The sequence below is a fragment of the Chenopodium album genome, chromosome 3, assembly GCF_948465745.1.
Source record: "Chenopodium album chromosome 3, dcCheAlbu1.1, whole genome shotgun sequence".
Taxonomy (NCBI): Eukaryota; Viridiplantae; Streptophyta; class Magnoliopsida; order Caryophyllales; family Amaranthaceae; genus Chenopodium; species Chenopodium album.
The window spans coordinates 79188418-79332596 of NC_137836.1; the positions used below are offsets into that span (position 1 = coordinate 79188418).

General features: G+C 32.4%; 12 protein-coding genes and 5 pseudogenes across 14 annotated transcripts; 8 read left to right on the top strand and 9 right to left on the bottom strand.

Moving 5' to 3' along the window:
- Positions 1-10429: 10429 nt before the first annotated feature.
- LOC145625461 (E3 ubiquitin-protein ligase RSL1-like) lies at positions 10430-12705 on the bottom strand. The gene is made up of 2 exons (XM_081678498.1): positions 11840-12705; positions 10430-10493 (listed from the first exon to the last, which is right to left on the bottom strand). The coding sequence occupies exons 1-2, from the start codon at positions 12703-12705 to the stop codon at positions 10430-10432; spliced, it is 930 nt and encodes a 309-aa protein (XP_081534624.1).
- An 8309-nt stretch (positions 12706-21014) lies between these two features.
- LOC145618371 (subtilisin-like protease SBT1.5) lies at positions 21015-23753 on the top strand. Its single transcript, XM_081673144.1, has one exon. It carries the CDS (start codon positions 21198-21200, stop codon positions 23547-23549), a length of 2352 nt encoding a protein of 783 aa, XP_081529270.1. The 5' UTR covers positions 21015-21197; the 3' UTR covers positions 23550-23753.
- Positions 23754-39328: 15575 nt separating this feature from the next.
- Positions 39329-42362, top strand: LOC145624373 (ethylene-responsive transcription factor RAP2-12-like). Of its 2 annotated transcripts, XM_081677394.1 has the most exons (3): positions 39329-39731; positions 41092-42006; positions 42132-42362. In XM_081677394.1, exons 1-2 carry the CDS (start codon positions 39449-39451, stop codon positions 41964-41966), a joined length of 1158 nt encoding a protein of 385 aa, XP_081533520.1. In that variant the 5' UTR covers positions 39329-39448; the 3' UTR covers positions 41967-42006; positions 42132-42362. The 2 variants fall into 2 exon arrangements, with proteins under 2 accessions (XP_081533520.1, XP_081533519.1); XM_081677393.1 differs by having other exon boundaries at positions 39330-39731; positions 41092-42362.
- A 7271-nt stretch (positions 42363-49633) lies between these two features.
- Positions 49634-53795, top strand: LOC145618379 (GDSL esterase/lipase 5-like). Its single transcript, XM_081673156.1, has 5 exons — positions 49634-49987; positions 50212-50333; positions 50534-50764; positions 52716-52971; positions 53432-53795. Exons 1-5 carry the CDS (start codon positions 49711-49713, stop codon positions 53683-53685), a joined length of 1140 nt encoding a protein of 379 aa, XP_081529282.1. The 5' UTR covers positions 49634-49710; the 3' UTR covers positions 53686-53795.
- An 871-nt stretch (positions 53796-54666) lies between these two features.
- Positions 54667-56189, top strand: LOC145625462 (GDSL esterase/lipase 5-like). The gene is made up of 5 exons (XM_081678499.1): positions 54667-54907; positions 55051-55172; positions 55248-55478; positions 55574-55823; positions 55957-56189. The coding sequence occupies exons 1-5, from the start codon at positions 54667-54669 to the stop codon at positions 56187-56189; spliced, it is 1077 nt and encodes a 358-aa protein (XP_081534625.1).
- A 684-nt stretch (positions 56190-56873) lies between these two features.
- Positions 56874-60983, bottom strand: LOC145624374 (ABSCISIC ACID-INSENSITIVE 5-like protein 5). 2 transcript variants are annotated; one of them, XM_081677395.1, is made up of 5 exons: positions 60872-60983; positions 59027-60527; positions 57584-57655; positions 57466-57495; positions 56874-57320 (listed from the first exon to the last, which is right to left on the bottom strand). In XM_081677395.1, exons 2-5 carry the CDS (start codon positions 60329-60331, stop codon positions 57246-57248), a joined length of 1482 nt encoding a protein of 493 aa, XP_081533521.1. In that variant the 5' UTR covers positions 60332-60527; positions 60872-60983; the 3' UTR covers positions 56874-57245. The 2 variants fall into 2 exon arrangements, with proteins under 2 accessions (XP_081533521.1, XP_081533522.1); XM_081677396.1 differs by lacking the exon at positions 60872-60983 and having other exon boundaries at positions 59027-60808.
- Positions 60984-65924: 4941 nt separating this feature from the next.
- On the bottom strand, positions 65925-66813 carry LOC145624375 (uncharacterized). Its single transcript, XM_081677398.1, has one exon. It carries the CDS (start codon positions 66639-66641, stop codon positions 66204-66206), a length of 438 nt encoding a protein of 145 aa, XP_081533524.1. The 5' UTR covers positions 66642-66813; the 3' UTR covers positions 65925-66203.
- A 1646-nt stretch (positions 66814-68459) lies between these two features.
- LOC145625463 (GDSL lipase-like) lies at positions 68460-70387 on the top strand. Its single transcript, XM_081678500.1, has 5 exons — positions 68460-68759; positions 68894-69018; positions 69144-69377; positions 69636-69888; positions 70155-70387. The coding sequence occupies exons 1-5, from the start codon at positions 68492-68494 to the stop codon at positions 70385-70387; spliced, it is 1113 nt and encodes a 370-aa protein (XP_081534626.1). The 5' UTR covers positions 68460-68491.
- Positions 70388-75029: 4642 nt separating this feature from the next.
- Positions 75030-76037, bottom strand: LOC145625464 (uncharacterized). Its single transcript, XM_081678501.1, has one exon. The coding sequence runs from the start codon at positions 76035-76037 to the stop codon at positions 75030-75032; it is 1008 nt and encodes a 335-aa protein (XP_081534627.1).
- A 2273-nt stretch (positions 76038-78310) lies between these two features.
- On the top strand, positions 78311-81684 carry LOC145618390 (GDSL lipase-like). Its single transcript, XM_081673166.1, has 5 exons — positions 78311-78684; positions 78788-78909; positions 80409-80651; positions 80777-81035; positions 81139-81684. The coding sequence occupies exons 1-5, from the start codon at positions 78411-78413 to the stop codon at positions 81369-81371; spliced, it is 1131 nt and encodes a 376-aa protein (XP_081529292.1). The 5' UTR covers positions 78311-78410; the 3' UTR covers positions 81372-81684.
- Positions 81685-83305: 1621 nt separating this feature from the next.
- On the top strand, positions 83306-85878 carry LOC145618400 (GDSL esterase/lipase 4-like). The gene is made up of 5 exons (XM_081673175.1): positions 83306-83656; positions 83815-83936; positions 84431-84664; positions 84887-85139; positions 85275-85878. Exons 1-5 carry the CDS (start codon positions 83413-83415, stop codon positions 85505-85507), a joined length of 1086 nt encoding a protein of 361 aa, XP_081529301.1. The 5' UTR covers positions 83306-83412; the 3' UTR covers positions 85508-85878.
- A 9911-nt stretch (positions 85879-95789) lies between these two features.
- Positions 95790-100077, top strand: LOC145624376 (GDSL lipase-like). The gene is made up of 5 exons (XM_081677399.1): positions 95790-96190; positions 96279-96400; positions 97185-97418; positions 98226-98478; positions 99496-100077. The coding sequence occupies exons 1-5, from the start codon at positions 95962-95964 to the stop codon at positions 99726-99728; spliced, it is 1071 nt and encodes a 356-aa protein (XP_081533525.1). The 5' UTR covers positions 95790-95961; the 3' UTR covers positions 99729-100077.
- A 15950-nt stretch (positions 100078-116027) lies between these two features.
- LOC145625466 (berberine bridge enzyme-like 3 pseudogene) lies at positions 116028-117593 on the bottom strand (annotated as a pseudogene).
- A 640-nt stretch (positions 117594-118233) lies between these two features.
- Positions 118234-119808, bottom strand: LOC145625467 (berberine bridge enzyme-like 3 pseudogene; annotated as a pseudogene).
- A 2297-nt stretch (positions 119809-122105) lies between these two features.
- On the bottom strand, positions 122106-123695 carry LOC145625468 (berberine bridge enzyme-like 3 pseudogene; annotated as a pseudogene).
- Positions 123696-124813: 1118 nt separating this feature from the next.
- LOC145625469 (berberine bridge enzyme-like 4 pseudogene) lies at positions 124814-126548 on the bottom strand (annotated as a pseudogene).
- A 3924-nt stretch (positions 126549-130472) lies between these two features.
- On the bottom strand, positions 130473-132229 carry LOC145618411 (berberine bridge enzyme-like 3 pseudogene; annotated as a pseudogene).
- Positions 132230-144179: the final 11950 nt, after the last annotated feature.

Sequence of the window (144179 nt, forward strand, 5' to 3'; positions counted from 1 at the left end):
ACTAAATAAGAGCAACTCCAATGGTAAGCTAATTGTGAAATTAGCTTGCCATGCCACCTAGGATTGCAAAGCTAATCTACCTTGTAGCTAATTAATCCCACAATGGTTAAGCTAATTTTCAATAATTTTTTTTATTAATTTAATTTTTTTTAATTCCCACAATTTGCTAAGCTAATTAGCTTAGCTAAGCAAATAGCTTTGCCCAGCTAATTTGGTAATGCAATTCCAATGGTTAAGCTAATTATTTATTAGTTTCATAAATTGCAAGCTAGTTCTAATTTTACACTGTTGGAGTTGCTCTAATGCGATAATATTATTAAATTGTGTTTTCTTGATTTAAAAAAAATCTAAATTTTAGTTCAAAACAGATGTACTCCGTAGTAGAGCTGTCAATTCGGGTTTGGGTCGGGTAAGAGTGGGTCGAATCAACTCGGGTCGGATCAATTCGGATTAATTCCATAACCTATGCGGGTCGGGTTTGGGTTCGATCATGCTTGAGTCGGGTCATACTTCTTATCAGGTTTGGGTCGGGTTAATAACAGGTCGGGTTACATTCGGGTCGGGTGAACAATAGGTCGGGTCTAATTCGGGTTGAAACGGGTTAGGGTAATTCTCGGGTTCAAGTCGGGTTTGATTCAAGTCAATAATTTGCGGATTATAATCAGGTCGGGTCATTCTCGGGTTCAAGTCGGGTTTGATTCAAGTCAATAATTTGTGGGTTATAATCAGGTTGGATCATTTCCAAGTCGGGTCATTCTCGGATTCAAGTCGGGTTATGTTCAAGTCAATAATTTGCAAGTTACAATCAGGTCGGGTCATTTTCAAGTCAGGTCATATTCGGGTTCAACTAACTATAAATAGATAATTATCATTTTATATCAAGCTAATTATTTCCTATGACTATAATATATATGGCAATATACTAGGGAACTATAGTCTATAATTTAGGAAGATAATTATCTCATTTGACCATACAACAAATATATATTATATTTAACTCTTAAATTTGAGGATGATGCTCTTTTCTTTTGCGGGCCTAGACCGACTTGGTCTCCCAAGAAAAAATGTTTTGATCAACTATAACAAGGTGGTCTAAATTGCATTTAAGGTGATTTGAAATCGGGTCAGGAATAATTTGGGTTGAATTTAGGTCGGGTCAATAACAAGTCGTGTTAATTTCGAGTCGGGTTAGTAACAGATCGGGTTGATTTTTTGGGTTGGGTAAGTAATAGGTATGGTAAAATTCGGGTCGGGTCAATAACAAGTCGGGTTGAATTTAGGTCAGGTCAATAACTAGTCAGGTTAATTTCGGGTCGGGTTTGTAACAGATTGGGTTAAATTCAAGTCGGGTTAGGAACGGATCGGGTTGAATTTAGGTCAGGTTCGTAACAAGTCGGATTAAATTCGGGTTTTGACGGGTTAAAACGGTTTTGGATCAATTTCGGTTCAAGTCGGGTTTGGTGCAAGTTAATTAAATTGGCCGTTGTAAACCGGTAAATCGGTACAAGTTGTAAACCGATAAACTGGTCGTTTAAAAGCAAATTAAATGGTTCCACACACCCAATTGAACTCCCGGAGGGTATTAAGGACCATGGTAATCATTTTGACAATTATTATTTTCGGGCGAAAAAACTCAAAAAATTCCAAAATTGAAGGCTAATATCCACGCTTTTTGATAAATATTGGAGGTTTCGGGGCCCGGTGTCGAAAAGTCTTGAAATTCTATGGGATACATCTCGTGATCATATAATGCCGTTTGGAACCATATATGATCATTATTTGTTGTCATAAATGTTCGTGGTAGGCTTGAATTAATGAAATCGATGCAAGTTGTAAACCGGTAATTTGGTCGTTTAAAGACAAATTGGATGGTTCCACCCACCCAATTGAACCCCCGTAAGGTATTAGGGACCATGATAAACATTTCGCCAATTTTTATTTCCGGGCGAAAAAAAATAAAAAAAATTCAAAATTGAAGGCTAATATTCACGCTTTTTGAGAAATTTTGGAGGTTGTAGGACCCAGTGTAGAAAAGTATTAATATTTAAGGGGATACAACTCGGGGTCATACAATGCCGTTTGGAACCATATATGATCATTATATTTTGTCATAAGTGTTCGTAGTAGGCTTGAGTTAATGAAATCCTGGCAAGTTGTAAACCGGTAATTAAATTGGCCGTTTAAAGGAAAATTGGATGGTTCCACCAACCCAATTGGACTTCCGAAGGGTATTAGTGACCATGAAAAAAATTTCGGCAATTATTATTTTCGAGCGAAAAAAATAGTCAAAAAAATTCTAAAATTGAAGACTAATATCTATCCACAGTTTTTGAGAAATTTTGGAGGTTTCGGGGGCCGGTATTGAAAAATCTTGAAATTTTAGGGGATACATATCGGGACATATAAATGTTGTTTGGAACCATATATGATCATTATTTGTTGTCATAAATGTTCATGGTTGGCTTGAGTTAATATAATCGGTGCAAGTTGTAAACCGGTAAATTGGTCGTTTAAAGGTAAATTGGATGGTTTCACCCAACCAATGGGACTCCCGGACGGTATTAGGGACCATAGTAAACATTTCGGATATTTTTATTTTAGGGAGAAAAAAAAGTCAAAATTTTCAAAATTGAAGGCTAGTATCCACGCTTTTTGAAAAATTTTGAAGGATTCGGGGCCCATGTCGAAAAGTCTTGAAATTCTTGGGGATACATCTCGGGGTCATTTAATTCCAATTTGGAACCATATATCATCATTATTTGTTCTCATAAATGTTTGTGGTAGGATTGATTTAATGAAATCGGTGCAAGTTATAAACCGGTAAATAGCTAGGCCGTTTAAAGGCAAATTGGATGGTTCCGCCCAGTAGGGGTGTTCAAAAATATCCGGTCCAAAATATCCGATCCGAAAATCTGATTCGAAATTTCGGATATCCGATCCGGATTTTCAGGTTTCGGGTATTTCGAATCGGATATCCGAAAAAAATTTCGGATTTTCGGATCAGATACGGATCGGATTTTGTCCGAAAATTTTAACTACCCGATCTGAAAACCCGACTATCCGATCCGAATATCCGACTATTCGATCCGAAAATTTTGGATCGCAATTTCTCCGATCCCCGAATTTTCAGATCGGATCGAATCGAATATCTGAAATTGAACAGCCCTGCCACCCACCCAATTGGACTCCCGAAAGGTATTAGGGACCATGGTAAACATTTCGACAATTATTATTTCCGAGCGAAAAAAATTCTAAAAACTCCAATATTAAAGGCTTAATATCCACGCTTTTTGAGAAATTTTGTAGGTTTCGGGGCCCGGTACCGAAAAGCCTTGAGATTCTAGAGAATACATCTCGGGTCATATAATGTCGTTTGGAACCATATATGATCACTATTTGTTTTCATAAATGTTCGTGGTATCTTAGGCTTGAGTTAATGAAATCGGTGCAAGTTGTAAACCGGTAAATTGACCGTTTAAAGTTAAATTGGATGGTTCCACCCACCCAATTGGACTACCGGAGGGTATTAGGGAACATGGTAAACATTTCGACAATTTTTATTTTTTGGCGAAAAAAGTCAAAATTTTCCAAAATTGAAAGCTAATGTCCACGCTTTTGAGAAATTTTGGAGGTTTCAGGGCCCGATGTCTCAAAGTCTTAAGAATTTAGTGAGTACATATAGGGGTCATATAATGTCGTTTGGAACCATATATGATCATTATATGTTGTCATAGATGTTAGTTGTAGGATTGAGTTAATGAAATCGGTGCAAGTTGTAAACCGGTAAATTGGTCGTTTAAAGGAAAATTAGATGGTTTCATCCACCGAATTGGACTTTTGGAGGGTATTAGGGACCATGTTAAACATTTCGGAAATTTTTTTTCACAGGCGAAAAAAAGTAAAAAAAAATCCAAAATTAAAGGCTAATATCCGCGTTTTTTGAGAAATTTTGAAGGTTTTGGGACCCGGTGTCGAAAAGACTTGAGATTTCAGGAATATATCTCGGGGTCATATTATGTCGTTTGTAACCATTTATGATCATTATTTGTTGTCATAAATGTTCGTGGTATGCTTGAGTTATTAAAATCGATGCAAGTTGTACATTGGTAAATTGGTCGTTTAGAGGCAAATTGGTGGTTCCACCCACCCAATTGGACTACCGGGGGGTATTAGGGACCATGGTAAACATTTCGTAAATTTTTATTTTCGGCCGAAAAAAAAGTTAAAAAATTCCAAAATTGAAGGCTAATATCCATGTTTTTTGAGAAATTTCGAAGGTTTCGGGGCCGGGTGTCTAAAAGAAATTGAGATTTTATTAGATACATCTTGGGGTCATATAATGAGGTTTGAAACCATAAATGACCATTATATATATTGTCATAAATGTTCGTAATAATAGGCTTGAGTTAATGAAATAAGTGCAAGTTGTAAGCCCCTAAATTGGCCGTTTAAATTCAAATCGGATGGTTCCACCCACCTAATTGGACTACTGGAGGGTATTAGGAACCATGATAAACATTTCAGCAATTTTTATTTTCGGGCGAAAAAAAGTCAAAAAAAAAATTCCAAAATTGAAGGCTAATATCCATGCTTTTTGAGAAATTTTTATGATTTCGGGGCCCGGTGTCGAAAAGCTTTAAGATTTTAGGGATACATCTCGGGGTCATATAATACTGTTTTAAACCATAAATGATCATTATATGTTGTCATAAATGTTCATGGTAGACTTGATTTAATGAAATCGGTGCAAATTGTAAACCGATAAATTCACCATTTAAAAGCAAATTGGATGGTTCCACCCACCTAATTGGAATCCCGGAGGGTATTAGGGATCATGGTAAAAATTTCGGCAAGTTTTATTTACAGGTGAAAAAAAAGTAAAAAATTCCAAAATTTAAGGCTAATATTCACGTTTTTTGATAAATTTTGGAGGTTTCGAGGCCCGGTGTCGAAAATCCTTGAGATTTTAGGTGACACATCTCGGGGTCATATAATGCCGTTTGGAACCATATATGATCATTATATGTTGTCATAAATGTTCGTAGTAGGCTTGAGTTAATGAAATCGATGTAAGTTTTAAACCGTTAAAATGGCCGTTTAAAGTCAAATTGGATGGTTCTACCCTCCCAATTGGACTCCCAGAGGGTATTAGGGATCATGGTAAACATTTCGACAATTTTTATTTACGGGCGAAAATAAGTAAAAAAGTTCCAAAATTAAAGGCTAATATCCACATTTTTTGAGAAATTTTGATGGTTTCGGGACCTGGTGTTGAAAAGACTTGAGATTTCAGGGAATATATTTCGGGGTCATATTATGTCGTTTGTAACCGTTTATGATCATTATTTGTTGTCATAAATGTTCGTGGAAAGCTTGATTTAATGAAATTGGTGCAAGTTGTAATCTAGTAAATTAGCCGTTTAGAGGCAAATTGGTGGTTCCACCCACACAATTGGACTACCGGGCCGAGAAGTATTAGGGACCATTGTAAAAATGTCGTCATTTTTTATTTTTGGGCGAAAAAAGTAAAAAAATTCCAAAATTTAAGGCTAATATTCACACGTTTTGAGAAATTTTTTATGTTTCGGGGCCCGGTTCGAAAAGCTTTGAGATTTTAGGGGATACATCTCGGGGTCATATAATACTGTTTTAAACCATAAATGATCATTATATGTTGTCATAAATGTTCATGGTAGGCTTGAGTTAATGATATCGGTGCAAATTGTAAAACGGTAAAATGGCCGGTTAAAGGCAAATTGGTTGGTTCCACCCACCCAATTGGACTCCTGGAGCTAGAGTATTAGGGACCATGGTAAACATTTTGGCAATTTTTATTTTCGGACGAAAAAAAATCCAAAATTGAAAACCACGCTTCTTAATTTGAGAAATTTGGGATGTTTCGAGGCCGATGTTGAAAAGTTTTGATATTTAAGGGGATACGTCTCGGGATAATATAATGTCGTTTGGAACCATATATGATCATTATATGTTGTCATAAATGTTCGTAATAGGCTTGAGATTTATTTAATTGGTGCAAGGTGTAAACCGGTTAATTGGCCGTTTAAAGGTAAATAGGATGGTTTCCACCCACCCAATTGGACTCCCGGAGGGTATTAGGTACCACGGTAAACATTTCGGCAATTTTTATTTCCGAGCGAAAAAAAAGTATAAAAAATTCCAAAATTAAAGGCTAATATCCACGTTTTTTTGAGAAATTTTGGAGGTTTAAGGGTCTGGTGTCGAAAAGCCTTTAGAATTTAGGAGATACATCTCGGGGTCATATAATTCCGTTTGGAACCATATATGATCATTATTTGTTGTCATAAATATTTCGTGGTAGGCTAGAAATTAATGAAATCGGTGTAAGTTGTAAACTGGTAAATTGGTCGTTTAAAGGCAAATTGGATAGTTCCACCAACCCAATTGGACTCCCGGAGAGTATTTGGGACCACAGTAAACATATCGGCAATTTTTATATCCGGGCGAAAAAAAGTTAAAAAATTCCAAAATTGAAGGCTAATTAATATTCACAATTTTTGAGAAATTTCGAATGTTGCGGGGCCCGGTGTCGAAAAACATTGAGATTTTAGGGGATACATAACAGGGTCATATAATGTCGTTTTGATCCATATATCATCATTATATGATGTCATAAATGTTCGTGGTAAGCTTGATTTAATGAAATCGGTGCAAGTTGTAAACCGGTAAATTGGTCGTTTAAAGGCAAATTGAATGGCTCTACCCAGCCAATTGGACTCACGGAGGGTATTAGGGACCATGGTAAACATTTCAGCAATTTTTATTTCTTGGTGAAAAAAGTCAAATAATTCTAAAATTGAAGGTTAATATCCACGTTTTTTGAGAAATTTTGGAGGTTTCGCCGTTTCGGGTAGAGTTGTCAATTCGGGTAAACGAGTCGGGTTTGGGTCGGTAACAGTGGGTCGGGTCAATAATTTGCGGGTTGGAATCAGGTCGAGTCATTCTCAGGTTTGAGTCGGGTTCGGTTTAAGTCAATAATTTTCGGGTTATAATCTAGTCGGGTCATTTTCAAGTCTTGTCATTCTCGGGTTCAAGTCGGGTTCGGTTCAAGTCAACAATTTGCGGGTTATAATCAGGTTGGGTCATTTCCAAGTCAGGTCATTCTCGGATTCCAGTCGGGTTATGTTCAAGTCAATAATTTGCAGCTTACAATCTGGTCGGGTCATTTCCGAGTCAGGTCATTTCCGAGTTCAACTAAATGACTAATTATAAAATAGATAATTATCATTTTATATCAAGCTAATTATTTCCTTTGACTATAATATATATGGCAATATAATAGGGAACTATAGTTTATAATTTAGGAAGATAATTATCTCCTTTGACCATATAACAAAAATATACTATATTTAACTCTTAAATTTGAGGATGATGCTCCTTTCTTTTGCTGGCCCGGACCGACTTGGCCTCCCTAGACAAAATGCTTTGATCAACAATAATAAGGTGGTCTAAATTGCATTTAAGGTGATTTGAAATCAGGTCGGGAACAATTTGGGTTGAATTTAGGTCGGGTCAATAACAAGTCGTGTTGATTTCGAGTCGAGTTAGTAACAGATAAGGTTGAATTTTTGGGTCGGGTTAGTAATAGGTCTTGTAAAATTCGGGTCGGGTCAATAACAAGTCGGGTTAAATTTTGGTCAGGTTAATAACTAGTCGGTTTGATTTCGGGTCGGGTTTGTAATAGGTTGAGTTAAATTCGAGCCGGGTTAGGAACGGGTCGGGTTTAATTCAGGTCAGGTTAGTAACATGCAAGTTGGGTTAAATTCGGGTTTTGACGGGTTAAAATGGGTTTGGGTCAATTTCGGTTCAAGTCGGGTTCGGTTCAGGTCAATAATTTACGGGTGACATTCGGGTCGGGTCATCTCCAAGTCAGTTCATGATCGGGTTCGAGTCTCACATACTCGTGTCAACTCGGGTCTAGGGTTGGTTTCAGGTCGGGTTTGGGTCACCATTTTTTCGGGTTCATATTGGTCGGTAAAAAATCGAATTTGAGTCGATATTTCTAGTCGGATCAACTTTTGACAGCTCTACTCCGTAGTATTTATTGTCCACTAAAAAAAAGAATTATTACTCCGTACTACATAGTCACTCTCTACATTTCTTTCTTTTTTTAGAATTTGACTTTTATGGTCAACTTTGTAATTTTTAATTAACAATAAAAATTCACTATAATAAACCTCAAAATTATATCTTGTATGATCATATTAAATTAAGATTAAAATGCTTTTGGAAAAATTGCTAAAAATAATACAACCTTTGGCCCATTCTTTTTTAATAATACAACCTTTGGATTATTTTGTAATAATACAACTTTTAGGGGGTGTTCATTTTAAACAAGATAAAATCAAATTTTCAGTGGACTTTGAGGTTAAGAAAGGGGATGGATGAGTTTTTGGTGGTGGGGATGAGGAAGAATGGAATATCCCCTCCCCTTCTCCCACCTCAAAACTCACCGAAAATTCGATTTTATCTTGTTTAAAATGAACACCCCCTTAAGGTTGTATTATTACAAAATAATCAAAAGGTTGTATTATTAAAAAAGAATGGGACAAAGGTTGTATTATTTTTAGCAATTTTTCCTATGCTTTTCTAAATACCAATTTTATAGAATTTATACTCATACTACATTTAATATATACGTGTGTGCAAAATAAAAATTTTAAGCTACAGGTGGTGGTACCATGCTTGGTACATACAAAAAACGCGAAAAGAACATGTAGCTAATTTGTAAAAAACGTACAACTATTTTGTAAAAAACATATATCTGTTTTGTAAAGAACAACTAAGTGTTATTACTTTTTATTTATTTAAAGAACATATGTAATATTAATAAAGAACATCTTGTCAAAAAAAAATATTAATAAAGAACATGATAATATTATATAATAAACATTATTTATATATACCCACCATAATTAAAAGACGAAATTCAAAGCCTAAGCCCGTGCGAATTAATTCCACTTTGAAGGAGGGGCGGATGAGATTCGAACCCGTGACCTTTGTGTCACGCTGGCTCCGATACCATGTTAACGGACCATCTCAACCAAAAACTTAAGCTGATGATTGAGGCCCGGAAATATGTTTTATACTCTATCACCTACTAATAAGTTTGCTATCTAATATAAATCTCGTCCCTTGCACTATCTTGGAATAATACCAAAGGCTAGCTAGGGGCTGAGTTTTCAATATGTATGTACCATGAGAAATCAAAGCTCGATCAAATTGTAAATTATGGAATAATGCGACTGTTCTTGCTAAATGCTAATATAATTGTTATACAATTAAATGAATTATTGTTTATTGTAAAATGGTCATATATTCAAGGAAAATGTTGTAATTTATATTCAAAAAATGATTTATTATTATTATTATTATTATTATTATTATTATTATTAGACAAAAGTTAACGAAAAAGTAGCTAAAAGCAAAAAGATTAAATTTAAATGAAAATTAATTACACCGATCGACACGTGATTTTGTCATGCTTTTCCAAATTAATACTATTTTAGGCAATATTTTAAATGTTTATCCAATACCACGGGGGCGTTCGTTAGCAAGATCCTTACTATTATTATTATAATAAGATATGCTTATAAACAACAATGGCTATAACTTTTACTTTTTTTTTTTTTTTTTTTTTTTGGGAAGGTTATAACTTTTACCTAATAACCTTTTTTTTACACCAACCTGATAACCTAAAATATATATTTTTAAAATACTAATTAATAAAAAAGAAATTACAATCTATGTACCTATAATAAAGTGGAGTATTTTTTTCCCTTTTAAAAAATTATCTTCAAACTTCACTACGTCTTTATGGTTGACTACTAGAAAAATTACAACCTAATAACTCAATCTCTCTTTTTTAACAATATCATTAATTTATCTTCAAACTTCACTACTTATTTATGGTTGACTATTGATTTATATTTATATATAGACTTCTATGTTTCCATCACTGTTTATTAATTTTAAATTGAGCATGGCTCGAGCATTATCTAGTTGTAAACCAAAAATGAAAAGAGGCATTTTGACATAGTGTCAATGCCTATCCATTGGATAATTCACACCATATCAACTAAAAAAAGACCAAGTAGGTAAAGCCATACAAGCTCTAGAAATTTTGGGCAATAGAATTTAAAATCATTAAGAGTAGATCGAATATCAAATGTTAACCAAGTCTGATCTAGAATTCTCAAACGTGGATCAAACAAATAAACTACAACATTTGCATACTACATAAAGTCGCATAGAAAAGTAATTTTCAAGACTAAATGAGTATATCAAATGTTAAACAACTCTAGAAAATTTGGAAATAGAACTTAGATTCTCCAATCAAACTGTGTCTGTAGTAGAAATTAGAGTTCACAGATAGTCTTATTCCTCCTCATTAAGCATGAACATGGGTACTACTCCACTTATCTCCACATTGATAGCAAAATTCATAGTGACACCTGGATTAAAAAAAACAAAAAAAAATAATAATAATAAAATAGTTAAATTAATACTTCTTATATTAGGCCTACGTATTAATGAATTTATATTTCTCCGCTCACAATTCTTATGATATTAGTACTCCCCCCGCTAGAAATATAAATGTAATTTAGAGATAGAGGGAATTGTATAAAAATAACGATATTCATCTCCTTTTATTGCCTTTTACACAGGGCCGTTTCTGACTTTTGTGAGGCCTATGGGCAAACTACCAATTAGGGGCCCTATAAATTTAATCATACATGCGATATACACTAAACATTTATTGAAAGTGAAAGTACTTTTTATGAGGCTATTTATCTTATATTTCCTTCGTTCTTTATTTTAATTCTAACGTTTCGATTTACATGTTGGAAAAATCCCTTATATATACACTCCTTTGATCATTTCTTGTGATTTATATGTTGGAAAAAATATATAACATCTTGTTAGATTTTCCTTGAAATATACTTTTATTAAGTATATACGATGTACAACTTAAGATGTTTAAGTTATAAAATGTGCATTAGCATTAGCAAATGTGAAACCTCCAATGTTGCATGTGTGATTAAAAAAGAACAAAGTATAAATCATAACTTTATTACAAAAATAAAGTCATATGAAATTACAAAAGTATCTCTTATAAATGCTCAAAAAAAAAAAATTAGTGTAAGAAATTTTGTATAAGAATAATCACATGTTATCATATTGAATAATAAGAAAATTAGATGCAATATAAAAAATTATGAATTAGGAAAGAAAAAAAGAGTAAGAGAAAAATATAGTACTTAAAAAACGGGTAAAATAAGTGTAACAGATTGTTCTTTGGAGTAGTAACTAAGGAGAAAAAAATGAAAGAAAATTAATAGCTAATGGGTTTCGAACCTGAGACAATGTGAGGAAGTACAAAACAAATCTTAACAATGAGCCACTTTGTCCTTTTGATCATCACATGTTGGAATTAATTTTTATACCTAGGCTTTTAACAGATTAACGGAAAAATGGGCTTCTGATTTGGGGCCCTGGGCGACCGCCCCGGTTGCCCTGCCCAGATACGGCCGTGCCTTTTAGATAGATCTTCGGTGAAATGAATCTCCAATAATGCAATATTATAATCAAAATAAAAAGTTGAAGCGCATAAATGACTACGGGGTGAGTAATTTTATATGAATAATTAAGTACCAAAGTAAGTAAGTAACAAGTAGGTTTTACCTAAATTATTAATTTGTCGTAGATTACATTTGAATAATTTATTCCTATTTATTATTTATAAATTATAAGGAATGAAATTAGAAATTTTATTAGTATTTAAAATTAGAAAACTAACCTGCAAGTCATATGAACACAACCATCACTCTTCTCAACAAAAATCTTACAATTAGGGCATCTCCTCCATGACTTATCCTTAGCAAGCTTCATCACCATTATATCCTCTCTCTCCCTCTCATCTTTCCCCAGCTCAAGAAACTCTTCGCAGCTTACGCCGTCGTGCCACGGCACTTGACACTGTGCACAAAACAATCTCCGGCAACTGGGACACTCCGATTCCCTCACCTCCACCCCACCATCATCCACCATTAAAACAGAGCAATTTTTATATGGACAGTAAAATTTCTGCCCCCCAGGAATCATTGCTTCAAATAAGACATTTTCCCACCTTACAAACACTTCTTTAGGTAAAATTTCACTGCAATTTTCTGGTTCTATTGCTTGATTACATTTAGGATCAGGACAATTCACCATTTCATGATTTTCCCTAATCTTCGACGCCACGTATTTGATTATACAATCAGTGCAAAATTTATGATTGCAAATGTTTAAACCATTGAAAATTTCTGTTTTTGGTTTGTAATCCATACAAATTCCACAGAAAATGAGCTTAGTTTCAGATGATTCACCTCTTTCTCTGTTTTCTAAAATGCTCTGTTCTTCATCCTCTGTTTTTGGGGTTATAAACAGGAAATTTTCATGAATTGAAGGAAGTGATGAAAATGAGTAAAGACCATCCTCTGTTTTTGGGATTTTAAACAGGGGATTTTCATGAATTGAAGGATTTGATGAAGATGAGTAAAGAGCTTCTTGAAGGTGTAATTCTTCTGCATATTTCTCATCCGATATTGGAATCGGTTCTTCATTGATCAAAGCTAAAAGATAAGCTTCATCAACATAAAGATCAAGATTTGTAGAAGTCATTGAGAAACTTTACAATTTTTAAGGGAAGAAGAAAATAATTTGTTTGAATATTAATACTAGCTAGTATTAACATGTATTGATAGTAATTAAATTTGAATTGACTGATATCTTGGAAATGGTTAGTTAAGTTTAATTAAAAAGGAAATTTAAACGTTTTTTTAGGCTTTCCAAATTTCAGCTTTTAATATTTTTGGTTTTTTAATTTGTTTCCCCAAGATTTTTGGAGAATGAAAATTGTGGTAAATAAGATGTACAGTCTTCAACCTACAACGTTATTCAATATTAGATTCCCATTGTATTTGGCCGCTATTATGAGTTAATTCGTGGAAATCTTAGTTCTTTTTAATTATCTTTGATAGAATACGTTGGATTTGATCAAGAGATAATGCTTTAAACAGATTTTTATACGTTGGATTTGATCAAGAGATAATGCTTTTTAATATGGTATATGTCAAATTATCAATGATACGAGTATTTATTTAAACAGTTAGTTACAATCTAAAAAGATAGATTTGGGAAAATATTGAGATCAATACATGAGAGGATGAACCAATGACAGTATTAGTTGGTTAAATAGAATCAAAAGGTACTTAAACGGTTGAAGGGATTTCCAAATTTTAATTTTTCCAGGAGGAATGTACTACTCTCCGTTTTTAAATACTAAAATATAGAGGTAGAGGGGTAAGTGGAAGAATAAAAAATTATAAAAAGCAAAAGTAATAGAGAGAATTGAAGGAGAGAGAATAGGAAATTAATTAAATATGATTTAGGTTTGATCCACTAGGTGAGAGAAATGAATTAAATGTTGTAAAATCATTTCAAATAAGGAAATGGAGCAAGTATTTAAAAACGGCTGAAAAAGAAAAGTGGAGCAAGTATTTAAAAACGAAAGGAGTAATATATATGACTCTTTTATATTGTACACTCTTCATTTTTTTTATAAGCTACAGTTGAGATTTTCCACTATATATATCTTATCATTGATTTGATTTTTTTTTTTCAACTAATATATACTTCGTAATATATAAATATAATCATATAATATATTGTTGAATTTGTTATAATGCCTACTTTTATAATTAACTAGATGTAAGCCCGTGCGATGCACGGTTCTAGTAATTATTTTATTTAATTTAAATTTGTGTATATTTATGAAGATCATTCATTAGTTATATGGATAAAATTCCTAATATCATAAGATACTTTTTTAATTTTAACACTAAAGTTATCTTTTGTTGTTTTATTTATTTTATGTGACGCACTGACGCTTGAATTTAAAATCCCAAACCTTATTCACTAATTTTGCGTATGTGACAATTTAAATTTTTAATTCAAAAAAGAAATGACAAATCTCGTTTTTTAATTGATCAAAATAAGTCTTTTGCCTATGCATTTATTTAATATACTCGTTCTGTTTAAAATGTTAGTCTCATTTATAATCGTTTAACTATAAAATATTATGGGAAATTAGTCATATGAGATTTAGTTTTATTCTTCTCGATGAGTACATTATTAAAATCAGACTTTTACAACATTTTCGAGGGAGAGATTAAAGATGTTTGAGATTAAAATTTTGCATCCATATATGTAAAAAAGATAATTATTACTTAATTTTTTTTATTGTTTTTTTTAGAGAAGATAACTATTGGTTTTTAAAAGTAATTTAAATTTTAATTATTCACTATTTTGTCAAAATTCTTAAATCTTATTCGTCACTAGCTTTTGCTTAGGTGGCGAGTAAATTTTTTAATTCTAAAATAAATTATTAATCTAATTTTTCATTGAACAAAATAATACATTTTCTTATGTGGCGCGTCAAATGCTCCCGAAAAATGCCTACTTTATTTATATATATTAAATTTTTTCATAATTTTTATTAATCTCTGATTAAAAATATTTATGGTCAAAGTTGTATCTCGACAAATGTGCAAATTTGACCGGTTGCTTATAAAAAAGAGGAAGTACTCCATATCTTTAATTTTTCCATTAAACAACAAATCTATCGACATGCAGTATTCATAAGTAAATAACTTTAGTAACATAAATTCGAATTATTTTCATTTCCTAATTTAAAGAAAATGATCAAGAACAAAAATAATTAAACGGGGCATATGAATAATGTATGATTTTCACTACTATAAAAATTACACGGTAGGGTGTGTTCTATTCACCTGATTTTTATTTATCTGAACTTATTTTATCTTATCTGAACGTATCTTAACTAAACTGAACTTATCTTATCTTATCTTATCTAAAATTATCTGAACTTATTAACCCTTATTAGAACTTATTTTAGTTATAAATTAAATTTGGTAGTCCTGATTAAAGGTGTTTTCTATTCACCTGATTTTTACTTATCTGATCTTATCTTAACTAATCTGAACTTATTAGCCCTTATTAAACTTATTTTTAGTTATAAATTAAATTTGGGTACCCTGATTAACCCTTATCACAACTTTTTTGAACTTATTTTTCCCGAACTTATCTTATCTGAACTTATTAACCCTTATCTGAAGGAAATAAAGTGAACATAACCTGCCTAACCCTTATCACAACTTATTTTTCCTGAATTTATATTATCTAAACTTAACCTTATCTGAACTTATTAACCCTTAATAAGTGAAAATAAGGTGAACAAAACGGGACCTAATAGCATAGTATAGTGTGCCCTCTTTTAAAATAATTAAGGATCATAAAGTAGGAAGTGTATAATTGTTTGAGAAGTAAAATGTTTATTAGAGCTTTGGTTTGTTTTTGTCTATTATTTCTCGACATGTAAGAAGATAGTTTTATAGGGCCAAAAATTTGCTCAGGTTAATCTGATTGTAATTAACCATTTAGACCCCAAAATGCGAGGGGAAGGGTACGCTTAAAGAGCCCGTAGAAGCGTAGTGATTTGATATCCTTGCTTTTGCTTGGTTCTCAGCTTTGGTAATTTGGTTAGGTCATGAAGGTTAATGTATCGGAAAGATTGTCAAAAATAATACAAACTTTGAGCAATCCGCCAAAAACAAGTCAAATTTTTAATTATTTTTGAATAATACAAAATTTGAGGGTTATCCACTTTAAACAAGTTAAAACCGATTAGTTACCTCATGAATAAATTATATGGAACACGTGACATTGTATTATTTTTTTAAAACTATTAAACAACTTTATAAGATAAATAAAAAAATTAAAAGTTTGACTTGTTTTTAGCGGATATCTCTCAAAGTTTGACTTGTTTAAAGCGGATATCTCTCAAAGTTTGTATTATTTAGAAATAATTAAAAGTTTGACTTGTTTTTAGCGGATCGCTCAAAGTTTGTATTAATTTTGACAATTTTTTCCTAATGTAATTTTGGATATTTGTATTTTGTGGAGTCTCAAAAAGTAGCAACTTTTGTGGGCTTTAGTTTGTGGGTTTAACTTTTTTGAATTTGGGCCGGGATAATAGCTTCCAAAATTCAGCCATTTCCTAACTATCATGGAGTATTTAAGTACTCCCACTATTTTTAAATACTTGCTTTATTTTTTCATAAAAAATGGAGGTAGTGGGATTGATGGAAGAATAAAGAATATGATTCAAGAGAAAATGTAGAATATGATTTAAGAATAAGAGGAAATGGAGGAGAAAATGTAAAAAACAAAGGTGGTTAAGAGAATTGGAGGAGAGCGAATATAAAATTAATAAAATATGATTTAAGTTGAATCCATAAGGTAAGAGAAATAAATTAATTATTGTAAAAGCTTTTCAAATAAGGAAATGGATCAAGTGTTTAAAAATGGCCGAAAATATAAAGTGGAACAAATATTCAAAAACGGATGGAGTATTATATTATTGTTCAATTTTAAAACTAGAAGTTTAAAGGACACTTGTTTTTTTTTTTTTTTTTTTTTCTGATTTTCTTTTTTTTTTTTAAAAAAAATTGTTTCAACCTATAGTGTAAAATAATAATAATAATAGTAATAATAATAGTAATAATAGTAATAGTAATCTGTTCTCTATCCCAAATGTTCCCGATCACTTCAAAAATACAATGCTCAATTTTCATTTATGTCTCTTGGTTCCTCTAAATTTCATTATACATCATATCATTTTTCAATTATATAAAAAATTAATAGTTTATCTTCCCTTTTGTCAACTTTTTATTCTTTCTCAATCTTCCCTCTCTATACTATTCCTCTCTTTCACCCTTGTATTGAATTTCTTATTTTAAGGGAGCAATCAAATGTAAATTTTCTCAACTTTATTTACGGAGTACATTTTTTTCTTTCCAAATTTCTTTCTGAAATTCTTTTTTGACTCTTTTTTTTTTTTAAAAAAAAAAAAAATGTATTTCATTACATTTACATAGTATTTTATTTTACTAATAAAATGTACTTCATATTTAACATGTTTTGATTTTTTTTTTACAAATCCAAGAACAATCTAAATGCAATAGTACAGTACAATTATTCTTTAATTAAAAAATTTACATTAGTAAAAAATTAACCCGTACATCGCACGAGCTGAATACTAGTTATTATTCGAAAGTGTCACCTTCCTTGGCTAAGCTGTAAATAGCCCTATTATATTAAACCTCTTAACACTTTCCATTACGAAAATGTTCATGATTAAATAAGTGTTTATATAAATATTCCTCTTCTCTCTATAGCATCCATAAAACCTATACGTAGTATATGCTTTTATAAAATCAATATGGAAATTTTGTTAAAAAGGACCTTTTAAGTGTATTTCTTTGTTAAAAATGACCTTTTAAAGCTAAAGTTGTCTAGAGGGTACAAATTTTGGAAAAAATTTGTGACTTGGGACCACTTGCCGGAAGCCAAAGTTGACTGCACAACTCCGGCATTAACCAGCACTTGCGGCCACCATTTTCCTCCACCCCATCGCCTCCTTCTTCCCCCTCCCCATTCACGACAAGTCGACAGCCCCAGCCACCCCCTTTTATCCTCCGTTGCCGACACTAATCCCGAAACCCCAGTCCCATCCCTTTCACGGCCACAACCCACTTCTCCCCTTCCCCCTTCCCCCACCTCCACTCCCTTTCCTCCATTGTGATTACTATAAATATGTTCAAGCGATTTCCTCCACCCAAACCTTGTAATTTAGGGATGAGAGAATGGAGCAAAGAGAGAAGATGAAATCAAATTTCTGAGTGATCGAGTTTAATGAAATTAGGGTATGAAATTGGATTAATTTGTGACGAATTTGGGGAAAGTTGAGATCTTTGAGATTAAGATCGAACCCTTACCGGAGATTAAGTTGAAAACGGAGGGGGTGGGTAATCAGGCGAGAAAAATGATCGGGGTTGAGGAAAGGGAGGCGGCTTGGGTGTCGCTTAGACAGTGGAGGGGGAGAGAGGGGGCTAATGGGGGTGGTCTGCCATGAAAGGGGAAGGGGGAGGGGTTGGGCTAGGGTGGTTAATGCCATACTTGGTGGGTCAAATTCGACTTTCCGGTGAGTGGTCCCAAGTCACAAATTTTTTCCAAAATTTGTACCCTCTAGACAACTTTAGCTTTAAAAGATCCTTTTTAACAAAGAAATGCACTTAAAAGGTCCTTTTTAACAAATTTTCCAATCAATATATATGGCCATATATAAATTAGTAGAATCACATTAACTTGAAAGTGTTTATTGTATCCACTTAATAGGAAACTAAGTGCTTTAATTTGAATGTTACCTCTTATATTGAAGGTTGAGGGAAATAAAGAATAGGAATGATGAAATAGACAATAAGGCGTGATGTGAAACTGAGTTGGAAGGGTAAAGAAAGATGCATGCAAATATGGGATAGCCAATTAGCCATGATGATGAGTGGAATATTATGATTGCATTATGGGGTCTTTATGTATCCCATACCATATTACATGTCCTACCACCAAAGTTGTAATTAAGTTTTCCTTCAACTTTTAACATCATTACTTAATGTTTGCCCTACAATTAATATTATATCATGTGAAAGTATGGTCAATAGTCAACACTCAAGGGTTGTCGATCTCAAACAAGGCTATGGAAATGCAAAAAAGTCGACAAAAAATATTGAGATATTTTAACATTCACAAGAATTATCATAATGTAATTATTTACACCATTACTACATAACGTTTTTGTTTTTTGATTTATTGGTGCAAGAGGTAGGATTCTGATCTCGAATTTTAAAAATATCTTCAAAAACTTAATCAACTACAGAGTACTCGACTACTAATAGCTAGCTAGCTAGGTTACACATACAATTGCGAGAATTATTAAGGCATAGTCTTACATATATATAAACTAGAAAGAGGAATAATGGTACTTGTATAATAGTATTACTGCATTACTAATAGTATTAGGAGAAGTGACAAAAATGTATGATCCCAAAATAACTGGTTTATACTGTATAGTCTGTATGTATTACGAGTATCATTGAAAATTGGCACAACACAAGTGAACAACATACAATTAGTTACTGAATTTTGTTTGTATAAGTCCACTTGCTAGCAGTGTAGCAGTAACCACAGTCACTGAGATCACTCCATTATGCACGTGAGCTGTCGTCTCATCTGTTGTTGTTGGCGCAATTTTTGTGCTTAAGCCAACCTCTATTTTCAATGGACTACGTAGTAAATGTAAATCACTCCATAAAAGTTTTTTTACTTTTTTTCTTTTCTTATGTGGAAACCACTAATTTAAAGTAGGTTATTTTAATTTCAATATTTATCGATTTTCACAACCCTAAACTCCAATTCTATCACGTCGTGATTTTATTTGGAAGATAATTCACTTATAAATTGAGACTGTCGTAGAGGAAAAAAAAATAATTGACTAAGGACATGTTCTCTTCAGCTTAATTTCTGCTCACCTCATTTCAGCTCTTAATTTCCTTCTCTCATAAACAGTTCAGTTCAGCTTAGTAAACGAGAACAGACCCTAACATATAAAATTAGTGGCCTAAGTGCGTAGATTTAGAGATGACCTATGATATTATATTGAGTTTATCTTAACCAATTGTATTGTGTAGGGTAGAAAGAAGTAATGAATAATCATTGATTTTCTTTTCCCCTTTTCCATTTTTGGAGGGGTTATGGTATCTAATATTGTAAATTGGTTTTATATGTGTTCACATGTTAGACATACACTAGTAACACTACACATCTATATCTGACTGGATGAAAACAAATATAATAATTGTAGGTAGATAATTGCACCCGTGTTATTTCACAAGAATATTCTCACAGAAAGTTAGCCAAATTTTTCCAGGATTCAATCAAGATCAAATAATAAGAGGACTAAAGAAAATCCTCTTCCATGATTTCATACTGCCTGTATCAAACAATTCATAAATACTGCTAGAAGATGAATATTCTCTGAAAATATTATGCATTCCTAATGAGAACTTGTGAATTTGTAAGAGTAATCTAGTACAAATTACTCCCACAACTACATGTTAATGTAAGAAGTACAGAGCGAGTATTATCACTCCCACGAATACGTGTAATGTAAGGCCCTGTTTGATTTACCTTAATTTTGCTGAGCTGAAATTATTTTTACTGAACTGAACTTATTTTTACTGAACTGAACTTAATTTTACTGAACTGAAATTATTTTTACTGAACTTAAATTATTTTTACTGAACTGAAATTATTTTTACTGATTTTCTATTATAATTTTTCTTTAAGAAAACTGAATTTTACTGAACTGAACTTATTTTTACTGAACTGAAATTATTTTTACTGAACTGAAATTAATTTTACTGAACTGAATTTATTTTTACTGAACTGAAATTATTTTTACTTAATATTATTTTTTTAAGGTGAAGAGAACAGGGCCTAAGAAGTACATAGTATTATCGTTCAAAGTAGTCCTAATTTGTATATTTTCGTAGTAAGAAGTACAGAGTATTATCGTTCAAAGTAGTCCTAATCTGTATATTTTCGTAGTAATTAATAATTAACAATATCACTAACACACACTACACACCAGCAGTGGCGCAGTGCTCAACAAGATTAGATGCATGAGTTAATTAATTTAGATAAGCATATACAATTTGTCAATTTCAGAATCATAGTAACTACTTTCTATTGAAAACATTCTTGAAACGTCAGGACAAACGGACCGAGCCAATTGTCCACATTCAATTACAAGTGAGAAAAGCACAAAATTAAAATACAGCACATTGCTACTCTGCATTATATACTATAGTTATCTTTAGTCAAATTATTACCTTACTAATTCAGATTATACTATTAACTTAACAATTAATTTCAAACACACCACAACACGACCTGTTGAAATACTCGACCCAAAAAGGCACAAAAGAATTATTTGAAAGTGAAAAATGTTAAACCCAAAGTAAGATTAAAAACAACTAAAAAGGAAACACAAGATCCCACCAACAATTAACAATCACACTATACTCAACCCCACTTCACAGTCCACCACACTACTCCTAATTTCTTTCACCCTCATCATATAAACCCAAAATTATTCATGCACCCTCATTTCTTCTTTATACCAACCAAAAAAAATGCAAATCTCTCTGCTTTTTTTCCTCTCTATCATTTTCTCTCTCCTCTTTTCCCTCCCAATACATTCATTTCCAACCTCTTCAAAACTTGAACAAAGAACCTTCATTATTAGTGTTAATCACCATGTTAAACCCTCCATTTTTCCTACTCACTTTCACTGGTATCAAGCTTCCTTAGACTCATTATCCTCCCATCCTCCTAAACAAGTTCTTCATACATACGACACCGTTTTCCATGGCTTCTCCGCTCAGCTTACTAACGCTGATGCTGATATCCTCTCCAAACAATTCCACATTCTTTCGCTTATACCCGAACAAGTCCGGTCCCTTCACACCACTCGATCGCCTCTCTTCCTCGGCCTCGAACCCTCCTCGACTAACACCTCGTCGTTACTCGAGGAGTCCGACTTTGGGTCGGACCTTGTTATTGGTGTCATTGACACCGGTATATGGCCCGAACACCCGAGCTTTAACGACCGTGGCCTAAATGCTATTCCTCCAAAATGGCGTGGGTTTTGTCCTAGTGATTTTCCTTGTAATAAAAAAATTATTGGGGCAAAGTTTTTCTTTGAAGGGTACGAGGCTACTAATGGTAAGATGAATGGCTCGACAGAGTTTTACTCTGCAAGGGATTCCGACGGGCATGGTACACACACTGCATCTATCGCTGCAGGGAGGTATGTCTTCCCTGCGGACACCCTAGGCTACGCTAAAGGGGTTGCCGCGGGGATGGCTCCCAAGGCGAGATTGGCAGTGTACAAAGTGTGTTGGACATCAGGGTGTTACGACTCGGATATTCTCAAGGCTTTTGATGAAGCTGTTAAAGATGGTGTTGATGTTATATCATTGTCAGTTGGTGGTGTAGTAGTTCCATACTATCTTGATTCTATTGCAATTGCTGCTTTTAGGGCTGTTCAAAGCGGTGTTTTCGTATCGGCCTCGGCCGGTAATGGCGGGCCCGGGGGCTCGTCGGTGACGAATGTAGCCCCTTGGGTGACTACTGTGGGTGCAGGGTCAATTGATAGGGATTTTCCTGCGGATGTAGTGTTAGGAAATGGGAGGAGGGTTTCTGGGGTGAGTGTTTATAGAGGGCCCGACGGGCTTGAGCCCGGTAAGTTGTACCCGCTTGTGTATGCGGGTAGTAGGGAGGGTGGTGGTGGAGGTGGTCAAGGGTATTCGGCTTCGTTGTGTTTGGAAGGTTCGTTGGATCCGAATATGGTTAGAGGTAAGATTGTGTTGTGTGATAGAGGGATTAATTCTAGAGTGGCTAAAGGAGAGGTGGTGAAAGAAGCGGGAGGAGTTGGTATGATTTTAGCTAATGCTGTGTTTGATGGGGAAGGGTTGGTGGCTGATTGCCACGTGGTGCCCGCCACCTCTGTCGGGGCCGCTAACGGGGATGTTATCCGTAGGTACATTGCCGATAATTTGAAGCGGTCGGCTATGCCGGTGGCGACGATTGTGTTCCGGGGGACCCGGGTTGGGGTCCGGCCCGCTCCGGTGGTGGCCGCATTCTCGGCCCGTGGGCCGAACCCGGAAACGCCGGAGATACTCAAACCGGACTTGATTGCACCCGGGTTGAATATATTGGCATCGTGGACCAAGCGGGTTGGCCCATCGGGCTTGGTAACGGACCGGCGAAGGGCGGAGTTTAATATATTGTCGGGGACGTCGATGGCATGCCCACACGTGTCGGGCCTTGCGGCCTTGCTAAAGGCGGCCCACCCTGATTGGAGCCCGGCCGCCATCCGGTCCGCCTTGATGACTACGGCGTACACCCTTGACAACCAAGGTGGCACCATGAGGGACGAGTCAACCGGAAACGAGTCCACGGTGATGGATTTCGGGGCAGGTCATGTGCACCCTCAAAAGGCCATGGACCCAGGTTTGGTCTATGACCTTACAACTTATGATTACATAGACTTCCTTTGCAACTCTAATTATACAACTAGCAACATTGAGCTCATAGCCCCAAAAAAGGCCAATTGCCAAGGTGCAAAACGGGCAGGTCATGTGGGTAACTTAAATTATCCCTCAATCTCATACGTATTTGTACAATATGGACAACATAAGATGTCTAGCCATTCAATCCGAATCGCCACCAATGTAGGGGATCCAAACTCAGTTTATCGGGTTAAAATCATCCCACCCACGGGCACAAATGTGACCGTGGAACCCGAGCAGCTCAGTTTTCGACGTGTTGGTCAGAAACTAAACTTCTTGGTTCGGGTTCAAGTCGAGGCCATACCACTATCAGCAGGGTCATCCAACACAAGAAGTGGTGCAATAATATGGTCTGATGGAAAGCATACTGTCACAAGTCCTTTAGTTGTAACAATGCAACAACCACTATAGGTCTATAGGTATTTGTAGCAGTTCTTGTTAAATGTAACATTTTTAAGTAATATTTTTGGCTCAGAATCATAGAAGTTTTGATGTATAAAAAAAATGGGAGTGTGAGTTTGAGTGAGTACAATTATGAGAATCTCAGCAGGGTGTTTTCCACTTCAGAAAACAAGTGAATGAAGAGGACCGAGTATCTTGAATGTTGTAACAGAATCTATAATATTATTAGTATATGAATTTTGTACAATTATAATTATTAAGCTTTTTTTTTTTTTTTTAAGTGTATAAAATTGATTAGAAGAGACAGCAAAAAAAAAACATAGGAAAAAACAAAATACTGTGGGTTTCATGTGTTAGTATTGAATTTAATGGAGCTTTGTTTTTTGTGCATATAAATCTGTTGATGGTTATGTAGCAGTGGTAAGTTTGGTGGAGTGGAGTATTGGCTGGCTTCTTCTGCTGGAACAAAACTACATTATTTGGCTTAGCATTGCATGTGAATAAACTAGTACTAGCATTAATAACAAATATCATAGGTTGAGGTACAAAACTTAACACCACTACTAACTTATATGCATAAAGTCTCCTTGTATACAGTAACAACTACGCAAATAATAAGGGACGAAATGTTTACAGTTTTACTCTTATAGTGAGTAAAACTGTATTCTAAATGGTAGAGAAATGCTCGAGCCAATGTTCGAGTACTAGGCACTACGGTGCTGAAGTGTTCAGTAGTAATCAGTACAAAGGCCAAAGAACAAACTATATATGAAATCCTTTATCAGAGTTTTGGGTTTTCAACTTTTCATTGATTAGAAGACAGGAGGAGGTCCACTGAACCAAGACAATGGAAACTAGAAGAAAACATGGACAATAGAAGTTTGAATATTCAAAATTCCAACTTTTTTGAAGTGTCAAAGTAATTAGTAGTAAGCATATCTTAAAGCTGTTATTATATTAAAGTGGTAATAGTTATCCATTAATTAACAGGTTTAACAGTATGATTGGTATGAAGTTTTATGATATTGTTGTTTCTGGCATCTTTATTCCTGATAAACTGGTAAAAGGGGGCCTAGTCTCTAAATCTAAACTTTCATGCAACTATTTTCAGTAAAACAAAGGACCAATAATTGCTGTCACCTGTCACTTTGGTAAAGGGGGGCTAGATTCACATTTAAGAAGTAGACCTTACATGTCTCACCCTTGTTTTTTTTTTTTTTTAATTGTATCTTCATTTTGGAAAGACTAAGTTTTAAAAAAAAAATTAAAAAAATAAAAAACTACCGAGTACAACACAAATACACTATACAGTAGCAAGTTTATTTCTCTCTACTTTTACTTATTACATTGATTAAGTTAACCTTCTTTCTCATCTAATGAGCATATTGTGCAAAAGAGGCATAAAATACAAATTACATTTATAGGTTGAATTTTAACTATTTATTTAGCGTTCTAACCCATTAGACTGAGTTGTATATCTTCCAAATATTTCTCAAACATCAAGTTTTATAGAAGACAGTAATAGATACATTTAGGCAATGTAGCTAATGTTTTCCTTTTCTTACCTTAATTTTATTTATTTATTTATTTATTTATTTATTTTTGAAAACATATAATTATACTATGTAGCTAGTAAAGGGCTGGGCCAAAACCAGGATCAAGAGGCCCATAGTGAACAATTTTTCTAACACTTACAAGTACTATATTTTTTTTTAAAAAAAAAAATGTTACATGCCACATAATATGTAGCACTAAAAATCTAAAATAGTGATAAGAAGCGATAACAATCGAATCATTCAAGTTGGATCATTTTGATTCTATTCCAATAAGTAATTTTAATAAATTGATCATTAAAAAAAAAAAATTACACTCACTTATTACTGAGTCGGGTCGGGAATGGGTATAGATTATGGAGAGAACTGATTTTGGGTAGAGTTCGAGGTATATCGGATATGGGTCAGTTTGCCAAATCCAGTCATGGCTTATTAAAAAATATAAATAATAAAAAATACTAAAATGAAATGGCCCATCAAGTAATCAGCATCATACATACATATGTACCGTAGAATATGGGCCTAATTTAAGGCTGCAATGGATGGAAAGCCATGTGGTCAGATAAGCTTGTTAGGGAGCTTTGTGATCGGACCATTGTGGCCTTTTAACTCTTTTAGTAGGATCCAATGAAGCTTGGGCTTATTTATTTTTATTTTTTTTTAAAAAGAAGCCTGGGCTTATTAATATGCTCCCAATTTTTTCTTTTACTAGTAATAAAATTTTATCTCTCCTCTTGCATTCAATGCAAATTTTAAAGTTTTAAGAGACAAATTATGAGAGGTTTTTTTTTTTTTTTTAACTGGAGACAAAATCACTGTTTTTGGTCTTTAATTGTAAGTATTGATATTTTAGATATTGAGGCTAATCTAGCATGATATTTCTTTTATAAATATAGTAGTAAAATATTTTACAAAAGTTGTAATCAACTCGAATGGTTGTAGTTAGAGAAATAGTCTATAGCTATTAGCTTGACCATTGGAGTTAAAAAATACAATTAGCTTTGCCAAGCTAATTTGCTTGAGAAAAAGTTCCTAAAAAATTTTAGAGATTAATATACTATTATAATTAAACTTGTAAAGATAATTGAGAAAGTTAAGCTCAATCAAATAGCAAGCCATTAACTAACCATTGAGGCATAAAATAGCTACACAAAAAAAAAAGTTTATAATTCTATGTGGCATGTCAAGCTTATTTGTAAATTAGCTTACCTTTAGAGATGTTAATGCATACAACTTTGAAATATAGATTTTTGCACTAGCATAATGCCACATCATCATTCAATATGTCATATGTATGTCTTACAATTTTTTTTTTCATGTCATGGTTAACCAAAAATGCATACAGTGAGGTTTGAACACAAGAGCTCATTGAATGAAGACCAACTTAGTACCATCTAATATAGAAACTAATCATGCTCTATCTATGCATATAAATATATATTAAAAACAAAAGCAAAATTATTCAAACCTATTTATTATTGTCATTGTATTATTATAATTTACTGATAATAATAAAAAATAAAAAATTATTTCAAGCTCAAAAAAAAAAAAAAACCTCAAAGTAACACTCGGGACAATGCCTGGGCCGAGCACTAATTATAGATAATAAAGTGTGGTAAAATAAAAAGTATTCTTAATTATTTTCCTAAAAGTATCTTCTATTGCATACCTTGTATTGTCAAACGAACATTAATTCTTAATTGTGTACTCAGTTTGTCACATTCTTGTTTCGGCCAAACCGGAAACATTTGATTCGTGTGCAATATTAGTTTTCGAAAGTACCTTTTTGATATATGTTTTATATGGTAGAGTGATTTGTCAACTGAATTGTATGGAGTACATAAGCACATTCAAATGTAAACTAGAAGATATATAGTTCTAAATTCCAAATCCATTTTGCCCGTTAAAAAAAAAAAAAAAAAAAAATAAATCCAAATCCATTTAATACATTTATGTCAGAATGAGATATCTGAAGTTTGTCAAATTCAAACATGCATAACATATGATTTTTCATAATTATCATTATCTAGATTGATTAATTTAGAAACCTATATGTGCAAGAACCAAGAAACACATTTTAAAATCCAAAAAAATAATAAAAAATAAAATAATTCTTGTAAAATTTTTTAAAATAATACAAATGGATTCCTTGGTCAGTGACTTTTAGTTGGCAAATTGGCATAGACAAATGGATATAACCAAAGTTGAAGGGCGTGTGAGTGTGTCATTTCCTAAAACGTGCGAGTTTGGCTTTTTCTAGGATTTCCGTACGTTTTTTTTGGCTAAAACGAAGCCGTTGCTTTCGTGTAAGTGAGTTAGTGACTAATACTCGTATGTTTTTTCTCTAAAATTGACTAATTGACCGATACGGTGAATCTGATTATCCATGTCAACCTCATATATTAGCTGTTAAATCTATCTTTGCATGATCTATCTAGGCTCTATGAGAAGATATTATTGAACGGTTTCCCTTAATATTGTTGAAATTGAAATAATTTCTCATTATGCTTCGTTTTAAAAACAAATTCCCAAAGTAGTGTCCACGTAGGGTTGGTTTTCGGTTCAACTTAAAATCACTAACAGTATTAGCGGTTTTGCAATTTTTTTTAAAAAAAATAAAGTCAAAGAGGCCTGTTTTTATTGAAAGGCGGTCTCTTTGAACTTATCAGTGTAATTGTCAGCACTCTCTTTTCTTGTTGTAGGCTAAGAATTAACAAAGACGCAAAAAGACCTGTCTTATTGAAAGACGATCTCTTTGAAATTATCTTCCTGCAGACTAAGCTTTGTGAATTAACCTAGGACGTAAAGAGACATGTTATTGTTAGAGGTTGTCTCTTTTAAAAAACCGCTAATGATAATAGCGGCTTTTAAACTACAACCGCTATTACTATTAGCGGTTTTAAGTTGAACCAATAGCAAAAAAGATCTTATGTGGACACTATGTACGGAATTTATTTTTGAATCAATATTATGGGATTTTTTGTTTTTTAATTTTATGTAGAATATACATAAATGAAAAAAAAATTGAAGAAAACCAAAGCAAAAATATGTTTTTCTTTTATTAGTTCCTTCAACTTAAATTCCTTGTTTTTTAATCCTTTTATTTACAATTTATATAGTCAAACTTTTAAAATCATTATCCATTGTGATAATTAAAGAAGCCGATGAGAAAGAACATATATGTGGGATCTTGTTCTATAAATGTTTCAATTTATAAACCAAAAACTAAATAGTTAAATGTCCAATGTCGACATTGGATAAACTCAAATAATTCTATAGGTTTATATATATATATATATTCTATCAACTTAATGAACCAGGCCACGTACAGACTATATCAAGTTGCCCACTTGTACTCATGGACCTTGGACCCATACACGCATCTTAATAGAACTATATGATGGATCCCATGATTAATTACACTGTATAGTAATTGTTTATGAATTTTTTCCTAGAAGTATGATTGAAGTTAGATAGTTGCACATATTATATACATTTTTGGGTAATAATCTATCTTTTTTTTCATGAAAGTAATAGCGTTACAACGCCAATCTCATCTAACCAATTACTATTAAACCAAAAAAACGAATAAATAAACAGAAAAGAAGAATATGTCTTAGGAAAATTAAAGATAAGAATTGAAAATTAAAAGATGATGTATGCATAGGTTCAAGTGTTCAACTTGCAGTAGCTAGCAATACTTATTGATAATCATTGACTTAGGACATGTAAATGTATGTGCTTCAATTTTCTATTATAAGAGAGTGAGGGATAGCTCAAGTGGTTAGAGTTTCTCTTCCGGTTTTAGGGGATCTTGGGATCGATTCTCACCCCGCCCTTGTGGCTCTCTAAACACCCAAAAAAAAAAAAAAAAAATAAATTCATCATATCTATCCATTTAGTTGACTTTAAAATACAAATTAAACAAAAAAAAAAAAAAAACTTTTTAAATACCAGGAAATTTGGTCGAAGGATGAAATTTCTAATTTATCTTACTTAATGTTTCCAATTTTTTTCATCTTTAATGTCAATTGATTGGTTTCTTGAAAATTTGAGACAAATTTCGCAAGATTAAAACTAATTACAATAGCTATAATTTTATTGTAGCCATTGAATAGTCTTCCTAAGAACAAAGGGATTGTATGACATAATCTAAGATATTCGTCGACCCATAACAAGGAAGAAAGTATAAGATTAAAGGTTTGATCGAAGAGTATATAATCATTTTGAATGTGTGGAATAAATTCTTAAGGCAATATATATAGGAAAGTGAGATTTCAGATTTCTACATGAAATAAAAGTTACATACGTTGTGCAAGATACCTAGCTACCTTTCTTCAAAAAAAAAAAAAAAATACCTAGCTACCTAAAGATATGCATGAATTAGCATGAAATAAAATGATACTTGTAGTATATTGGGATAATGAATAATCTTTTACACACATTAGCTATATATATACAAAATATTATCTCTATTGCTCATCCTATACTTTAAAATAAATTTATATATATATATATATATCATATCATATCATATAACTAATATATAAAGCTAAACTTTTAGCCAGGCGACGAGATATCGACACTTGGCGTTCCAACTTTTCGCCAAGTGTCGCGCCACATAGGATAGAGTTATATAGAATTCAATTTGTAGGATAAAAAAAGTTAATTTAGAATTCTATTTTCAATCAAATTTGGATAGAATTTTAGGATAAAATTGTTAATTTAGAGTTTTATTTTCGATAAAGTACTAATATTTCGTATGTATAAATTAAATTATAATTTTATTAAAAAAAATTATGACACTCATAAATTATCATATAAATTTATTTTTTTTATCATAGTATTTTTTTTGGAGCTAAGGAATTAGCTCAAAATGCACCACATCCATTATTTATAATATATTCTAATCAATTAAAACAATATACTTTACAATCTAATATAATTTTATTACTGTGTGTAGACCTGTCAATCGGGTCGGGTCACGAGTCATTTCGAACAGGGTCATTATTTCAGGTTACGAGTCAAGAAATGTTTTTCACCAATGTTATTATTATTAGTCATTACATGCCTACTATATAGTTTAAATCATCACAAAAACTCATCAATTCCTAACTAATTTTGTATAAATGATATGTTTTAAAATTTGACATATAGATTAAAAATTTATCTTAAAATTAATAAACAACCCGGGCATCGCACGGGCACAAAACTATATATATATATATATATATATATATATATATATATATATATATATATATAAAGCTAAACTTTTAGTTAGGCCATGAGACAGCGACACTTGGCATTCCAACTTTTCGCCAAGTATCGCGCCACCTTGGATATACTTAGATAGACTTCATATGATAAAAAACCATCAAGTGTCGCATCACCTTGGATAGATTTCATAAAATAAAAAAAATTAGATAAAAATCCTATTTTCAATCAAATTAGGATAGAATTTTAGAATAAGATTATTAGTTTAGAGTTATTTCTTCGATAAAATACCAAATAATAAATTTATAATTAGGCCACAAGACAACATCATTTAGCGTTTTAATTTTTCGCCAAGCATCGTACCACGTTGGATAAATATAAATTGACTTTATAGAAAAAAAAAATTAATTTATAATTCTATTTTCAATCAAATTGAATTATAATAGTATAATTTTATACTTAAAAAAGTCCATAACTATCCGGACATCGCCGGGCACAAAACTAATCCCCCTTTTTATTTCTCGGTAACACGTTCAGTCCGGTTTATATATATATATATATATATAACTCAATTAGAGTTAATTCTATTGATCAATATTCAATATTTCAGGTACTATTGTGTACTTTTAACAGATGACTTAAGAGAAAATAAGGATCATAAATAAATAATGATTGTTTTATTATCTATTCTCTATTTTGTTTCATTTCCTTGGTCCACAGTCCCCTCCTCCCTACACTTCATCTAACTGTACTTTTTTTTCCCGGTCCCCCCTTATCCCCTCCCCTCTTTCCTCGATCTTATTGTACATTTATGTATACTAACACTAATTTGTTATAAAGAGTACATTTTTTTTGTTGTTGCATCATGCATGTAAAGCCTTTAGAAGAGTTATCCCCTCCATCTAGCTAGATTCGGAGATCAATACTTATTACTACTTTGAACACTTTAAAGTTCACTATCAACATAAATATTAATCCTGGACAATGAGAGTATTACATACGAGCATAAACTTGAGCCAAAGTTTATATATATATATAGTCAATTCACCATAAATAAACTAAAATAACGAAATATATAACATTAGGCTATAGCCAATAAGTTAGTTACAGACCATAATCGATTTCCTTCTACAGAGGATCGGAAAATAAGCATAATGTTTTGGAGGTCCTGTGGACCAAAAATAGCAACCCTAACAAAAAATATACCTATCAGTATTGAGGGGTCGGTAACCAGTAAGTGCAATGCACTACTAAACACTTAGCAAGGACAAAAAAGACAATCCTGAACAAATCTAGCTGACGGTGCTAAATTTGACAATTAGGTTGCCATGGGAGTTGCTCTAAGCTAAGCTTGTTACAAAGCCCAGCTTAATAGCCTTAATTATAGGAATCGAATGTACATCTCCAAATAGGTTACTATCAGCCATAAATTTTCTGTATTAACAAAATTCAGTGCTTGTTTAGTTGTGAATTAGTAATAATAGAAAATATTTGTCCCAGCCCTTATAATATGGATAGTTTAATAATTTAGGGATTTTCTATTGTTATTTGTTAAAGTTTTACTTTGCAAGGAGGTTATAAATAAATATAAACTTAAGATGTAGGGTATATTTTTGTCCTAATTTAGGCCTTGTTTAGTTCACCTTATTTTTACTTATTTTTAAAAAAATAAGTTCAGATCAGATCAGATCATATAAGTTCGGATCATATTATCGTTTTATGTGCAGTTTTTTATCGCACAATATCTTTAATTTCATAATGAAAAAATTATGAAAATCACATGTTAACAAAATACACATTAATACGAATCTAACAAGACCTTACTTGATATACTTTTTCCGTATAGATTATCGTATATTTAAGGTCAAAGTTTGGTTAAATCTGACTTTCATATCAGATAAGCAAAAATAAGGTGAACCAAACAAGCCCTTATTCGACCTTTTCTATGGTACGTTCTTATGACTCAATATCAAAGAGACGATGATATTTTTTGTTCAGACTATTATTTTTTTTTTTTTTGACGGTTTGTTCAGCCTATCTATATAGGAAATTATGCTTAAACTCTCGATTTATTTCATTTTTATCCCAACATAATTTTATTTTTAATTATTAATCCCTAAGATTAAAAGTCTTCTCCAATATGTAGTTAAATACAATTATTATTTAATCCTGTATATCATATCGTAGTAAGTCTCATAGCTTATTTTATTTACCACTTTACCTTATAAGTACTCGCATGCATCCATCATAAGTACTACAAATTTTCATACTCCGTACCAAATAACAGTACATACTACACACAATTAAATAGTCTCAATGAATATTGATCAATAAAATGACCTACATTTGTCGTCCAATCCACAAAGTCGCCACGTATACTACATGTAGAATAGGTGCTTCAAATCCAAATGCATAAGCAGTTGCAAGCAGATGAACACAAGCAATTGGGGGTTGCTTAGCAAATGCATACGAATAAAATACTCCGTAGAAAGAAGCTTTAGCAAATAGCAAATAGCAAATAGCAAATAGCAATCTCGTTCAACCTTTCCCTTAATTAACTGGGTTGTGTGGTCTATTTTCTATTTTTCTGCGTTACTATTATGACCATATATTATACGAGTATGGACCTTATATTATAAGACGAGTAGGAGTAAATAATGTGATGATGGCCTAAATAGTTGACCAAGGTGGGCCCATAAAATTCTTTCTTGTTAGCTTTTGTTGTCGTCTTTACCTTTCTCTGTCTTCTTTTCCCAACTAACAGCAGATTTTGGTGCATGCATCTTCCTACCTTTTCAATTTCAATTCTACCACCTCACTTTTCAGTTTTTACTTTTTTTTTTTTTTTTGGGTAATTTTTTACTTTCTCTTACCCGGTAAAATAAAGGAATACTCTACGAATTAATACGGTGAAAATAGTACAAACTCAAATTATTACTACTATTATTAACGTCAAAATTCTATTTAAAGAGTTGGAATTAATTTGATTTAAGAAAAAACATTGTAGTACTTTTAATTTGTGAATTATTCATGCATTACGAAAGCATGATATATAATTGTTTTTTTTTTTTTTTTTTTGGTGAATATAATTGATTAATGTTTTTTTTTTTAGCCTATAGAGGACAAAATTGCAGATTCAAGAGGGATGATTATTCAATCTATCAATCTCTTTAAATAATCTTGAAGGAAATATCACCTTGATTATTTTAAAAAGTAAACAAAAATTATCTTTAATTTCTTCCATTTTTATTTAGGCTTTGTGGTTTGATGTAAAATGTTTTCATGAAAAATGTTTTTTTCCTTTTTTTTTGTTTATCATTTTTCTTTATAAAACAAGAAAAGCCACATTTTCCATCCTTCCTTAGTCCCTCCTTCCTTTTTTGCTTTCCTCTTCCCCTTTCTCGCATTCCTACCCCTATTTCTCTATAACTTTTTTTAATGGAACTGAACAAAAGAAAATTAATGTGCAATTGTGGTTTTTCTCTTCTTTTTCTTAATGTGGTTACTTACATGTGTTATTTGAAAAGATTATACTTTCCCTCACATGCAAAGTCCCATGTTCAATATGGGTTTTGGCTGCATCTGTAACCGAGAAAGAGAGTCCACTTCACAAGACAAAAGAAAATTTCATCCCAAAACCATATGACAATAAAAAGAGTATGTAGTCTCTTAGTCTTATAAAGTGTTTAACTCTTTCTTCTTTTCTCGATGTGGGACATTTATATATGTTGTTTGGGAAGTTTATACTTCAACAAATGATGAGAAAGAAATTATATATGAGAAGTGTTAGATTTAAAATCAAGCTAGCAAAACATTACATGATAATTCACTACAAGAAATAAGCGATTTTGCGACAGCCAAAATCTGTCGCAAAAATAACAAAAACCGTCGCTAAAATTAGTTACGACAGCCAACTGTCGTAATGGGCTTGTCGTAATCAGCATTGTCGCAAATTTTCATTTTTACGACAGTTTGACTGTCGTAAAAATTTATTACGACGGTTTTATTAATTTCAACGACAGTGTTGTATTTTGTCGCTACAATAACTTTACGACAGTTTAAAACCGTCGTAAAATTACGACAGAAAATAAAATTGTCGTAAATCACGGATTTACCGACGGCTGGCCGTCGCAAAAAATTTAAAAAAGAAAATCAACGCTTTCCCCATTACGGCATTACCCCTGCCCACTTTACTCAGGCCTCCCTGCCCCCATTCATTCCCACCCACCCCAACTCGCCCTTCCCACCACCACAGACAACCCTCACAGTCTCACACATTGCACCAAAAATTACAAAAGTACAAGTTTTAGATATAACAATCAAACACATAAATTAAACGAAAAAACCAAAAGTACACAATAAATAAAGAAAAATGTAAATATAAAACAAAAAAAATATAAATAACAAAACATGAAATACAAATATACATCAACTAATAATAAAAACCACAATAAAATCGAACAAAAAATTAATTAAAAACCAGAAATTTCTTGAAAAAAAGTACTATGCAAATTCATACAAAAAAGCAACAACATGTAAAAAAAAAAAAAAAACACAAAATATCCATCAAATAAATCGAACAAAAGTAAATAAAAGTTAACATATAAAAAATGATAACACAAATAACTAAGTTACACGAAAATAAACAAAAAATAACAAAATAAACCGGTAATTGAATAGAAAATTATGAATTTAAACCAAAAATTAAACATAAGCCACAAAAATAATACAAAAAAAATATATAAAAAAAATTAACATACCTTCGAAAATTTTTTGTTCTTTGGGTTTTTATGGTCAAATTCGACCATAAAAACACCAGATCTGGAATTTTTATGGTCGAATGTGACCAAGTAAACTCCAACATCACGAAATCAGACCTCCAAACATGATGTTTCGTGCTCCACGACCGCAACCACGAAAGAATTAGCCCAAAGAAGTTCGACCATGATTTTTTTTTCGCATGAGAAAGAAATAGAACAGAGTTGTGCAGATGATGAATTTGTGACTAAGGAAATTGAGATGAGGAGAAAGGAGGAGGATAGATGAACTAAGAGAGAGAGAGGAGAGAGAAAACTAAGAGAGGAGGTGAAACGGCGGATGAAAACAAGAATAGGGTTTGGTGTGGGCTTGCTGGGTTTTTAAATACCCATAATCAAAATAATAAAATTTAATTCTACGACAGCCATTATCTGTCGCAATTTACGACAGTTTTTAAAAACGTCGTAATTTGCGACAGTTTATAGTTGTCGCAAAAATTTTAAAAAATTATAATTATTTTTAATGTCTATTACGACAGTTTAATTGCATAAAAATTGTCGTAAATCAACGACAGATTCAAAAACCGTCGTAAAATTAAAAAATTGCGACAGTTTTGCTAGTTGTCGTAGAAAATTTGTCGCTATTTGCCCGGATTCTAGTAGTGATTTTCCCTACAAATAATAATAATAATAATAATAATAATAATAATAATAATAATAATAATAATAATAATAATAAACTTAGCTTGCATGATTATGATTCTCTTTTAAAATACACTAACAAATATTACATCGTTAAGAGTATGAACAATATATACTAGAAGAATTGGCAATTATGCATAATTGCATATATTGAGCCCTTGCAATATTGCGTCTAGAAACTATTCGTACGGTTTAGTGAAGGTGTTTAAAAGTCCGACCACATTCTTTTACCACGACGGAGGCAATAACAAGAAATTCAGACAGTCAAATGCATATAATCCTACGTAAGAATTTGATAAGAATTTGGTAAGCATATGTAATGTATGTTAATCACTCGTTTCATCTGCACAACAACTACACTTCAAAACTTCATAACTCCTACTCATATTGTGGAATCAAAGCCTATTCTGATTTACTGAACTGATTGGAGCTGAACTGAATTGAACTAAATAGAGCTGAAATGAATATTTTACGAGAGAAGGAAACTAGGAACTGAAGTGATCTGAACTGAAATTAAGCTGAAAAAAACAGGCCCTGATTGTCACTTTTTTAAAAAAAAAAAAAAAATCAAAAAAACAAAAAATCAAAAAAAAAAAAAAAAAATCAAAACCCCTTATCCCTCTATTTTAAAATATTTGTACCATTTGGAATCTTAAGAAATTCCATGAAAAATGAAATCGGATATTTTCGATGTTATCTTTTATACTTCAAAACATAATCATAAGGTAAAGGTCATGTTTGGAAAATGATTTTTGACTAGTTTTTAAATTGACTTTTAGCTTTATATTTTGGTCAAACAGTCAAAAAAAGGTATTTGGTAAGTGGCTTTTTAATTAGTTGAAAAGTCGCCTTTTCGCCAAAAAGAAAAAACTAGTCTTACTAGCTATTTGATTTTGGCTTCCATTAATATAATTACATTTTGATCCTTAATTAGTAACAATAATGAGTAATTTATAATTTATAATTTGTGATTTGTGATTGTTCACTTCAACTTAATTTCACTTCAGTTCAACTCCAATCAGTTCAATTCATTTTAGCTCATAATTTCCTTCTCTCAAAAGTTTAGTTCAGTTTAGCTCCAATTAGTTCAGTTCAGTTCAATAGATATGAACAGGCTCTAACTAGTATAGAAACATATATGTACTTAGTATTTAAAAACTCAAACCGAAAAAGACATATGTCCTATCCTATTATATTTTCCAACCAAGCCCAATATACCACTGCACATGTCTTCTTACATTTTTAATTTTATTATTACACTATCTTTCTTAGCTCTTTCATTAAACATTTCATCTTCCTCTTCCCTCTTCAATTCAACCTTTTTCTTAAATTTCTTTAATACTTTCTCTGCTTTTTTTTAGTTGCAACACTTTTATTTTCACGTCTTCTATGTAAAATTTAATGAGGAGAGTGATAGAGAGAAAAATAAGAGGGGTCCATGTGGATAAGATAGAGATTGAGAGAAAAAAATGTCAAAAATAATAAGTGTTGCAAGTAATTAACAATTTTCAAAAGAAGAAGGGGTTGCAACTAAAAAGAAACGGAGAAAGTATTAGTCCCACCGTCTTCTTTTTTCCAAACCTCATTTTGAATTAAAATCCCAAAAAATTAATTCCTTTTAATCAAGGTGTTTTTATTTATTTATTTATTATTTATTTATTTATTATATACATATTACACCCATAATGATTTTTTGGTATCTCCGCACTCATTTCACAATGCAATTTTCTATGACAATCGGCCAGAAGGCTAGTTAATAACTAAATAATATTTATAATAGATGAATATGAATTAAGACACATAATAATGTCCGTAAAGGTTGTTTTGCATAGTTACAGCTAACAATTAATTCTACTAAACATATTTAAATACTACCTCCGTTAATTTTTATGTGCAACTTTGGAATATTTTATATCTCGCAAATAATACCCCAAAGTTGCACATAAAAATTAACAGAGGTAATACAACAAATGAAACCTAGTCAAACAAAACTAGTACAAATAGTCAATGCTAAAAGCTAGTCAAACTAACTAAGTTAAACAACCGACAACCAATAAGCAATTGCCAAACAAGGTAACCCGCGTAAACTAGCCAACATAAACCAGCCACCTAAAATCTTGTTTGACAATTGCTTGTTGGATGCTGACTGTTTAACAACGCGATTTATTTTTGTATGAAAATCATTCACATAAAATACGGATTTAAAAAAAAAAAAAAAAAACATTCATTATATAAAGTTACAATTGTTCGTGTGCAATTAAAAATCTGACAATTGGTTAAATATGTGCATCGAAAAACAACTTAAAATATAAGTGAATAGAACAAACATAAATAAAAATAGTGGAGGACATGTTTTTTAAATTCACGCTATGATCATGGTAATAAGCTACATTATTGATAAACTTAGGGCATGTTCTCATTGACCGAACTGAACTGAAATGAATATTTTATAAGAAAGGGAAATTAGGAGCTGAACTGAACTGAAATGAATATTTTATTAGAGAAGGAAATTAGGAGCTGAACTGAATTGAACTAAACTAAACTGAACTAAGCTGAACTGAACTGCATTTCAACGTATGAGAACAGGCCCTTAATACTGCTAATACTTATGACATATTCAAAATATTCTTACTCGCCCGTTGTTTAAGTTGAAAACAAGATTGCGTTAATCTTAATAGTGAATAAATACAATTGTATGATCCTGATTGATTCTGTTTTAATTATGTACATACCTGCTTATTTCGTATAACTCCTCTGTGATGTTGCACACAAAGGATAGTGATGTAGATGAGACTTGATTACAGGTCTTAGATACCACCCTTGTAATAACGTACATTATTGAAAAACATAATACTGCTAATACAAACTTATGACAGTATTCTAAATAATACTTAGGCGCCCGTTGTTTAAGTTGAAAACAGGATTGAATTAATCTTATTAGGAAATAAATATGATTGTATGATCCTAATTGATTCTGTTTTAATTGTGTACATACCTGCTATTATTTCATACAATCTTGTGTGATTTTGCACACAAATTAAAGGATAGTGATGTAGACAAGATTTAATTACAGGTTTTGGACACCACCCCTAAAACTTAAGCCAACTAAACTAATTAACATCAACTACTAGCTAATCAAAATAATTTTCTATTAGGTCATCAACTACTCTGTATTCTACACATAGAGTAGTTTTTATTAATATATAATTATTTATATTTAGGCCTCGTTTATTTTACCTTATTTTTGCTAAACTGAAATTATTTTACAGATTTTCAATTATATTTTTTCTTTCAATTTACTCATTTAAATGAACTGAAATCAATTTTACTGAATTAAAATTATTTGATCAAACTAGTGCATTAAATTTAAATGTATTAATTATTACGAAACAGAGGAAATAAAAGTTTTGATGAAAAATAAAAAAGTGGGACACAAGGTGGCCACACAACTTACCATACCACAAGGCACAAGCCATCTCAATTCTCAATCCATTGTCCTATAATCACAACTGACATCACACCTGACCTTCCCTATAAATAACCCCACCCCAAACTTCACTTCATTTCTAAACCCATTTTTATTTTATTAATTTCGCAAAAACCAATTTCATCCAAAAATTAAAAAAAAAAACCTTCTAATAATATTTTCAAGCTTTATTAATTAGAGAAACAATCAATCATGTGTGGAGGTGCTGTAATCTCCGACTTCATTCCGGCAGGCAGATCTCATCGTCTGAATTCCGATTATTTATGGCCTGAATTGAAAAAGGGTGTTAGTGGATACTCTAAGCCTTTGAGATCTGAAACTGTTAATGTTGTTGATGAAGATGATGATGCTGTTGCTGATCAAGCTTTTGAGGCTGATTTTCTTGAGTTTAAAGATGAATCTGATGATGATATTTCTATCATTCCTCACTTTAAACCCTTTTCTTTTGGCCTTTTTAAGCCCAAATCTTCTAATGGTATGCTCCTTTTTACCCATTTCTTTATTTTATTTATTATTTGAGTGTTTTTTTTTTTTTTTTTAGAGTTTTATGTTTATGTTCTGGTTAGAAATTTATCTGGGTTGCTGATTTTTTGTGGGAAATGCTGATGATTATTTGATTAATTAAAAAGATAAAATTTTTTGGGTTCTTGAAATTTTAATTTCAGTTTAATTCATGGTAGGTGAGGTGGGTAGTTTTTTTTTTTTTGTTTTTTTTTTGGGTTTCATATGATTTACAGATATGTAATTTGCTTTATTGTTTGCTTGAAATTTGTGGTTTTTTTTTGGGTGGGTTGGTGGGTTTAGTTTACAATTTGTATTTTTGCTTAATTGGTTGCTTGAAATTGGGTTGAATAATAATTTTGATTGATTATTTAGGAATCTTATAATAATTATTTAGGACATTTGTTCATGATTATTTTTAATTCTGATAATTTACAACATTAAAAAAACTTGATTGTTTGCTTGAAATTTGTGGGTTTTTTAGTTGGGTTGGTAGGTTTAGTTCTATTTGTATTTGCTTAATTGGATGCTTAAAATTTGGTTGTTTAACATTTGATTATGCTTTACCAATTTCTTTGATCATAATACTAATAATTACTAATAAATTGGAAATCACTATAATTTATATCATTTTCATGATACATAGATTATAATTTTTTGCTTTAAAAAGGAGTAATCTTTGTTGAAATTGGTTCCATTTGATTGATGAATTGTTTTTTTGGTTGATATGAATTTATGGATTGGTTGATTTTTTTGGCCTCTTTGTAGAGGAATTTTTGCAGAAAGATTTTTTTTTTTTTTTCCATTTTGTTGTGTATCAAATTTGGGAAGATGAACTAATTTAACGAGATTAAAAATTATATGGTGAAAAAGATTTTGCAAGAGCATAGATAGCATTAGATGATTAGATAGAATTCATAGAATTGTTGATAAAAAAAAAAAAAAAAAAAGTATTTTTGAGGAATTCTCTCTCTCGATAAATTCTTGGTTCATGTAGTCGATCCCATCCTTTCGGAAATTCGGGATTAATGCTTTGTTATTTTTGTTGCTGTTGTCAAATTTCTACACGGCTCTTATTGACTCGATTTGGTAGAATTGATGAATTTGAAATGATCAGCTGTTAATAAAATTTCATACTTTGCTGTCAAATTTCAACAGGACTTATTTTACCATGTGACTGATTAATGTCATCTCGCTGAACTTTCTAGGAAATTTTGGTCTGACTAATATGTCTTTAGATTTACTGTTTCTTCTAGTTTGATTTAATCTTGGTTTACCCCGAAAATAGCTGGCTTGTGTGTTTACTTATTATGTCATTCCTCTGATGTTTGCAGGACTGAAGCCTGTAGAGTTCAATAGCCAGGCTGAGAAAACCGCTAAAAGAAAGAGGAAGAACCAGTATCGTGGTATTCGACAACGCCCATGGGGCAAATGGGCTGCTGAGATCCGTGACCCTAGGAAGGGTGTTCGTGTTTGGCTCGGAACATTCAACACTGCTGAAGAAGCTGCTAGAGCATATGATGCTGAGGCACGCAGGATCCGTGGTGAGAAAGCCAAGGTGAATTTCCCTGAGGAAACCCCCGTATCAGCTGCTGCTCCTAGGCGCACTGTTAAAGCTCGTGCCCAGAAACCAGCTGCCAAGACAGCCTCTCCTGCTCCAATGCAGAACATGAACCAGAGCTTTAATATCATGAACAATGCTCAGAATGAGTATTACAATAATTTTGCTCTTGTGGAGGAGAAGCCACAAGTCAATCAGTTTGAGTACTCAAACCCAATGCCTGCTCTGGGAGAGTTAGCAGTGAACCCCTTTAACTCCCTCTCTGGGGGTACTGATCTGTTTTTCAATTCAGATGAAGGTAGCAACTCTTTTGATTGTTCTGACTTTAATTGGGGAGAGAACGGCCCGAAAACCCCAGAGATATCCTCATTCTTCTCAGCTGCTCTTGAAAGTGATGACAGCGGAAATGCAACAAAGAAGTTGAAATCGACATCAGGAGATGCTGTACCTTTTGAGGAGAATAGCGGCAAGAGCCTGTCTGAAGAGCTTTCTGATGCTGATCTTGAATCCCAGTTGAATTTCTTGGAGACGCCATACCTTGATGAGAACTGGGCTATTGATGCTTTTCTTGGAGGTGATGCATCTAATGGAGGTGCTAATCCAATGGAGCTGTGGAGCTTTGATGACTTCCCCGGAGGAGTCTTCTAAGCTAAGGGTGCGCTTTGCAGACCTTATGTAAATAAAACATGTTAGTTACCACCTCTGGTCAGTTAGTCTTTGTATCGCCAAATCATTTAGAAACAAACTTTGGATTTCGAGTTTAATTTTTACCCTAGAGGTGGTGATTAGAATCTGTTTTTGTCCAATTTTCAGGAGTGTCTGTTCGCGAGGTGACTTTTAAATATGAGATTGCGTAGTGGTCTTATTGGGCAGTTGCAGTTATATGGGAGTACATAGGTGAATTTAGGTTCGTTCTTGCATTTGAGACTCTTTTAAGTTTCAGAATATGTACTTGCTATGTTTATCCCGACTTCATGAAAGCTGAACCTGTGCTTTCAGTCTGTTATTGCACCTCTAATTATGGTTTGTTGCTTTATTTTTTAATGCGGCTGCCATTAGGATAAAGCTTCAATGAATGTTAATGTATTTTGGTTGGCTAAGCCGACAGTTCGAGTCCTTCGGAAATGGCTCAAAGGGTAGGATTTTGAGTTAATGACTTTAGCCCGATTTTCCCTTGCATTGGATACTTGCATAAAATGGCAAGCTATCTTCCTAGTGCCTTGGGCATAGATTGCTTACTAGTTTGGTTGTGAGAATTTAGGTGGTAAGTAGTTGGACAAACGCAACATTGTCTATTTGATCAGGGCATCCTATCTTTTGCCATATTTGAATGTCTATTAGGGTTTTTATTTTTTTAATTTACAAATTTTTTGTTTTTAATTTTTATTTAGATAGAGCCTTAAGTGTATTGATAGGTTTAGGCATTTAGCACCCCCTAAAGTGGGAAGCTATTTTTGACACAATCGGTAGGTTAAGTCCCTTGAAAAGGAATGCTTAAAATCCATTTTACGGATGCTATTACTTATTCCATACCTTATAATGTTTTAAAATCTCTAGTGTTTTCAATCAAAGCTTGTATTTACGGAGTACTAGGGAGTAGCAAAAATCCGGAGATACCAAAAATGTAATTGGGTCCTTTAATCTTCTCGTTTAAAGATGTATATTATCATCCTTCCGTTAAGGCAAGACAAAGATTAATCGATGTAAGATTTTCCTAAAGTCGTGTTAGCAAATACTCAGTACCACATTGCTGTATAGTTGTCAAGACGTAGAAATAATGAAATGATTATTTGAAGCGTTACTAATTCAAGGAACACGTTAGTTCCTGGAAAATTGTTGGGGTAAACTAGCACAACTCTCTCAAACTTTGAGCTTGCAAGTTGCAAGTTGCTACTAAAATGTTCTAGTACTATTTAGTACTATTATAAAACGTAACGCTTAAATAATTTAGCAAGTTGTAATATTTTCAATTGTCACGTCTTTGATATAAATAGAATATGTTGGGGCCCTCCATTTTTGTCTCCATTTTGCTAGTGGACGTATGTTATCACCCCCATTTTGAAGGGTGTTGTTTTAGCTTTACTTGGTTTGGCTACATTTGTATTATGCTATAGTCCGGAGAATTCACCTCTTTAGGGTATGGGTTATGGCCAATATACACGCCATTCTTCACGTGTAAGGCCATGGTTGCGACGTCGGTGCCGCCAACCGACTTGTTGCTGCGGCGTTGCGCAGGCGTTCTACGTTGGAACTTCCAAGTTCTTTGTGTTTCTAGAGGATGATGTGTGTGAATTTTATTTTTAGTGTTACATTTGGTCATTTATGTAGATGGTTCAATGTTGTTTATAGATAGCCAGATAGGGGTGATGGATTGATACATAATAAAATTTAGATTTTAGTGATGTGTATACATTTTAGAGCTGCTTTGATGACTTAATGCGTCACTCATAATTTAGAGGTTGAGAATTCGTCTCTTAATTGTTTAATTTTTTATGTATACTATTTATTGATATTTTTTTATATTAATATTGTTACATAATGAGTGACGTAGATACTTATTTTAAAACAATTTACCTATTAAAGGCTAGTCTCGTGGCGTATTATAAAAGTACACACCTAGTTGAGTCAATTGAAAAAGGTTTACCTCTTTGTCTGTATTTATTACACCATTTTGTTTAAAATTATAAAATGTAACTCTTACAAAGAGGCAACTAAAACACACCCTCCTGTAATAGTATAAAAAAAAGCTTTACAACAATTAAGCTCATTAGCAAATAAAACAAATGACTACATACAGAGTACATGTAAGGTTGTAAAGTATTTAAAAACAACGATTTTACGGTTTCTATTAGTAGAATGTAGTTGTGATCAAACCAAAATCTTGCCCTAAAGGTTAAAACCTCATCGCTAAATACATGGGGATTTTGCTTCTTTTTTTTTTCCAAAGTATTTCCATTATTATTGAATCATAGAAGTTGATAAGATAAGAGTACATTACTAATATATATATAGTACATATGTGATACGTGATAGTTCAACTATATATTGAAATAAATAATGTGATTATTTTATTTTATTTTATTTTTCTAGATCAAGAGAGTACTTAATGATTGATGCCCATTTAGGGTTTTGTGTAGTTGTTGAAATAGTAATATCATAATAATCATCGATCTAAAATAAGTAAGTTGCTTATGATGAAAGTAACATTTCAATATTGATTTGAGAGGACCTCATTGATATGTGTACACACATCCAAGTGTGCGTGACTACCTTATTTTAGGTACTTTGTTTAGGTATACTTAGAAACGCTATCATTTGATCGATGTGATTAAGAAATGAAACTATCAAATTATTTGAAACGATTTGACATAAAATGTGAGTAGAAAATGTCAAATCGTTGTAAATTATTTAAAACGAAGGTAGTATATAAGTTCTAGAGTCTTGCTAAATATGAAATATCTAATCCCAATTGAAAATATGCACAATAATATTTTGATGTCATTTCAATTATAGCCATGTAAAAGATGGTTGTGATTAAGATGTGCAAAACTCGAAGTTTTCGGAATTGATTCATAAAATTCCCCACTAAATCAATATCATTGTAGATTCGTGGTCATTGTATATTTGTACAATCATCTTATGTGTCAATTACTACTTTAGTTATATCTTTGACTTGAGGAGATTAGTGGAGCCTGTTGTCATAATTTTAATTAAGAATAAAACCTACCATTTAAAGTGTCAATTTTTCTCGATACTTCACCTTAAAATAAATGTATAAATTATTAAATTGCTCTATCCCACAAGGGAGATAAGGCCATAACAATTGAGCCAAGACATCTGGCTATTTGGGATAAGGGCACTCTTCTTTTGTCATTTCACCATAGATTATAAAGCTTTAATAATAAATTAATAATGGCAGTGCTTTACTAATTACCCTCTTAATTAAATAGTAACTTAAATATAATTATGAAGTAAAGTAAAATGTTAGCTCCAATTGTACTACTATGTTCTTTCAACATTGAAAGATGAAGGACATGTTCACATTTACTAAAATGAGCTAAACTGAACTGAACTGATTGGAGCTGAACTGAGATTAAATGAATATTTTATGAGAGAAGGAAATTAGGAGCTGAACTGAATTGATTGGAGCTGAAATGAATTGAACTGAACTGAATTGATTGGAGCTAAATTGAACTGAATTTAAATTAAGCTGAAGTGAACAGGCCCGAAGTTAAGATCTTCCAAATTATAGCCCAAGTGGATTACTTCTAAAGAATTGATTTTAACATGGACCTGGCTTCGACTATAAACATCAAAACATGAGGGTTTGTTTAATGACCGAGTATTTATTAGGGTAAAGACAAGGGAGTTCATATTTGTATTAGTGGTTTAGCCCCACGCACCCAAGCATTTTCCGAATCCCAACCTATAGAATTTGAGGTAAAACTTTATCAAGTGAATTTGAAATACTATTTGATCTATGAAATGTACAAGTATATATTTCATATTAATTTTCGAATATAATTTACTCGTAGTGGAATTAATAGCTTTATTATTGACAAATACCACGCGTTAAATTCAATACTATAATCTTAAGAATAATTTTAAATTGTTATTTCAGATATTACGTATGTAGATTAATAACTATTTTTCTCTTGACTTTTACTTGACTAAATGAAGTTTTATTAGGAAAAAAAAAAACATGATCCGATTAATAAGTTAAAATTAACACGAAATAGTGCATTTGTCAATAATCCGACAAAAATGAAATATAACAAGCAAAGATATGGTTAGCTTTAAGCCTTAACCTTAAACAGCTGGCTCAATATATATCGTAGCTGTATTACAAATTCATATTCTTGAAGTCCAATTAAGCATCTCTCATTTTGAAATAAAGAGTTGTGTTATAATGACTTTATCATAAATTCAGGTGTGTTATACACATCAGTAGAGTTTTGTTGATGTTAAACCTTAATTTTCTTTTAATCTAATTCCTAGTTCCCTTTTTTTTTTTTAAAAAAAAAAAAACATATGACTTTATCAGTTTGTTGTCCATAAGTGAAATGGGCTTAATTCTTTCAGAAAGGTGGGCTTGAAATGGGCACAAAATAAGATAATAGCCCAATTCTATGAAATCAACAGTGAGACTCAGCCTATGGTTATATGTCAATATGTGCAACCCTACATTATCTTTTCTATTTTTTATTTTTTATTTTTGTTTGAGGAACTACATATCTACATTATCTCATCTAGTATCACCCTAAAAACTTTACTAAGAATTATGAGAATTGTTGCATAAAAAGTAGGTAAATGTGAGCAGAAATTTACTAAGAATTATCTAAGAATGAACTACTTGTATATCTTTAATGATGAGTTTGATGTAAATGGCCTAATGTTGCAACATAATTTGCTGTGTGGTTAGCTTCTCTGTAGATATATATGACGAGAAAAAAAATCTTGGTGAATTGACTCGACAATTTTTTGACATCGTACATGAGGAGTTGATTTTTCCCAATAGATGAAAATTTTCTAATAATGAATGGTAATGAAATCATATGTACACAATATAACTCAAAATATGAGAGATAATAAAGACCAGCGGCATGTATAGCTAGAGAATGATTATATACCTCAATTAGCTTTAGTTTGGACTTTGAAATTTACTTTGTCTCAACTTTTTGCGCAAATCAAACTTCTACTTAAAGTACTGTAATTTAAGTTAGTTATTAATATATTATGGAATATACTAGCATAGTTTAGGTAGTGAATGAGCATCACCTGTCACAATTTGTAGGAAGTGAGCAAAACTATTTGGTTGAAGGTGCATTATCACCAATTAAAATTTCTAGGATTTAAAGTTAGTAATAATTATCCGCGTTGAATATGAAGATGAAATTTGCATACAAAAAATTTATTTGTTTAGAGAATTAGATAAACAAATTTTCTAATCATATCGTGGGAAGTAAATGAAATCAACCAAACAAATTCCCGGTCTTTTAATTTCTAGAAAACCAAGAAGATTAGTTATGCATCCCGAGTATTTGGATGTTAATAAGAAAACAACCATTAGCCCACTAGGTTTCAATTATGATTTCAAGTGATTCAATCAATGCAAATCGAATAACCAATCATACGCTTCTTGCTTAACTTATTGAGTCAAATTAAAGTTACGAGCTTTTGAATTAATCTCACGATTGTACAAGAAGTATAGAATTGAGAATTTGTGACAGGTGATGTTGCACATCTAATAGTATAGGGAGGATGAAACCCTCTTTAAAATATCTGGGTTAAGTTGCATGCTTCTAAAGCAGCTTTATTGACAAATTTGCAATTCATTCTAGTAGTTGCCACTTTGTTCTTCATTTCACTTCCTTTTGATGTGTATGTGAGTGGGTTTTTGCCTTTGTTCTCCTCTGTCATTTCATGTACCAATTTTTTGAGGATAATGACCAAATATTTTGGGAGATGGGACTCTACAATGTGGCCACAACCACCACCTCAACTCCTATATTCCTTTCAACTTTTTTTTTTCGACTTTTGGTTAAATTATGTACGGAGTATAAAATTAAAAAAAAATTTAAAAACCTTTGATTTTACGATTTATTGTAAAATTTCACTTTAGTGACATGTGGTTCAAATGTTCTCTTTTATCAATTTGACATTAGAATATTGTTCAATTGGCGATCGATCAACTGAGTGAAATTTAATTTTTAGTGACCCGACCACATATGTTGTTTAAATATTATTTGTAACCAATTTTTGAATTACTCAGTTAATGTTTGATATATATATGTATGTATGTTAATTTTTCGTATTATATTGGGAGAATTTTAAATGGAGAATCAAGAATGCATAATGAAAGATGATCTTTATTCTTGGGGAAAGAGTGGAAAAAGAAATATTCCCACATTGGTCTAATATGAATAAATGAAAACAATATGATAAAGCAAAGTTTTTCTTTTTTTTTGATTTTTTTCTAGTTGACTACAATTTTTTAACATTAAGCATGCGGTGCTAATATACAATAAGGATTACACTTTCGCTGATTTATCACTAATTGGGGGTTAAGCCTATTAAACGGGTCAACCAGGAGTTTGACCCATCAATCAATCTTTTTAGTTGGGCAATCAATCTCATGTCCTATGAAATGAAGCCATTATTTGGAGTAAGTTCCTTCTAAAAGTGCCGAAAGTAGCCAATTGATGCATGCCAATATGCCACTTGTTGTCTTACAATTGAACAAATCAAAAGTTTAAGCATCATTTTAAATATTCTCATTCCATTTGTGGAAATTTAAGTTATTGGATTGCAACTTAGCTTAATGTTATTTATGAGCTATATTAAATATAAATGTAAGTGATGCATGCTTTATATTTAAAAACATACCTAGTATATAATAACTCATACTTCATCTTATATTAGTATTAAAAGTATTTAAAAGTCAAAATGTTTTATGTATTATAGGTGGGCATCAAACATATTAAAAATTTGGCTTATACTCGTATAATAGGAATGTGCGTGTACAATTATTTAAAATGCCCAATCACCACTACATTTAACTAGTGACACTCACATCAAAGATAGAAGTACAACAGATTATATATATATATAAAGATAACCAGGCTAAGGATGATTGCAGAATATATAAGCAATAAATAAATGTCGTTTTGAATAATCTCACCTCTTATGATTGAGTAATTAAGATGCCCCTCTTACTTCAATCCCATCATTTGACGAGCTATATATGTATGTTTCCTATTACATTTGTAATCTGAACTTACCGCCAAGTCATCATACAATATTATATTATACTTTATACTTGCACAAAATAAATAAATCCTTTAACACCGTATTTTCTCTATAATCAAGTAATCAATATTTTAACACACAATTACTTAGCATAAACTAAAGCAAATTGTCACTTATTCTCCATTTCATTCTTTGTATACTATATTAATTTTACCATCTAATCCTTTATTTATAAGATCACGTTCATATATGTATTCATATCACATTCATACCCATGTTTGTTTCTATTTCATTGCAAGCAACTTCCTAATCATCAAACCTTTTAGTACGTGGTCAACTATTATAAGAAATAATCTACTTTTATGGTTGGTTTTTGGTAAATACATGCTCTTTCTATTCATAGCTAGAGCTCTCCCTTTCCCTTCTTTTTGACCATGAAAGTGCCTTTATTATATACAAACTTGATTTCACATGACACATGACCTACTAGTCGAACTCATGGTACCATATATTATAAGACCAAAAATCATCAACCTTAGATTTGAAAATATATACATGTGAATAAGTGGGGCATTACAACTTCCACACATAAACAACTTAACCAATTCCAAACAAACTAGAGGACCAAAAATCATCCCAAGCCATGTTATTGGAAAGCCTAATAATCTCTCTTCTTTATGTCTTCCTAATTTCCTTTCCCTCCAATATCAGTTGCCTCATCTTATCCCATCATCATCATCATAAACACCACCCACTAAATTCTTTGTTCATCTTTGGGGACTCTATTTTAGATGTTGGCAACAACAATTATATCAATACCACTACTCTTGACCAAGCTAATTTTTGGCCTTATGGAGTCAATTTCTTCCACTACCCCACGGGGCGTTTCTCTGATGGTCGTGTCATTTCCGACTTTATAGGTAATATTATTTTTCTAATGTTTTTGTAAAATTCATGCATGTCAGCTAGTTTAGTTGAAATAGTATTCGAATAGTTAATTATAATGTACCTATTAAACGCATGTTCAAAAAGTCGTCAATATAAAACTATAATCCATTGTTTAGTTTTTACATTTTTGCATGTATTAATCCAACAATAAAAATTGTACGGTCCTTGACTTACCAGCACCTTCGATGTTCCTCAGCGGAGCGTGCTAATCTTCCATTGATTCAACCGTACCTTCAACCGGGCAAACGACGATTTTACTATGGAGTTAACTTTGCATCTGCTGGAGGTGGTGCTCTTGTTGAAACTTTCAAAGGCTCGGTATGTATCGTAGGGTGCAAGGCTTTCTTAATCATCTTCAACTTTTTTCTTTATTATTATTAATGATAAAATGTAATCTTTACATAATTAAGTATTGTAAGCATATCTTCCGCACATTTGACTTACAAATATTTTATGATACAAGTATTAATTATATATTGTTTCTACTAATATTTGTTTAATGTGAATTATTTTGGCAGGTTATTGACCTTCATATGCAGTTAAAAAACTACAAGAAAGTGGAAAGATGGTTTAAAAACAAATTAGGAGATAAAAAAGCAAAGAGGAGGTTAAAAAAGGCTGTGTATTTTTTTGGTATTGGTACAAATGATTACATAAGCCTTTTCTTGACAAACTCATCAACTCGATTTACTTACACCAAATCTCAATATGTTAGTATGGTCATCAGCAACATAACTTCCGTGGTCAATGTAAGTTTTCTTTGTTTTTTTTAGATATATACGAGTATTATTTTGTTAATCATTCATGAATTTTCCTATAAAAAACACAAAATTATTATACATATACCAATGATGCACTTGTTTTATATTTATACTTACGTAACTTATTTTGAATCTCACCTAATCTATTGGAATATTCTTTTTAAGTCATATGATTTGACATAGACCAATAACATGTTTAAGGTGGCTGATTTGAGATTCAATCATTAAATAAACATAAAATCTCGAGCTTTACCATTAGGCCAAGACCTTCAAACTGATACATAATGGAAAAATCTTTCGTATTACCCTATACTCCGTATATGAGTAATGTTAAACTGTATGCCTAGGCGGGGGGTTAGTTTGACTTTATCGAAGGTTTAAATAATGCAGAATTGATCGAGTACAAATTAAGATGAAGTTTTAAAAATTGAAAGTAGTGGTGCCCATGCATGTAAAAAAGATCTCCAAGAGCTGGGACTAGCTAAAATACATACAAAGATATGATATAGCAGCGAGCAAATATAATATGGACCATTCCAAAAGTCTGAATGAGAGGCATTCAAGGCTGCTACTTTGCGGCCCATCTATTAATGGCTATGACAATGAGAGATGCACTAAAGTTTTACCTCATTTTTGGACCACCTTTTTTATTTTTAACTTTGACATTAATTACTTCTTATCAAGGTAATAGTATTATATATGCAAAGGCCCCTACCTTTGTTTACTACGGAGTACTTGCTAATAGTCTTATACACTGTTATTGTACCATCACACGTGATTTCTACCTAAATCATTTGGCAATTTCATCGAGTGTAAAATATCGACCAAATTATCAATTAATAGCTTATTAGGAAACTATAAAAACATGTATTGATTTTGTATTACTACTACCTCCGTTTTTTTTTATTTGCAACTTTAGGGTATTATTTGAGAGATATAAAATATTCCAAAGTTGCGACTGAAAAAAAAAATCAAAGGTACTCCCTCCGTCCCAAATTACTCGCAACGGTTTGACTTTTTGCACTATTCATACATCTCCCTTTGACCATCTTTTTTAACTAGTATATGAAAGTCAATGTAATCATGTAAGATGTTGTTGGGTCTATTTTAATGTATAATTTCTTAATATAAACTTTTTATAACTTATATAAATATATAATAAAAGATATCAACGGTCAAACATGTGCATCGATAAGCGTGTCCAGTCAAAATGTTGTAAGTAAACTGGGACAGAGGGAGTAGTATTTATTACTTTGTACGTTAGTACATAGCAACTCTTAGGTTAATAGCTTTGTCGATAGATATAGGAGTGATAGATAGATCGTTTAATAAGATATAGGAGTGATAGATAGGTCGTTTAAAATGAAATTGATTGGAGTCATATACTAAGCATATCATTTATGTGATAGCATATGGAAGATATGGTCGAATAACCAGGGAATACACTAGAGCTAATAATATTTAGACTTTCTTTCATTTGATATAAATGAAGTGAAAAAGCTACAAACCTTTTCAATTCAAATGAAAAATGTGACACTTTATTATCATAATACGCTAAATGTTAGAAGTCAAGGCCAGACTTCATTAGTACGACTACATATGCAAATAAGAATAACGATATCATGCTTTGAAAATACTAGTAAAAACTTAGTTATCACGTATGTAACTATGGCTATAATTTAATATTGTTTCAAAGACGGTATCAATCCCAACACTATTTCTATTATATGAATCTTTATTGTTTTTAGGGCCTGTTCTCATTGACTGAACTGAACTGAACTGAATTGAGCTGAACTGAACTGAACTGAAATGAATATTTTATAAGAGAAGGAAATTAGGAGATGAGCTGAACTGAACTGGACTGAACTGAGCTGAACTGAACTGAACTGGATTTCAACGTAAGAGAACAGACCCTAATTTAGAAGTGTTGATTATGCAGGATGTATACAAGATAGGTGGGAGAAAGTTTGGGTTTTTAAACTTGCCACCAGCGGGTTGTATACCAGCCCTTAGAATCTTGAATTCAGAAGGAGATAGCGGCTGTCACAAAGAAGTTACAAGTTACATAAGGCTACATAACAAAGCTATTTTACAAGGCTTAAAAGAGCTAGAAAAGCAGTTACCAGGGTTCAAATATGCTCTTTTTGATTATTACACTAGTACATTGCAAAGAGTCAACCACCCTTCCAAATATGGTATCTCTCTGATCTCTTCCTTGCCTTTTTTTAATATGCAACTACAAAATTTGAAATAAATATTGTGAGGGGCTCAAATTTTTAAAATGCGAAATTGGCTTCAATATCATAAACTATAGCCTTGGTGCAGTGAACACCACCACCTATGAGTAGTAGCTAAAATAACGCTAACTTTTGCAATAGATGCAAAATTGGTAGCCTTTATGGATAAGCATACTTGGTTTTTTTCTAACAGGTAGAAATAAATATTTATGACACTGCATCCATTGCAAAAGTTGGTGTTGTTCTAGTTACTACTCATAGGTGGTGTTACTTACCACACGCATCCAACTATCCAAGAAATATTTGGTGTTGTTAAGGCCAATTTTCGCCAATTTAAAATAAATCACCTAGCTTGGTTTTTCGTACTTTATTAATTTCTTGTTATTTTATATTGACGGAGTAAATGGTTGTTAAATAGGGTACAAGGAGGGGAAGACAGCATGTTGTGGGACGGGCAAATTCCGAGGAGTACTCAGCTGTGGAGGAAAAAGACCAGTAAAAGAGTACGAGTTGTGCAATAATGTGGATGACCATATATTTTGGGATTCTTTGCATTACACGGAGAAGGCTAATAAACAAATTGTAGATGAGATGTGGAGCAACATCAATTATGTTCTTGATGATTTTCATCGTTCTTCATATACCATCAATAATCTCTTCCATTTACCATAATTCAAAATATTATTTATACATTATGATCAATTATTATTCAATTCACTTTTATAAAACAAAACTATGACAGTTATACTAACATCAATCAATATGCTTAAATTATTAGATCATATTCTTTGATGTGTTCATTTCTGATTAAAACTACATACAACTTGGAATCACTTACGTCAATAACTTATTGAAGCAAATTCTCATCATGAATTATATACATAGTATCTAACTACGAGTGTTGTAGTTATTTTGGATACAATCTAAATTTGCAAGTAACCAATCTACGCGTTACAACTTAGTTAATATTATAATCTTGTCTACAACCTATTATCATGTTTCCTTGATAAGAATTAACCCACCTCAAACTATATTAATTAAAATAAAGTCATTTTGTCTAGAATTTTCCCATTCAAAGTACAAACTCGATGTACAAGCATAATAATAATCGTACTTTGTTTAATTAATTGAGTTTGACTTAGATCTTCCATGCTAATACGTTACTACACAATTAGTTGTCATTGACGGAATTATATTATATATAATTATGTGATAAACTCCTTGTCAAGAAGACAGATTAAGCAAGGGGTTAGATAAGCTCAAAACGAGAATTTTTAACCTTTTTTAATGTTCAATTAACATTGACTGATACACTCCATTACATTAATCAGCTTATATTATAAATCCATTTATTGCTTTACTAATTAAAGAAGCAATTGAGCATAGACTTAAGCATTTTAAGTACCAATAGACCAGTATATTATATCCTTTAAATCAAACTATAAATACAACATTTTGTATTAATTATATACTTAATTAGGACAAATATTGTAATCTAATCCGTTCATTAATTAATTTTTGTTCTTCCGACTTTAATTTTTTTATCCTAGGTCACCAAGAACGAACTTTGATCATTAACATATTAATCTATAAATTGATCGATACCACGTAACAAATTAAACATACCAGGAAGACGTACAATTTGATCAAAAAATGGAAAAGAAAATAAATTTGCAACTTCTCTCAATATTCATCCTAGCTTCTTTGCTAATTGTCCCAACATTAGCAAAAAACCCTTTATTCATTTTTGGGGACTCCATATTAGATGCCGGAAACAACAATTATATTAACACTTCAACCTTGGTTCAAGCCAATATATGGCCTTATGGCATTACTTTCTTCCATTTTCCAACGGGACGTTTCTCTGATGGTCGTATTATTAGTGATTTTATAGGTATGCGTATTTCAAATCTTATAATTATATGATCATATCATAATATGTGTTGCGTTTATTTTAAACTTAAGTTTATGCGTTCTTTATCGACTTATTGTACTTTTATTTTAAATTAGTTATGTTACTTGTATAATCATGAACAGCGGAACATGCTAATCTTCCATTCATACCACCATTTCTCCAACCGGGCAAGCATCATTTTTACAACGGAGTCAATTTTGCATCAGCTGCAGCTGGTGCACTCGCGGAAACTAACCAAGGCCTAGTATGTCTCTTACAGAGCTAGTACAACCTATTCAATTTGATTCGAGTAATAATGGGATTCGATATAAATTTGCAGGTTATTGATTTCCATATGCAGCTGCAAAATTACAAGAAAGTCGAGAAGTTGTTTAGGCACAAATTTGGTGAAGTTGAAGCTAAAAAGAGGTTAACAAGTGCAGTCTACTTGTTTAGCATTGGAGCAAATGACTACCTTTCCTTATTCTTAACCAATTCCTCAATCTTGACTACTTACACCAAATCCGAATATGTTGACTTGGTCATTGGTAACATTACTTCTGTTATCACTGTAAGTCCTTTCTCTTTAGATTTTTTCCTATGTACTCATTGCTAACAGATCGATTTGTTCGTTATCATTGCTAAAGATTTCTGTTGATTTGGCAGGAACTCTACAATACAGGAGGCAGAAAATTTGCATTCCTCAATGTGCCAAAGATTGGTTGTGTTCCTGTGTCTAGAATTTCAAACGCAGATGGCGAATGCAACACAGAGCCTTCAGAATACGTCATGCTACATAACAAAGCTCTTTTCCATGTTCTCGAAGAGTTAAAGATGAAGTTACCAGGGTTCAAATATTCATTGTATGACTTCTATACTTATGCACAACAAAGAATCGACTACCCTTCAAAATACGGTATGTTCATCCATATGATACATTACAAACCCGAAACAAAAGCTTTTCTTTCGATTTTAATGAGCTGATTTCGGAATGTAAAATGTGAAAATACAGCTTTGCGAATTCACTGGTGTTTTATTATGATGAGCAGGGTTCAAGGAGGGGAAGACGGCGTGTTGTGGAACAGGCAAGTTCAGAGGGATATGGAGCTGTGGTGGAACAAGGCTAGTTAAAGAGTTTGAATTGTGCGAAAATGTAAATGATTATGTTTTCTGGGATTCAACCCATTTTACTGAAAAAGTTTATGAGCAATTAGCTGATGAGATGTGGAATCTACATTCATATGGATCACACAGCATCAAGGAACTCTTCTACTTGTCCTAAAATCAGGCAGAATGAAAGAAAGCAGTATGTGAACGATCAAGATTGTAAAGTACATGTATGTTTAGCTCAGTGTGAAGTTTGTAACGAACGCTTGTTGTTTTTATTTAGCATAATTGATGTTGTACAACAAAGATATTGTATATAATCGCATCATACAAAGATCGGAACTGTTAAGATTAGATTACAAATGTTGAAATGTACACCCAGGTGTACCGTACATTATTTGGTTATTTGTTGATTAAATGAGCAAATGACCCCGGGTGTACGGTATGCCCGGATGTACATAATAGGATCTTGGATATAGAATTTGATATGATTATATGTTTTTGATTGCCAGCCTAATGATTACTACATGAAGATTGTTTGGAAATCAAACAGTCATGCAGAAGTCATTAATAAATAATAAGTGCAAAACTCAAAATATTGCAAATCTTGCAATTTTTTTTAAAAAATAAAATAAAACTTGTTAATTACCACCATGGCACCATATATTCTCAATCGGCACAAAATGGATTTGAAATGACACTTAAAAAACAATAATTTCTAATATTATATCAAGCAATAAGCTTGTATCCTTAATTAAGTAGTACTTTGTAGGTCATAAAAGTATAAAACAGTAGTTTCATAGTAAGAAGTATTAGATTCTCATAAAAGAACGACTAATAAATGGAAGTCTGATTGATGTTGATGAAAAATGCCCATCAGAGATGCAATTTACAATAACTTTTGCTTTGATTTCGCGAAACTACATGCCAACAGCATAATTCTAAGCTATGAAAATCAGATTGAACAAAGTAAAGAAAATCTAAGAGCATAAAAAAAAAAGATGTTGAGAATTGGACATGCCCTAAAACTACATATCCCAACAGGTTTATATGGATCACATGTCACACTTCCTCTTTCCTACAAATACTGATGTTTAGAGGTAAGGAAACTATAAATTTGGAAGCTTTTTACCTAAAATACAATCCTCAGCTATCCAATAACAGAAAAGCATCCACTCCCTCGAAAATATTTACAAAAGAAAAAACCTACTGTAAGTATTGCACCAGTTTCTCACCACGGCCCTGTTTGCGTTCTCCTGAGCTTTTTCCGAGAACCAGTTTGTGCATTGTTCATCATCTCCATCACCTGTTCGCAACAATTATATCTTAATCAACTTACTGCATCTTATTAACGACTCAACACTACTCAAATGCATACCCTAAAACTCAAGATATAGAACACTAAGACTCATGGGAACCTAATAACAAGTAGATAAACAAACATGGTGTACCTGATTTTTCTGCTGTTCCATAATTTCCGCCTGCAGTCAGAAGAACAATTAAGTAAGCCGCATAGATCATGATTCTAAGCAAGAATTAAGTTTCAGCCAAAAGTATTATTAAACGTACCTGTTTCTTCCGTAACTCTAGATTCTCCTCTTTTAATTTCTCAACTTCCTGCTCCAGTTCCATTGTATAGGCCTAAAGAAGAAATCAGACAGCAGTGTAAGACTGTAAGTGAGACATGCACAGAAAAAGGCAAAGACATGAAACAATCATAAACTACAAGTAGATTTTTAGTCTTCAGTGTCTATGTCATCTCATAATTGAATTACTGAAGAACAAAACATGATTAGCTGTCGAGAAATGAGGGGAAAAGTGCATGCCAGATATCACAACAGCGACAACAATTTGTTATTACATTTCAATTGTGCTTCTTTAAAAAAACAAAAACCATTTCAAGTATGTTTAGTCGTAAGGAAGAGTATCATTAAAGCAAAATAGGCTAACAACTGTATATTACAACAGCACCAGCAATTAATCATTGCATTTTAAGTATGTTTAAGGTTTCAAATGGACCACAACAAAATGTCCCCCTCTCCCCTTTTCATCAGTGGAAACAAAAATAAAAATTAGGACATGCTGTTCTGTCTATATCAGAGGACGCTTTACTCATAAGGTCTCAAATATTTTACACAAGATAGAAACTACACATGAAATACCTTACTTTTAAGTCCCAATATACTTTCAACTAATAAAAACTTGATATAGGGAAAGCGATACTAACTGATCTCTGAAATCAACAAAGTTGCTACATTAAAACATAGTTTACAGGACCATGCATAACATCTGTTACAGCATCAAGCTAGCATTCATGTCCCATGTCATTCAGAACTAATTTACTGGCATATCAACGTAACATTGCTTTCCCCTGTTTACTCTAACCTCTATCTGATCTATCATTCTCTATATTTTCTGTTACTTTATTTTCACAACTTTATCATATTTCCATTTCCCTCCAGGCTCTATTCTCCTTCGTCAGAAAGAAGCTTTACAATGTCTTAGGTAAGAAACACAAATCTTGTGATTATAAAGTGGTTCACCAATATGAACTAACATTCAGCACTTATGTTTTGATTCAGCAAAGCATTCATCACACTTTGTCAGGCGCCAAGACTGCTAACGCTGACCATATTTGAAGTTATTAGAGATACTTTCATGACAGAGCGGTAAAACATATTTGTACCACGGTCCTATATCATGTGTTTCAACCAAAACAGCCAATTATAATCTATGAACAGCTCAATTCATACACCATTTATCATCAACAATCTGAGAGAAGTCTACAACTTTAGACTATGTGATAAATGCAACATGCTAGCAAAATACAACGTTACAACCAATTAGCCATATTATGCATGTCCTGCAATGATAAAATACAAGATACACCACAAAAAACAAAATGATAAACAACCAGGCAAAAAAAAAAAAACAGATAGTCAACTCTGCACCCACGAAATAGAACCATAAAATTGACAATAGAACCAAGAAGAATAGGAATATATGCAAAACCTGTTTCCGTGCTCGGGACCTTGCAGCAGATTCTCTATTTTTTATCATTCGCCTCTGCCTCCTTTCAACGACTTTATCAACTGCGTGGATTCCTTTTCTCCCCCTAAGACCACCACCATTAAACATGTACGGAACCGGTGAAACAGAAGATGAATCTCCATTGCTCCTCCCAAGCCCATCAGATGACAAAGCTGCGGGAGATCCAGCAGGAACACCTATTGCTCCACCTCCTCCCAACCCAACCATACTCATCCCTGCACCACCCTGTTGAGCTGTACCAGTAACCAAGTTGTTGTTCATCCCTGGATCAGCTAATCCTACAATACCACCCCTCAGTCCTGTATTACCTAGCTGAGCATTACTGGGTAGAGTCATCGCAGATGCATATGAAACAGCAGGCTGTTTTGGAAATAGTGGCTGTTGCTGCTGCAGGTGCTGCTGCTGTTGTTGCTGCTGTGACTGCTGAGACATCTGCACTGGTGTTGGTTGTTGTTGTGATGTTCGTACTCCATTAACATTCAACGGCAAGTTAGCTGATTGCAAGGACATCTGATGATTATTCTCCGCTAAACGATTACCCATCAGTTCAACACCTCGACCAGGTTGTTGAAAATTAATTCCAAAACCAGTATTAGTATTATTATTACTATTGTTATTATTAGCCCTTGAGAAATCCGCAAACATTCCAGCAGCAGCAACAGCAGCAGCGTTAGCATTATTAGGTTTCGCAAGCACTTCTGTATCTTCCCTTACAACCCCAGCTCTCACCAAGAACTCCTCCAAAGTGATCTCCCCTAGAGTCTGCTGTCTCTGATTCTGTGGTACATTAGATCCACCTCCCCCATCCTTAGTTCCATTAAACTCTTTCGCTATATCCTTCCAAACCTCATCAACCGTCTTCTGACTAAGCGTCCTAGGTAGTGTCAATGACCCTTGCCTCTGCAAATACCCACCTGAATTCCCCCCATCCTGACCACTACTCCCTACAGCAGCAGCAGCAGCTGCAGCTGCAGCAGCCGCGGCTGCTGCCCCTGCTCCTGTTGTCATACATTGTGTTTCCTCAGCACTCCAAATGTTCTTTAACAATTCATCCATATTCATAGACCCAAAATCCTTCCCCATCCCTCCTAATGTGTTCTGAAATTCGTCGAATGTCAACGAATAAATCGAAAGCTGCCTTGCTAACCCGAAATTCCCTGACCCTAACCCAGACCCTGGTGGTCTACCACTTCCACCAGCACTCCCATCACCTGCTGCTTCATTCCCAAAACTCTTACCAAAGTTCATATTACTATTACTCCCCATTTTTCACCTATTTTCAATATTCCAACTATCAAACTAAAACACCCTAATCAAATTCCACTATTTTCCCACAAATCTAACCAACTTTAAACACCAAAATTACCACTATAAAATACCAATAACAACAATAAAAATTGCACAAAATCAAATCCTTACTAGTAAAACCCGCTTGAATTCCAACAATCCTTTCAACCACAACCTGCAAAATCACAACCAATAATCAATGACATTACCAAAAAAAGAAAACACTAAAAATCACACAAAAAAAAACCCAAAAAAATCAGGGTTTTTCAACAAAGATCTCATCTTATTCATCACATCATTTCTATCCATCCATCACTCATCAACTCAAATCACTAAACACCCACCAAAACACACACTGATCAAAACCCAAACAACAAAATAAAAACCCAAAATTCCAAAATAGCAAATCAATTATCCAAAAATAAAAAAGGGTTGAATAATTAGATGACTAAACTTCCAAAAACAACTAAAACAACAAAAACAAAAAATTAAACAAAAAAAAAAAGAATTTTTATTTACCAGTGGGAAAGTTTTTAATTAAGGACAAGTGTCGGCTGTCTAGCAATTCGCTCAAAATTTAAGAGCAACGAAAAAAAAAAAATTCTCTCTCTAATTTGGTTTCTTTCTCTCTCTACTCTTTAATAAGGGGAAGAGTCTTTGGTCCATTTTTATCCCTTAATTTTTTAATAAAGTGGGCCCCATTTTGAGGGGGGTACGTGGACCAATAATAGTGTAGTAGGAGAGAATGATGCGACTCTGAAGAGAGTGGAAACCGTTGATTTCATTCTAACCAATCATATTCTGCGACATGGACTTCATCTTGACCGTCCACGTTGCACTACCTAAAGTCGATGGATCAGGCCTGGCCATTGTCTCACGCTTTCTTTTTTTTTTAAAAAATTATTTTTTTTTTGGAATTATTTTTTTTTGGATTTATTTTTTAATTAAGAAAATAATTTTATGGGTAGTTAGTTGGTGGGGTTATGTGAGCTAAGATGCGCCGAGGGGGAACAGTTAGAGTAGCACCAGTCCAGCACTACTATTTTGCTTTGATCATTTTATTGTTTGTTTGTTTGTTTTATTCATACTTTTTCTTCCACTTTCCTCATCGGGTGTGTTTATCAGATCTATTCTACACGGCCGTTTTTAGTTTTTTTATATTATATATGTTTCCGTCATCATGATTACTTCTTTTAATCGGTCTTGTAACTATGTTAATGTTCATTTCTGCATGTAGTGTGACAAATAAGTTCGGACTATATTAATGTAAGGGTAAGTGAAAAGGATAAGAGAAATGACTTGTTCGTTTTGAGGGATAGAGATAGGGCTAAGATTGAAATGAATCTTATCCTACCAAAGATATTGTATTGGAGACTATACTAAGGGAAGATACAAAAGGCTAAGAACAATCTTAAGTTTCCATGCATAAAGATCAATAATTATAGATTGTTGAGGTAAGGGAAGATACACAAGGCTAAGAACAATTTTAAGTTTCCATACATAGAGATCAATTATTATATTATCATTAATTTCATCATTATTTCTTTATCCTGGTTCTATCTAATCCTGGCCTTTATCTGTATCGTATATCCTATATCCTTATCCCATACATAACGTCCAAGTTTAAACTTTTGGAGTTTTGACTCATTTTTATCTATGAGGAACATATAGAGCTTTGTTCAAATTCATTTTAAACAAAAATGAATAAATAATATATTCAATGTTCATACTTAGGTCGTCTTAAAGTTAATGTTTACATACACTATTCAATTCGTTTTATTTTACTTGTCTTAGCTTAGTCTACGATATTTTGTTTTTACTGACTTCCTAAAGTTAAGGTTGAAGAGATTTGGGGAAGTGAAAACCCGATTAAATAGAGTTAAGAATGACTAAATACTTAAAAAGGAAGGTCAACAACAAATTTTGTGGATGAAAAACGTAGAAGAAGAAAATTATTGTTCATTGTATTATTATTATATTGAATAAGAAAGGCATTACATAATTAATATTTCCATGATCGAAAGGGTGTGACTTATTTGCATAGGGAATGGAGGAGGGAGTGGAACGAAGAGTATGGGTTGTACTAATAATACTATTTTAATTACATTTTCTATTTTTAGTATTGTACTATTATTGTTGTTATTATATTTCGTGTGTGGCCTGGCATTGAAGGGCGCAAGTTATTTGACCTAAAGTCCAAACTAAACAAACCTAATTAGTTCAAATTTTGTTTGGATTAGTTTGGACTTAATATATATTGAGAGATTTCAACCCAAAGAGGTAATGTACAAGTAGGGTTCATTATTGAGAGATTGATATAAAGGGAAAGGAAATCATTTTGAGATGGGGTTATAGTTTAATATAGGCAATATATCATTATATTGAATTACTTTAGTTGTATGGTATTTTAAAATAACTTTAGTTGTCTAAAATCAGAGTTTTTTCTTTGATGGTTGGGGACTTATTAAAGTTTCTTATTAGGATATATTCTCTTCCCTTTACTTGAATATATGAGAAACATTTGATTATTGTCAAAAATTTGAAATTATATTAATAAAAAAAATATGAAAAAAATTGGTAGGTTGAAAAAAAAAACTCATTAAGACGGATCTAATTAATAAGGCACCACCGAATAATTTTTTTTCATGTCTATTACTGTACAACTTACAATATAGTCCAAGTTCAATCATTATTGAACATAGGATCAACCTAGCTAAAATAAATATTAATTTCAAATTATCTAGCGTATTTCAATGCAAGCAAAATGAACGTAAGCTATAACTTGCCCGATTGTCGCAATTTTCTAGCTTCGTCAGATTTTTGTAAAACAACCATAACTTTCTCATTTCTTATTCGAATTGGGTATATAACCTATTGTTGGAAAGTTCTAGAATCAAGCTATCACCTCAAACTTGAATCACCTCAGATCACTTATAGTTTGAAACAAATCTGCATTTAAAGTCGGTCCTATTAGATTTCGAGCCACAAATAACAAAACACAATAATAATTACTACCTCCGTTACATATTATTTGCAATGATTAGACATTTTCCTCTATACTTTATGTCAAATCGTTGCAAATAATATGTAACGGGGGTAGTATAATAATAACAAATTATAATTTTAGGAATTGAACTTATTTTTTATACACTAGTCAGGTTAGCAATCCATTAGAAACGCTCAGCCAAAAAAACAAGATACCGAGTAAGAGTAATGTTTAACACAAGTTTACAAAGGCTTAGATTATCCGTCTAAAAACAAAAGGCTTAGATTAGTACCTTATGAATTTATGATAGTCAACTCGAAGGTCCTCTTTATTAGCTAGATAGTGTAGCTACTACAACTAGCCTACTGCTACGAATTGAACTTCGTATATAAAAGGCCAAGCAACATTAATACAAATCAGCCCAAAATATTAGATACGACTGTTCAGCGGTCCATAATAGGACCAAATCCGGCCTAATTAAATTTGAAAAGTTCATCACCTGGATTTTTGATTGGTTATGCTTAGACGTGATTAATAAATAGGGTTGAAATGCTGACGGATTATAAAATTTGTTTTGTTCCCTCCATGAATAATTACCAATAGGGGCAGAAACATAAAAGCAGCGGGCGAGCGCGCTAGCGCAAAAGCCGTTGTGCCTTCTATCGCCGGAAGGTGCAGCCGTTTTCTTGCTGGATGACGCGAAAGCCTATAGCATTAGCTCAGCCGTTGCTTGTTACAGTTCTGATATTCTTTAAACAAGGGGTTTGCAAATATAGTCAGATATAGCAGAAACCCGCCGAGCTAATACCAATCAAGTCAAACTACATCTCAATTCCTTCTATCAACATTGTTTTAGCACAAATCATAAGATTAGAATCAACCCAACTCTCCTATACTGCAAAACCTTGTGTTTTTGCTTGTTTCACTAATGTTCTCATTTTTTTTTTCTAGAGAATTATATCCATATTATATATAAAATCTATGTAAATTAAAACGAAAAAGAGGTTTTAGGCGTGTTCGGCGCTAGCTTTTGAGTAGCTTTTAGTGGTTTGACTTGGTCAAATCACTACTTAACAAAAAATGTGAGTGTTTGGCAAAATAGTGGTTATGGTAGCTTTTAGTGGTAGAGGTTAGGGGTGAGCAAACCGGGTACCCGGTCAAAATTTTAGGACCCGGACTTGGAATTGGTTGGAACCGGGTCCTAAAATTCGGAACCGGAATTGGAATTGGAACCACCGGATACCGGTTCCGGTTCCGGGTACCCACTTGTGTATGTAATTTTTAAAATATAATACAAATTATAATTTTATTTTAGTTAGGTTCATTTTTAGCATTTAACACTTATATTTATATGTGCATTAAGCTATTTGTAATTATGTTAGGTATTAATAATACTTTTTTATTTTATAGATTAGATACATTCAATGTATTTTTATTATTTAAATTTAATTTAGTTTAGCATATATTGGGTAACCGGGTACCCAACCGGTTCCGGGTCCAAAAAGTTGAGAATTGGAATTGGAATTGGAATTGGTTATAACCGGGTCCTTAATTTATTACCCAGAATTGGAACCACCAGGTCCAATTCCGGTTCCGGACCCGCTAGTTCCTAACCGATTCCAATTCCGGGTACCCGGAATTTTTGCTCACCCCTAGTAGAGGTAGCTTTTATGAAAAGTTAGAAAGATTAACTTTTGAAATTAGAGGCAGCTTTTAAGGTAGTTGTTGAAAATTTAATCTATAGTTTTAAAAATAAAAGATTGATTTTTATATATAACAGCTAGTCAACCACTACTTTACCAAACACTCATATTTAAATTATTTATCTTTAAAGCTAACAGCTTGTTGACAGCTAACAACTACCTACACAGCTAATATCTACCTCCACAGCTACAGCTACCTTAACAGTTATATTTTGCCGAACACGCCATTTGCTTTTCAAATATACAACAAAACCATTAACGAACTACCGAGTAGTTGTTTTACCAATTTTACACACGGTATCTTATAAAAAATTTCTTTCTCATTTCTTTGGTTACACATCTTTTTTATATTATGATCCCTCTTCGGCTCTTCTTCTCTCAATGTCCCTTATTCCATGGATCACCCTACCCTTTCTTTGTATTGCCAAAAGCCTACAAATAAACCCTCAATTCCTCTTTTTGGTCGCTCCCCTTGTTATCAAAACTACCATGTACCATCTTAGCTTAAAAGAGTGTTGACATAAACTACTATCTTAACTTTAAAGAGCATTGACATATTTTTCTATTTATTACTTTCTTTTACTTAAAATACCTATTTTTTTCCACCGATTTTTATATCCCAAAGGATCTCATTTTTTTCTAGAAAATGGAGCAATTCTTATAACGCATTATTTAGGTGAATTAGGCATGATGTTACACATCCTAACTTGTTATGAAATCGTACTTCAACACATGTCCATAGTATAGTGTGATAGTGCTTAGGTTCTTAGCATTATAGACCATGAGAGTATTTAAATCGATACAAGCTGTATCCATTTCTAATAGACTAATAGTATATTCTATGTCAATTAAACTAGATATGCAAACATACACTAAAAACTGATTGGAAAAAAAGATTAAACTTCTCTAATCTTAGTACAACTTTATTAGAGGCACTTATTATGTAGCCAAATAAGTACATAACACAAAACATACACACTTGACAAACATCTCATTTGCACAGATTAACACAAAAACATTAAACAAAACACAAGAAACGAATTTACCCAGAAAAAGTAAAATCTAAACAACAATATGTACTCATTCAGGCATTAACACAAACACCTAGCGTGCAACCCCTCAAAACACCATTCCCATCACATAACTCCCAAAACCCAGAAAACTAAGCCGATTTACCAGCTTCCTTCATCTTAGTAGCCTCAAGATCAGCAGCTTTCTGCAACAAATTCTCACTCCCACCTTCAAGAGCCATTTGAATAGGCGATTCACCCAAACCATCAGCAATAGCAAGCATAATCTTCTTCATTTCAGATCGAAATTCCTCGAGATCAACAGTCCCACTGTGATCGATATCAAACTTTTCGAAAATGGAGTCGTAAAGGGTAGTCAATTGCGCCGGAGTTGGGCCGCCGGAGTCGACGCCGAAGTGGGTTTCGATGAGCCGCATCGATTCGAACGCTTTTCGGAGTTCGGAGCGGGAGAGGGTGCCGTCGCCATTGAGGTCGAAGGTTGCGAAAGTTTTGTCGACGCTTTTGTTGAATTGGGGTTCGTCTTGTACGAAAGATCTGACTGTTGTTCCGTCGATGATTACCACTCCCATTTTTGCTGCTCTCTTTGATCTTTCTCTCTCTTAGATGAATGAGTTGCTCTGGTTTTTCAAGGCAACACTGATTTTTTTGCTCTGGGTTTTGTGGTCTAGCCGTTCGGTTACGATTGGGATTTTTTCCTTTTAGCGGAGGATTATTTGTAGAATTTTTATGTCATGACTCATTATTCGTCGTTAAACAATACACTGGGAGCTTGTTTTGTTCAGCTTATTAAACTTACTCAGTTCAATTCTTATTTTTTTCTCTCATAAAAAATTGACAATTCTATTCAGTTCAGTTCAGTTCAGTTTTTAATTTTCTTCTCTTACGAATATAAAATATTCATTCAAGTCCAATTAGTTCAGTTCAGTAAATTAAAACATACCCTACATTTGTATTTATAAAACAATGCCTTAGTATGTATGATAGGTAAAGTCGATGTAATCATTGGCATGCAAAATGAGTCATTTTTAGTACTACCTCTATTTCATTTTTTTTTTTGAAACAAATCAATTCATTAATCAAAAGCCATACATCATCTACAAATGAAATTTAAATCAACAAATACATAAAATTGAATCAAATAAGGGTTTCCATCATCAAAGCTACGATTGTTGAATAGGTCTTGCACTGTGCTACATTTCCCGCACACATCGTTGAATTATACAGCCTTTTCGGAGAGTCCGGTTTAACAATTTGTTGTACCCGTAAGGATGATTTTCATATGATTCACTTGAACGCCTTTGAAGATTCGATAATCGTTGCGATCCCGAACAACTCTTCACCAATTACCTTTTGATAAACCTTAACACAAAAAAAAAAAAATCCAAAACAAAAACAAATAACAAAACTAACCTACAAAAACTACGGACTCCACCATAGGGAGACGGATGAATATCTACACTATTCGTGTAGATTTATTGAAAACTAAATTGCAAAACAAAAGAAATTAACTGAAAAGGGTCAGAAATTAGACTATTTTCAGCCTAAACGGCCAAGAATTTGAAGAAACCTTGAAAGAGGAAAGGAGATGAGAGAAGAGGCTAGATAATTTAATTTAAACATATTGTTTCATATTATTTGCAATGATTTGACATATTTTATTCACAACATATACTTCAAATCGTTGCAAATAATTTAAAACGAAGACAGTAATATTTTTATTTCCAAATTTGACCTCAAATCCAATTCAAAGGACTAAAATGACTCCTAAATCGAGCAAGTTTTAAAAAATTAGTCAAACTTATCAAAATCATGAAAATATTGAAAACAAACAATTGAAAAGTAAAAACACCTTTTTCTTATTTCTAGTTTTTAATATATATTTTTTTATTTTTATTATTTTTTTTTAATGAAAAAAAAAATGCCAAACAAGTCCTAAGATTTATAAAGTGAAAAATTAAAGGGTGGTACTTTAAAATATTGATAAATGGGGTAGTTACTACGGAGTACTAAATAAGGTATTTTGAGTGGTGATTATTTACCAAATATCACGAATATGATCTTCAATTACCAATTTAAAAGATAATGCTACCATTTTTGCAAGATCCTTTAATAAATTTTAGCATTCTTAGCATCAAGAGTAATAATTTTTTCTCTCATAAAATTATAAATTATTCATGTAATTAATGTTTAAAAAATATTTAGTTCTAAATGATGCTTGATCCTTTAATTATCACAAATCACAATATGACATATACAAGGACTTGGTAAAAAATAACACTTCAATTTTTTGACTAACAAACCATTAATTATAAGCTTGCTCCTTGCATAGTATTTAGCACTTCATCTCTAATCTCCCAAAAGTTTCAAAGGAACGAAAAGAGCTGATTTTGGTGATCAAAACAACATTCGTATATATTACATGGCAAAAACAGTGAGAAACTTGTGTGTTAAATTGGCATCATTATTAGAGCTATGTGCAACTCTACTCTTTGTTTACCCTGCCATCTCTTTTGCCGCACAAGACAACACTCCCTTCTTCGTCTTCGGCGATTCGCTCTACGACAACGGTATGTCTTTGTATACCGGCGATAAGGAAGCCGGAGCAAGGTATTGGCCTTATGGCGAAATTTTCTTTGGGAAGCCTGCTGGGAGGTATTCTAATGGCCTCAATATCCCTGATTTTATAGGTAATTACTTATACTGTATAATACAAATATAGGTTGTTTGCATTCAATTTAGCATATTAAAATGTCAATTACATTAATATATTTGTATTTCTTGTCCTATTTGTTGTTGTTGATGTTACACATGATTTTGGCAGCTGTATTTGCGGGTTTGCCATATATGCCACCACCATATTTACTACCGGGGAATAAAAACTACACCAATGGAATAAATTTTGCTTCTACAAGTGCTTGTGTACTTGTCGAAAATTGCCCTAAGGCGGTATTCATCTTTTTTTTTGTAACAAGCTAATACAGAAGCTTTATTTTACAATGGTTACAATTTTTTTTACCCCGCTATAATTGATTTAATCTGGGTATTTTAATTTTTTTTTTTTTTTTGTATAGATAAATTTGAAGATGCAATTGGACTACTTTGTTCAAATGGTGCAAAGTTTGACCAAGCAAGTTGGGGAATCGGAGGCTAATAGGCTGTTATCCAAAGCAGTCTATTTATTTGACGTTGGGAAAAATGATTATGTTACTCTTCTCCAAATGAATCGCCAAAAACGTCCTCTATCCTCTTCCGAGAAGAGTCTCTACATGAAACAAATACTTGGCAACCTCACCATCCACATCAAAGTAATATTTTTATTCTCTCTCAATAATTTAATTTAAGCAAGTGCATACAATACTAAGAAATCGAATTGTAAATTACAATTAAAAAGGTAACACTGGTGACAAACTAAAATAGCATATGTGACTATTAATTTTGAACTGATGACAAATTATAATGTAATCATTCATGATCACATACTTGTTGGAAATATGGGATTCTCTATATCAAAGATGATTAATTTCTAAAGTAATCAAATATTCATGCTATCATGCTTGATTTAGACCATCTACAAAAAAGGAGGAAGAAAATTTGCATTCCAAAACATTGGTCCTATTGGATGCATACCATCAATTAAATATACGCTTGGATTTAATGGAACTTGTGCGGAGGAGCCACTAGAGCTAGCCAGGATGCACAATGCTGCATTTGCTGCCAAAGCCAACACATTGCAAAGCAAATTACCAGGATTTACTTACACAATCTACGACTTCTACGCCGCGTTACACCATCGTGTCTTACATGGCAACATATATGGTACGTACAATTTATTCCTTCCTTTCAAAGTTATTTAATAGGTCATGATTAAGGCAATGTAACGAAAAAAGTCTATATACCTCTTTATGCAAAGTGATAGGCCCAACACAACGTGTGATTCTGATTCAATTCAATTTATATCAAAGTAACCCAACTAGTGAAAAAACGAGCTCTTTCTATAAATCAAATTTATCGAGTTCACACACATTGTTGGATTTATATATACTTCCTCGTCTTTTAATTACTTTGATTGAAATCAACTATAGGTTTTAAAGAAACCGAAACAGCGTGCTGCGGAAGTGGGGTGTTCAATGGTGATTATACTTGCCAGAATAAATCAATGACCTTCTCAGTGTGCTACAAAGTGAAAGATTATTTGTGGTATGATGCTTGGCACCCGACCCATAAAACTTGCCGGCAATTAGCAAAAGAATTCTGGAGTGGAGGATACAACACTGTTGCTCCTTATAATTTAAGGACTTTGTTTGCCATGAGTTGATTAAACTTCTTACAAATAATCTTGTATAATGGAACAACTTTGCTATTATTTCAGGGTACAAGTTTTCATAAGCCACAACCCTTAAGTCCAACCACAGTTATGGGCCAATGTGCTGATCAATAAGCCATTGTTGAAAAGAAGTATGGATTTAGCTTAACTAATCTAACAATCTATGTAAATAATGTGGTGCTACCTACTACTTGGTGTCATAGTACCTATAATGTAACAAGAATTGAACTTTTTTTTTGAAACCAAGCAAACTCGGACTTATATACAATTGAACTTAAGACCTATTAATCTATTATACTTACGACTTCACAAGTTACAACTTAGTGATCTGACTAGGTGACTAAATTATTCAATTGAAATAAACTTCATTTACCTTTTCATATAGCTAATCAAATAATGAAAATTTATTAGATCTACACATTAGAAAATCGAATGCACTGTAAGGACCAAGTAGTATATCAAACACTATGACCAAGTCCGCCAAAACATTCAAACAAACCCTAGGCTAATTCACAGCAAATTATCAACTTAACAATTCACCAAGTGATATAAATCAAATGGACAGCAAGCACAAGCGAATGAACAAGCAACCACATGGAAACTCCAACTTCAACCTTGTTATAGAGGCCACTTCTTAAATCAAAATTAGACATAAAAACAAAAGACCATCATTCTTACTCACAATTCGCAAACGTATATACATATTTATTTTTTTGTTTGAAAGATAAGATACATTAGGTAGATTAGGAACGTCTTCTCGTAAGACCATACCCTAATTTGTCTAAATATTTGTAAAAAATAAGAAAACTTAATACATAATAAACAGGTCAATATCTTAATGGGTCGGAGTAGAATATCTTGATGGGTCAATATTCATAATATTTTGGACTCACAATTCGCAAACATAAGATACGAAGTACAATAGCAAATCTATTTGTGTGTATTGTACAAGATAACTACATAAAGAGTAAAGTATGACCGATTGTGCAAGAGGACAGAGAGAAAACAAGAGCATAATATCAGCAGAGGGAATGTTCAGTCATTTCTCATTAATTAGCAGAAGAGCAGCACAGTGTGCTTATGTACAGCAAAAACAAAAGGGGAGGATTTCCTTACACTGAAAACAAAATAACAGCTATAAGGAACCTTCCTAGCAATTACATGACAGCACAAAAAGACACAAATATCTAGCTAATCATTGTTGTAAAATAACGGCTTTGATACTCTTAGAGAAATGACTGTAATATCCTTTATTACCCCCCTTCAAGCTGTGTGCTGGTAGAGAAGAAAGCACCCAGCTTGCGCAATATTGCTTGATGTTGCTTGATGGATAGACCTTTGGTGAGAATGTCAGCTAGCTGATTCTGTGAAGACACATGATGTGTGATTAAATCCCATGAGTTCACCATATCCCTCACATAATGACAATCGATTTCAACATGCTTAGTTCTTTCATGCAGTACTGGGTTAGCAGCTATAGCCAGTGCTGCTTGATTGTCACAGTGCAAAATCACAGGCCCTAGGTACTTGATGCCCATATCCTTAAGCAAAGACTTTATCCAAGTCACTTCACATGCTGTAAGAGCCATAGCTTTGTATTCAGCTTCAGCAGAAGACCTAGCCACCAGAGATTGTTTCTTTGCTTTCCAAGAAATAGGAGATTTTCCCAACAAAACACAGTAACCTGTTGTGGATCTTCTAGTGGTCGGACAACTGGCCCAATCACTATCACAGTATGCAGCCAATTCTGCTGCAGAAGAGCTTGCAAGCAACACACCTTGAGAGACAGTACCAGCTAGATATCTTAGCAACCTTTTTACAGCTTGCATATGAGTTGAAGTAGGGGAATGCATAAATTGACTAAGCAGCTGAACTATAAAGGATATATCAGGCCTGGTAATTGTTAAGTAGATCAGTTTCCCTAACAATTGCTGATATCTAGCAGGATCTGGGAGAGGTGTCCCTTTATCAGCAGAGAGCTTTAAATGAGAATCAACAGGAAGCTTCAAAGGTTTCACATTCAACAACCCCTCTTCTCTCAGCAGGTCAGTTGTGTACTTCTTTTGGGAGATGAAAATTCCCTGATCAGTATGATCAATTTCAAGGCCTAGAAAGTACCTTAGAGACCCAAGATCTTTCATATGAAAATGAGAATCCAACATTTTCTTGATTCTAGCAATTTCTTCCTTGTTGTTACCTGTGATCAGCAAGTCATCAACATATACCAGCACTATAGTTACAGAATTGCCCTGCATTCTAGTGAACAAGCTGTAATCAGCTTTTGACTGAGTGTATCCAAAGGATACTAAAGAGGTGGACAGCTTTTTGAACCATTGTCTGGGTGCTTGTTTGAGCCCATACAATGATTTTGTTAGCTTGCACACAAGAGTTGTATTCTTGCTTGGATTATTTCCCTGAGAATCAACTGAGATTCTGCTGCCTATTCCAGAATATCCTGAAGGCATGGACATATATACATCCTCTTCAAGGTCACCATGCAAGAATGCATTTGTGACATCCATCTGAGCTGTGAACCATCCATTCATAGCTGCAACTGCTAACAAGGCTCTAACAGTTGTCATTTTTGCCACTGGGGCAAAAGTTTCACCATAATCTAGGTCATATTGTTGTCTGCAGCCAAGAATCACTACCCTTGCCTTGTGTTTCTCTATCTCACCATTAGATTTATACTTAGTTTTATAAATCCGTTTGCAACTAATCACTTTCTTTCCCTTTGGCAGAGTTGTCACTATCCAGGTCCCATTTTTTTCACATTGATCTATTTCATGATTCATTGCATCAACCCAATGCTGTTGGGTAACAACATCTCTATACAGAACTGGATCACTATTTTTCTCAAGAGTTGACATAAAACAGTAAAACTCAGGTTTTACAATTGTATCAGCCATATTTGCTATTTGTTGTCTTGACCTTTTTCCCAACTGAACATAGTCTTTCATCCAGACTGGCTCTTTTGTTGGTCTTCCACTCTGTCTCATTTGAGGTTCTTGACTAATTTCTTCGAAATTTTCTGCAGTTTCTGTATTTTCAGAGTGTTGCTGTGAGCTTGTGATTTGTTCTTCCTCAGCATCAGTTTCATCATTTTCACACATATCAGTTTGTTCATCAACAAACAAATTTCTGAATTTTTCAGTCTGATTTAGAACACCAGGGACAGGCTTCATATATTTGTCAAGAGAATCTTTATGGAAAGGAAAGATTGTTTCCTCAAATTTCACATCCCTGGAAACAAATATTTTCTTTGTTTCCAGTTCCATCAATCTATATCATTTCTGTGTAGCAGGATATCCCAGGAACAAACAAGCTACCCCTCTAGGTTTAAACTTGTCTGCTACAATGCTTGGATTTGCTGCAAATGCCAAGCAACCAATTACTCTGAGATGTGAATAGTTAGGACACTTTTTGAACAACATCTCATATGGAGTTTTGTTGTTTAAGACAGAAGAAGGAAGCCTGTTTATAAGATGAACAACTGTCATAGCACAGTCTCCCCAATATTCCAAGGATAACCCAGCTTGAAACCTCAAGGCCCTAGCAATTTCAAGAATGTGTCTGTGTTTTCTCTCCACTCTAGCATTTTGCTGTGGTCTATCAACACAAGAGGTTTGGTGAACAATTCCTAACTTGTCAAAGAAAGCCTGACAGTGTTGATCATGAAACTCAAGAGCATTATCAGATCTCAGAAACTTGATTTTGCAGTTAAAATGATTTTGGACATAATTCTGAAAAATCTCAAGCTTAGACAAAGACTCAGATTTTTGTTGCAGCAAATAAATCCATATCATGTGGTTCTAGAGTAATCATCCACAATGGTGAGAAAATATCTATATTTTCCTCTGGTGCACACTCTGTATGACCCCAGATGTCCATGTGAATTAGTTCAAAGGGAACAGAAGCATGTGATTCACTCAATTCATATGGCAATTTTGTAAACTTAGCCATGGGACAAGTTACACAAACTTGAGTATTATCGTTGATTGTCTTTTTCACACACTCAATATGCTTGAGCTTTCCCAGGGAAGCATGCCCTAGTCTATGGTGCCATATAGAAAATGGTACCAATCAATTTTGTCTCAAATGTTGCAGACAGACTTGTGTGATGTGAGTGTTTCTCTAACTCAGAATCACCTGACATCAGATTCATATCACTTTCAACAAGGTAATAGAGACCATTTCTAGCCTTCCCTACTCCTTTAATTTTCTTTGTGATCATATCCCTGATTGAGTGTGACTTATGAAATGTCACTTCACATTGAGAATCCTTCAGCAACTTCTGAACTGACAGAAGATTGTGTTTAAAATTTGGCACAATCAGAACATTTTTCAGAAACAAAGAATTGGGAAGCTCAATTGTTCCCAGGTGAGTTACTCTTGCTGTATCACCTGTAGGCAAGTTGATCTTAAGACATTCTTTGCACATTCTTAGATCAATTGCCATGTTCAAGTTTGCTGTCATATGATCTGAGGCTCCTAAGTCTATTATCCACTCATCTGTGGAAGACACAGCAGCATTACAAGACACCATACCAGAGAAGCTATTATCTAATTCTTCATTAGTTTCACTGTCTTTAGACCCACTACCTCCTGGCAGAGCCTTAAGAAGCTGCTCAAACTATTGCTGGGTGAGAGTTACAGTTCCTGTGTTGCTGTTTGAGGTTTGAACTGTAGCAGCAATCTTTGGTGCAGCCCTGTTATTCCATTTCTGATCCTGAAATCTGGATCCAGGCTTCATATTACCACTCTTGTGTTTGTGATGCCATTTTGGATACCCAACAACAGTCCAACACTTATACTGAGAATGGCCTTTTCCACCACACTCACTGCATTCAATCACTCTTTCACCATTATTCATCTGATTGACTCTAGTGTTTTCAGAATTGGTGTGCACTACAGCCCCACCACGACTGTACATGGCTGACAAAGTGTGTTCTGAACCAGACAAGTTCAGCACCTCTCTTTGGCTCTCCTCTTGTTGCAGCATAGAGCATGCTGATTCAACAGTTGGTAGAGGTGTCAACATGAGAAGCTGTGTTCTCATAGCACTAAAAATATCATCCAAGCCATTCAAAAACTGAAAAAGCCTATTTTCTTCTTGATATTTTGATATTGTGTTCAACAAATTTCTAATCTCAGCAGAAGTTTCAGTTACAGCAGGCAAAGCATTCATTGAGTCTATTTCTTCCCACAAACTAGTCATACTGGTATAATAGACATTTATAGGATTGTTGTTTTGCCTTAACTTATAGAGATCTCTATTCAACTTATACTTCCTAGACTCATTTGACATAGAAAAACGTTTTTCAAGCTGCACCCAAGTTTCTCTAGCACTATTAACATACAAGACAGATTTTTTAATAGTGTCAGACAAGCAAGCATGGATCCAGGTGATTACCATTGAGTTACAGGTATCCCACTGATCTGCTTTCACAGAGTCTTGAGCATAAGTAGATCTCATAACAGTTCCCAGAACAAACCCAATCTTCTTCTTTGCTGTGAGTGCTATCTCCATAGATCTTCTCCAAGATTTGTAGTCTGCTGCTCCAGTGAGTTTACCAACACTTATTGTGTATGACCCATCATTTGGATGCAGATAGAGAGGACTATTTGTATCAGCTGCCATAACAGGTTATAGAAAAGAGTGGAAAAGAAGAGAAGAGAAAGAGGAAATGAAAAATTTCAGCAGAGATACAGAGGATTCAAATGAGAATGCTATTCCAAGTCTGCAGTTCTTAGTCCCGATTTTGCACAACCTGGCTCTGATACCATAAAGAGTAAAATATGACCGATTGTGCAAGAGGACAGAGAGAATACAAGAGCAGAATATCAGCAGAGGGAATGTTCGGTCATTTCTCATTAATTAGCAGAAGAGCAGCACAATGTGCTTATGTACAGCAAAAACAAAAGGGGAGGATTTCCTTACACTGAAAACTAAATAACAGCTATAAGGAACCTTCCTAGCAATTACATGACAGCACAAAAAGACACAAATATCTAGCTAATCATTGCTGTAAAATAACGGCTTTGATACTCTTAGAGAAATGACTGTAATATCCTTTATTACTACACCCATAACATGCACATCATAATTCATAAAACAACAATCCATTGTACAATATACATATATATCTAAACGGGTTTCGCCTCGATTCAATTTGGATATGTAGTGTATGTCCCTTTCTTATCCTTAAGAAACTTTCTCACCGGAAATAAAAATTGACATCCTCTTACTAATATGCGTGCAAACTAGATCGTACAATTGAATACTTTTCTCATACTCATAAATCACAAATTGCATTAAAGTAGAAAGTCAAAAGTGATACAATAGAGAAGAAGTTTCCCAAAAGAAAAAAATAAAATAAAATTGTAAAAGACAAAATCTGTACCAAAAACAAAATTAATAAACTAATTAATCCGTAAAACATAATCATTTACATATTTTGGCAATACCTTTGACTCATTCTTCGTATTTTTTGCCAGCGAAATGTATTCGTCTACACATGATCGGATTTGTGAAAAGACTGTCCAAAAAATACTTAATCAAATCTTATTAACTTATTATTTTGCACATGGATGATGACGATCATTATGAAATTGGTTGTTGTTCTACAGTATTCTAGCACTTTGATCAATTAATTAATCTTAATATTTATTATTTTAAGGAGGGAATATAAGCTACTAAGTATTTGTTTCGTAATATCAAAGATTGAATCAAGCATGTGATTTTATCCGACAACCTAAGTGGTACTACATACAAGCTAATGATTCACTTACTTATGATAGTTATAGATGTTTTTTTGTTTGTTATTTTTTTATTGTTTCTAAAATGTTAAACTCTAGTTATTATATTCTATTTAATATGAAGTATTATGTGTTAATAAAAAATATTAGTCGTTTTTTTTACAGGAAGAAAAAGAATTTCATTAGTTGAAAATATATCTTAAAATTACGCATCATGACAATTTATTAAGGCTTCATATTGATAGAGTATAAAACATATTCCTGGGCCTCAACCATCAGCTTACCCAGGAATATGTTTTATACTCTATCACATATGATATGCGATACTTTTTTTTTTATAATAAAATATATTACAGAATTTTATTTAGTATAGTATTTAAAATTTGGTTTGTTAAACGAGATATATCAAACTAGAGCATTTTTTTGGAATAAAGAGTATAAAATATAGCCATGAATATGATGGGTGTAGATTATTTGATTTGCACCTAATATAAATAAATTATGTACTTCATCCTTAACTAATCTTGTATTATATAAGCTATTTATTTCCTCCATCCTTAACTAACTGTCCATTATATGAGTTAATTATTCACTACATCCTTAACTAATCAACATATTTGTCTTCTTTAGTAACCGACGTTTAATCACTTTCTTGTGCAAAATGAAACACTATGAAATAATGTAGCATTATTAGTAAGCAAATTAGTTAAACACTCAAATCAAAGGATGTGAACTCATTAAACAAGTCAAGTGAATCAGTCAATATTACCAGACAAGTCCATAACCATGAAAAAAAAAAAAACTTATATCATTTTATTTATTAGTACTAGTAAAAAAAAATTAGACTCGACCTCAAACAAGCAAAGTAAACCCGACAACATTGTGGTGCAAGACCATAGCAAGACTAGCAAGGAGCAAAAATATTTAATTTGTTAAAAAAGACAGCTAACCAGATTCAATTACCTGACATCCTCAAGTACTCACACATGTATTCCCCACTTGAATTAATTAAGCCAAATTATGTATTAAAAGACTCGCTAATAACTTTAATTATGTTGGGGGCCCTGCGCCATCGCACAAGTTGCACCACTTTACCTCTTGTAATGCAGTTGTCGCACACCAATCCACATTCCCACGTCTCTAACAAAGCATAAACGTGTTCTCAATAGCCAATTCTATTACACCTTTACCAACCATTTTCAACAAATATAACAATACAAGTTGGTTTTTATGCGCAAACTTGACATTATTCTTCATGGCAGCAGCAACAACAACAACAGCAAGAAGTAGTAACATTTTGCCTACACTATATGCAACACTACTCATTGTATCCCTTACTACTTGCAATGCCAAGAACAAGAATGACAAGAATCTCTTATACGTGTTCGGCGATTCGCTATTCGATGCCGGTATGACTTTGTACACCGGTGTTGCGGGAGATGGTGCTGAATTCTGGCCTTATGGTCGGACTTACTCTAAGAAGCCTGCTGGGAGGTATTGTGATGGGCGTGTCATCCCGGATTTCTTAGGTACTTATTTCGAATCAACAAAATAAATTTTTAAAATGAGTTGTTGTATAAATGTTGTTTGATTAGTCCATGAATCATATGTTTATGGTACTTGTTTTGGCAGCTGAATATGCGGGGTGGCCGCATCTGCAGCCGTATTTGCAACCAGGGTTTGATGATTATACCAAAGGAACCAGTTTTGCTGCTGCTAGTGCTTGTGTGTTGGTTGAAACTCGTCCTGGAAAGGTATTTTTTTTTTTTTTAAAGAAAAAATTGATCTTATTTTTTTGAAAATGAGTATGGAAATATAAATTGGTACTCCCTCCGTTTCATTTTCTATGGCGGCGCCATGGTTATTAAGCGAAATTATGATTGGGATTATTGTGAACACATGTTTATAGAATTATGAAGAGTTAGGGTTAAAGATTAGGTGTAGTAAATCAGAATTGAATTGGTTTTTGGAAGAGAGAAAAAGTGGGCGATTGATCAATTGGGATGATTGGAGTTGATCTCTTAGTTTGATGCAATCGGCGAGGAATTGAGATCAGTGGATGAGACTTACTAGATCTTTGCAAAAATAACCTTGGATCGGAGTTTCTGGGTATTCGATCAGAAGTGAATTTTCGATCAAGTTCTGTAAACAGGCAGTTAGGGAAAAATTTGGAGTATTGGCGTAGTTTGGAAAAGATCAATGCGAAAATTTTGGAGTATTTTGAGTTTTTTGTACAGCTTTAGTAAGTTCAAGGGATTCAAATGAGGCTGAGTTTGCTCATAGCTATTCTTTTTGCTCTAGTTTCAGTATGTGTAAATGGATTCAATCAATGAATGGGTGTTGTTGTTGCGGCTTTAATGTATGTGATGGGTTCGTATGAGGCTGAATTTTTGCTATCTTGTTTTTGCTCTGGAAACCTAGGACAAATGAAAACACACAAAGTGCCTCGGAGTTGGCAAATTTATTGGCAAAAGATGCAGAACATCATCGGAGTCTTCAAAAAGAGCAGGATCCTTGATGAATGAAAGAGGCCGAGTGGATGGGATTGATGTCGATCACATGGCTTTAATATTTTAATCTGGATGTTTAGGGACTTAAGGAAGGAAGGAGGCACTTGCCTTGAATGTGGTTTTGATAGACATTTGATCAAACAGTTGGTGACCATGAACAGCTATGATATGTGGCACCCAACATGAATTGTTGATGATAAAATCAATGGCCAAATGCTGTAAGACAAGTTTTGGGATATGAAGCTGTTTTCGGTACTTACATTAAGAGTGGATTATTTAGATCAACAATGTTATCAAGAGCAATCAACACTAGATGTTTGGTCTCAATATTTAGTGAACCTTATAATATGAGAACGAGGGAGTAGTAGTACATAGTTACATACCAGTACTTGGTAAAAAGTGGAAATACAAGTACTTGTATACATTTGGGCATCCTTAAGAAACAGGACAGTTTAACCACTTTCATCTCAAAACCAATTGGTAATAGAATAAGTTGCTCGTTAAATGAACACACGCGTGTTATGTGAACATCATGAGTTACTTTCAGAGGATTTAGCCGATACACTTCATGCTACTATGCTAGCACCAAGTGTGGAATACATAACTGATTATAATCTACTTTACAAAATGCATTGCAATAATCTCAACATGAAGATACATTTTCTTTGGTCAATTATAATTTAACTTGATTATTTTGTTCATAGATTGTCTCACATTTTTTTACTTCTTTTTTTGCCTGCCAGATAAATTTGGCTTTGCAAATGTACTACTTTGTTCAAATGGTGCGAAAATTGAAACAACAAGTTGGAGAATCAGAGGGCAACAAGCTGTTATCTAAGGCAGTCTACTTGATTGACATCGGAGGAAATGACTACTTTAGCATTTTCGAGCCGAATAAGACTAACCTTCCACAGCTTCCTCTCAATCCTCAGTCCAAGAAAGCTTACGTTAATCTGATACTCAGTGAACTCACCACCCACATTTATGTAAGAACTCCTAATCCTTCTTTCTTCTAATAAAAAGCTTTGCTAAGTTCGACTTATTTCAAACAAAATAACTTCAATATAACTAACAAATAACTTTGTTTATGTTTATGCTTTGATTTTTTTAGACACTTTACAACAAAGGAGCACGGAAATTTGCATTTCCTAACATTGGTCCTCTAGGGCACTTCCCCTCAATGAAGACCCTTTGTATGCTACGACCCGAAAAGAGCTGTTTAGCTGATCTAGACGAGCTAGCTAGGATGCATAACGCTGCATTTGCTAAACTGGCTAACAAATTGCAAAAACGATTACCAGGGTTCAAATACTCAATATACGACTTCTACACCGCTGTAGACCTCCGTGTCCTCAATGCTTATAGTTATGGTACGTTTATGTTTTGACACCCTTATAACAACAAAAGAAGACAATCTAAAATAGTATGCGTGACTATATGACTTACATTTTTCATGTCAATAATGTATGATAGGATTTAAGGAAAGTATAACAGCATGCTGTGGAAGTGGAATGTACAACGGTGACTTCACTTGCCAAAAGACGGAGCACAGCTTCTCAGCTTGTAGTAATCCACCCGATTATTTGTGGTTTGATGCCGGTCATCCTACCGAGAAAGCCAACCAGCAATTTGCATATGAAATGTGGTCGGGAGGACTCGACGTTGTAGCTCCTTACAACCTGAAGAGTTTATTGGCCATGAGTTGAATTAAAGCTTCACACATTGCTGGTAGCAATCGATGAAACAAGGTGTCATTCGATAATAGTAGTGAGATATATACTACTTGTAGCATGTGCGGAAAAAGTTGTCACATTTGCTGTTTGTATTACTTGGTAAATGTTATCATTATACCGTTTGTAGATTGAGTGCTTAGGAAAAGTATGAAAATAGTCCAACAATTGTAAAGGGCATGTAAAATTGTGTCATTTTTTTTGTCATGAAGGTCTTAGGAAGACAATATGACTAGTATTTCCAAATGGAATCCAATTATTTATTCAACAAAGATTCTTTTTATCTTTAGTTTTGAGTTACTACAAGAATTTTAGCATTAATATATCTTGCAATACTATATACTTGTAATTCATTGACTAATTGATACAATGGGTTTGATGGCTTAACACAAAACCTTAATTCTTGAATTTAAACTGGGGCTGATCAGTTTGAGCAACAAAATTTTGGGCCTATAGCTATTGTTCTGGCCCAATGATACGAGTTCTCTCGCAACACTCAACAAGTAGGCCTTCAGGCCCAAAAAGATCAGCAGCAACAGCAAAGTTTTAATGATTCCCCCCCCCCCACCCCCAACCCCTCCCTTTAATATACTATACTTATAAATTTGTAATAATTTTTTTTTTTGGAAACCAATTATAAATTTGTAATATTAATATGAGGAGAATATAGAATATTAGATTTGGTTGAACGAATCAGATCAGATCAATTAATAAACCTTGATTATCTTGTCACATGGATGATGATGGGTACCAGACTATCAGCCCATATGACATTTTTATTTTTTATGCATTTATTTAAGCATTTTGCTTTCTTAGTTGCCATGATATGATGATAGGTTTTTTTCCTTTTTTTTTTTTTAATATTTAAAAGTAAAAACTATAAAATGTGGATATTTCTTCCTTTTTTTTTAACTCCCATGTACTTGACTTCTTCCGTCTAACCTATTGATGACATATTGACATGAGGTAATGATGTATTATACTCCATAATACCTATAAATTAAATTGATGTCAACCATTGAGCTATTCATAATTTCATATGTATAAGGGGGAAAATATTTAAAATGTACTTCCTATTGTTTAGCCAATAAACACGGTAAATTGATAATCAGCTAGATATAATGTAGTAAATGGAACATGGACTGTTTCAAATTTTCAATTCACAAGTTGTATATTTTCAATTTTACCGTATAAATATTTCTTATGGAGTAATTATTATGTTTTTTTATAATACATACATTATAACAAATCTATACTTAGTATTTAAAAAGGCAAACCAAAAAAAACATGTGTCATCATTTTATTACACTTCCCTATCTTCTTCTTCAACTCAACATGCCACATGTCGTTTTACATTTTTTATTTTTTATTATACAATTTTTCTTAACTCTTTCATTAAACACTTCATCTTCATCTCCCCTCTTTAATTCAACCTTTTTAATTACTCTCTTTGATTTTAGTCTCTCCATCTTCTTTCTATTAAGTCTCATTTTAAATTAAAGTCTCAAAATTTTTATTTATTTAATTATGTTTTTATTTACATATTACACTCATAATTATTTATTGGTATTTTCTCACTGGTCTCTCAATTTAATTTTCTATGAACAAGCCGTGCATTGCACGGGCCAGAAGACTAGTTGATATTAATAAACGATTTAAATACTCAATAGTTCAATACTAATAAGACTACTCGTTTTACTGCAAATAGGCCATTAATTTCAACCTAATAAGGATAGGATTAGTCCCCATAATCTACCATTAAACATGATACAGTCTCTAATCATTAAGCATAAATCATAAGATATGGTGTTTCATGAATTAAAAATGGAGCGCACATAGTACGGTAGAATGCATACCACGTCCTAATAATTAATCACTAACGTGCTTCCATTTAATCAAACTCTGTATCATACATTATTTCACCCAATTTTACACTCCAAAATTTAACCAAAAAAAATATAACAAATAAAGCTGGTCTATTCTTGATGCACAAAATTAAACACATTGACTTTTTTTCATGGGAAGAAGAACAAGGACCATATTGCTAACATTGGCGCTATATGCAACTCTACTCTTTACCACCTCCAATGCCCAAGCCAAGACTCCCTTATTCGTGTTCGGCGATTCGCTCTACGATGGCGGTATGACCTTGTACAACGGTGTCGAGGGGGCCGGTGCCGAGTTTTGGCCTTATGGTGATACTTACTTCAAGAGACCTGCTGGGAGGTATAGTGATGGTCGTGTAATCCCAGATTTCTTAGGTATGTATATATATTGCTACCTTTAAAATTTGTTCACTATGTTTTGTTTTAATTAAGCAATCACCTCCCTAACATATATTGTTATCTAAAGTTAAATAAGCTCTGTGATTCGAGTGATTTTCATTGATCAATACGTGTATGTGCACATGTTATGGCAGCTCAATATGTGGGTTTGCCATTTTTGCGGCCATATTTGCAACCAGGGCTTGAGGACTTTACCCAAGGAATTAATTTTGCATCTGCAAGCGCTTGTGTGCTGGTTGAAACTCGTCCAGGAACGGTATTACTTTTTTTAATTTTTCTTATTATTATTTGCTAAATTTACGTTTTGTGTCATTTTTAAATTTTTAGGCAGTGCGCATTTAATAATTTATATAGAAAATGAAAATATATGGAGAATCGATCCCAAGATTGGAACTGGGAGAAGCTCTTACTAATTGAGTTATCCTTCACTCTCAATTACATTTCTTCTAAAAGAATTTCTAACTTATGGCCTTAAAAAGTGCTCGTTTTCATTTTTAAGATAAGTTTTAATAAAGGCTACTCAAATTCAATTTAGGATTAAAATACATTTAAATAGGTTTGTTTATTGAAGTTTTGGCCTAGTGATTATGATTTGGGATATCCGAAAAAATAAATTAAATTCATCTAGTACTTCTGTAGTTACTATATACTTCATAGTACATTTCAATAATCTCAACATAAGGTACCATTTTACATTATTGAGTATCAAAATTTGATTTAAATCATTTTGTTCATACGTTTTTGTTCCAGATAAATTTGGCAAGGCAAATGTACTATTTCAACCAGATGTTTCATCGATTGAAACTACAAGTTGGAGAATTTGAGGCTAATAAGATAATATCCAAAGCAGTTTACTTGTTTAACATTGGAGGAAATGACTTATTTAGCCTTTTCGAGACGAATAGGGAAGGATTCCCTCTCTCCCCTTTTTTGAAGAGAGACTACGTGAACCAGATACTTGGTAACCTTACCAATCACATTTACGTAAGATTTCTTAAATCCAATTTCTACTTTTAAATGTAATTTCTACTTTAGTTTGTTGTGATTTAAAGAGTTAGCTTCATATTTAATTGATTATATGTCAAGAAATTTTAACGTACATGGTTCTGTCAAACATAACCTATACTCAAAGTCTTACAAACCTCGGATTAATCATTCAAACTATTCAACTAATGATGTTGTCTATGTATATCCTCAATTATATAGACAATCTACAGCCAAGGAGGAAGGAAGTTTGCGTTCCAAAATGTAGGACCTATTGGGTGCATGCCATCAATGAAGTCTATGCTACACTACGATGGAAGTTGTCTCGAGGAGCCACTAGAGCTAGCCAGGATGTACAACGCTGAATTCGCGACACTAGCTAATCGATTGCAATACCGGTTACCAGGGTTCAAATACACAATATACGACTTTCACACCTCCTTACACATCCGTGTCTTAAATGGCAATAGATTTGGTACGTCTATATTTCAATTTCCCTTTTATCACACGTCCTAAATTAAAAATAGTACTCTGTATATGTAACTATAATATATGTATGTATGTTTTAGAATCTACTTTTATAATTCATCACCTAATTTATGAATGATAGGATTCAAGGAAAGTGAAACAGCATGTTGTGGAAGTGGACCCTTCAACGGTGGCTTCACTTGCCAGAAGGAAGGGCATAGCTTCTCAATTTGTAGCAATCCAGCCGACTATTTATGGTTCGATGCAGGGCATACTACCGATAGAGCTAACGAGCAATTCGCGAGTGAATTTTGGTTGGGAGGACCCAACGTCGTTGCTCCTTATAACTTGCAGAGTTTCTTGGCCATGAGTTGATTAAACCTCTTCACATAGCTCGTTGCAACTGACCAAGCAAAGGTCCATCTGCTCAATTAGACCTCCTACTATATACTCCCTTCATTTGATAATTATAATCTATATTTTGCAAGTTTTGGCAAAAGAAATTTACATTACACAAATCACTAGTATTAGGGCTAGTAATAGAATAGTTGTCCAGGTGAACATGTACAATTGTGTCATATTCTTCTTAGTCACGAGGTTTCAACCGTGAGAAAAAATTTTCATTTTTTTTTTTTTTTTTTTTTTTTGTGTGAGAGATCCACAATCCCAGAATCCACTGAAATCGGGAGGGAATGTCTAACCACTTGAGTTATCCCTAATTGTCATGAAAAAATATTCTTAGTCTACATATGTTTAGGGTAATGTAACTATTAGTTTAAGACAGAAAATTTAGAAATGTATACTATTTTTTTCAAATATTATTTTTATGTGTAGTTTTGAGCTAAAAAAGGTTTAGCAACACTAAATTCTTGAATCAGTAATTGATCATGTATGATGGGCCTCGGCAATCAACGAATGGCAAAACATATTGGGCCAATGGATGTTGTACTTCGGCCCAATAATATAAGCGGTCTACCAAAAATATGGGCTTCTGGCCCAATAGGATCGACAGCATGTGAAGTCCAGCAAAATGTTTAGCCCTTTAATACAACAACAACGCATCCCTTTACTAATATTGATTTTTTTTTTGAATTTTTAATATGAAATGTTAAGCTATATTCCACTATAAATTTTGGAATATATATATCTTCCTATTTTGTGTCAAAAAAAAAAAAAAAAAAAAAAAAATCTACTATAAATTCAAAGCTATACACTTGCAATCTGCTATGTTTGATTTATTTTTGACTTGTTTTAGACAACGACATAAGTTCATAAACTTTAATACGTTGAAAGCAATTTAAATAATTCAAGTAGAAACAAATTACTAGAAAACAAAACGTTAATGTATACGTCTAGTGTGAATTTCACGTTGTATTCTTTCGTCGCCTTATGTTTAGATTTAATAGTTGCATGATGAATTATGATTACATTTCCTGACATTTCTACTCAAGGAGAATGATAGAAATAAACCTAGAGAAAGATTATTTTCTTTCTTCTATAAATTTTTTTACCATATCTTGCATTTCATTGTGTATATCGTTGCTTCACTTGTCATGAAAGAATATGGTTGTCATAATTAAAGATCTCTAGTTCTCTATTGATTGAACAAATGATTATTTACTATGTTTTCATGCTTTTCTCCCTATCTAGTTTCTTGTACGAGGTAAAAGACATAAAAGAAGAGTATATTGTAATATTTTCAAAACAGATTTTAATTTCTAAATTTAAAATAAACTTTGTACACCTCCATGTTTTTATGTTCTTTGCACTTTGGTTTTTAACATTGATCATAAACACATAAACTCCGCTTTGATCATCGTTTGTAATTTATATACTTCGTATAAGGAAAACTATATTCATGTGCAAATTAGTTAATTAAATTTATCTCAATGTATACAAGTATTTTTAGGAAATCAATTTAAATTTTTTTTTTACTAGAGATTTTATCAGTCAAATTTATAGATTGACAATTACGAAAATGTTAAGTTTAAAGAACGTTTATCGATTGTATTTTACTCCCCACGTCAATCGATTGTATCTTGCTCACCACTACTAATGATTGGTCATCCAAAATACTTCATTCGTTTAGGAGTTGCTCTCACTTGTGAAGTACAATTATTTGAGCCACCAAATGGCAATAATATATAAAGGAATAAAAAGTGTAGTATAGCATAGCACGTTTACTATATTATTAATTAAATTTTGTAAGTATTATAATTTGGACGTAGTATTGTCATTTTCTAAACCATCACAATTCTTCCACTATGAAAAACACGAAAATGACTTATTTCCAATAGTTACAAAGGACAAAATAAAAAAAATCTTTTACAACTTTACTCTAACCTTATGTAGTAATTTATGTCTAGACCTAAGAAACTTGGCCTTATAAACTAACACGTAGCTTTTCACCCCTATCCTTATCTTAGCTTTCACCTTCTTGAACACTCCGTATATTTGTCCTCACTTTGGCCTTCACATGCTAAGAATCATTTATAGAATGTGTGTTACTGGATTATCTTAATCAAAAGTTTAAGTTAATGATTAAAATTCAGAAACGTTTTATATACACTATCATACCCTCTCATATAAGAGAGCTCATTGGTTTGAAGTGTGGATATAACATAGGGTACATCATATCCAGCTTTTAATATTCCACTTTGAAATAAGAGGTGAATGAGATTTAGCTCTTGATACTATATTAAAGGACGAACTCAACTAAAAATTTAAGCTAATGATTATGTTTTTATATATGCTCTATCAGAGTGAAATGTTAAAAATAATCCTAGTAAATGATATGATGTGTCGAAATTTTCAAACAATTTACACTTACCTTAATATATACTGCTCACTTAGCTTGTCGTGAATCTATTAATTATTTTGATGATAAAATTAAGTACTGCTACCTCCGTTTCTTTTTAGTTGACACGTTTTGACTTTAGCACTATTCATCCACCTTCCTTTGACCGTATTTTGTGCTTTATACTTAATGAAAAATATAGTCATGTGGGATCTTGTTAGATTCGTCACGTTATATACTTTCAAAATATCAACTTTTCATAATTTTTGCTTATCGATAATTAATGATTGAATAAGTGCATTGACAAACGTGACTAATAAAAAGAAACGTGACTAATAAAAAGAAACGGAGGAAGTATTACGTAATATATATTGTTTTATTATGCACCGTAAGTGTTGTCTAAACTAAAAATAGTTTAAACTAAATATAATAAAAATCTGATCTTGAAAAATTCTATCATCAATCAATAGTACTCGTATTGATTAGGAAATGATGATTTAATTTTGAACAATCAGTATAGTATAACAATCAAGGAGACAACTATTTAAAAGGGTGGAAAATAGCATCAAAGATATATACTCCGTACTATAATTTAGTTAATTTGCAATCATTAATCAAGCTTGCCTTTGCTTTCTTTTGCCATAAAAAATACTAATACAAGAATAATACAGTATATACAATAAACTTGGTATAAAGAATTTTCAAAGAAATGAAGCAACTTTTGAAAGAGAAAATTCAATAAACTTCCAAGAGGACGAATTAGGATGTCTCATGTCTGGCTGCTTTGCTTTTCTAGAGTACAGGTAGGCTTAGACAAAGAAGATTCTTTTCCTGAATTGATGACACACATTATTTAAAGTATTGGTGGATTAGTCTTTTTCAAAACAAGACAAGGGATATATATTAAATTATTAAGAACATAACACACATAGTATATAAAATTATACTCCGTAACATATATACTAGAAAGGTATAATAAGGCAAACAAAAAGAAATACGAAGTATTAAACTTTCGTTGTAGGAAACTCCTAATGCATATTTAGTGGATAAATTAAAAATATTATAATTACAATTGATTAAGATACAACATATAATTAACAATAACAATCTAGTCAGTTGTGTAATTGATTTCTTGATAGATGTTCCATAGTCCATAGATCATGCAATGTACGTGGTATAAATTATTAAATTATAGACCTAAATACGGAGTAGTATATATTGTATTACCTAGATCAGCCAACAAAAGATTTGCTCCGTCTAAACTAAAGAAACTATTGAGTTCGTTTTGGCTTTGGAAATGTAGAAAGCTTGGTGTGTAGGAAGGGCTTTCTAATTTCTATGGCTAAAAGCTTAGTTAGACTTGAATCCTTTATAGTCGAAGTCTAGTAAGCTTTAAATCTAATATTACAACTTATAATCATAATTTTTCAAATACTAAATCCCGAAAAAGCTATACAATCTACTAAACAAAAAAAACATTCAATTATATCCATTCACTAGTGCTATCTCGTGCATTCTTTGTAGTAAAGTTATTCATATATCTCGTACATTAGCATATGATTTCTTATCTAAAAACTCGGTAGTTTACACATCATCACAAAAACCAAAAAATAAAATCCATGCACCAGACGGTGGTCCAAAAAAATGAATGTTTTACAAGGAAATTTTTGGGGTTACGAAGAATGCTCCACCTAAACTATATTCAAAGGGGGGCCCGATACATTTGGTTGAGTGGGCCCGTTCATGCAGCAGCCAGCGGGGTGGCTTTACGCAACTCAACTTCACCCATAAGTCCTTTCAAGCCCAACAAGCCCGGCCCGCTTCCTCTAAAATCAACTTCCTTTATTTCTTCTTGCTTCCTCCCTAGTTTATTGTCCTCTAATCTATACCCAATTCCTTTGGTACTTTTTCCTTAACACTTGTGCTTTCTTCTTTATTTTGGGACCCTTTGCTAAAAGCATTGGAATATTATTAATTGGACCACTTTTTACAATTTTTTTTTAATTGGGTGTTAGAATTTGATTTATTGGATTTTTTTTTATTTAAAAAAAATAAATTATGATGAGTAGTTGATAAGATATTTACTATATCTTACCCAACTAGGATTAGCATATTTTCATTAAACCACTTTATGGAGACATTATTATAAACTTAATCATATGATTCATGAACTTAAACTAATTCCCTAGCTTATTCCTACCACATGTGTTTATTAGAAAAGTTGTAACTCTAGCTTCACAAGGTTGAGTACTTTATCTACCATGTGAATATGTGATTTATGCATGCAAATTACATACAATTAATTAACTAGTACTACTATATAACTAATGTTGTTATTAGTCGTTGAATTGTACTTTGTATTAGTTAGTTGGTTCATGAAAGGTGCAAAGACTTAATCCTGATCGGATCGGAGTACCTTTTTCAAAATTTTAAGTCTCGTTATAATTAATAATTAGTTTATAATTCGGTATGTAAGGAAATCATTAGGAAATAAAAAATCATTGAGGTAAATTAGAAATAACAGCATATCAACCCTATAATACTTTAAATATATGTATATACATTAGAAAATGAATATACAATCAATGTAATAAAAACTATAACCAAAAATAAACAAATTAAAGAGTATCCAAGTAGCACAAAACAACTTAATACATAAATAAAATGATTTATATAAAAAATAAAATCGATTTCATAATTATCGTTCATGTTATCTCATCCTAATCTTGTTGCTAATTGTTAGTTACAGTATACTCCAAAAACGAGAGTAAAGATAACATAACATTTTAAATTTTCTTAATTGATAAGATTCGTTCGTGCTATGATTAAGCCAAAAAAAAAAAAAAAAAAAAAAAAGTCCAAGCTAAGGGTAATAATCTAATTAATTAATTAAGGATTTTCCAAAGAAAAAAGGCTAAAAAAGAATCGAAAAGTATAAATTATTTTGGGGGTGCTTAGCCATCATATGAATTATTGACCCATAACAACCCATTCTTGTTTTGCAGAGCCAGCGGAATGTTTGATAATATGCATGCATGGATTTATTAGAGGGACAAGAATAGCATAACCACATGCATAATTGTGTAAAGCATATACTATAATTAATAATGTTAGTTGTAATTTTGTGGTGGTTGAATTAATTAATTAATTAATTAATTAATTAATCAATAATCTTATCTTATACAAGTATGTGTATGTATATTACTAGTACTACTACTACATGTCTACATTACTTCTGCACTACAAGATCAATTTGCATACTTTTGTAAGAGAATAATCCGATCCTATACATGATTATTGACGTACTTTATTGAGCAAATTATAAATATAATTTCATCTATTTATTAAAGAGTTTGTTTGACTTTATGTTCATCATAAATAAAAGCCAAATTGAATTCAGATTACCATTATTAGTCGTGGTTGACAGTTACTTTATCATAATAATCTCTCAGTCCGAACTTAATATTTATGCAACCATCTACTTCTCCATTTAAGTAGGGTCGCATTAGAAATACTAGTCATAATTTTCTTTTAATTTAGAACATATGACATGCTCTAATTTGTTTAGAAATATTACATTTGTTTAATGAAATTCTTCCGATCTCATTTACTCTCTACCTAATTTATTCCGCTTATGTTGTTTGCACTTATCTTATCTATCTAAACCGATTTTTACTTATTCATATGTAGACAATAATCAGATAAATAACACATACGAAAGTATATGAATATATGATCGTTAATTCCAAAAAAACAATGTACTATAAAATATTGCTTGTACGTAGTAACGTACTACTCCGTATAACGTATGCAAATTCTTTTTTCATTAATATGAGGAAGAGGCGCTATTTGTTAGAGGGTTTCCAAAAATCAAAGATTGGGAACAGACAATTGTCGTTGGCCGACAAAACTCGCTAATACAAACTAATGCATTATTATAATTACATGTCCATGAATAGAGGGTGTATGTCAATTCATTTACCTATAGTTTATAATTATTTGAGTTACGTATGCTCCTACTATACAATATTAACATATATCAAACTAATAGTGCAAGATATATATATACTTCGTGAATGATTTTAATTAATAGCAATCAACTTACGTAATTCAATTCTTGCTTAAGTCCTGATTTTGTTGCTAATTGTACTTAAGGTTTGACATGTACAATCAACAATGTATTATAAGGTGTCATCTTTTAATAATTTAATTTTTAAATGTAACTAATTAAGCTAGCTATACGTAAGATAGTTAGACGAGGGCAAAAAAAATCTCTTTTTTATTCTTAGGTCTAGCAATTCTGATCTTAAGATTTTAACAAAATAGGCTACTCGTTTACATACTATAATATAAAGAAATGAGAACTTGAGAAGCCTAAACTAAATATTATTTATTGAATTTAAAGTACTCTTCTTTGATCAAGTGTAGTAGTTGATTATGGTCCTTAAAAAAAATTAACAAGTATTTACATTAATTGTCAACTATTTATCCATGATTTATGTATACATGTTTATCAACCTAATTAATTATCATTATAAATATATGGATGACTATTATTAAAAATACTTCTAAAAAAGTGATGAATATTTCTTTTTAATGTAAAGCCTGTACAGTAAGGTAAATCTTCAATATAACGCGTTTAATTAGATATATAGATGGTGATCAGTGGTCACTGATTGATACGTTCAATTATAACTGAGCAATTTATCGAGATTATTATACTCATCATATAGTAATAATTTCATGAAAAATTTACAAATTGCAGCCATTTAAAGTTCGTATTTTGTATATTGCAGCCATTTAAAAAAAATTGCAAATTACAACCCAAAAGTTCGTATAAATTGTAAATTGCAGCCCGATTTAATTTTTTCATCGGTTTACATGCCGGAAAAATCTTCGGTTAAAGCTATAGGGGCCATTTTAGCCTTTAACGGCCCGAATTGAGCTCGAAAGTAGCAAAAAAATAACGTTAGTATAATAAAAAAAAAACTTCGAGCTAGCCAAAAGAGCGAAACCAAAATTAGCCTGCAAAGTCTTATCCACAAAATAGCCATATAGGTAGGTTGTTTAGGAGAGCGTGATCTAATTTGGTAGGTTATGTACAACATATTTGTTTCCCATTCCGATCCTCATGGACAATATAATAGACTAATAGAGAGTAGGTTTGCTAAACAACAATGCATAGTAATTAGTAGAAGCAAAAGGTGAGAGTTAGCTGCATTTCTTATGGCATGAATACCGATGATATAAATACAAGTACCAAAACTAAATCACAAGCAAGCAATAATAACTCGAATAATAAGTAGGAGCAAGCAAGAAAGTAAGGTAGCTGCATTTTTTATGGCAGGAAGATACATACATACATTGATACATAAATAAATTAAATTTTTAGAAATATACATTTATGTACGAAAACTAAACCTTACATAAAATTAATTTAATCAAATAATGTGGTTTGACAGCGTGATTATGCCTTGATAACCTCCTTTAATGATGAGTTTAGGTTCTTAATTTTGGCTGGCCACGCTATCGATTTTTGGATTCTATTTACCTTTGATCATTTCTTCTTTGCTCCCTGCCAAATTACTAACCACTTTTACTTATTTAGGATTATAATAAGATTACTTGAACTTGCTAATTATAGTATTTGTAGAATTAATTCTTAAATTATATTAATTTTGTACTTCTGATCTTATATAATATATATTGTTCCATTATAATATAGAACATACGGAGTAGTTTATAAGAATTTTATTATTATTGCTATATGGAGTAATTTTTTAATTTATTGTGTTGGGTTTATAGTATAGGACTAGGAGATTAACAAAGTATAGAGTACATTTTTTGAAAGATTTTGTGTTTCGATTAAATTAGGGTTGCAGATCTATGAAGGGGACTGGGTGGCACCGCCCCCCCCCCCCCCAAATTTTTTATTTTTTTTATTTAAGTAAATATATAAATTTATAGGTTAAATACAATTTTTATGCAATAAATAACATCAAATTAGCTTTGTCATAATGGTAATGCATTGAGTATGGACTAAAAGTCATAGGTTCAATTTAGGCATGATGAAAAGAGAGACAAATAAAGTGTTATTCTTTTTTTATTTAGTGCCCCTTCACACTAAATATTCTACATCCGCCACTAAGTTCAATTTAGGGATGATGAAAAGAGCTCTTTTTTTATTTAGTGCCCCTCCACACTAAATATTCTACATCCGCCACTAGGTTCAATTTAGGGATGATGAAAAGAGAGACAAATAAAGTGTTATTCAAAAGTGCAGTGTGAGATCGGTTACATTAACCATGCAAGATACTATCACCTAAAATCTAGGATTGATGGAATGAGAAGATAGAGAAAGACGCGTGTCAATAACAATGTCTATATGTGATCATATTCTGCCTTCACGCAATCTAAATAAGTAAGTTAAGGTCTTGATCATATGAATTATTAGTTCTGTATCATTAATATTCTGTAAAGAATAATAAATTATTTCAAACGTCTTAATTAACGCAATTTTACTTTTAAATGAAGGATGCCTAAGCTATGTCAACACTAGAGGTTCAAACTTAAAGACCACCAATAAGTAGTGTAACATTTAGCTAGATATTAATGTTAATTTAGTACTTATAAAACTCGGCCTCGGCCATAAATTTAAATTCATGAGATAGCTAGTACTTAGTATTAAAGTTAATATTAGTATAAAATGGTAAAAGTTAATTGATTAATGATCTACATGTCGACACACATAACATAATAATCATATCAACTACTCCGTATTATTTACTTGTATAATTCAATGTCATTAGAAGTATAATTACTATTGTTATTCATAAAAATCTAGCAAAATCCTATACTATGCGCAGTTGTATACTTGTATTGAATGTCCTAGATTAAAAGAAGACGCTATGTATCATCAATTCATCAATTTCAGAAAATTAAATGTAATTAGTATAGGAGTACTAAGTACTAACCTCAACACCCACCTATTCCACCTTTTTTGGTATTTCCGTGATATTTCAAAAGAAGGCCCTTTGATTTAGGTAGTCAATAAGAACCCTCATTATTATTCCTCATTTAAATCATTTTCAAACGTAGTTGTTCCAATTAACTTTTAAGATTGAATTTTCACTTTTTTTTTTTTTTTTTTTTTTTTTCCAACACTTATTAAGAAAAATTAAAAAATATGTAAGATAGAGATATTTTTATACTAGGTGTATTTCTTAGATATGTAAACTCTTAAATCTTAATCCTCATATATGTAAAATATATTACAAAAAAATAAATAAATAAAAATAAAAAATAAAAAATAAACTATGTATTTAAAAACAAAATATCAAAAAATTTAATAAAATCTCACATGATTACATTTTGAATCATAAACAAACCATTTTGAATAGAATTTTTCAAGATTTCTAAAGTAAAACTAGAAGAAAACAAAAAGAGTATTCTATTGTTAAAGACTTAAAATAATACAAAGTCGTAACATCAAAATAATAGCCTACATAACTAAAATTTCCTTAAATAAGAGCTACACACAATTCTTAAAGTAAAATTTGTAATTAGTGACTAAATACAAAAGGTTAACATCTTAAACGAATGTAGTGTATCATTTTCAATGTTTACTTCAATTACCTGGCTTATAATAATTTTATTTAAAACCAAACGACTATTTTGACATGAGTGAATTTTATTTAATTATATAAAAAATTAATAATAAAAAAAAAAAAAAAAAAATCACAGCCTCATAAAAGAATGTGTCAAAAAAGCAACGCGGTACGCAACTTCCCTCGTTACAAAATATTTAATAATAATAAAAAAAAATTATAACCCCCCTTCACTCCTTTAAATACAATAAAATCTTATCCCTTACCTTTAGCTCTAACAGTTGCAATACCAAATAATTAAGACCCCCAACACAAAAGCTGGTTTGGTTTTCATTTTGATTTTGGTTGCACATAAATAAATCACAACTTAAATCAAATAAACCAACCCAACTTTCGATTCTCACATTCCTAAAATCACAACCACAATGTTTCCTACATTGCTCATATTCACCACACTACTCTTTCTCTCCTTATCCCCCTCTAATGCCCAAAAACCCCCTCTTTTCGTCTTCGGCGATTCGCTCTACGACGATGGTATGACCTTATACAACGGTGTCAAAGGCGCGGGGGCCGAGTACTGGCCTTACGGCGAAACTTATTTTAAAAAGCCGTCTGGTCGATACTCTGACGGTCGTCTTATCCCCGATTTCATTGGTTAGTAATTATTATTATACACACATTGTTTTAGTTAATATCAACTCAACCAAAATCTTAAGCTGATAAATATTTTTTTTTTTCGCAGCTCAATTCGCGGGGTTGCCTTTTTTGCAACCCTATTTGTTGCCAGGATTAAAAGATTATACCAAAGGAATTAATTTTGCTTCTGCTGGTGCTTGTGTTCTTGTTGAAACTCGCCCTCAAACGGTATGTCATATCAATTCATTTTAGTAATTATTTCAATCATATATTTTTTTTTCTGTCGGTGTACTTTTTCAAAAGAAATAAAATTAAAATTTATTTAAATAAAGTTTAAGCTGACCTACGAAATAATTAAGGTTGAAATTATAGAATTTGTTGAAGAAATTGAAGTGAAGATGAAGCAACAATAATAATAGAAATTAGTGAAAATTAGCTTGAGATCAGTTAAATCTAGTACACTGTACTTTTCTTTTTTTTTTTTTACTGCGATTATTGACTCATATCACGAGATTTAATTGGCAGAAAATAATAAAATAAGGTTGGTAGGTGAAAAAATGTATCCATTTATTACCTCTTCTGACGAAAGATCACAAGCTAATAGTGAAAAAGTTGAAGTAAATGCCAACTTTAGCATCTGTTTTTTTAAAAAATCACTACTTTAGGCATCTTTGATATAAGTATAACTTAATGCATATCATGAGCTCAACTTCTCTAGCTAGCTGGCACTTGTGGCAAATCTGAGGAGAAATTTACTTGATGTGACAACTTCCATGTATACGCGCCATATGTTTTTATGATTTTTTCGATGTCAATTAACTTAATTGGTTACAGTAATTCGATGTTCTTAATATGAATACAACCTTAAGATCATATCGTGTTTACATTATTGAATTGCCGAAAAAGAATTTTTAATTGGATTGATTGAATTTTGATTTTGGATCCTCTTTTCTATGTTGTATGCTTATCTTATGGATTGATATTAATTTAATTGTATTTTTGGGGGGTCCAGATAAATTTGAAGAGGCAAATAGATTATTTTATACAAATGGTGCAAAAATTGAAGCAACAAGTTGGAGAAGCGCAAGCTAATAAGCTGTTATCTGAAGCTGTATACTTGTTTAACATTGCTGGAAATGACTATGTTACCCTTCTTCAGAAGAATGTTAAAAAGCTCCCTCTCTCCAATTTCAAAAGGAATCGCCAAATGAATATGATTCTTGGCAACCTCACTATACATATTAAAGTAAGAATTCTTGATTTATATATTCTTGCTTTTTAATTTTTCGTCTTTAATTACTTTTTCGCTTTTTATTGTAAACTTTAATTTGGTTAAAGTTATACTTGTGAATTGGGTTTTACTGTAATTAGCGCTGTCAATTTCTAACCCGAACTTGAAATTGTGTATTGACTACGGAGTACGTGGCAATATCGCATGCTATACTAATATACTATGATAATAGAATGTTACAAAAACTAAGATTTAGTATCGTTGACAAACATGTCATGAGAAAAGATGACTAAGAACGTGCTAGACATTAGCTAACCAATTCACAGCTCGATTTGCTTACTTTTGTAGTAGATGTGACATAGCTTTATTGTCTTGCTAAATTAGAAGGTTTTGAACTAATGGGATATGATGTGGATTCTCTCTAATAAAGGAAGTGATTAGCTAGTTCATTTTAAGTAATACCTTGGATGAAAGATAAGCTTTACGGAGTAACTTGGTAATTACAAATTGGGAAATCATCTTCTGACTTAGATATTAAGAGTATTATTTCCTTAGAAGTGGTCTTAATGTCTCATATAAGGTGGGAATAAGAGATGGCAACACGTACGGGTTTTCAACACCTTGTTAGGGTAGGTCTTTTTGATACGTAGTAACTTATACGTGTCTATGTGACACAATTTTACTTTTTAATCTATTTCAACAAGCTAGTGTAACACCGGATTCTCTCTATGCAGAGGATCCTTTTTTAATCAAAATTAAAACTCATACGGTTTATAATTAATTTTGAATTAATTTTTGATTTTTGATTGTTGATTGATACAGACAATCTATAACCAAGGAGGAAGGAAATTTGCATTCCAAAACCTTGGTCCTCTTGGGTGTATGCCATCAATGAAGTACATGCTCGCGTTCAAAGGAACCTGTGCACCGGAGCCACAAGAGCTAGCCAAGATGCACAATGCCAAGTTCGCCGCCCTAGCCAAGAGATTGCAAACCAATCTACCAGGATTCAAATACTCAATTTACGACTTCTACACCTCCTTGTACCTCCGTGTGATATACGGAAGTAGATACGGTACGTTCTAATAATTTAAATTTTCGACGGGTGGTACGTTCTAGTAGTAATTATTTATGTTATAATCATATGATTTGATTCCCTTTGCCTTCAATTATTATATGCACACTTGTGTAGTTGCACTAAAATGGGTCAAGTAGTGGCTTTCAACTAATGTGTCTTTTTAATTTCTATGTTTCTTTAAACCTTAATTGTTTGTCAGTTTAGAGGAACCATGTCATTTACAGCTTGCTGTGTGTCAATTCTTTTTTTAATGAACAAAATCGAGTCCCAAGATCTTGAATTTTTTTACATTAATGACTCTTGATTAAAAAATTACATAGAGACAGGTTATTACTTACACATATTCACATAGATCTATAATAAGCCAACAAGAAGTTTTTCTCCATGTCCTGTTTAATTTCATTGTGATTAATGTACCGGTAATTATTCTTAATTTTGGCCGTATTATTGCCTATATTATTCTAACAATTTATTTGAATGATGGAGATTTTGTTAGATTTGTTTTGATTTGTATTTACTGAAGACCGTGAAAAAGTAAAAGGGCAAGGGTGTAAATTTCTAGAGGCGTTATTAAAGAACCAATCGTAGTTAGGTTTCCCTTTAAAAACATGGTAGTAGTAATTACTAATTAGACTATGAAATCGTCGGTGCTTTTGTTTCGATGATTAGTGATAAAATGTGGTAAACAGGTACATATGGTACCAAAAAAAAAAAAAAAAGCCTAAGAAATCGGCTTTGATTAAGAAAATTCCAATTGAAAAATGTGTAGCTAGTTCATGTGACGTGGGTCCTTGTATATTACATTTGCTTGATTGCTAGTTGTTACATGCATAAGTCAAGTCTTTCATGGAACATGACATTATAAATTGTAATAAGTTGTCCTTGAAAATGACATTAAATTTTGTTTAATCAAACAAACAATACCATATGATAGATATATAATATGTTTAGTAGGTAAAGTAGGAGATTTCATGTAATCTAATCACATAATATATGTCAAATTGATAATAACAGGTTTTAGGGAAAGCGAAACAGCTTGTTGTGGAAGTGGATCATACAATGGTGATTTCACTTGCCAAAAGAAAGACCAAAGCTTCACTGTATGTAGTAACCCAAGTGAGTACTTGTGGTTCGACGCCGCGCACCCGACGGACAAGGCTAATCAAGCCTTCTCTAAAGAGTTCTGGAGTGGAGGATCTAACCTTGTTGCTCCTTACAATTTGCAAAATTTGTTCGCCGCCAATTGAGGAAATTTATAGGGATTTTTGGGATATATATTTGCCTCTTACACTCAAGTGTGATCTAAGATAAAAATGAGTGTTTGGGTTTATTTTATTTTATTGATTAATATTATTATTACTATTATTTCTCGTACATGTTGTATGTTACACATACCAATAGTTTGTAGTTTTTTTTTTCTTTTTTTTTTTTTTTTTTTTTCAATTTTTACATTTTTCTTCTTGGAAAATTTGGGAGGAAATTAAAGGTGAAGTTGTAGGCTGTAATAAGTGAGGGGTAAAGTGGTACGATGAAATATTGTAATCAGCAATAAAACGTCAAAAAGAAAATGCAAATGTTGATAAAATTTTACTTGAATTTGGAAATACATGTATTGAATTCCTGTTTTGCCCCTCAAAGGCAAAAGCACATGTATATTTGTGGTTTATAATAATCCCTTTGTCCATAACTAATTAATATTGCCCCATTTTATTTCTTTATGGAAAATATGTCAATTATTTTTAGTCACATTTTATACAAGGACAAATTTATGTATTTAGGGTCTGTTCTCATTAGATTAATTTTAGTGTAGTTCAGTTTAGTTCAATTCAGCTCCAATCCGTTCAATTCAGTTCTTAATTTTCTTCTCTCATAAACAATTCATTTCATCTCTATTCAGTCCAATTCACTTCAGCTCCAATCAGTTCGGTTTAGCTCAGTTCAATAAATCAGAACAGGCGCTTACTCAACATAACTTTTCATAAAGTATCAATCAATTAATTAAGGTCTTAATCTTATAAGTGGGGTTAGGTACATGATAACTCTTCATATCATATCATATCATATAACTAATATATAAAGCTAAAATTTTAGGCAGGCGACGAGATAGCGACACTTGGCGTTCTAACTTTTCGCCAAGTGTCGCGCCACGTAGGATAGAGTTATATAGAATTCAATTTATAGGATAAAAATTAAAAGTTAATTTAGAATTCTATTTTCAATCAAATTTGGATAGGATTTTAGGATAAAATTGTTAATTTAGAGTTTTATTTTCAATAAAGTACCAATATTTCATATGTACAAATTAAATTATAATTTTATTAAAAAATAAATAAATTATAACACTCATAAATTATCATATAAATTTATTTTTTGTATCATAGTATTTTTTTGGAGCGAAGGAATTAGCTCAAAATGCACCACATCCATTATTTATAATATATTATAATCAATTAAAACAATATATTTTAGAATCTAATATAATTTTATTATTGTGTGTAGACCTGTCAATCGGGTCGGGTCACGAGTCATTTCGGACAGGGTCATTATTTCAGGTTACGGGTTAAGAAATGTTTTTCACAATGTTATTATTATTATTATTATTATTATTATTATTATTATTATTATTATTATTATTATTAGTCATTACATGCATACTATATAGTTTAAATCATCGCAAAAACACATCAATTTCTAACTAATTTTGTATCAATGATATGTTTTAAAATTTGACACATAGATTAAAAATTTATCTTAAAATTCAATAAACAACCCGGGTATCGCACGGGCACAAAACTAATATATATATATATATATATATATATATATGTGTGTGTGTGTGTGTGTGTGTGTGTGTGTGTGTTAGAAGGGTTAGAAGGGTTAGAAGGGTATAAAAAGTCAAAAACTCTTATCATAAGTAATGAAGCAGTTGATGGAAATATGGAATGAAGTCTATTATGCTTCATTTTGGTGCCAAGTGATATTAATGAATAAAGGTGAAAGCTAATTTATAGGTATCTATAATTCAAATGTCGTACATTAATTAAAACTCCTAATAGTAGTATTACTTGTAAGTTGTAACGGTATAAAGCAATAACTTGAAGTATGTCTTTAATTTATAGTAAAAAAAAGTAACAATACATCAAGCATTATATGTAAGCAGGTACATCTGTAAGATTTAATTGCACTTGATAATACTGTACTGTAAATAATGAGTGATAATCTACAGTTTCGAAAGTTAATTTACTTTGACCTTTTGAATATTTATGAGCCCTAATTGTCTCCATGTATTATTTTGATCTAACTTACATCTTTTAATTTAGTTATATAGTCACAATTAGAGGTGTGTTCGTTGTTATGTAAATCACTGGAAATGCAAGAGGCAATACTATAACATTTTTTTTTTTTAATTTTTTAAAATCATTGATCACGAATTCACCTACTAGACATTTCAATAGTTCATATATACGAAGTATAATGTTATATAGTCACAATTAGAGGTGTGTTGTTTGGTTTGAATTGGGTTTATTTGAATGAGGAAGCTTTGCATTAGGATTCAGGTTGGGTTTATTTGAGTTGGACCAAATTTCAGGTGATCAAAGCTTATTACGAATCGCGTACAAATATGATTGGTTAACTTGTTGGTTTTTGAAAACATAAAAATAGGGTATACTATATGGAGTATTTGCTGTTAAATTGCATCCGTTTTAGTTTACAACATTATTCAGATTTGAATGATGATTTAATGAACGAATAAATTTTAACTCATTAAATTTAATCTAAACACAATATTGATCTAGATCCTATAATTTTGTATTAGGTCAAGTTTAACGGTCAAGTCACAAGTTTATAAATAAAGTAGAGAGTAGGTAGCAAGACTAGCAACCTTAACAGAAAAATCCACACTTTTTTTTGAAGAGTAAAAGAAATAATTGTATTCTTTTCATGACTGAATTGCTTTTCGAGGGAAAGTAGGTTATAGAGATCAATGGCATTACGGCAATGCAACACAAAATGTAAAGTAGTGTCTAGTGTGGATACATACAAAACTGATTACAACTTGTGATTAATAAACAAACTAATAAAAGATTAAAAAAAAACCACACTAATATAGTTTTGATAAATTATTATTATTAAGGAGAATCCCATGTAATTGATAAATATGGACTAGTATATTATGAAAGAAAAGGAAGAATGACCCATATATAATGTAATGTGAGTCATATTAAATACTTGTATAAAATACTCGTACTTTGTACCACTAATATGGATAATTATTCATTAAGGAGCTCTAATATTCTCGTTATGATCGTCTGATCCACCATATTATCTGGAGGCAAGCACGAACTTCCAGCTAACTTCTGCTGTAAAATTAAAATAACATGAATTTCTGAATATATGTATGATCCCAATAATAAATACACCCAATCAAATTAAAAAGAGGACATAGCAATTACTTCGTGCAAAGCTCGAGTAGTAAATAATTTTGGACCGTCAAACCTAGGCTAAATCAAATGTCATACACATGCATAGTTTGTATAATTGATGAAACAAAATAAAGAGTACTTATCTACTTTAATACAGTGTTATTTCGTTCTCAATATTTGAAATGATGAAATGAAATATTAACATAAACATAAACACATGCATATGCATTTTTGAGTCATTCACATGCATAATTATTAGGTTTTGAAAAGTCAATTTGTGCTCGAACTTGTTAATATAAAAAATTGCCAAATGTTTCTACTACTTTCATTTCATATTATTTGTAACGATTTAACATAAAGTAAACAGGAAAAATGTCTAATCGTTACAAATAATACTACCTCCAGTCCAATTTACTCGCAATAAAGGGGTATTATTTGTGAGACATAAAATATTCCTTTATTGCGAGTAAATTAGACCGGAGGTAGTATGAAACAGAGATTATGATAAGACAACAAAAACGAAATTAATTCTGAAAAGATGGAAACCACTAGGGTGCTGCCATCTCACTTATGGTCCAGCTGGCATGTCCGTGTCAAAATTATAAGCTGAAGTTAGAAATTTCTATTTGTCTCTTTCTTTTTCACGATGTCCAGCTACTTAATTAATTAGAGGTAAAAAGCTAATGTCAAAGAAATGCAGCTAAAGTAGAGTTAAAATGTGCATAATCTGTGTATCATTGTTTCAAAAAAACAAAAATAATCTATGTATGGTTTGAATAACTATAGATGCGTACAAAAATAATAAGAGGCTATTAAGGGTATGCTCGTCATTTTCAATTTTTCGTTATGTCTCTATAAACTTATACTTAGTTGCTTGTGATCTTTATAAAAAGTTTGTTAAGTCAGTGTTTTGAGTTTTCAAGGATCAAACTACACGAGATTTCTTTTGTACAAATTGAAAAGAAGCAATAGCGAATGATGGCAAGTGTTGAAGTGTATACTCATAATTGTATCACAAATTTTTGTATGTGGCTGGCCACAATTTTTTTTTTATTTTTTTTGTAAAATACTACAACTCTTCTCTCTCCTTTTTTTTTCTTAGCTTCTTTTCCAAGTCAAATCACACATCACCAACAATCATATCTCTACTCCACCCATTTTCTCTCTCCTCTTTTCTTAGCTTCTTCTTCAAACCAAACCACACATCACCAACAACCATATCTCTACTCTACCAATTTTCTCTCTCCTTTTTGCTAAATTGCTACAATTAAAGCCCGAAATTGTAGAAATTGGGTGTCAAATTGTTGTGAAAAATTGTGATTAATTATCCTTAAGATCATGAACAACATTTGAGGTAGTGAAATCGATGAGAACCAAAGAAATTTGAGCTCCTTTTCTTCGTGGAATCTCAAATCGAACATTCTACGTCAAAAATTGTAGGGTGTTACTAATTTGGTCAGGGGTTACTTGTAGGGTGTTACTGGTTTGGTCAGGGGTTACTTGTAGGGTGTTACTGGTTTGGTCAGGGGTTACATGTAGGGTGTTACTAGTTTTGGTCAGGGGATACTTGTAGGGTGTTACTGGTTTTGGTCAGGGGTTAGGTTACTTGTAGGGTGTTACTGGTTTTGGTCAGGGGTTAGGTTACTTGAAAGGTAGGGTGTTACTGGTTTGGTCAGGGGTTACTTGTAGGGTGTTACTGGTTTTGGTCAAGGGTTACTTATAGGGTGTTACTGGTTTTGGTAAGGGGATATTTGTAGGGTGTTATTGGTTTTGGTCAGGGGTTAGGTTACTTGAAGGGTGTTACTGGTTTGGTCAGGGGTTACTTGTAGGGTGTTACTGGTTTTGGTCAAGGGTTACTTGTAGGGTGTTACTGGTTTGGTCATGGGTTACTTGTAGGGTGTTACTTGTTTTGGTTGGGGGTTACTTGTAGGGTGTTACTGGTTTTGGTCGGGGGTTACTTGTAGGGTGTTACTGGTTTGGTATGGGGCCTACAAGCAACCTTTTTTTTTTTTTTTGAAACCAACCTACAAGCAACCCTTGAATAAGTAACAAGTAACCATTGAATAAGTAATTCATACAACTAACCTTTGAAGTAACCCTTGAATAAGTAACTCATACAAGTAACCCTTGAATTAACCCATAAAAGTAACCCCTAAAAAAAAAAAGTACCCTTGAAAAAAAAAAAATAAGTAACTCCTGAAAAAAAAATACAAGTAACCCTTGAATAACTAATACATACAATTAACCCCTGAAAAAAAAAATACAAGTAACCCCTGAAAAAAAAAATACAAGTAACTCTTGAAAAAAAAAAAATACAAGTAACCCCTGAAAAAAAAATTACAACTCTTGAAAAAAAAAATACAAGTAACTCCTGAAAAATACAAGTAACCCTGACGAAACCAGTAACCCCGTTATGCGCGTGAACAGTAACCCCGTTATGCGCTTGTCAGAATCCGTTATTTTTACAGACTTGGCAGCAGGCCACACGCAGGCCACAAAAAAGCTCTGTAATTGTATTAATATACATATAATATCTATCTTTGTAAAAATGACAGTCATACAATTATATTAAGTTTTCAAAGATCAAACTGCACGAGATTTCTTTTGTACAAATTGAAAAGAAGCAATAGAGAATAATGCCAAGTGTTGAAGTGTTTACTCATCATAATTGTATTAATGTACATATAATATCTATCTTCGTATAAATGACAGTCATACAATTATATTAGGGCAAATTAATTACGTCGAGTAATAGTCAAGTCATCGATAGTAATTAAATGTTCAAGGTTTAGATAAACTCTAATCTACTATTGCGTGCTTGTATATATTTCAAGATGAATCTACTAAAGTAAAAGGTGACGACTAGATTGCTTGCTTGCGTTGTCAATTTTATCTAGAGTATCATATTTGCATGAACAGTTATGTTGTATGACAGCAAAGAGAATGTATACACACTTAAACTGTACTGTTTGTTACCTAGATACAAAAGTTCATCTGCCCTCACCTTGATTTTATGCCAAAAAAACGAAATATCGTTTACAATTGTAACAACTTTGCACCAAAATCACCTTTTGTGACCATAGAGAAGTTAGATGATGCAACTTTTGTACTCAATGCCGTTATAGTAGGTTGCAATCACCTAATCTGATTTTATTTTGTCTTTATATATGACCTAAATTAATTATGTGAATGAATTGTCTTGTATAATTACAGTTTTGATTCACAGAGTTAGATTGGTATGCCGACATTTTAAGAATTAATTATAATTACGCATTAAAATTGTTGTACTTCGTACTATGCATGTAATTCTTCTAGTTTTTAATGTCTTCCTATGGAGTATATATGATCTTAAAGTTGTGTATACCATGACTTTACATATTATGAATGAAGTATTATGCTACCTTACACTCAAATTTAATTTTAGCCTTTATTACTGCATAATACATCTAATTATTCTTATCAATTTAGTATTTTTACAAGTATACCTTACAATATTTGATGTTTAATTTTCACAAAACATACAAAAATATGAGAGTCTGTTAGATGTATTAATTTCAATGTGTTGTTTAAAATGCATAAATAAATAACTATTTTAAATTTGGCGGAATCAAGTGAGTATTCCATGTTAATTGTACTTGTATTATTTACTTAGTGAGAAATATTCGAAATCTCCATTCAAATAAAAGGATAATGTACTATGTGTATATGCATGGGTGGCGTAATGACAAGCCCTAGTTTCTTCAACTAAACTAATTATTTGTCAACGAAAACAAAATATATTTGACTTCAATATGCTCGAGGAGGAATTAAGGAAAAGCATAATACTAATCGTTATCATATTGATTACGAGTAATTTCTTGCTAAATTCGTAAATTGCGTCATCATACAAAGATAACAAAATTGTCAAAAATATGAAGGCTTCGATATAGTTTCTCATAAATGGGATTCTCACTTTTAATTAAGTGTTTGCAAAGACTTGTACAACACTACATAATTAAATATGATAGCTATAGCCTTTTGTCAATATATATTAAATAATACGAGTACGATAGTAGTCTAGTTGGCTAATGTTTTAAGACCACCTAAAATTTAAGATCTAATTTTATATTGTGTGTATTATTTATCATTTATGATTTCTGTGTATCGAAAATCAAGTAATTCTTTTTTGAAAGAAGAAAATAAAGTAATTCTAATCAGCCCCTAAAACACAAGCATATAAACTTCTTACATTATGAGAGTTATTATATGTATTAATGTATATGACTATAAGCTATGAGTGGTTCGTTGTATACTTGACTTTGATAACGAACTTTGACATGAACGTAACGTAGGTGGGAAGTCATTTTTGTACTATCCTATTCAAGAGTAATTTTTTAAGCGAATTACTTTTCTTTTAAGACCAATTATTATACTCTATGCATATATATTCTAGATAATTAATCACTTGATTGGATGACGGAGTTATAAATCTTAGCTAAAATCATCATCATCTTTCACTCTTAAATTTAAGTTACTTTTAGAATGGTTCGGATTTCGGATTGCACTTCTTAGGGCATGTTCTCATACGTTAAAATTCAGTTCAGTTCAATTCAGCTCAGCTCAGTTCAGTTCAGCTCCTAATTTCCTTCTCTTATAAAATATTCAGTTAAGTTCAGTTCAGTTCAGTTCAGTTCAGCTGAGTTTAGTCAATGAGAACATGCCCTTAGTCCTTGCTCCTTAGTTAATGAGAAGGAAAGTAAAACCACTATAAGGTTCCATTATAAATTACACCAATTAATAACAAGAGGAATAACTCATAAACTTATAATCTATCATTTTTATTTTTTTTAAAAAGGTTGAATAAAACCACTACTCACATGTGATTTGTTAATATGATCTTAACATTTTCACATGCGTATAGTACACAAATCACCCTTTTTTTTAAGAAAAATTTTACTCTGTGGTTAAGAGTATATTATCAAAGATTGAATCATATTGATAAAATTGTAAATGTCCAAACATTAACAAATTATACTGAATTACTATACAGACCTAGGCACCTTTCTTTTTAACCTATTTAACTCATATCACAGCTAACGTGCAATAATATTCCTTCAAAATGTAGATATATACCATAGCCAGTTAGCCTTGTCCTGCCTATGTTTTCAAAATATTGCAATGTTGGAGCCTACATATGGCCAGCTAGCTAATTAACTACATATATTTGGGCACTAAATTCAATTACTTTTTATAATTAACTCAATATATAGGACCCTAATAATTACAATGCCTTTTTTTTAATAGTAATACATCAACAAATTAAACATCAACAAATTGCAAAGATTCTTTAGAATTTTCTTCGAGAAAGCCCTAAGCTTTTAGCAAGAAAAAGATGTCCAAGTTGGTAGTAGGGCAGTTGTTTTCAACCAATGAAACTCAACGTCTTTATCTTTGACAAGTAGTACTAGTATAGTGTAGTATGAATAATTAAAATATAAATGAGGTTGAAATAAATATAAGATCGATTAGCCAATTAGGTATATGATATAGTATATGATTATTACTTGTATGAGATATGGATCGGCCCCTCGTTGGACGCATATAGCAAGCAAGTAATAGCAAATGGAATAATCTGACTCAATTATTTACTAGTATATGTTAATGAATCAATTCAAGGACCCTATCTTTCCATTTTTTTGTCCCTGAGTTATTAATTTTGAGTGTTTTGTGGAATTTTTAGTGTATGTTACACTTCATTGAAAGGGTCACGACTCATGACACGATTGAGAAATCGTCCCCCCCCCCCCCTCTAAAGGGCCCTATATGATGGCCGGTTAAGGAATGTGCATTAATACATTTGGTATTGGTTAAAAATGTCCCCAACGATTGATTGATGTATAACGATACGTGTTATGGCTTGTAGGAAACAAATTTACAATTTACTGTTGATTTGGCACCAGTATTTTATTTTGATATGAACTCTTTATCATTCCAATTTATATATATGTTATTTTTAAATAAGTACATATTATTTCATTCTTGCATGTTGTTTTTATTTATTTATTTATTTATTTTTTAAATGTTGAAGTAAGTAACATACTGCTTTAGCAAAATAATACAATATTTAAGCAAAATAATATAAGGTTTAGGCAAAATAACTCAATCATAATTGGTACGGAAATGGAATACATGATCCAAGAGTATATAATACTAACTCGATTTTGACTAGTAAATTATGAAAAAAACACGAACGAGGACCGAAGGGTCTTGAATGGAAATTAGTGAAATTTAAGTATGTAACTCCAATATCTTGGCCTGTCATCTATTGGGCCGAAATAAGGCTCAAATTAGAAATGTATGCCATTTTGAGAATGGGCTGTATTCTGACTTCTAAAACATTTTTAGAAGACAGTCCTAAACACTAGAAATTGGATTTTAAATTGCAATCATAAATAATATTCTTATAGAGTAATTAGTACATTTTATTTCTTTATGTAGGATAAATTACTACTTTACCAGTGAACAACATGAGGTTCATGCACAAATATTGACAGCACAAACTCAAAAAGTGAAGACATTACTTGATTGTTATGCTCAACCACCAATTGTCACTTCCATTTCATTTCATCAATTGACAGTTGTATGTTAATTGTACATATTTAAAAATCAAAGAACTTCAAAATTTCAAGAAATTAAAGCCTTCATATTTTGTTTGGTAAGCGGGTATAAACTAACTAAACAATATTAAATTTGTAGATATACTTACTCGTATAAGTTATTACCACATATGAAACATGTCCTTAAATGTTAAGGATATTTTGATCTAGATCAAAAAATGTACAACCCTAGGCTAGTTGTCAGATAGGACTAATCCTTATCATGGACCCAAACCCATTTCCACAGTAATGTTACAACATTAAACATGATAGAGCAGACAATAGGCAGGAAGCTGGAAGCATGTGAGAATGTAAGACACAACCAACACAAAGCAAAAGATACAACATTACATTTATTACGACAATGATACTCATGCTATTTCTCTTCACTCAACTTTTGAAGGAGATTTACTATTCATACCGACTCATTTACGTCATTTTCGGTCACCAATAATTTTATAGCCCAGGGTACTAGCCTAGTGATTTCCGTCTTAGTAATAGTGTATCAAATTCTTAACACTCGGCTCTGATATGATCCTTCGTATATGTTATACTTGAAGGGGTGGTTATTGTTGCAGTAATACATGTAGTCACACATTTTACATCTAAATTTTGATGTTACAGTTTAGGCACACGTCTAAGGTTAAAATCTTACTGGGTGAAGGTGCTTTGAATCAGAGAAGGAGATTATCTTACTTGTCTCTCTTGCAATTAGACTTGGTTATTGGGTAGAGTAATCCAATGATAAGAGATTAAGAGTGTTAGGATTAACCTTAAAGGGCTTTCAATAGACAGGATTCCTTATGGACAGAGCCATTTATTTTAATTGATATTTTAATGGCCAGTCCATTATCAACCCACTATTGACTTGCGACCTGTATTAACCTAAACTGCTATTGATCCAATAAAATGTGACCATCTTTCACCCGTAATCAACCCACACCAACCCTAAGCCGACCTGCCTGATAACCTGGTCTACTTAAAAAGAAGTACTAGCTTAAAACTAGGAAGTAATTTATTAATAACACTATCCCGAACAAACAGTCTAGGGAGTTAGTTTTGAAAGTGTTGGGCTTGATCTTGGGGCTTGGGCTGGTATAATTAGCGATTGCAGCGTAGACTTTTCTCAATAAATTTAGCTAGTTGGGCCTTGGAGGGCTTTATCAAGAATCATACAAAATTTTACCTACATCCCATGATAGGGAACACTGCCTGCACCCCCCTCCAATCCGCGCGTGCCCCACCCCTGCCCTTTTTCATTTATGAATTTCCTGTAAATTTTTTATAATATGTTCATTTCTATATTGGCAAATGTTCATTTATAAATCATTAGATGTTCATTTTTATAACAAGGATTTTTTGTTCAAATTAATATATTTTCTAAATTGAATTTTAAGAATTTTTTATAAATAAAAATGAGAGCAAATTTATTTATAAGGATTGCTGCGTTCAAATCATTTTTATTGTTAGAAGTACTGCATCATCCAATGTTCATTTTTATTTATTCGTGTTTCAACAGATGTTCATTTTTGTATCATCAAATATTCATTTCAAGAGCTATGTGTAAGTTTTATAGTAAGATGTATGCAAATACTATACATACGTCTAAGAATTGTATTTATATACTACCTTTGTTAATTTTTATGTGCAACTTTGGGGTATTATTTGTGAGACATAAAATATTCTAAAGTCGCACATAAAAAAATTAACGGAGGTAGTAAATAAAACGTTGTTAAAAAATAATTTTCAATATAAAATAAATTCAATTTAATTACAATATTAATGCATTTCCTTACAGCTATACTGTTACATGTAATTGTTTTACAAACATTAAGTGAACATTATTGTTTGGGCAGTCAAAAGACTATCACGAAGTCGGTTTGAACATTTAGGTTTTTGTTTATGAGCTTTTCTAATATGAGCATTGGATTTTGTAGTTTAATGACTTGTTTACTTTTCATGAGGAAGAGCAATCCATATTAGAAATATCATACGCATACTCAAGATGGTTTGTATCATTTAGCTACCAATGTTAGAATAAAATTCATAAAATAGAAATAAGTATTTATTTAGCTTCCAAAATGTAAAAATTTGTTTATTAAAATGAACATCATCTCTTATATCTAATGTGCGGCATTAATATTCAAAGAACATTTTACAACATAAAAAATGAGTATGTATTAAACCTAAATGAATATCCTTTAATGTGTAATTGAACATTTAATAAAATTTAAATAAATATCTATCAAAATAATTATGTGCATATATATGTTAATGAGCATTTACCAATATGTAAATGAACATATATTATTGTAAATATAAACATAATTTCAAAATAAAAATGAACTTGTATCTTACAAAATGACATTGTCATTTAATACATTTCGTATATATAGATAACATGTATGTAAAATCGTCTTCCCTGCGTGTTGTTTTTAATACATATTCTTTCTCAATATCTATATCGATGTCTTCTACATACTTTCTTATATAATTATCCTATGTAATAAGAGATCAAATTTTTAAACCATTAATAAACATTTATACATATAAATATGAACCCATTATTAGAAATGATCGTATACAGTTCAATATGAAAATGAACAATTATTGAAATATAAATGAACATCTTTCAATATGAACATGAACAAGTGTTAAAAGTCAAACGAGCATCAAAAATAGTTTTCACTATGAACTAAATTAATTATACCTACAGAAAATATGTGAATAAATCGGCCAAAAATAGACATTATTAGAATTCAATCTGAAAATCGTCTATTAATATGTGAATGACCGCTTACTAATATATAAATTAACATTTATGTAAATGAAAATGAACATTAATAAAAAATAATTTTCACTACAAACTAAATTTACATTTATATAAATTTACAAAATAGATCAAATTATCCATAAAATAAGGATAATTAAACTCTGTTTTCAATTTTTTATGTCTGCAATGTTGTAATCTAATAACACACCATAAATAAATTCAACATAGAAAACTGTATACCAAACATTATTTTAATATAATTACAATAAATCACTTTTATGATAAAAAAATTATAATAATTCAAGAACTACTATCGAAATTTTCATATATTTAAAGAAAATAATTGATTAATACAACAAAAGGTTTGGGTTTTTACTTTTTTTCTAAAAATAATTTACAATTATCCTTGCAATTGTGTGACTTCATCTCTTATATCAAACACCGTGCTTGATTTTGAGGGATTGAAGAGTGAAGATTAAAAGTGTATACTAATTTTAGAAGAGAGAAAATAACGCCTCTATCTTATATTTTTGGGATAAAAAGTAAACATTGTGTTTTTTTTGGAGGAAAGTGGATAGTGGGGGACTGGGGGTGTAGGTAGTGCTACCTACACTAGAGTGTAGATTTATATAATTACAAGAATCATGATAAGACTTTTAAGAGTGGTAAACTGGTAAAGTACACTACTTTAGATTTTATTTTAGAAAATTAATGAACTGCATCAATGTCTGCACCAAGCAGACATTTGTCGAAAATATAGCCGTACATTTGGTCAATAATTGCATCATATTCTGCACCTGACACTTGTACACCCAAAAAAGTACTGTAAGTATTTAGTACCAAGTACAACTCTTGGTTTTTATAATAAAACAATAAGGCACGGACTACTTTGGAACATATGCATATTTGGTCATTATCAAGTCCTATTTGGTCTAATGAAAAGAATTAGTATTCCGTATTTCATAATTATGAGATTATGTGATCAATCCTCATCAAAGGTAATTTAGGGGTGGAGATTATCAGTCTGTTTTTCCAAGCTTTAAAGGGTCTTGCTTAAGTATTTAGACAAAGTTGACTAGTAAGAGATTATGATTCAATAAGACACACTCTCCTTAGTCCTTACCTAAATCTCATACGTGGTCATTGGAAGAAATTTGACCGTCAAAGTTATTCAAAAAAATTCAAATGTACGTACTTCTTAAGTGTTACAGTACAAAGTATTTAAGTATTCCGTGGAATTGTGGAAAACAAAGTGAAAAAAACATGACAGTATATGATTGTAGTCGGGGTGACAATTATAGCTTCATACAAAGCAAATTTATTAGATTACTTTGTATCTAAATAATTGAATAATTTGTTGCACTTGAGATGACACTTTCAAGTAGGGATGCTTTTAATATTCACAAAACGATCGAGTGACTCACATTACCAAACATTCTATCAACTTTCAACTTGGGACCCTAATTTATCTACAACTTTTGTTTTTTTATATACATTTTGTGTACAATAAGCTAACACAAGAAAAACACTAAGGAATCAACCCCTTGAACAACTCCGATGCGAAACACCCAACCATCCAATTAATCTAAAGGAGCACCGCAAATTCGCAATTTCATAGGTGGACGAGAGGAACATCCGATACGTAAGAGAGACCCTCGAAATCACGTTCACCATTCTTAATCATAATTTGTAACCCACAAACCCTTGCACATACTACAATAGCTTTAACATAATTTTCCTCCAAGGTCTCTATACTATATTTCGAGGTCGAACTCGTGTCATTAAGCCTATGATCTCCTATGTAGAACTGTAAGAAGGATAAAGAAGGAGTACTTTCGCGGCTATACATAGCATTGGAGATTGGATATAACGAATTCGAGTAGCGAGGAAGACATTGAAGGAAGTTGTCGATGGCCGAATTCGAGGCGCTTACATGAGACGTAATCAAGAACAAGGCAAGAATTGTTGTAAGGAGAAAAAAACGAGTATAGGAAGAGTTTGAGAAGTTCATATTATTAAGTGGTTTGAACTTTGAAGTATTATAATTTATAAGGGTGAGTGGATGTTATATAGTGGTATAAAAGATAAGGTTAGGTGCTCTTTTTAGTAGATAGTCGTATAAAAAAGACTAAGTGTGGTGTGGTAGGTTGGTGAAGAATTGAAAAAGCTTCAAAGTAGGTGATTAACGAACGAATCTACTACTTCTTTGGCCGACAACTCAAAAGTTTTGACTTTTATTTTGTCATGAGGGTTTATTTAATTGCTTTGTATTTGTTTAAATATTTTTGTTTTGTAAGTTATTAATGAAAATTTCTAAAATAAGTAAAATTTGTGAATGATGTGTGATAGAGTAGGCTCAGGAATATGTTTTATACTCTATCAATGTGATAACTTTGTTTTTCTTTCAAAGTAAGGTTATTGTTCAAACGTCCTCAACAATAATCTCTTTAGTGAATAAATATGATTTTCGTTCTTCACCTAATTCTTAATATTTTGTACAAACGTCCTTAGCAATAATATTTTATACCATATACATATACATACACATATACGTATAGATTTTTTTTCCTTGTTTGACAACGCTTGGTTTTTGTGAGGTTCTATTATTGATCCTAGTAATCTAACCTTTAATTTGTTTCTTATTATAAAATTGTTAATTTCATAAAGTTTTGTTGTTGATAAAATCGTGTCTAAGCTATCTTCAAAACAATAAATAAAAGGTCATGTTTTTTAATGTTGCACAAAAGCATGGTTGACATTTTTAAGCTCCGCCTCTAGAAGAAACCAAAAAAAAAAAAAAAAAAAAAAAAAAAAAAAAAAAAAAAAAAACCGAAGATATACTCCAACATAATTATTTTGTTTTACTTTTGCGCTATTCATATAACCTTTTTTTTAACTAATATTGGTGCTTAATATTTAAGATTAATAGTCATGTTGGTATAAATTAAATCAAATGGTCTCAATGCATTGTATATTTAATTTCTGAGACAGAAAAAAAAAAAAAAAAAAAAAAAAAAAAAAAAAAAAATTGAAGTCAAACGAACTGTACTTTGAAAAATATGTACAATTTGTCATTTGATATTGACGTTGCATGGTTCTATATCCTGTATTCCCCTGTACACTCTCGTAGCACGTACTATAATACATCACTTAATCACCAAGTAATAGGGCATTAATTTATAGTATTAGTCTAATTTCATTAATACAAGTTGTTGCACTTATAACCAAGAGTACATGTTACTTGACTAAAATCAAATTGTAACACAATACTTCATCTGTCCCTAATTTTTTACCCGTTGCAAAAGTATATATAGGTCAAAATCTAAAATAATTGACCATAATAAAATACTGTCAATCTATAAGAAATAATGTAGTTTCATATGGTATTTTGTTGAATTTGTCTCATTGTATATTTTATTAATACGGAGTATCTTGTTTTTATAACTTTTACTCATATAAAAATATAGATAAGACTATTTTAAGTTGTGTCTTGAAGACCGCAAAAGTTTAAATGAGACAAAATATTAAGAATGGAGGGAGTACATATTACGTGAGAGATCATTAAAACAATTACACAACATGTTGCACACACATTATTTAACTATGGATTAGCATGTCACATGCAATGAATCAAATCAAACAATACAATCAAAGTAAAACAATCTCCCAAATTCATGAAAGCTAAACTAACAACGATCTTCTTAATCCATCAAGCTAGGTGACTAAAACTGGAATGCTTTGTTCATACCTGAAAAAATTATCCGCATCAACCTTGGCCTTAACTTCCAACAATCTCTTCACATTACCCTTAAAGAAGTCCATAGCAAATTCTAAGCTCCCATTTTTGTTTGTCCCAATATCAATATCCCTATAGTTTAAGTATGCTTCCCTTGGGTTCCTAGACACAAAAGGAGTTAATGTAGCGTAAAGATCTCGAATCGATTCAATATTCCTACTTGTAGCCTCAACACTATCATCTACCCAATTTGCAAGATATTGCATCTTAAATATGTTTCCTGCTCTATGAGGAAACGCGGTTGCATTCTCTTGAATCTCACTCATCCTCCCACCATAAGGATTCCATTGAAGAAATATAGTTTCCAACTCGATCATCTTTTTCCATAACATCTCCAACCCCGCCCTTGGAATTGGTGTTTTTACATAATCGGACTCGTGCTTCCAATATGAGTGAGGCGGTGTAGGTGTTCGTTGCAATAGCACCTCAAGGGGATTTCCGTTGCCTATAAAATAAGATACACCCATGACATTTCTGTGAGATCTTGTGCTTTTAGTTTCAAAAGAGGAAATCTCTTGTTTACTAATGTAACAAGTGATCTTGCACGTCCAAGGTATAACCCTGAAAATGAAATTCGTATTGTCTTGTTACATTCTTGTTTATACACCATTGGTTGCATTCTAATGAAAAGGTTTCTGTCGATTGTAGATGTCACTTGTTGCCATTGAAGAACTATATCCGTAGCACCTTCTTCTAAAGTCCTTGGAACATCAAAACGTGTAACAATTTTTGGTACACGTACTAATTTGATTTTCCATGACATAACAATACAAAAGCTTGCTGCACCACCTCCCCTAATGGCCCAAAAAAGATCTTCACCCATGCTTTCGCGATTGAGAATTCTACCATGTACATCTATCGACAACTTGTGCATCAATAACATTATCGATGGATAAGCCATATTTTCGTAACATGTTCCCATAGCCTCCCCCTGTAAAATGGCCTCCAATACCAACGGTAAAGCATACTCCTGCAGGGAAGCCATGAATTTTACTCTTTTCGGCAATCTTATAATAAAGTTCACCAAGAGTTGCCCCGGCCTGAACCCAAGCAACCTCACAAGGTATGTCAGCATCAATTGATCGAAGATTGAACATGTCTAGGACAACAAAAGGAACATGTGCAACGTATTAGAGGCCTTCATTGTCATGGCCTCCACTTCTAATTCTAATTTGTAAGCCATTTTCTTTTGCACAAATCACGGTTGCTTGGACATGGGATACATCCAAGGCCGTGACTATGGCTAGAGGTTTCGGGGTAGATGATGTGTTAAACCTACTCTCCCGTATGTAGGCTTGAAGAACTTGTAAGAAGGAAGGGTTGTTACGAGTGTAGATTGCATTAGAGATTGGATTTAGTGGATTCGAGTGAGATGGTAGGCATTCAAGAAAATTATCAATGGATAAACATGAAGCTCTAATATGGGAAACAAAAAACATGGATAGAAGTAGAGATAGTAGTATGTTAGAGTATAGGGCCTTCATTTTGTATATCTTTGTTGCTTGTCTAATGACTAGTTGGATCTATTTAATACAAATTTTCGGGGTGTATGAAGCCAGTAATTACGGAAGTCGCAATGTATAATGGATTAGTAAAATTGAATTGCTGATTCTTGGATGGATTTGATGTATTTCACTAATATAAAGTCGTTGTAAATTTGTAACAAATTAATCAGTAATAAGGATGTTTCAACTACCGATTAGTTAAGCAAGGTTTGTATATTATAAACTCTCTTCATGCATGGAAGTAATACACTCATTAAGATCAATTAATCAATGTTTAAGGAATCCAAAAATCATGGGCAGACTTTTGAATAGTTATATACGAAGTATAAAGTTTGGTATTAACTAATTTGGGCCTTTAATTAAGTGGAAGGGTTAAAATTAGATAAATTAGATACTAATGCAATTTTGATGTCAAATATTTATTAGTTAAATCCATAAATAAGAAGATACTACTTGTCTTCTTATGTTAACAATTATGTTTATATTATCCGGGCATTATCAATTGGTTTTATTAATACAACTTGTTGCACGCAAACACAGACCACATGTTACACAAATAATCAATTAAAACAATGAATATAATGTATGATATTCAATATATTAAATGTTTGTAATTCATCTAGCTAAGTATAACTGGAATACTTTGTTCATACCTGAAAAAATTATGAGGATCAACCTTAGCCTTAACATGCAACAATCTCTTAACATTGTCCTTAAAAAACTCCATAGCAAAATCTAAGCTCCCATTTTCGTTTGTCCCAACATCGATATCCCTATAATTCCAGTACGCTACCCTTGGGTTAGACACATAAGGAGTAAATGTAGCATGAAGATCTCGAATGGCTTCGATATTCCTACTTGTAACCTCAGCACTATCATCTTTCCATGTTACTAGATATTGCATCTTAAATATGTACCCTGATCTATGAGGAAACGCGGTTGCATTCTCTTTAATCTCGCTCATCCTTCCACCATAAGGATTCCATTGAAGAATAATTACATGATTTTCTAATTCGATCATTTTTTTCCATATCTTCTCCAAGCCTTCCCTTGGAATAGGCGTATTTACATAATCGGACTTGTGTTTCCAATACGAGTAGGGCGGTGAAGGTGTTCGTTGCAATAGCACCTCAAGAGGATTTCCGTTGCCAATATAATAAGATACAGTTGATTCTACCCATGACATTTCATTAAGATCTTGTTCTTGTAATCTCAAAAGAGGAAATTCCTTGTTTATTAATGTAACAAGGGATTTGGCACGTCCAAGATATAGTCCTAGAAACGAAATTCGTATTGTTGTGTTACCTCCTTGTTTCGATACCATTGGTTGCATTCGAATGAAAAGCTTCTTGTTAATTGTAGAAGATACTTGTTGCCATTGAAGAACAATATCAGTAACACCTTCCTCTAAATTCCTTGCAACATCGACAAACGTTACAACTTTAGGTACACGTACTAATTTGATTTTCCATGATATAACAACACAAAAGCTTGCTGCACCACCACCCGTAATAGCCCAAAAAAGATCTTCACCCATACTTTCGCGGTTCAAAATTCTACCATTTACATCGACAACTAGTGCATTGACAATGTTATCGATAGATAAGCCATATTTTCGTAACATGTTACCATAGCCACCCCCACTAAAATGGCCTCCGGCGCCAACAGTAAAGCATAATCCTGCAGGGAAGCCATGGATCTTACTCGTATTACCTATCTTATAATAAAGCTCACCAATAGTAGCTCCGGCCTCAACCCAAGCAGTCTCACTTGGTATGTCGATATCAATGGATCGAAGGTTGAACATGTCTAGGATAACAAAAGGAACATGTGCAACGTATGAGAGGCCTTCATTATCATGGCCTCCACTTCTAATCCTAATTTGTACGTCATTTTCTTTTGCACAAATCACGGTTGCTTGGACGTGTGATACATCCAAGGCCGTGACTATGGCTAGAGGTTTCGGGGTTGATGATGTATTAAACCTACTCTCATGGATGTAGGCTTGAAGAACTTTTAAGAACGAAGGATTGCTACGAGTGTAGATCGCGTTAGAGATTGGAAATGATGGGTTTGAGATCGATGAATAGTGAAGGCAGTCAAGAAAATCATCAATGTTTGAATATGAAGCTTTGACATTGTAGCCAAAAAAAATGAATACAAGTAAAATAAGAATAATATTTGAGGCCTTCATTTTATTGTTATATATTGGAGTATGTTTTTTTGGTTTCTTTTGTTTCCTACTTCATTCCACTTTAATAACTTGTTAGATCTATTTTACACAATATAATTAATTGTAATGTTGAAGACATTAATAATGGAGCTCGTATTGGATGATTTATGTTAGTTACTTAATTTGAACTGGTGGTCCTAGTGAAGATGCTCGATAGATATAATTGATTAAATTAAATAAATGCGATGCAGATTTATAATTTTTTATTAATCCTTAATAAAGATGTTCCAACTACCTACTGTCAATCTGATACATTTAGCAAGGTGTGTATAATTGTATATTATAAACACTAATCATCCACATCACAGCAAGTCATCAATGTATATGAATTGTGCATGCCAATAAAATGTACTACGTATATGATTTGATGTGATCTGTACAAGCTTGTTTATTACAAAGTATTCCGTATTTTTTCGGAGTAGGATATAGGAATTAAATAGGGATTTAAAGAGGTTTTGAATAGTCCAAAGTTCCAAATTATTATATAGGCAAGGATCCAGCGGGGATTCATGGGGTTCAATTGAACCCCATTAGATCCAGAAAAAAAAAATGGGAACTTTATTTTTAAAAAAAAAATTAGAAAAACTATAAATAATATTCGAAACAAATATATACTTCCTCTATTTTTTTTTTCAGTTGATACAATTCTATTATTACGTTTGTCAACACATGTTTATAATGATTCGTAATTTTTTCCTCTGTAATTTAATGGGTAAATACAAGTTAATAATTAAATTATATCAACTGTTGTTATTAGCTGCTTGCAAAATTATTAATTTTACATATTTATTTAGGATTTTGTGAAAAACTACCTTTTATATACAACTTTTTGTGAAAAACTACCTTTTAAAAAAATGTTGTAAATGACTACCTCTTTTTAAAAAAATGTTGTAAGGGACTACCACTTGTCGGAATGTGGCCGTTGACTCACTTTTCCGGCGTTGACTAGACCACGTGGCGGCCTTTTCCCCGTTTTCAACCACCCCCACCCTCTCCTCCTCCTCCCTTTTCTAGTTTTCGACCACTCCTACCCCCTCGCCATCACCTCCACCTCAGTCCTGCCCAAATACTCCATCTAACGGCGGCGCAGCCACTATTTACTCAACTCCAATCCAATGGACAAGTTCCCAATTCTTCAATTCGAAGACAAAATTGTTGAAATAGTCAAGAATAAACTCGTCATTGTCATAATCGGAAAAACTAGTTCCGGCAAAAGTACCCAACCTTCCCAAATCCTCTTCTTCCGACATGGTTTTGCCGAATTCGGCACCATTTGCGTCACACAACCTCGCCGTGACGCCACCGTCTCCATCGCACGTTGCGTCGCCCAAGAAACGGGGGTCCGACTTGGGGAAGAAGTTGGGTACGCAATTCGATTCGAAGATCGAACTTCAACAAAACCCCCTCGAATTGAAAACCAGAACCCTTCCCTTCCTTTCCTCAATTGATCTGAGAAAGTTCGTTATTGATGTTGTTGTTCGAGGTCACGAATTGCGGATCGATTGAGGGTTTGTGTTGGATTCGACGGGGTGGAGGCAGTTTCAAGTGGGGTTGGGTTGGTTTTGGGATGCGTGACGGTGGCTGTAAGGGAGTTTTGTGGTGGGTTGAGGTGGTGCGGTGGTTGGGTGGTGGAGAAGATGACGGCAAGTCGGCAATGCTGGTGGTGCATGCATAGAAAAAAAAAAGAAAAAAAAATTAAAGATCATGTGACCGGAACGTGGGTGGTCAACACCGGAAAAGTGAGTCAATGGCCAGATTCCGGCAAGTGGTAGTCCCTTACAACATTTTTTTTTAAATAGGTAGTCATTTACAATAATTTTTTTAAAAGGTAGTTTTCACAAAAAGTTGTATATAAAAGGTAGTTTTTCACAAAAAATCCATTTATTTATTAATTTCCAAGAGCTTGTTGTATACTTTTAAATATATTCTCTTGAAAATTATGAATATTAAAAAATATATGTAAAAAAAATTATGAATTTGAGAATTTATAATAAAATTAAACGTTTATTGTTTTTAATAATGCCTGATAATTTTCAATCTTTTCTTTGTCCCAGGTCATTACATACACAAAATTCAAAATATACATCATTTCACTCATTATAATCTGCCTATATTATTATCTGTTTATTTGATTGAGAAAGCAGTTTTATTTTCCTACGATCCTTAACTATTGAAAAATGTGTTACATCATCATGCATTGTAAATTTAATTTTCTACTACATACTAATTTTATTTCTTTCAACATGACATAATCTTTATTATTGTTTCTTAGGATAAACTGGTATACTTTGTTCATATCTGAAGAAATTGCTTGGATCAACCTTGGCCTTGACTTGCAACAATCTCTTCAAATTATCCTTAAAATAGTCCAAGGCAAAAACCAAACTTCCATCCTTGTTCGTCCCAATATCGATGTCCCTATAGTTTAAGAACGCTTCCCTCGGGTTCTTAGACACAAAAGGAGTAAATGTATCATGTAGTTTTCGAGCTATTTGGAGATTCCTATTAGTAGCCTCAACACTATCATCTTGCCAAAATATTAGGTACTGAATTTCATAGAGTATTCCTGATCGATGAGGGAATGGTGTCGCGGTCTTAGATATCTCATTCATCCTCCCACCGTAAGGATTCCATTGTAAAAACATAATATTATTTTCCATTTGCAACTCAATCATCTTTTGCCATATTGTCTCCAAGCCCGCCCTTGGTATAGGTGTTTGCACATAATCGGACTTCTTTTTCGTGTAGGAGTGGGCCGGTGTAGGTGTCCTTTGTGTTAACTCTTCTAGGGGAGTATCCTCTGGGAGGGCATTCCAAAATAAGGTTGTTTCTATCCATGGCATCTCAGTGCAATTGTGTGGTTGTAAACCTAATAATGGAATTTTCTTGTATATTAAGGAAAGTAACGCGTTGGCACGTCCTAGGTATAACCCTATGAACGTAACTTGGACCGTCTTGCTACCTCCTTGTTGAACTACTTGTGGTTGTGCTCTAATGAATAGCTTCTTATCTATTGTCGAAGCTACTTGTTGCCACTCCAAGACTATATCGGTAGCATTTTGTTCAAGGGTTCTTGTTTCGTTGAAGACTGTAACAATCTTTGGGATTCGTACTAGTTTGATTTTCCATGATAAAATGACACAAAAACTAGCACCTCCACCACCCCTAATGGCCCAAAAAAGATCTTCACCCATACTTTCGCGGTTAAGAATCCTACCACTTGCATCGACAACTTGTGCATCAATAATGTTATCGATAGATAAACCATATTGCCTTAGTATGTTTCCAAAGCCACCCCCACTAAAATGGCCTCCGGCGCCAACAGTAAGGCACACCCCTGCAGGGAAGGCATGGACCTTACTCTTTTGGGCAATCTTATAATAAAGCTCACCAATAGTTGCCCCGGCTTGGACCCAAGCAGTCTCATTTGGTATGTCAATATCGATGGCACGAAGATTGAACATATCAAGGACTACAAATGGACCGTGATGTGCAACATATGACATGCCTTCATAATCATGCCCCCCACTTCTTATCCTAATTTGAATCCCACTTGTTTTAGCACATATCACGGTTGCTTGGACATGGGACACGTCCAAGGCCGTGACTATGGCTAGAGGTTTCGGGGTTGATGATCTATTAAATCTACTCTCGCGTACATAGTTTTGAAGTACATTCAAGAAAGAAGAATTATCAGGGGTGTATATGACATTAGAAATAAGTTGTGATGATTTTGCTTGAGATGGAAGGCAATGGAGAAAATTATCAATTGATGAACATGAAGCTATAACATGGAATCCTATTAATAAAATTAGGAATGTAAATAGTAGAATGTTAAAGTGAACCATATTAGAGAATAGGGGTTTCAATTTTCAAAATTAAAACTTTGGTGCACCTCTAATAGCTTGCATTGTTGCTTCTATTAATAGTAGGCAAAAGCTAATGAGCGCCCCCGGGGCGTTAGATAAGAGAATTAAAGTGTAAATATTAGAGTAAAATTAACATTAATTACACCGAACTAATAGTATTATGTTTAAACTAATTAAGAAAGGGATGGTTTATATTAAGCCAACAAATACATTAATGATGGACTTATCAAATGTCTTTTTTGTTGACATGAATTTTCAAATGTCAACGGTCCATTAAACCATGCCGCACATAGTAATCATGTGTGACTTCTTTGGTGGAATTTAAACATGATTAGAAGGTATACATCAAGAAATTCAATTATTATGCCAATAGATAATGGTAAGGTATAAATCAAGAATATCAAATTAAGATTTTTCAAACTAAGAAAATTTTATCATTGAATATATGACTTTATAATTATTTCATCGGAGAATTATCATTGCTTTATTTTTGAAAGTCATCTATTGTTTTACTTCCTCCCTCTTTATTCTCTCTACCTCTTTACTCCAAAAATTAACCATGAGGCAACAATTTCAAAAGTGATGAATCTAAATAAAACAGAGGAAGTATAATACTCGTATAACATAATTAATAAGGTACCTTTTTAATAAAATTTTAAATTATTTCATATTTGTAATTAACATATATTTAAAATTAAAAAAAAATTATAAAAAAAAAAACACTTTGGGAGTTACGTAGCTAAGGTAATAAGGTGCATTGTATCAGCATCATCTATCATCTACACCGATACCCTGCACATTTTTGTGAGGTCCTTAGAACATTATATTGTAAACCGTCACAATCTCTTACAACATTATATTTTCCTTAACAAAATGACGCAAAAACTAGCACCCCCAGGCCACCCCTAAAGGCCCTAATGGCCCAACCGCCCAAATAAGATCACTTCATTATTACAACAACTAAAGATTACCATGCATAAATGCATTTTACAACATGGCGTTGCACACAAATAATTCTTAAATAACAATTTAAAAGTAACATATATAAATATATGATCTCCCAAATTTATGCAAGCTAAAATAACCTTCCTGATAATCTAGCTAGATAACAATGGAATACTTTGCTCACATCTGAAAAAAGCGCTTGGATCGACCTTGGCCTTAACTTGCAACAATCTCTTTAAATTGTCCTTAAAATAATCCTTAGCAAACCCTAAGCTCCCATTTTCGTTTGTCCCAATATCAATATCCCTATAATTTAAGTATGCTTCCCTTGGGTTCCTAGACACAAAAGGAGTTAATGTAGCATATAGATCTCGAATCGATTCAATATTCCTTCTTGTGGCCTCAGCATTACCATCTTCCCAAGTTGCAAGATATTGCATCTTAAATATATTTCCTGCTCTATGAGGAAACGCGGTTGCATTCTCCTGAATCTCACTCATCCTCCCACCATAAGGATTCCATTGAAGAAATATAGTTTCCAACTCGATCATCTTCTTCCATATCATCTCCAACCCTTCCCTTGGAATAGGCGTTTTTACATAATCGGACTTGTGCTTCAAATATGAGTTAGGCGATGTAGGTGTTCGTTCCAATAGCACCTCAAGAGGGTTTCCGTTACCTTTATAATAAGATACGGTTGATTCTACCCATGACATTTCAATGAGATCTTGTGCTTGTAATCTCAAAAGAGGAAAACTCTTGTTTATCAAGATTACAAGTGATTTTGCACGTCCAAGATATAGCCCTGAAAATGAAATTTGTATCGTCTTGTTACATTCTTGTTTATATACCATTGGTTGCATTCTAATGAACAGGTTTCTATCGATTGTAGAAGTCACTTGTTGCCACTGAAGAACTATATCCGTAGCACCTTCTTCTAAAGTCCTTGAAACATCAAAATGTGTAACGATTTTTGGTACACGTACTAATTTGATTTTCCATGAAATAACAACACAAAAGCTTGCTGCACCACCTCCCCTAATGGCCCAAAAAAGATCTTCACCCATGCTTTGGCGATTTAGAATTCTACCACGTACATCAACAACTTGTGCATCAATAATGTTATCGATAGATAAACCATATTTCCGTAACATGTTCCCATAACCTCCCCCGGTAAAATGGCCTCCAACACCAACGGTAAAGCATACTCCTGCAGGGAAGCCATGGACCTTACTCTTTTCGGAAATCTTATAATATAGCTCACCAAGAGTTGCACCGGCTTGAACCCAAGCAGTCTCTTTTGGTATGTCAATATCAATTGATCGAAGGTTGAACATGTCTAGGACAACAAAAGGAACATGTGCAACGTATGAGAGGCCTTCATAATCATGACCTCCACTTCTAATCCTAATTTGTAAGCCATTTTCTTTTGCACAAATCACGGTTGCTTGGACATGGGATACATCCAAGGCCGTGACTATGGCTAGAGGTTTCGGGGTAGATGATGTGTTAAACCTACTCTCTCGTATGTAGGCTTGAAGAACTTGTAAGAAAGAAGGGTTGTTACGAGTGTAGATTGCACTAGAGATTGGAAATGATGGATTTGAAATTGATGAATTGTGGAGGCAGTCAAGAAAATCATCAATGGTTGTAGATGATGAAGCAGCTCTAACATTATTGGAAGATTTGGAACTAATAAAAATGAATACAAGTGAAAAGATTAGAATATTATTGATCAAGGCTGCCCAATAAGAGTATAAGGCCTTCATCTTTAATATTCTTGTTGTTTCATCTTTAATATTATTTTGATAATATAGGAATCCATTAATAATGTTGAAGTATAGTGTTAATTTGGACTGGTGGTCCTATTGAAGATGCGACATAGTTGATTGATATTAGTAGTATATACGTAGCAAATTTGTAATCTTAATAAAGATGTTCCAACTACAAACTAATACATTTAGCAAGGTATGATATTATAAACGGTAATCAATGATCATGCATGACAGCAAGTCATCAGTCTAAAGAGATGTGCATGCGAAAAAAAATGTACGATGATATGTAGTCTGTACGACTTTACCATAGGGTATGTTTTGATATAGGAATTTCGTAGGGAAAGGAAGGAGACATAGGTTATGTTTATTTGGAAGATGTTCGGGTAAAAATGAGAGGTTTGACTAGTCCAAACTGTTATATATGGAGTGTTTGGTTAAGAGAGATTTGAGCTGAAAAGGCTATGTAATACCCCGTATTTTTAACGTATTTTATATTTTATTTATTTATTTATGAAGTATATTTTGAGTCAAACCATTTTAATTATTGGATTATTAATAAAGCAAGTATTTATATTTAAGTCAATAAACCAATTCATCCTACTTTTGTATCTGGGTTAACTATTTTAAGTCCATGACTATATGAAGCCCAAACCTACACTAATTACCCTACACTATATATATCTACTAGATCCCCAAAATTCCCCACACAAAAAGTCAAATGGTCAAAATGGACTATTTTTCCTTTTCTTATCCTTTTCTTTTCTTTCCCCTTTCCTCCTTCCCGTGAGAACAGAGCAGCCACGCCACCCCGTGCTACTGCCGCCGTCGGAAACGGCCAGCCGGCCGTCGGCCACCTGCCGGCGACCCCAGCAGCCACGCCTTTCCCCTCTCCTCTTTTCCTTCTTTTCTTTTTCTTTTTCTTTTTCTTCTTTATTTTCCTTTAATCCCCTCTTTGTTTTCACGTAGGAACACCGCTGCCACCACCTCGCTGCTGCCGTGGCTCCACCGCAGCTGTCTGCCGGCGCCGCTGCCACCTCCGGCCAGCAGCAGGCCGCCAGCCACCACCCCTTTTTGGCTTGGTTCCTCTCTTCCCCTTCCTTTTCTTATTTTTATTTATTAGTTTAGTTTTGATTTTATTAGTTTCAAAATGGTTATTTTAGTATTAAATCATGTTTTAATTGATTTAAAGATATAATTTCAGATTATTATTATTATAAGTATTATTTTCAGATTTGGATATAATTAAAGTAAGGGTTTCTAATTTATTAAAGATGTAATTTTTAGGGTTCTTATACTATTTGATTCGGGGCTTTTGTTTATCTATTGATTTTATTGATTAATTGGGCATAATAGTATGTTTTAACCAAGTTTTTAAGGGAGTTTTGATGAAATATGTTGCTGGAATTTTATTTAAAGTAGTAGATTTGCGATTTTATAAAAGGGTTTAATTACCCATTAAAGAAGAGTTTAATTAGGGTTTTTAAATAATTTTCAGATTATTTTAAATAATCTAAAGCGAATTTAAGTTGCTGGAAATTGTGTATACAAGAGCAATTGATATAGTATTATTGTCCCTTTATGTAAGAGACGTGATTCGAGAGGTGTTGTAGTGTATTTGGCCACTTTACGGGCTTAATTGAGGTACGTACGCGAACTTAGCATATTTTTGGTGATGTAGTATCATGCTAGATTTGATTTAATTAATCCTAAATAGTATCATGCTAAGATTTATGATTGAAAATTGTGGATTATTGATATTAGTGATTAAATTAGAAAGTATGATTTATTTGAGATGGATTAATAGTTGGAAAATTAATGTTTGGCATGTTGTGTTTGAACAACACTTTTATTTATGGCATGTTAGAATGCATGATTAATTAAACTACATGTTTAATTATGTTAGGAATATTGAAAAGGAATTTTATTATGGTTCAAATAATTTTTATTGATGCTTTAAGCATGAGGAAGGAGCTATATAAGTGTCTATGTACACAAGGAATAAATTGTATGTTGGTGCCTTTGTGCACTTAAGGTGTTTTTAACACCGAGGGATAGGATTTTTGGCGCATTATGCGTTTAAGGTGTCTTTGACACTGAGGTAGAATTAAAAAGGGTTCAACATTAAATAATATGTGGTCACTAATTATTCAAGAATTAATTTGGTATGTTTGGTTGATTGAATAATTATTGTTGATTGTTTTATTATGCTTTGAGAGTCATCACCAAGTCCAATAAAATGTAAATAACGTAAAGTGAAAGAGATTACGCACCAAAACTCTTGGAACGTATATACCTTGAGTATGAACAATGGGGGGAGTTATGGGGTTTTATGTTTAACCATAACTTCTAATGGAGTACAGGACGATGTACATTCCTTTTTATTTATTATTATGCGCAGGAATTCCGCCACCTTTGAGTGGTTTTGTCGCTGGCACGGTTAGCTCCCGTGTCAGTTAACCTCAATTTATTTGGGGGAGGATAGTTGGAAACCCGTTTGATGCGTAATCAACGCTAAATGAATTATTTAGTGTCTAGTTAAAGTGTCTTGTTGATTTTTGTGTGTGCTTGTAAACAGGTGCATTGAGGTAAGTGTGTGTTGATAGGTGAAAGCATGTTAGTGTGTTTAATTACGCTTATGTACTCAACTTTGCTGATTGTGTGTGTTTGTGTGTTTGGCCATGTCTTTACTTTGGCCCTACGATGACCCATTTTCTAATGTCGAATAGTGGGGACAAGTAGAGAGGAGGTTTTCAGGTGATGAAGCATATTCATGAATGGGCATGAGTGAAGAGCGAATCATGCTAGTTTCTATAAGTATATGATGTGTTTAATGCTTTAATTATTTATGATATTATTATCATGCATGACTAATGCAAAAGTTTTAAAGTTGGTTTGGTTTTAATAAGGGCCTACAATGGTTCCAAGTTGTATGATGGTTTCATTTTACTTCGTTTGACTTTGGTTTTGACTTTACTTTCGTTGGTTGACTTTTCAAGTTGACTTGTTTTGAATGGTTTTGAAATTAGTCTTTGGCTGTGTATCTTTGATAATTGCCTTAGCCGTTTTCACGGTGGCGGTAATATCTTAGATATTCCTATTTAAATTTTTAAACAGGGCAAAACAGGTATTTTAAAAAAAAAAAATAAAAAATAAAATTCTAGGGTGTTACAGGCTAATTTATAATGATCGAAAAAGTTGGTTGTAGTTGATAAGAGTATGTAAACACGCACATCAATATTTAGTAACATCTTGTTTCATTCATTTTAAAATACATATTTAAAAAAAAAAAAAAAAAAAAAAAAAAAAAAAAACCAAACCAAACCAAACCTTGTAATAAAATGTGTAATTTTTTAATTTGTTGTGTGGAATTTGATTCCTCAAGTATCCTAAGCTAGCGATATATGATATATTACTTTGGCCAATGTTAGTTGTTTGTGCTTTATAGATTAAACATAGTTATGTAGGTTCATGTTAAACTCGTCTCAATGTATATTTTCTGAATATCATCTTTTTATAATTTTTATTAATTGATAATTAAAGATATTATTAATTAAAGTTCCACAATGGTAGATGTGGCACACTTACAAATATAGTGGGTTGGGAAGCAGTGATGGATCGAAGCTGAGAAATTGATATGGTCATATGGAGTCGTGAATAGTAATAAAGTTTTATAAAATTTTGTGACGCTTTTGTTCAATTGACATGGAGTCGTGAATAATAGTAAAATTTTGTGACACTTTTGTTCAATTGAAATGGAGTCGTAAATTTGTGAATTATCGAAACTCAAACATATAATAGAGCATTTATAAAATTTTAACTCAAATTTAGTGTTGGATCACCGTTTGTTAAGTTAGATCATCTTAAATTCCGTGGACATATTTAAAGAAATCAAATTAATGCTGATCATTATAAGTTTCATACTTCCTAGAATTTTATTTTTATTTTCATGATTCAGGGGAGATAGCTGTTACAATCTATTTTGCAAATTCATCGATACATACATAAGATCTGCATAGGTTCCTTGTTGCACGTGTAATAGACATTATGCACGCTATCCTTTATTTATTGGTACAAGTTTTGCACAAAAGAACACATTAATAAGATACAGCTACATGATTTTATAAATCAAACAATATAAGTTATAAAACAATTTTCCAAATCCCTGCATATTCCTAGCAACACCCTTAGCTTAGTAATCCCCTGCATCAACTTGATACTGGTATACTTTGTTCATACCTGAAGAAATTGCTCGGATCAACTTTCGCCTTAACTTGCAACAATCTCTTCACATTGTCCTTAAAGAAGTCCATAGCGAAATCTAAGCTCCCATCCTTGTTAGTCCCAATATCGATGTCCCTATAGTTTAAGAACGTTTCCCTTGGATTCTTAGACACAAAAGGGGTGAATGTAGCGTGAAGATCTCTAAGAGATTGGATATTCTTATTAATAGCCTCAACACTAACATCTGACCATAGCGCGAGGTATTGCATCTTATAAAGGTTCCCTGCTCGATGAGGGAAGGCCGTTGCATTCCCTGGTATCTCGCTCATCCTCCCACCATAAGGATTCCATTGCATAAGTAGGATGTTATTCGATTGCACCTCGATCATTTTTTTCCATATTGCCTCTAATCCTGCCCTTGGAATAGGTTTTTTCACATAATCAGACTTGTGTTTTGCTAAGGAATGAGACGGCGAAGGTGACCTGTCTAATAACACCTCAAGAGGTGTACCGGATGGGTTACCATTCCAAAATAATGTTGTTCTAATCCATGGCATCTCTAGGCAATCCTGTGCCTGTAAGCCTAAGCGCGGAAAGCTCTTTTTTATTAATGGAAGAAGTTCATTGGCACGTCCTAGGTATTGTCCAATGAACGTGACTTGGACCGTCTTTGTGCTTCCTTGTTGAATTACTTGTGGTTGAGCTCGAATGAAGAGCTTTTTATCGATTGTAGAAGATACTTGTTGCCATTGCAAGACTATATCGGTAGCACCTTGTTGTAAGGTCTTTTGAACATTGAAGACCGTTACAATCTCTGGTACGCGTACTAGTTTGATTTTCCATGATAAGATGACACAAAAACTAGCACCTCCACCACCCCTAATGGCCCAAAAAAGATCTTCACCCATACTTGTACGGTCAAGAATTTTACCATTGGCATCGACGACTTGTGCATCGATGATGTTATCGATGGACAAGCCAAATTGCCGTAACATGTTACCATAGCCACCCCCACTAATGTGACCTCCGGCGCCAAGAGTAAAGCACACGCCCGCAGGGAAAGCATGTACGTTACTCTTTTGGGCTATCTTATAATAAAGCTCACCCATAGTTGCCCCGGCTTGGACCGAGGCAGTCTCACTTGGTATGTCAACATCGATGGATCGAAGATTGAACATGTCTAGGATAACAAATGCAACATTTGCAACGTATGAGAGACCTTCGAAATCATGCCCCCCACTTCTAATTCTTATTTCAATCCCACTTGTTTTAGCACATATCACGGTTGCTTGGACGTGGGACACGTCCAAGGCCGTGACTATGGCTAGAGGTTTTGGAGTAGTAGACGTGTTAAATCTACTATCTCGTATGTAGCTATGAAGAACATCTAAGAATGAGGAATTCGTAGGGGTGTAGACGGCTTTCGAAATTGAATTTGATTGAGAAGGGAGGCATTGAAGGAAGTTGTCAATGGTTGAATTTGAGGCAGAACTTACATTAGATGCAAAAAATAAGAAGAGGAATGTAGAGAGTAGAACATTAGTGTATAGGAGTTTCATATTGTTTTAATTTTGGTGCTTTCTAATTAATTTTGTTACGTAATTTATAGAAATTTTGATGAGATAGACAGCTATATAATGGAGGATAATACAAGATATAGTTATTAGTCAATTAGGACTGCGAGATGTGCCGTGTTATAAGATTGAATAAAGACAAGTTGTGAATAAATAATTTGTAAACGCACGATGTCGTGTTATAGAGTACTCCATCATGATGAGTAGTGCAAATGTACTCGTTAGTCATTTACTCATAGATAAATCACGAATAGTCAACTTTCAAATTTTAAGTGTGAAATTGGAAGTAATTATGCATTTTAATTTTGAAATTAATAATGTCATTACAAAGAAAAAATGGAGATTATTGTCATGGTCAATATTCATTGTATAAAAATATCAAACGTGAGTTGTCAATCTAATCTATTAACTATTACTAAAACAAAACTTTGCTGATGTCATCTTCTTTTATTTTTATTTTTATTTTTTTTTGTTTTTTTTGAGCTATTATATTTAATAGATTTTGAAATTTGAATAATAGAAGCTTCTATATTACAAATACAACCTATCAATTTATCCTAAAAAAATAAAATAATTTTAAGTTGTACACTAATAAATAGACACCTACATTAAAATATGTATTAGGGCATGTTCATATTTACTGAACTGAGTTGAACTGAACTGAACTGAACTGATTGGAGTTGAACTGAACTGAACTGATTGGAGCTGAACTGAACTGAACTGATTAGAGCTGAACTGAACTGAACTGAACTGAACTGAACTAAAATGAATATTTTATGAGAGAGGGAAATTAAGAGCTGAACTGAACTGAACTGATTGGAGCTCAACTGAACTGAACTGAACTGATTGGAGCTGAACTGGACTGAACTGAACTGAAAATAAGTAAATATGAACAGGCCCTTAGGCAAAGTTGAACTTGTATTATATCATAATTTTGATAAAAATCTAAAATTTTCAAAATACAGATATTTTGTACAAGGTGCATATTCTTATTTATATTTATCCATTTTTTTTAAAAAAATGTACAAAATATAAAAATAAATTTTATATAAACCGTGCATCGCACGGGTTCTAACCTAGTTCATTCTAATTCATAATATGGAGTATAAATTATAATGTTTCATTGTTTATTAAAAAAAAAAAGAAAGTATTTTTAAATGTTTTGTTATAAGGAATATAGGACTTATAAGATTGAAATGATTATGATGATAGCTAATTAGCTAAGAGTGTATGAATGTGTTCATGACATGTAACTAAACAATGTGGAAATAAGGTAACTTATCTTGTACATAGACTATAGTTACTACGTGAGTTTTTGAGTTTAGCCGGTTTGTGTGTTGTAGTATTTTATCTATGCAAAACATAATCTAAACTAGGGATTTTTTTTTCCTCGTAAATTAGGGAATTCTCTATATTATTTTTCTATTAATTTTTTATATACAAAATGAACTATAAATATGCAAAACATATCATAAATGCTCTAGAGTTTTCCCGGCAAAAACATGTACTACGTATAATTATGGATGAGTCTATGCTGGATTGCTGGAAATAAGGAACCTTAGAAAGGAAGAGAGAATATTTTTGGAGGGAATACTACAATTTTAGTTTTTCAACACAACATTGACTTGATTAATTAATTCATTAGATGGGGACAAGTTCAGTTTAAGAATATCCTAATATTTCTGTTTTTATTTAAAAAGCTATATAGAGTATCTACCAAGGTAGGTTCCTTAATAAACAACCTGACACTCTGCCTAGTAGGTACTTCTATTTCCAGATTAAATTAAAATCTTTTGAATTGATTTTTTATTCATTTTTATTAATGATTAATTTGAACTACTTAGTACGGAATATTATTTTAACTAGCTAAAATCATTGTGAATGATTAATTAATTTATTTGGGTGAATTATTAAGGGGTGGTACTAAATATCTAAAATCAAATTTCACCTACATCATTTGCCTTGTAACTACTCTCTTGACAAAACCTAAAAAAACCTAGCTAAAATAATTATAGCGTGTTTTGTGTGCGGTTGGTCACATGCTTGTAAATTAACAAAGAAACCCATGTAACACTGATCGAGTAAATCCTATAACACTGACTAGAAAAATCCATGTAACGCTAACCAAGTATCCCCTATAACACTAATAAACTAGCGTCTTGCTCAATGACAGAATGATCACATAAGCTACACATAAGTATTTGTGAAATCATTTTAGATTATTTAAATTTAATTTAGTACATAATAGCTTATCCAGAATTATTTTTTTATGAGTTGAACAAAACAAAACTTTAATGATAAACAAAAACTTAAGCTCATATATCTTTCAAATAAAAAACTTATGCTTATCCATAAGTCAAGTTACACAGCATGGATGAAATTTTATAATTTCTTAATGCCACTATACAGAACAATCTAAGCTCTACACAAGCAAAATAAAATAAAAATAAATAATTGTCAATTTGGGAGAAAATACTATCCTATGTATTCTACAAATGGAAGCTAAAGATGCTCTTCCATTCCAAACAAAGAGGATTTTTTTTTTTTTTTGAAAACAAACAAAGAGGAATTTAGTTCACGTTTTTACTAATTTCAAACCAAACATTACTCCATTCCGTCCCTTAATTAGATTCCTACTTTTAGTATTTATTCCTCACATAATAGAGAGAAGTAAAAATCTAATTAAGGGACGAAGGGAGTACAATCTATAGTTATTTTGTTATTTTGCTTGGAATCGCTAGTATGATTCTGGTGTTACGTACTTACACTTGTATTAGGTGGTGATGTTGCATGCTCTTTAATTTGGCCATACTTAGTGCTGTTATAGCCATTTTTTCCCTAAATAATAAGGCCAATGGAACCCTAATTTAGTCCTAACATAATCGAATGCAAGTCGGTACTTATGAAGTAATTTATTTAATCGACTGTTTTTCATTGTGCGTTGTTGACTTAGGACGTTTACATGAATGTATAATTTTGACTATGAGTAACTTATATTGTTAACCTTCTTTTTTTTTTTCTTTTTTTTTTTTTACAAGCTCAACGATGAATATCTAATTAATCAAAGAAGGTCAAAGAGAATTTGTGAACTGTAGCCAAAATAAATATGGTATTATGGTGCAACTGGAAGTAGTTTTGTGGTTAATTTTTGGGCTAGTTTGGTCATTATGGGCTGTGTTAAGCATTATGGGCTGCACAATATGTGTGGATTATCTGGGCCGTATATATATAGCAGCTGGACATAATGTTGCAAATTGGACTTGCTTACATAAGTATAAACCCATGCTTGCTAAAAAAAAAAAAAAAAAAAAAAAAAACATGCTTGCTCATTATCAAGACACATGAACATTAGAATTGCAATTAGTCTTTAAATAGGTGTAACAACGTAGCTCAAAAGCCTAATTACACACAACCCAATTAAAAAAAGCCCTAAAACTAAAAAACACGAAAACTGCAATACACCCACCCACACCCAATAAACCCACCCACACCTAATAAATGTAACGTCATTTCCAAACTCAAAAATCTTCTTCTTCTATATGATTTTCTCTCTCCTCTTTTTCACTTTCTCTCTCCTCTATTTCATTCTTTCACTAAAAAACTGCAAAAACTTCAATGGACATTAGGAAAGAGATGCAAAATCAAAAGGATCCTCCCCAAAAAGGCAATTTTATGTAAATTTCACTTAATTTTATTTGAATTTATATGATTATCACTTAATTTTGTTTGAATATTGTTCGAAATTTATTACTGGAATTGTCAAAAAAATTAGTGAAATCAAACGGATATTTTATGTTCACATTTCGAAATGCATATGTTTATATTTTGAATTCTTATGTTCATATTTTGAATCCATTTGTAAACTTTCTGAAATGCTTATATTCACTTTCTAAATTCATATGTTCATATTTTTTTATGTATATGTTCACCTTCTGAAATGCTTAATTATGTTCATACGCATTCAAAAATAAACCAATGCATATGTTCATATTTTGAATTCATATGTTCATATTTTTAATACTTATGAATTATGATGCATATGTTTCATAATCATATTATTTTTATTTCTTCAATTTTTTATGTTCATAATAAAATGCCTTATATTCATAATAATATTTTATATGTTCATAATGTAAATATTCATAGTAAATATTTGTTGTTCTCATTAAGTCTGTTTATGCATATCTTCTCTCTCTTAAATGCATATGATCATATTTTTTACGCATATGTTCACCTTTTAAATGGTTATATTCACTTTAAGGAAACCAATGCTTACGTTCATATTTTGAATTGTTATGTTTACTTTCTTAAATGCATATGTTCATATGTTTTATGCTTATGTTCACTTTCTGAAAAGCTAATGTTCACATTTAAGGGAACCTATGCATATGTTCATATTTTGCATGATTATGTTCACTGATAAAAAAATGCATAAAATCAAATGAAATTCATACACAAATGAAATTGATCAAAGCTAAAAAAAAATTCATATGAATTCAAAAAATCAAATAAACAACCAATTCCATATTGTAAGTAACATATTCAATCGTTAAATCGAAAAAACGAGAAAAATAGAAAAAAAAAAAAAAACAAAGAAAAACAGAGGAAAAAGGAATTAAAGAAGGAAGGAGAAAAAATAGAGTATAATTTGTAAATTCAAAGATTCATATATACCTTAATCAATCGAAATTAAGGCACAAAATCGAAATTCACACAAAAATTCATACTTAATAACTACTTTCATGTTGTAAGAAACAAATTCAATCAAAAAAGTGTAAAAAAGGGGGAAAATTTAAAAAAAAAAAACAGAGGAGAGAGAAAATAAAAAAATGAAGGAGAAAAATAAAGGGAAGAAACCTAATGTTCACTTTCTGAAAAGCTAATGTTCATATTGTGTTGTTGTTACACCTATTTTTAGGTGCATGAGTGTGCACCTAAGAATATGTGTTAGAATTGTTATCAGCTTCCTAATAGATCAACGATAATATAATATAATGGTAGAGTCAAAATATTATTTGTGAGAGTAAAAGTAGAGGTCTTTGTATCTATGGGCCTCTGCAACATAAACAAGGAGGAGGAGTTTGGTCCACAAAAAATGTCAGAGGAGGTTTCATAGTAAAGTTAACCGATGACAATAGAATAAACTCTTCTGCCTTATAATGTGAAAACATCTCTCTTCTTTCTCCAGAGAGTCAATTCAAGGATCACCAGAAATAGAGAGTCAATTTAACCACTTGATGAGTTATCCCTCACTCTTTCATCTACTCATACAAAATTATTATTGGGACATTATTTTGAGTCATTCACCATATCTGGCAAGAGTGATGTCCAATTAAACTCCCACAAACTTTAAAAAAAATCGGGTGTGCAATAATTATTGTACATCCACTATAAAGATAGACTAGATTGATCAAAAGTTACCCCTAAAATAAATAAAAGTTACCCTAATATGTATAAAAGTAATCCAATACAAATAAAAATTATTAGTAAAGAATCACATTTTAAATGACTAAAAATCAATTATTTGTGATTAAATGTAATTAAATGACCATTATCAAACTTTTCTTATTGACTATTTATATAATTATTGTATTATGTTAAAAGTTACCCAAAAAAGGCAAAAAGTTACCCTAAAATTAGATAAAAGTTACCCTTATACTGCTCGATGTACAGTAAAATTAGTGTAAACCGGGTGTATACAAAAGTTTTTGTTAAACTCCATGTATATCGATCCTAACTTATACCTATTGGAGTATTGGTTTCAATAGCTCCTTATAGTTCTCAAGAGTAACTAAAATTCTCACATTCTCTTTCCCTATAGCAATTTTTTTGGCATTTGATCTCAACCTCTTGTTACTAGTATAACTCTATTATGATGTCTCAATAGTAGAACATACTAGTATTTGTTGACTGAAATTCCCTAAGATAAGGGGAATATTGTGTGGTGTAGCTTTCCCATTCAATAATAACTTAATTTTCTTGAATGATTTACATTTTGCAATTAATAGGTAGAGTTTATAGGGAATAATATATAACCAGCAGGATATGATATTACCCAAACAATTATATAAAATGCCGGCGCCGCAGCAGTAACGCAACTGTAACCTTTTCTTCCAAGCAAATATAGTCCCATCATTTCATGCTCATAAATAAGCTGGCAATTAGGAACACCAAATATTTTGTTGACTATTGCTCTAAAAATATTGTTGACTTTTGTAGTTTGTGAGTTGTGACATTGTGACACATAACACATTGTTCTTTCTTTCTTTAACTAATTGACTTCATCAAGTCTTTAAGTTGCCTTCTTCATCAACTTTTGATACTAGTCATACTACTATAGACTATACTAGTTATAAGCAGGCTGGCTCCATTACATTGGTTAATTATTTGAAAATATATGTATATATTTACTCCTCCTTTAATTTTCTAGTCATTTTTTTTAGAGGTTAGATAAAAAAAAGAAAAATCATTAAAAAGCCCTTCTATAGTTCTATAAGAGGTATTTCCTAGTCATTATAGGTTCTCGATAATTATAATATTTTGATAACTGCTAATGATTTGACTATTTTAGTCGTTCTTTATAGTCAGGTGCTGATAATTTATGATTGATATTTGATTATGACATTGATTGACTTTTCAACTTATATTAACAATATTACTCTCTTTGTCTTTTGTCCTAATTTTCTTTTTTAGTTTGTTCATTTAATTTTATCTCATTATTTTTCTTTATTATCATTTTATTCAACCAAAAATTAATACTTCGTACTTCAGTAGTATCTATGGAGCAAAAAAATAAGAACGACAAAAAATAATACTTCATCCGTTAAATACTTATTGCAATAAAGGAATATTTTATATTTCGTAAATAATACCCCTTTGTTGCAATTAATATTTAACGGAGGAAATAATTCAAGAAAACATAGTGAATGCACTGATATTAGTATATGATGATATGGGCGTCAATGATTGAGCCCAATCCACATGTATCATTGACGTCCGCAGCCCACATTAACAGACAGCATTCTGCTACAAGCCATCTACAGCCCATATTAATCACCTCTTAATCCTTTCTTATTTGAGATTGCTCATCACATCAAACTACAAGTTATAGTAGTATATCCTTGTACTTCAAAGAAAAACAAAATTTATTTAGTCGTTAAACAAATGACAAATTTACTGTAATTAATTATAAGAGCATAGGATTTGTCAAGAATGTCAACACAATTGGTAGTAGTTTATGCTTGTATACTTCTGGAGTCCAACTTTAAAATATGGTCAAGAAAGTGTCAATTATTACTCAATAGAAGAACAATACAATCATACAAATAAGGAATCAAAAAATTCCATCAAAGAAAAAAAAAGGAATAAGTATTATATTCAATTAAAACTAAGGGTCTATTCATTTCAGCTTTATTTCACTTCAATTCAGTTCAACTCCTAATTTCCTTCTCTCATAAAATATTCATTTCAGCTCTATTTAGTTCAGTTCTGTTCAATTCAGCTCCAATCAGTTCAATGCAACTCCAATCAGTTCAATTCAGCTCAATTCAATAAATGTGAACAGGCCGTACATTGTACATTTGTACTCCAAATGATAAAATCATGGGACAATTTGGCTTCAGAGAATCAACCAAATGGACTTTGATTGTTCTTTGTGGCAACTGTCTGCTCTTAGTAAAAGCCAACAAGAATATATAAATTTACAGAATATTAGCATATTCGTAGCCAAGTTGAGATCATCTTAAAATTATATTATTGACTTCTATAATATACTTGTATATAGTATTATTTTAAAGCAAACGTCTTACACTTATTGTGATGCATTATAAAACGATTGCGCAATAAGTATGATCATCATCTAATTAAATATATGAAATTCTTTTAATCATTATTTACATTCAAACACCAAGAAAACTTCGAGTAAATCATCTTGACATGTATATTACGTGGCCGATTTGTGATAAATTTGGAAAAATTCTTAGATGAAATGAGTAAATATAATTCTATGGATTATTATATTTCTCTTTTATTATTCCGTAAATAAATTGACAAAATGCTACTCTGGAATTTAGATGATTACATACTCTGTATACTATTTATAATATGGATAAATATATATATATATATATTTTTTTGGTGTTCCACCCAATTCACTTTTTGGGCTAATAAGGATTCGAGGATTAATTCTGGGTGGTTATGTTCTAGTCCCCTCCCGATTGTTGTTGTGGGGGATCGAAAACGAATTCTCCCTACCAAGTGTAGTCTAAATTACCACTACACCAACAACTAATTGGTATACAGATAAATATATACTTGTATGCACTTGTAGATATTGATGAATTGTAAAATCAATCTAGTAAGTATAAATGAATCAAATTTCCTATTTTAAACCACAAACCTCCACAACTTTATCCTTACTATTCGACATTATTCCTTTTAAATACAAAATTAAAGAGATGGTAGGTGTTAAAAAGTATGATCGTATCTATCCACAATTTTATTTTAAATCTCCATGCATTAATACAGGTACGTTTTAATCTTGATAAATTACAAGTACGTGTATCATTGTGATTAATTCAATAATGCTAAAATGTAACCCCACAGCTTTAATATTGGATTGACATACATTAAGCTTTAAATGATATATTAATGGAAACATGAATATCATTTTACTCATTTTCAATATTCCTCATTTCTGTAATTGGTAATATTTGTAGGCAAGCTGATTATGATTGTAGTATGTTCTATTTTTAGGTGAAGTTTTGTCCGAAACAAGTTGCTTGGATCTACTGCCTGCCTATTTGTTTTATAGCATTTCTCTTTCACTTTTGATCCTAAAATTTAGGGTATATTTAGTTTACCTTATTTTCATTTATTTCATGTCTAATAAGTTCATACTTTGTATAAGTTTAATTAAGTTCAAATACGGAATTATTGAATCATTGCGATAAATTCAATGCGGAGTAATGCTCAACCAAAGAATGTAACCCCGCAGCTTTAATATTGGATTGACATACATTAACCTTTAAATGATTTAGTAATGGAAACATGAATATCATCTTTCTCATTTTCAATATTCCTAATTGGTAAGATTTGTAGGCTAGCTAACTATGATTGTAGCATGTTCTATTTTTAGGTAAAGTTTTCTCCGAAACAAGTTGCTTGGATCTACTGCCTGTCTATTTGTTTTATAGCATACCTCTTTCACTTCTAGCTTATGCTAAAATTGGTATTAGTGTGAATTAATTAAGATCTCATTTCATCATTTGTGTACCAAAATGTCCAATTTACATACTTTAACGATTGTATTTATCATGTTCTAATTTGAGTTCATACTATTCTATAGCATGCAAACACTTTTTTTTTTACGATGCCTACCCGGTTCATCGGAGTTTAGCTCCGACTACATTTGGATGCTCGAACCCGAAACCTCCCTTAAGCAACCACTTGAGCCAACTCTTATTATTATTATTATTATTATTATTATTATTATTATTATTTTATCAAAAAACCTACAAAGTCAATCAATTTACAAGAAATTGGTGGGGAGCCGAGATACAATCTGGGTCCCCGCCCCTCTAGCTATAACGAATCCGATCCTGCTGAAGATGTGAGCAGCTGCACGAGCACCAATATCTTGAGTCGAGATACACAATATGGGCCCCACTCTTTTAGCAATAACAAAGTCTATCCTAGTTAGGATATGAGCAGCAGCACGTGACCCAATGTCTTGCGTCATCGAAAACTTTTGAACCCACTTCAGTGATGCAACAACCTCCTTATCTAATTTCCCAAGTGGAGGGAAGAGAAAGGGAATGAAACCATATCCAATCGCTTAACAACTACATTCATACTTAACCTGCTCCCAATGAGCCGCATTATCCACAACCCATCCAGGAACAAAGTCAAATAGCTTAGCCCAGAATGTGTCAAAGAAGAAGACTCCGTCAAATCAACACAGACATCGCGACCACAATCCCGGGAATAAAGTAACAGATCTCATGTCTAAGGGCCCCGTCGTTCCTTCAAACGACCCACTGTCAACCACCTTTCTTACTGAAATCCCAAAACGATGGCTAAGAACAACAAGGGTATCCACAATACTAGCACACGACACTGCGTGATCACCGAAAATATCCCTAGTAAAATTTATAATTTTAATATTTGCATTTTATTATATTCCGACATTCCTAATCATGTAAATTAACTATAATCTATGCAATTAAACCACAATAACCACTTTTTTAAAGTTGATAGATTAATACATAAGAAATTAAGAACAATACTTCATAATATATGTAAGAATCGTTGCCTAGCGATGTCATACATCCTTCTAAAGTTCCAATCAAACACTAGTAAGAAGAAGTCAAAACGTGTTAAAATGTTTTTTTTACTATAAAATCGTCGGCATAATGAGTTAAGCAAAACACCATTTCAATTTTTTATCAACGGGTTCACATCCAATCCCTTTCTCTATTATAATCAACAACTTGCATGAATTACTAAATATTCCAAGTAAACCCAATCATTAACGCCTTTTTCCTTTTTATATTTATCACCTTATTTACGCCAACATAAAATACTTCGTATAATCTGTAGAAAAACTCGACACCAAGTCACCAACAATACCAAATTTGACCCCTTCTTTGTAAACTTCTTAATAATAGTACATACTCGTACATATTAACTCAAATTTGTCCCAACTTTCACGTTTATATTTGATTTTTCAAATAATTACAATGTCTAATAATGTGTTTGAGATAGGAGAGATACAAATACAACTTGTTAAGTGCGTTATTTTATTAAACAAGTTAAGCGAGATTGTTATGAAACATCTTTCAAAACTTATATAAACTTGTCTAAATTTATTATTAAATACTTTTATGATAAATTCAACTTAAATTATTTTTATGATAAATTTAACTTAAATTATACTTCATAGTTAGCAAATGTGTGTGAGGGGTTGAATTTGCATGTTTTTGTGTAAAGATAAATGGGTTGGGAAACCACAACATTAATTCGACTCGTGTAATTAGAAATGTCGTGTCACGTTGACTTGTTTAGACCCGCTTAATCAAGTTAGTAAACGAGTTGACACTAACCCTTTTTTTTCGTGCCCTCGTATTGCCACATTGCATATAATATAGATCATTTTGACCTACCTTAGACAAGCTGAATCATGTCGAATTTTATTTGAACTTGGAATCTCGATATACTTACCTCACTTTGATTAAACATGTTGCTTTTTTACTGATACAATACTCAATTATACATGTCATAAATCCTTAACTAATGGCCTGTTCTAATTTACTGAACTGATGAATAGAGCTGAATTGAATTATTTACAAGTGATGGATATTAAGAGCTGAACTGAACTGATTGGAGTTGAACTGAAGAGGGCAGACCCTAATTGTTGGTTTCACACCCGAATCGTATCATGTTATCATGTCATGTCAGCTTTTTAATATACCTTATGAAAATGATAAAGAAAATAGAGTATTTGATTTGATATTTAGGGTTATAGTCAATAGTAAATCATTAAGAAATAAATGATCATTGTCAAGACTTTTTATGTTGGTTTCACACTCGAATCGTATGATGTTATCATGTCATGTCAGCTTTTTAATATACATTATGAACCATTATTAGAATGATAAAGAAAATAGAGTGTTTGATTTGGTTATTAGGGTTATAGTCAATAGTAAATCATTAAGAAATAAATGATCATTGTTAAGACTTTGTATACGGACTAGTTTTGTGCCTGTGTGGTTTTCGGATTGTTTATTGAATTTTAAGATAAATTTTTAATCTATAGGTAAATTTTTAAATTATATCATTAATACAAAATTAGTTAGGAATTAATTCGCTTTTATGACAATTTGCTATCTTTGGTCGAAAATTTTATTTGTACATCTAAAATATTGGTATTTTATTTAAAATAAAACCGT

Coding starts and splice junctions, on each gene's coding strand:
- LOC145625463 (XM_081678500.1), top strand. CDS start 68,492: ATGGCAAAAACAGTGAGAAACTTGTGTGTTAAATTGGCATCATTATTA. Junction 68,760..68,893: donor CAATATCCCTGATTTTATAG/GTAATTACTTAT, acceptor TGATTTTGGCAG/CTGTATTTGCGGGTTTGCCA. Junction 69,889..70,154: donor CTTACATGGCAACATATATG/GTACGTACAATT, acceptor AATCAACTATAG/GTTTTAAAGAAACCGAAACA.
- LOC145625464 (XM_081678501.1), bottom strand. CDS start 76,037: ATGGCAGCTGATACAAATAGTCCTCTCTATCTGCATCCAAATGATGGG.
- LOC145624376 (XM_081677399.1), top strand. CDS start 95,962: ATGTTTCCTACATTGCTCATATTCACCACACTACTCTTTCTCTCCTTA. Junction 96,191..96,278: donor TCTTATCCCCGATTTCATTG/GTTAGTAATTAT, acceptor TTTTTTTCGCAG/CTCAATTCGCGGGGTTGCCT. Junction 96,401..97,184: donor TTGAAACTCGCCCTCAAACG/GTATGTCATATC, acceptor TGGGGGGTCCAG/ATAAATTTGAAGAGGCAAAT.
- LOC145618400 (XM_081673175.1), top strand. CDS start 83,413: ATGGGAAGAAGAACAAGGACCATATTGCTAACATTGGCGCTATATGCA. Junction 83,937..84,430: donor TTGAAACTCGTCCAGGAACG/GTATTACTTTTT, acceptor TTTTTGTTCCAG/ATAAATTTGGCAAGGCAAAT. Junction 84,665..84,886: donor ACCTTACCAATCACATTTAC/GTAAGATTTCTT, acceptor TCAATTATATAG/ACAATCTACAGCCAAGGAGG.
- LOC145624373 (XM_081677394.1), top strand. CDS start 39,449: ATGTGTGGAGGTGCTGTAATCTCCGACTTCATTCCGGCAGGCAGATCT. Junction 39,732..41,091: donor TAAGCCCAAATCTTCTAATG/GTATGCTCCTTT, acceptor TGATGTTTGCAG/GACTGAAGCCTGTAGAGTTC.
- LOC145618379 (XM_081673156.1), top strand. CDS start 49,711: ATGTTATTGGAAAGCCTAATAATCTCTCTTCTTTATGTCTTCCTAATT. Junction 49,988..50,211: donor TGTCATTTCCGACTTTATAG/GTAATATTATTT, acceptor GATGTTCCTCAG/CGGAGCGTGCTAATCTTCCA. Junction 52,972..53,431: donor CAACCACCCTTCCAAATATG/GTATCTCTCTGA, acceptor GTTGTTAAATAG/GGTACAAGGAGGGGAAGACA.
- LOC145624375 (XM_081677398.1), bottom strand. CDS start 66,641: ATGGGAGTGGTAATCATCGACGGAACAACAGTCAGATCTTTCGTACAA.
- LOC145624374 (XM_081677395.1), bottom strand. CDS start 60,331: ATGGGGAGTAATAGTAATATGAACTTTGGTAAGAGTTTTGGGAATGAA. Junction 57,656..59,026: donor GGTCCCGAGCACGGAAACAG/GTTTTGCATATA, acceptor TTTCTTCTTTAG/GCCTATACAATGGAACTGGA. Junction 57,496..57,583: donor TAGAGTTACGGAAGAAACAG/GTACGTTTAATA, acceptor TTCTGACTGCAG/GCGGAAATTATGGAACAGCA.
- LOC145625462 (XM_081678499.1), top strand. CDS start 54,667: ATGGAAAAGAAAATAAATTTGCAACTTCTCTCAATATTCATCCTAGCT. Junction 54,908..55,050: donor TATTATTAGTGATTTTATAG/GTATGCGTATTT, acceptor AATCATGAACAG/CGGAACATGCTAATCTTCCA. Junction 55,479..55,573: donor ACATTACTTCTGTTATCACT/GTAAGTCCTTTC, acceptor TTGATTTGGCAG/GAACTCTACAATACAGGAGG.
- LOC145618390 (XM_081673166.1), top strand. CDS start 78,411: ATGGCAGCAGCAACAACAACAACAGCAAGAAGTAGTAACATTTTGCCT. Junction 78,685..78,787: donor TGTCATCCCGGATTTCTTAG/GTACTTATTTCG, acceptor TTGTTTTGGCAG/CTGAATATGCGGGGTGGCCG. Junction 80,652..80,776: donor AACTCACCACCCACATTTAT/GTAAGAACTCCT, acceptor TGATTTTTTTAG/ACACTTTACAACAAAGGAGC.
- LOC145625461 (XM_081678498.1), bottom strand. CDS start 12,705: ATGACTTCTACAAATCTTGATCTTTATGTTGATGAAGCTTATCTTTTA. Junction 10,494..11,839: donor TGTGTTCATATGACTTGCAG/GTTAGTTTTCTA, acceptor TTTTTAATCCAG/GTGTCACTATGAATTTTGCT.
- LOC145618371 (XM_081673144.1), top strand. CDS start 21,198: ATGCAAATCTCTCTGCTTTTTTTCCTCTCTATCATTTTCTCTCTCCTC.